Source organism: Zosterops lateralis (assembly GCF_965231275.1).
Source record: "Zosterops lateralis genome assembly, chromosome: 10".
Lineage (NCBI taxonomy): Eukaryota > Metazoa > Chordata > Aves > Passeriformes > Zosteropidae > Zosterops > Zosterops lateralis.
The window spans coordinates 15,184,916-15,329,094 of record NC_139770.1 but is presented as its reverse complement, the minus strand read 5'-3'; the positions used below and the strand labels follow the sequence as shown (position 1 = coordinate 15,329,094).

At 38.8% G+C, this 144,179-nt stretch overlaps 4 protein-coding genes across 9 annotated transcripts; all 4 read left to right on the top strand.

Moving 5' to 3' along the window:
• The first annotated feature begins 29,802 nt into the window (after positions 1 to 29,802).
• ZBTB38 (zinc finger and BTB domain containing 38) lies at positions 29,803 to 51,645 on the top strand. 5 transcript variants are annotated; one of them, XM_083868665.1, is made up of 4 exons: positions 29,803 to 29,862; positions 30,605 to 30,766; positions 34,861 to 34,970; positions 47,920 to 51,645. In XM_083868665.1, exon 4 carries the CDS (start codon positions 47,920 to 47,922, stop codon positions 51,496 to 51,498), a length of 3,579 nt encoding a protein of 1,192 aa, XP_083724791.1. In that variant the 5' UTR covers positions 29,803 to 29,862; positions 30,605 to 30,766; positions 34,861 to 34,970; the 3' UTR covers positions 51,499 to 51,645. The 5 variants fall into 5 exon arrangements, with proteins under 5 accessions (XP_083724791.1, XP_083724793.1, XP_083724789.1 ...); XM_083868666.1 differs by lacking the exons at positions 29,803 to 29,862; positions 30,605 to 30,766; positions 34,861 to 34,970 and adding exons at positions 42,259 to 42,274; positions 43,012 to 43,315; XM_083868667.1 differs by lacking the exons at positions 29,803 to 29,862; positions 30,605 to 30,766; positions 34,861 to 34,970 and adding an exon at positions 41,534 to 41,568.
• Positions 51,646 to 56,918: 5,273 nt separating this feature from the next.
• On the top strand, positions 56,919 to 103,074 carry RASA2 (RAS p21 protein activator 2). The gene is made up of 24 exons (XM_083868934.1): positions 56,919 to 57,008; positions 63,138 to 63,243; positions 68,495 to 68,598; positions 69,614 to 69,708; positions 74,274 to 74,350; positions 80,977 to 81,060; positions 82,852 to 82,924; positions 84,172 to 84,248; positions 85,600 to 85,698; positions 87,785 to 87,941; positions 89,132 to 89,280; positions 90,559 to 90,673; positions 91,123 to 91,197; positions 91,869 to 91,992; positions 93,373 to 93,479; positions 94,676 to 94,762; positions 94,856 to 94,933; positions 95,392 to 95,465; positions 96,658 to 96,764; positions 97,047 to 97,129; positions 98,009 to 98,217; positions 98,961 to 99,064; positions 99,631 to 99,820; positions 100,658 to 103,074. The coding sequence occupies exons 1-24, from the start codon at positions 56,948 to 56,950 to the stop codon at positions 100,686 to 100,688; spliced, it is 2,466 nt and encodes an 821-aa protein (XP_083725060.1). The 5' UTR covers positions 56,919 to 56,947; the 3' UTR covers positions 100,689 to 103,074.
• Positions 103,075 to 109,121: 6,047 nt separating this feature from the next.
• Positions 109,122 to 116,194, top strand: RNF7 (ring finger protein 7). Of its 2 annotated transcripts, none has more exons than XM_083868510.1 (3): positions 109,122 to 109,307; positions 112,417 to 112,464; positions 113,911 to 116,194. In XM_083868510.1, the coding sequence occupies exons 1-3, from the start codon at positions 109,137 to 109,139 to the stop codon at positions 113,965 to 113,967; spliced, it is 276 nt and encodes a 91-aa protein (XP_083724636.1). In that variant the 5' UTR covers positions 109,122 to 109,136; the 3' UTR covers positions 113,968 to 116,194. The 2 variants fall into 2 exon arrangements, with proteins under 2 accessions (XP_083724636.1, XP_083724635.1); XM_083868509.1 differs by having other exon boundaries at positions 109,122 to 109,314.
• Positions 116,195 to 116,303: 109 nt separating this feature from the next.
• GRK7 (G protein-coupled receptor kinase 7) lies at positions 116,304 to 139,787 on the top strand. The gene is made up of 4 exons (XM_083868508.1): positions 116,304 to 119,066; positions 119,822 to 120,259; positions 133,933 to 134,204; positions 138,194 to 139,787. The coding sequence occupies exons 1-4, from the start codon at positions 118,464 to 118,466 to the stop codon at positions 138,534 to 138,536; spliced, it is 1,656 nt and encodes a 551-aa protein (XP_083724634.1). The 5' UTR covers positions 116,304 to 118,463; the 3' UTR covers positions 138,537 to 139,787.
• The last annotated feature ends 4,392 nt before the right edge of the window (positions 139,788 to 144,179 follow it).

Sequence of the window (144,179 nt, the reverse complement as noted above, 5' to 3'; positions counted from 1 at the left end):
TATTATCATTTGGTATAGAGAATGCACAGTAGTACAGCTTTCTTATGACACCCTAAAAGCTTGTGCCCTCTCTTCATTTTGGTAACTCCAGATTGCCAAAAATAAATAATGCATATTTTCTTCTTCACCCACTGCCAGTCTGTAGAGAATCCTTGGTATCTTTGGTGGATTCACCACAAAACAGCATTATCAAACAATACTTTGAGCAAGTAGGAACATTTTCAGCAATTCCTCCGCCTACTCCCATGAAAGCAGCAGAGTCTTACTCAAATGGGAAAGAATGAACTAATTTGCTATCTTCAAGTTCACCCAATACTGAGGATAGGCCACGGGAATGGAATTCAAAAGTAGAGAAAAAAGCAACATTTTTATCATTGCTGGCATGGAGATTTCCATTTGGAGAATAACTACTTGTCTTTTCTGTCTTCTCTTTTCTCTCTCCAAGAGCTGATGCATTACAGCAGCTACAGATATGGGAGGTCCTGTCCAGTTTCCTTAGATACTTTAGGAGAACAGTGCAGAATCATAGAACCATTTGTGTTGGAAGGGACCTTAGAGACCATGTAGTTTCAAACCCCCTCCTGTGCTTAGGAACACTGTCCACTAGACCAAGTTGCTCAAAGCCCCATCCAGCATTTCTATAGACTTGAGCATTTCTAGGGATGGTGCAACCACAGCCTCTCTGGGCAACCTCTGCCAGTGCTTCACCACCCTCACAAGGAAGAATTTCTTCATAGTATTTAATCTAAGGCAACCCTCTTTCAATTAAATTGTGTAAAAAACCCTCTGTGTATCCTGTGAGAAATGTGAAAGTTTCCTGGACTGTATTAAAAGAACCAAAGGATGTTTCTCAACAGCTGGGGATGCTGCAGATGTTAACAGCCCTGCCTCAGAGTGGAGAGGCTATTTAATCAGTGACTTGTCAAGATTCATACTAGAAGTTGCCTCAGCAAAACTGAGTATTGCCTCAAATGAGAGGTTGGAGCCAGATTCATCCTGCCACAAGAAGTGCAGCAAGAATGAAGAGAGAAAGTGAGCAGGAACAGGATACTGAGTTGAAAAAGGAACCTAAAGAGCTGGCAGGGTACATTGGATGAGTAGGAGTATGTATGGTGGCCGCTGCTTCTGAACTGAACTGCTGCCACCCACACACTTTTAAGTTCTCCAGTGGCAGCAGCAACAGCAAACCCCATGTTGTAGATAAAGACGTCCACAGGAAAATGTGTGTTCTGGAACTCATTATAGTTATTTCCCTGATTCGGAAAGTCACAGCACAGAAGAAATGACACAAAACAAAAGAAGGTGATAAAACTCCCTTTTTGCAGTGTTATTTAAGCTCAGCTTTCTACGTTAGCAATCAAAGTTGTATATTGAGAAGGTAAAATAAATCATCTTATCAAGAAAAGTCGTATTAGTCCTAAGTGCAATTGTAACACTAACATGGTTTGCACATGATGAAATCTTGCTTTTCTGGTTTAAAACGTGAGCATAAGGGCGTGGTTGCAGTTGGCTGAACATCTGAAGTACCATGTGAGGAGAGAGAACTTGAGGCCTCTGACCTGACTCACACTGGCACTGCAATCACTTCCTTGGGTCAGACTTGGGCATGAAAGAGATCTCAGAGCATTCAGTGCATGACTTGGTTGCGGGTTGCACCTGTTGCAAATACACCAAATTAGCTGCAAGTTCCAGCAAGGTCAAATTAGCACTGAACTAGTTAACATAAATTCAAGAATTTATTTCAGTGGTACAAAGGCTATGTCTGATTTTCTGGCACTCAATTCACAGTATTAATCTATGTGCAGTATCTTTCTAAATTTTTGCTCTTGAAATGTTTTACTCCAGTGGGTATGAAGTAGATGTTTTGCATGTGTCTTTTGCAAACCCAAATAAACTTGGGTTTGCTCCAGATTACACATGAAGTTTAAGATGTATACTTAGCTTTGTTCTGTAGTTTTCTTCATGCTTACCTTGACACACATATCGGTCAAAAGAATCTTCCAGTCTGGAAACATTTTGAAAACATAATATAAAACAGCATTTGTGCTCTTAAACATTGAGTTTTTCTGAGATTGATTTGAACTGTGTGATTTCCCTTTCTGTTTCCCTTTTTATTTGCTGTAGCACCACTGCCAAAGTATTATTTCTTTATAAACAGTTGAAATATCATATATATATATATATATATATTATAAACTGTGAAATATCAAAGCTTTCATGAAATCCTAACACAACATTTTAATATCTTGATTTGGGTAAAATCCCAAAGCAATATATTTTCAGAAAACATATTTTTTTAAACACCAGAACAGCAATGCTGTTACAATTCATGAGAACAGAGCAGGTAAACGATGATTAGAGACAGAAGGAGATACATACACTGTCCTCCACTGAATTGAGGGCTGTAAATATTTCAGCCAAGTTACAGCAGGTGACTTTCTCAGCTCACAACTAAACTGCAGTGTGCCACTAGTGGCTCATATCTCATAAAGTCATCTGCAGCAGTACCTGAACCAGGGATTTTCATGTTGCATGCTCAGTGTTCTGCTGCTGTCGTGCTCTCCACAGCTGCATGGGCTGTTTTGGAGCACTGGAGTGTGACTGATCTCCAATAGGCCAAAAAACCCCAGAGATTCTGCAACAGAGATCCCTGTGACAGCTCAGCCAGAAATATTTATACAAAAGCTGCCATTATATGTTTAAGATAGAGCCATTCCTTCCTTCTCAGTAACTCTTCCAATATCATGTGCTTGTTTCGTTTGGTTTTTTTCAATCTCTGTCTGCATAGCACTCATACTGTCAATAACTAGTTTTCCCTAAACAGAGACAGAGAAAAGGAATGTATTATTAAACTGCCTCCAGTTCCTTAGAAAACTTAAATAAGTATAAACAGGACTGCAGAATAGAAGTATATTTACTGGGATTTTTTATTTGTGAGCATTTTATAAACTTCAGAATTAAATTTGAACACTGTATTAAGGCCTGGTTTGTGTTTCCTTGTTAAGTTTTTGTTCTTGAACCATAAACAGAGGGCTTCCTTTGAAATCTATACAAGCACAAACTGAACAGTTGTTGCCTTGTGCTTAGGTTATCCATGTCACAGTATATACAGAAATATTTACAACTTTTCAAGGTCACTTAAACTTCCAGTGCTAGACTATTGCTTTGACAATTGATATATTAACCCCTCCCAGCCTTTCTGCAGTGAGTTTTAAATGAAAGTAACATTTCAGGTTTCGATTATGTGCCATCCATGGCTGTCCTTCAGGTACTGGGCATCCTGTGCCCACTTTCCAAATGACATTGCAAATACATCAGAAGTTTGGTCCTGCCCAGTACTCTGAGCCAGACCAAGTGTCTCATGTTTCTGTGGGCTGGGGCAATTCCCACAGAGTCTGTGGGCACACAGACACCAGCACTTGTTTTCTTGCCCTACCATAAACTGCAAACCAGCAGGACTATCAGTCCAGAAGACTGAAAGTGACAGGTACTTGTGTGGATATCATAGACAGGATCATCAGAGTATTTAGGTGAAATGGAAACTTCAACATTCTGAACAGTTACTGTCAAGTTCTCTTTGGGAAGGTGAGACTTCTTTGAGCTTCTGAGATAGATAGTGGCCTGTTGGGTGGAAGAAATCATGCTCTGATTTCTAAGGAAGCAGTGAAAATGATGCAGTACCTGTAGGAATGTTACACATCCAATACAGAATGGAAAGTACAATATAGGTAATTTTGGTTTGTTATCAGATTAGTAACTTTTTCAATATCGCAATTTCTGTTACTTTTGCTATTTATTTCAGATATTTTAATAAATATGTTAACATCCATGTCTAAAGAAAACAACATGGTGTAGTATTGATTCCAGAAAATAACCTAGCAGCACTGAAATTTTAGATTTCAGGCCTTTAACATTTTAGGAGTTACTTTGTATTTGATATTATAATGACTAAATGCTCGGGGTTCCTCCCCACCCCTCCCCAAACTTGACATCATTGCTTTCAATGGTGCAGAATGAAACTGTTTGCAGAATCTGCCCAGCAACAAGAGTTGCTCTCTCTCCCTCTAGTGGAGGATAATAAAATTGTTTTCTTTCCGTTTTTCCATATGTAAATCGTCAAATAATGCTGTCAGAGCTTGAAAGCTTTTCTGAACAAGAATATATAACGATTTGTATTTAATGTATAACATAAATATTATATGAATATCATTGCAATAGTATATATTTTCATATTAATATTTTTCTGCAAGTGCACTGTTTTTAAAGTGATTCTATGGATTGTAAAATACTTACGTGTGTAAATATTTACGTATATCCAGACCCTTTTTAAAACAACAATAAATCAGTAAAAATTAAAAATAACTCTTAATCTCCGAAGTAAAATACAGCATGCTTATGTTGAACATAAGGAGCAGCTTGCTTGTTGTTATTTGCCAGATTAATCCTCAGTTTAAAAAACATGTACTCAAATTATAAACCTTTTGGTTTAATTCAAAGGTTTTCAGCATTTGTGGTGTTCACCTTAAAAGAAGGAGAGTGCCACAATACTTGGATGCACTGTGTATTGACTTTTTCATAATTAGATGCTACAATCTACTGCTTTGTTTCAGTCTCAAATAGATTTTTAAAGAACAGCATAAACATCTTCCAAGCATTTAGTATTCATTGCAAGTACAAACTTCTTATGCAAGTAAATATTTACAGGACTAAATCCATAACTAGGATGCTAGAAAATATTTCTTATGTATTGCTGGTTAAGTAAGATGTGCCTCTAATTATTCCACCTCTGGTTTCCAAAATATACCAAGACCATTGTTTCTTGACTACATTCCTGTTGCTGTTTTCAGGGGAAAGTTTGATTTATAACTCTGCTGCTGAGCTTCTTTTTTAGTATATTTTTTCTATTTTGTGTTTTTATTATCTCACTTTCTCTATTAATGCTTTTCTCTCCCTTTATTGTTGCCCTATAAAATTTCACACAGGTAGGTGGGGAAGCTGTCAGCTCAAGGCAATCTGAAAGATGATGCACATGTAGGTAACTTCAGAGTCTTCATCTTTCAGGAAGAGGTGCTTTCCCACCTGGAAGTCACTGCCTTGCGCTGTGTGTCTCTGGGAGCATTCTGGTTCCATTTCATTTGAGTTTGTGTATTTGTTGTTCCTACCAATCCACTAAGGGATAAAAAGCTACTTGAGAAGAAGTGTTGGATGACAGTTCTGCCTGTGTTGCCACCATCTCACTCAAATACCAGCAGAAAGTGGATCTCATGGAAAAGAGGGAGAGCTTTTATTTTCTTGTTCGAGGGAGTGACTCCAAGACTTGTGGTGTAATGAGTCACTCCAGTTGTAATTGCTTTGAGTAACACAGAAACTTAGAGAGGGGGGAGGAACAGTGTGCTGAGAGCTGACACGGGAGAGAGGGGAGAAATGTCGTATGGACTCCTCTCCGTAGCCGTAATTCTCCTCCAGCATGAGAGGAGCCAGAGGGCTCTTGGGTTTTTGTGGCTGCTGCAGCAGCTCTGCACTTCCATCCAGACAGAGACAGGCTGGCAAAAATGCATCCCAGACTCTGGAATCTGACAAACTTTTAACGGCTCGGTTAGTTTGTGTTGTTTTAGGGAGGGCGACAGAGAACAAAAAGCAGAGGAGCAAAGTGTGAAAGGAACATTTGCCCAGTCACTGTTTTTATTATCAAATGGGGAGAGAGAAGTAGGAGATTGGACAGGATAACATCGTAACATCCTCCCACACACCAGCCTATGGATGTTGTTTCCCCAAATGCTTATTGCTTTCATTTCAGTGTAGTAAGAATGCAATAAACATTGTTATTTGAGGGAGAGTGAGGGTGTGGGCTGCCAGGCGTTCATTCGAGCCAGCTGTTCACTTCGCCCTGGTTTCAAAATGGACTCGGGCTCCGCTGGCTGGCGCTGCCCAGGCAGATTTTGGAGGCCCTGGTCCGGCTGTTATGGAAAAAGCAAACTAGTAAATGTTCTCTAATCTAAATCAGTTGGTCATCTGTGGAGTTGCTTTAGCAAGGAATACAAATATTATTTTAATGCAACTTCATTATATGTTAAGGAAGGAAATGATTGTTAACCTCTACAAACATTGTTTTAGAAGCACTTTTTGTTCATTTGCTCTGAAATGTTAACGTACTCCTGACACTGGGGTGATGATGACGATTTCTGCCTACAAAGTGCACTATCTTTCAGGTTAAATATTGCAGACCCTCTTCTCAAGGTTTTATTCAAAAGGGAAGGTTTATTCAGCTTAAATAATTAGCGGCCTGACATTTCTGCCACTTTGTATCTTTTAATGTATTTCTTAACAGATATGTAATGCAGCCGTAATGAGTAGTTATATTTAGTTTTAATGAGGCTTCCTGCAAGGAGCAGCCGCCACAACGTTTTACTATCCCTAAAAATAATAATGTTCCAGCGCCTCCGGCAGCCCCTTCCCCCGACATCCCGCTGTGGGGCCGCTGTGGGGCCGGTGCTCCCCGCCATGCCGCTGTGGGGCCGCTGTGGGGCCGGTGCTCCCCGCCATCCCGCCCAGGGCCCGGCGCTCCCTCAGGGCGCGGGGCCAGCGGGGCCGCCATGGCGGAGCCGGCCCGCCAGGGGGCGCCGTGGCGCACGGCCGGGCCGCCTCAGGCGGGGCTCCCGCTCCGGAGGCGCCGCGTCCCGGCCGCGCCCGGGCCGTGAGGGAACCGGGCCGTGCGGGAACGGGGCCGGGGAGAGCCGGGCCGGGGGGAAGCCGGGCTGTGCGGGAATCGGGCCGGGGAGAGCCGGGGAGAGCCTCGGCCGCCGTTCGTGCCCGCCAGGAGCAGCAGCTCTGCGGGGTACCCTCTGCTGGGGCTGTGTGACCTGGCACACCGGGCTCTGCGAGGCGGGAGTGACGCCGGTGACAGCGGCGCAGTGGCAGCGGGTCACGCTGGGGTCACACACCTTACGGGTTCTGAAAGTTTAATTATTTGGCAAGGATACATTGGGGGTTTATTAATATTTATTTTAGGTACTTTAACTAAGATCCATCTGAAAGTATTGCTACTTCATATGTAGCAAATTAGATTTAATTTTTTTTTAAATCCTGTATTAATTTCCCTCATGCTATTGCCAATTTATTGAAGTCTTTACTGGCTATTTAAGTAAGGCCCACTGTAATGGGGGCTTATTGTTCAGCACATAATTAGTCTATATCCTTGAAATTCTATAAAACTTTGCTGCACCAAATAGCAGCTGTTAATTCTTGCCGAGTATCTTCAATATGCACAATTCATAGTACTTTGCAAATCATTAAAACATGACATTGTTTCACAAACAATGCCATGTTCGTCACAGAGGAGCCAAGAAACACACTGGGAGCAGACTGCCGGGAAGACAGGAAATAATGAGCTCGTCCTCTGACCCCATTTTGATGCCTCTTTGACCCAAAAAGCGAGTAGTGCTTGATAGGCAGGCAAGGCTGATAATCGGGGCCTCTAAGGAGGCTACAAATTGCCTGCAGGAAACCTTAGAATCTCTGGTTTTCACATCAGGCTCAGAAAGCTATCCATGGTTTTGATACTTACTGAAATACACCTGACATCTGTTAGAAAGGAGGGATCCTAGCTGTCAGCTGCACTATTCTGAGACTAGAGAATACTGTACAGCAAGTACATACAAGGTCTGACCTCTGTGTCAAATTACCCTGCTCTCTCCTCCTGCAGTTCTGGAGGTGGGGAGGAAGTTTCTGGGTCTCAACACTGACCTTATCCTCACCTTTGGAGAAAAAAGTCTGGTGGACTAACTAGGAACACTACTGAATGACGAGGTCTTCATTTTCTGGAGTTACAACAGCCTCACAGAACCAAATGTAATCTTACTCTGCCAATAGCCAATTGCAAACCCTCATTACCTTTTGCAGGGTTAGCATCAAGGCCCTTGGGCTGATTCTGCCAGAGCTGCAGGCAGTTTTAGATAACTGCTCTCACAATATCATTTGTCAGACCAAGGTTTTGGCTTACACAGGATCAGAAGGAAAACCAGTTATCAAATGCATTGCCAAGTCATGGTTCCAGTGGGAGAACACAGGGAAATAAATCTGTTATTAAATCTTTCAAGTGTTACATTATTTTAAGTCATTTCACCCTCAGTATTCTTCACAAATTACTAAAGTTAGGGGGCAAAGTCCTACCCATTACTAAAAAATTGTTTTTGAAATACTTTAATTATAGTAATTAATTAAATAAATTGGAAAGAAGCCTGTATTCTGTAAATGTGTACACTGGCCATGAAAAGTGCCAGTATGTATATATAGAGTCTGAAGAAAGACAGAGGTTTCAGTATTGCCCCTTGCCCAGGACCAAGGTCATACCAAGTTAACACACACTACTGATCCTGCAGTGTTGGGTGAGTTTGTGCTGAGGCAGTGAGCAGGACTTTTCACAGCATGGTGCATTTGGGACATGCTGTAACTGGGGCCAAAACCATACAGGGCATTTTTCTAGGGCTTTTTTTCATAGGTTTAGAGAGACAGATTTGCATTTGTTTTTTGGTTTTTAATAAGCTAGAAGTCTTATATTCATCTGCTTTGTTCTTTCTGAACTTCTGGCCTCTTTCAGATGTTTCCAATTTGACACCTAAGGATTGAGATGCTAATGACTTCTGATGCACTGTGTTGTCTCTTGATTTGTGTGTTTCTTAGTGCACTTAATAATTCTGCTTACAGGTAGCTGGAGTGGCCTGCAGCTGCTCCCCTGAAATCTGTGGGAGTCTTTCAGCTTTGACGCCAGTGTGAGCTGGCTCTAACCTAGAGGCCGTGCAGCTGGCTTTTACCATACTTAGCTGGGTATGAAATCATTGTATTAGTCAGAACAATGAGGAGGCAGCAGCAAAGCCGAAATTGAAGCTGCAAGGATCTGACTCATTCCATTTCTGGCACAAGGAGGTGCAAATTGCACTTCCTGAATTTGCCGCACACCTTTCAAACCCCAATTACAGCGCACCCCAATGCACCGTGCTGTGAAAAGCCCTGCTCACTGCCTCAGCACACAGCCATCAACTAATTTGCTGTTGGCAGCTGCTGTTTGTAGGATGTTAGCTGAAAGTGTGTTGCTGCAACTGTCCTTACCAGTTCTGCAGTCTTAGCTCACTGTCACCCAGAGAGCCTGGCTTGTAATGGTAACCTGAGAATCTTCAGTTGGACAACGACATGACAGAGCAGGGCCCCCATCCTCTCTGCTGGTCATAGGCAGCATATTGTCTACTTGTTTTTTTCCCACAGAAATAGCAATAATACAGCTTCTCAGATGTGTTCTATCTGTTTCATCCACTAGAATAATTTTATTACCCCAATTTCATAAAGTTACACCCCCCCAAAAAAAGCCCAAAGCCAGCAAGCCACTGTGGTCTTGCTGAAAGCATGGTGCAGCCCCTTTTAAGTCACAAGCTCTGTCTGAGAAGTACCAACAAAATGCAGTGGGTTGTAGCACTGTCAGTCTGATTCAGCAGGTACTTGTGCATGGAGACAGCCACAAGGTACACTCAGCGTGAGGAACCAGCCAAGGGAAATTCTGCTTGCTGATCTCTGGTGGTTGGAGCAAAGGAGGAGCTTTTGAGGACAAGTCAGAGAAGATGGGAGACACGTTTTTCCCAGTGCCTGTGTCCCTACACAAAATGTAGTGGTGCAGATACCCCTGGTTGCTGCTGTTCTCTACCCAGGATACCAGCTTGCAGTTACCTCTTTAGGACTGTTATTGACAGCTAGTTTGGGGAAAAGGCTGTTGCCATTCTAAGCCCTGGAACCAACATTTGTATGAAAAATACAGAGTTTTTTTGGTTGTTTCACCCACGTTTCTCCAGGCCACTTTATGTTTTGTTTCCACAGTTAGAATTCACTATATAAGTATTAATATACATTAGAGATTCTCAAAAGTGATGAAGAGAGTCGCAGGAATGATTTTTCATTAAAGGTGAGTTAGTTTTTCAGTTACATAGTTATTTATATATATTTATTTCTACTGCACATAGAAGATGCTTTCTTGACCCTCCCTGGCCTGGAAGACCACAGAACTCCATAAAACAGCAGCGATTCAATCTCAGATGCAGAATTGAGTAATAAGCAGTGAGAATGGGTAGTGCTGATGTAGAAGGAGGGATGTTCTCTCAATCACACCCTTCATCTTGCTTGTACTTACTGAGTATTGACCTTGTAAGAATCCATCTATTTCCCATGGGCTATTATATTCCTTATTTCTCATACTGCTTCTAATATTCCATTATTAAAGCATTTTAGAATATTTTATTTCTGAAATACTTTTAGTAATTTCATAAAAATTTTTGAGATAGCTTTGAAGTCTTGCCTTTGAACTGTTTAAGTTGGCTGAAGGGACAGCTGAAGTTACCTACATGCAATTAAATAGTTCATTTAGTTCATGCTATAAGACAAATCTTAAAAGACTTTATTTTTTTTTTTCCTGTTCTACCTGGATGGAAGAAGGATTTTTGTAATGCTTTCAGAGAGGAATGCAAGAAAGCGTGTTGAGAACCCAAAGAATATTGTCAGTGATAAAATATCATTCCCAATAACAACAACAACAACAAAAACACAATGACTCTATATGTTCCCTTTTCTGTGAATCAGAGCAGCTAAATTATGCACAATATGTCTTAGGATATTAACAGGCATTCTCTTTACAACTAATTAATTAGGAGAATTACATTTTAAGTAAGGGGAGCTGAGATTTGATACTTTTTCTGTTTCTGTAAAATTTTAGGCCACAGTAAATCTATGATAGCTGTGAGATTATTGTTTTTATTACAATATTTGTATCTCTTGCTATTACTTTTTGAGTCTGAAGGTATAAAGAACTGTAAATGCCTCTAGAAGGACTCATATTCTAAATATGTAATGACATTCTAGAGATTTTGGTTTCCAAGTAACTTCTCTATTTTTGCTTCTCCTTATTTCTCTTGCTTCTTCTTTTACAATGAGCAATATTTTAGCTACTCAGAGAAGGAAACATGCAAAAAGTACTCTAATTTGAACAGAGACAAAATACAAGGTAAGTTAACTTTCTTTGAATATACAGTCAAGTTACATCATATTCCTTTAATTATCAGGGTTTGATAGGCATGAGTGTACTGCTGAAATTGATGTTTTATCTAGTTTTAAAATTTCTCTTTTCCAAAGAAAAGTCTGGGTATTCCCTACATAGAACTCTTCTCAGTAAAGGGGTGAATTTAAGACTACAGTTTGTGTTAAAGAATAAAACTAGACCCAGTAACTAAACATCAAAAGACTGAGGATACACCTGATTATTCTTCTCAGTAGTAATAAAAACTGTTTATGGAAAATATACTTTTGTATTTAAACTCTGCAAGATATATTTGAAAATTATTCTTGATATTCTTCAGTGAGTCTGCACCCTAAGATTTGAGTCATACATGTCTTTAAATACTGCCTCAGTAGGTTCAAACTTATAAATTTTTCCTACTTCGGAGTTATTTTTAATTATTTAAGTTTACCATATTCCTATACTCGTTTTGTATTGTGAAACTTCTCCAAATTATATTTCTTAAATTTGAGAATAGATTATTGGTACAAAAGCAATATACTTTTGAATATGTCCCATCCTCTTAACATTTTACTTATAGCTAACAACATTCTTTCTCATGAGTCTGAATAAAACTGCAACAGACTAGAAAGTATTCAGCATCAATTCCCACACTTCCATCTTAAACTACTCCTGTCCAATTGAAACCAGCAGTACCCTTTGGCTTCAGCAGAAGAGAGTCCATTATTTTAGCTAGAATTACACATAATTTTCTGTCATCATGTGTATAGTTTTTTCAGAATAGGTTCAGTCAGCTTTGTGGTATTACAGACAGTTTAGAAATACCTTATCTGACCATCAATATGGCCTGTTAGCAAGTGATGCCTTCTTAGCATCTCACATTGTAATCCACATTTTTCCTTGTATGAAGTCTCTCTCATTTCAGGACTATGGTTAGAAGAAGGCCAGAATCAGAGCAGCAGGCTGCTCATGCAGTGTTATTTGGGATGAAATTCAGTTTCCTAAATGGAGGCTTCCAGTGCCTTTTAAAATGCCCTGAATTACCTATGGCATCCATATGGGGCTGTCGGAACAAGGAGACCCTCATTCTTGTGGAGCACAAAGGGGATGAAGCGTGTGACACCTTAGAGCTGCCAGGTTTTGGGCACTGTCAGCACACAGTGTGGAGTCAGCACTGTCACAGCCACCCCCACTGCTGAAAGGGCAGCTCCTTCTCCTGTCACACAGCAGCCCTGGCTGCAGGAAGGGCCACCCAAGCTCCTGAGACAGGGACACTTGAGGACACAGCCTCAGTGGCTGGTGCACATGAAGTCCTGGATGTCAGGTCGGACTGCCCCTCTTGAGTGGGGAGAGTTTGCTTCTGCTGGGTTTATAATCTTTTTGATTGGATTACCAGACCATTTCAGCCACTAAATATTTAGGTATTAAAAATCCTTTTTGTTTCCACTAAATATTGCTTTCAGATTATTAAATATTTCCAAATATATTTAGTCAAAATTAGTCTGGAGTTTTGAAAGTCAATGAATTGATAGAAGATAGTATAAGACACATTAGAGTGGTAATCTGATTTTGATTTCCTTTAAACCTTTCCTAATTTGTTTATCAATACATTATTGTTTTCATGGACATTGCCCAGTGTCCACGGGCAGCACCTGAAATAATACACCTAATATATAGTGAGTTTATTATTTTGTGTAAATGCTAAAATGAAAGAACTTTACTTCTATGTAGTCTAATTAAAAACTCCAAATTATGTCTGTGATGCTTTTAAAATTGAATTTTAGCTCCTTGTAGAAACATTGCTGATGTACAAACAGGCTTCACTTCCTATCAAACTCAGTGTTAGCATTCTTTAAGCTTTTATAATGTTGCAAAATCTGCAAGATTAAGATTTCCATGTGTTGTGGGTAAAGACTTGCATGAACAGGCCCCGTGACTGTTACAAGAAGTGTAAAAATTCATAAATAGAAGTTTTACCAGATGCCTTGCAGACTGATCTAAATCAGCACACAGATCTAAACTGCAGAGAAGACCCTTTAACCACTGTTTGCTTTTGCCCGTACATAGGAAACAACCAACTGATAGATGAATGACTAAGCAAAGCTTACCTTATTTATGCACATATAAAATTGACTTTCTAGGGCCCCTAAGAACCACAGGACTCAGTGGTTTAATTCTACAATGTCTATTCTGAGAGTTCTAACAAAAACAATAGCAGTTTTCTGCTTATTTAATGCATCCTTTCAATGAGTTCATCATTCTGCACAATAAATGGAAGACTGAATGCCTGCCATGCATATATATATATATATATATATATATATATATATGGCTGAAGTAGCTAAATGTGCCATTTGCTAAACAGATTATAGCAGGAGACCAGAAGGCTGATTCATGACAATGCAGTGCACTTTAAAAATAGCTCCAGACACCAGTATTGACACTGCTGAACTGCAGCTCAGTGACTGCACTGTACAAACAGAAGCTGGCCTGTGTGCAGCAGTTTGAAGCTTTGGAGCTGTAACTCTGAAGTGATGTGTCAGTGCTAACAAGTTGACAGGAAGTGGTGATTCAGGCCCTTGGAGGGAAGCTGCAGTCACTGGCCCCTTTTGCTTGAACAAAAGAAAAATACTAATATTTCTCTTTTTATGTAAAGCTTGTACACATACAATGTCTGTTCCTGACACTTTCATCAAAATAAACTTCATATACTCTGCATTTTTCCACATAATTTTTGCAGGCCATGTGATCATTTTAAATGTTTATCTCTTCTCCATGTGCCCATATCTATGGAGACTCTATGTCACCTTCCTGAACCATGAAGAGTCAGTAAGGGGTGCTGAGTCTCCCCCATCCATATGCTGCTTGTATTCAGAAGTATTTTGGAAGAAGATAACTGTAGGTGAACTATGGAAAACTTACTCTAGGGTTTTGTTAAGACAGAAACTCTATGTAGTACCTGTGTTATGGCTTGCTGTTACCCAACAGCCAAGGACAGGCTGCTCTTCGTTGTAATAAAACTGAGCTCACTGAGATCTCCAAAGCAGCCTGGAAGCTTTGTGAGGAGGAAGCCTATGGCTGACAGCTGAGGGACAGCTGGCCATGAACAAAGTAAAAGCTTCCACCAAGGCTGTTACATGACTTTTGAAAAAAGGACTTATGCTCTGAAATTACCCAACCGCTTTGGAAGTGCTTAAACTGTAGTATTTGTGTACAGAAGTACATTCTTAATTGATGGCCACACAGACAAACCTGAGACTGTAGATCATTTACAGCACCCTCCTTGCCTCTGAAATATCTGCTTTGCTTTGGGGGGATTTTTTTGGGTTCTTGTCTCTCTTCTCAAGTATTAAATTCAGTCTTCTGAGTAATGTGTACTTTAGTTAAATGCATGGAGCATCTAAAGATGTCTGAAAATCACATTAAAATGAACTGAGGGAAAATACTCAGTATCAGTGCAGGTAGAAAATGTACTAAAAAACATTCCTTTAAACAGATGATTACATTGTTATTATTTCACTTAGGTTGCTAATACCAGAGATAGTTTGAGAATGCTTTCAAATGAAGAAGTGCAGTTATCTTCTCCTGTGCCATCGCCTGCTCTGTTCTCTCCTCTGTGGCCTTGGTGCAATCTGTTAAATGGTACAAGTGCTTAATGTGAGAACTCCACAACTTGTATTATGGACAATGTTTGGAGTACAAGGAGCAAGTGGCAGAAGACCTGTTACTCTGATGGCACTTCACCAGTATCTTGCTGCATATGCTGATCACTGCAGTATTTACCACCAGTGCACTCAGTGAAACACCAAGTCATCATTTGTGCTTGGATTATAACAAAGCTTAAAGCTATTTGCCTATTACTTACAGAAGCCAAAAAACAAACACCTCAAGATATACTCAAAACAAAACCTTGTGGCCAACTCTGACTGGAGCTACTTCTGTAAGAGCAGCTGGAATTGTTTTAATTGTAGTTCATATAATCAACATTATATGAACTACTACGCCTCTTCTGCAAGAAGAAAAACATGATGGCCATTCAAATATCTACAATAAAAAGCCCAGAAAAACTATCATTATTCATGGACTGCAACTGAGTTTGCACCTTCTGCCACTTCTGATTACAGCTGTTGGAAGACACCATGAAAACACTATTTTACAGCCCTTCTTACTTTGTTATTTGCACTGTGTTTTAACTCTGTGGTTTATGGTCAGTGAAACAAAGAGCTGCAAACCAAGCCATTCAAGAGGCAAAGATTTGGTGCAATTACTCACCACATGGCAAACATTAACGACACAGCAGCTATTTAGCTGGCTGAGTTAGGTGAATGATCTTACATACAAAATTCTACCTTTGCACCTTCTAAGAAATTATGATCATCAGCACTGTAAAATAAAGAAGAGAGTGTTGAACACTCCTTCACAAAGTGTTTTTATGACACTGACTGGAACTTAAGGGAAGTTGAACTGCTTTACTCCTTTAACAATTTTCATATCTTGTTATTATGACCCTACTACTGTGAAGCTGGCTATGAAACAAGACAAGCACAAGACAGAGTATGACTTGGCATGTGAGAATGCTGCAGGTTTGCCAAATGAAATAAAACAGGATTTATTGTAAAAGAAACGAAAACCTACTTTCACCAGCAGTAAAAATTATGATTATAAAGAATACGATGGAATCTATCTGAAGGTAACTATTGTTGGATAGGGAAGTAACAGCAGTAAAGTAAGTTCCACTTAAAAGTCTTTCCAAATGTAAAATCAGCTTGCAGAATCAAGTTTCAGAATAGTTTTTAATATCTGAAAAGATATACCTTTTTTTTTTACTCATTGCATTTAGAACAATGAAGTTTCATTAAGATTTTAGTGAACTACTTTTTTTGGTGAATATCCCTTTTACTGTTGAATTCTGAAATACATCAAAAAATAGGAAGACAAATGCTTTTTCTTTATGTATTTAAGGCAATGAGTTCTTGATCTAACAATGCTGATATGTTGTTTTGTAGGACCACTAAAATTGCTGTACTCGAGGAAGGGACATGCATATTTTTTCACTTCTTGCTTTTCACTGTATGCTCTGGAAAGTCTAGAGGTTGCCTCTTGAAGTAAGGTAAAGCTAATTGAATCCTTGGGGATTTATTTTGAGAGAGGCTACCTAGATGTAGAAATCTGAAAAACTAGAATAATTTTTGATTGGAAATTTTTCCAGCAGTCAGCTCCAGTATGTACATTCATAAGTACATACACCAGAAAATGAATTGTCAGCTTTTAAATGATTATAAAACTAAAGGAAAGCAAATCTGGTGTTCACTTGCCTTTTAATGTTTAACTTTACAGGGTATGTTTGCTTTTAGCTTTGATATAGATCTCTGAAGCTAAAAATGATTTTAAAATAAATGCTAATCGCTTTCTACTAATAGGATCCCCAAATCCTATCCCATAATGCTGTAATGAGGAAAACTTTACATTGTGTTTCAGGGTAACATTTCAGTAATTGCTGCATTACTGTACCATTCACTACATATTGACGTGTGCAACTTGTGACATTTAAGTTTGAAAGCAGTGGCCTTTTGTACGTGGCCTTACTTCTTTTGCATATCTGACAAGCAGATGAAAAAGGAGTAAAAAACTGCTTATTTAGCAGCGAGTTTAGATGAGCCAATGAGAGCCCTCCTTGTGACCTGAAGTTAAAAAAAAAAAAAAAAAAAAAAAAAAAAAAAAAAAAAGGAGGGGGAAATATGAGCCCAACCACTTGCCAATTACTTCTGTGGTCAGGCAGCAGATAAGTTGTTTTCAGCTTGGCCTTTATTGTAGCTTATTACCGTTGTCATAAGTGCAGCACAGTTTGCACAGAGACTGAAAACTAAAGCCAGCTGATAATAAGTTCCACTTTGTAATGAGCCCTGCGTTTTAGATATGACGGGGGGGGAAAGTTTCCTGCTTTGCAGTCTAGCAGAGAGAATGGTCTGCAGGTAATGGCTTTGGAATCAGCCCGGCCGAGGCGGTGAGTGAGCCGAGCCCGCCCGGAGCCGCCCTGTGCAGCCCCCGCGGGGCCGGGGCCGGGGCCGGGATGCTCGGCCGGGCCTTTCCGCCCGCCCCGGGGCCGCCTCGCTCCAGCGCTGCTTTAAACCCAGAGCTCACTGAACGAAACGTCACAGGATGTCAAAAATAACACAGGATGTCTAAGCTGTACGTTCACGACTCCTGAACAGGTCTTCCAGAAATACACACGTTTCAACATCACTGAATTGCTGTGTAAAAATATGAAAACAAGTTTTGTAATAGCATAGCTCCATATTAACAATGGAATCTGAGAATTTTTCCAGCCAATTCTGGAAAATAAAACAACTTTTAATTATTAATATTTTTTTCACCATAAATAATTTGGAATCTTGCTGCTTTTCTTATTTTACCCTGTTATTCCCGGTGTGGAATCAGAGCAGGAGAGACTAGAAAAGTCCTGCTACAGGGAGGTGGGGGAAGTCTAAGCTAACAGGTGGAAAAAAGTGCTGTCTGTGTGAAGGCTGGAGTAACGTGGCGTGTTCTGAGTATCATTTAACTGCATTGCAAATACGGGACCAGATTTAGAATAACCGCAAACTGAAACCTGAATAGTGGTGGAAACAGTCGTCTCTGCAGAACTTTGGTAACAAGTTGAGTGATCGATGGGGTCTCTCTTCTGAGTGTCTTGTTCACAAGCACTTGTCCTGGCAAAAAGCCCTAGGTCCTGGATATCAGGAAGCAGTTTGCAGATTTTCCTTTCTATGGCTTCTTTGGGGTTACAGCCCCAGGAGCAGACGGTCTTAAGTTCAGTCACTAATGCAGATTTATGGTGGCTGTGATAACAATAGTAATTTTGGTATCTTTTAAAGGCAGAGTTTGCAGTTAAATCCCAGTCAATAAACCTTTAGATCATACTGGATTTTATGCAGTTTAATCATAGTAAGATGATTGTAGACCACAAGCTAAGGTAACCACAGAACTTCTCAAACAAATTGCTCAGCATGTTATATTTAACAAGACAATAAACATTCCAGAATCATCAAATCCTTTTCTCCAATAGAGCTCGTCCTTATAAAAGTAAGAGGTAATGCCAGTAGAATACAGTAGAATAGAATATTTTGTCAAGTAGGCAAAAGCTAGTGAGGGATGTAGCTAATTTCTGGCTTTCTCCTTATCCCTTATGAGAGCTCTAAAAAGCTCTCGTAAGTTACTTCTGCTTTGTTGTGTTTTTATGTTTTAAATGCATAATGCAAAATACACTATTTTGTCCCTGCTCTTCCTCTGCATTTGTAAATTGGACATGGGTCCATTTTATAGTGGCAGAGGACCTCAAAGAGCAGCAGCAGCCGACCTGCTCACCCACAGTGAGTAACCACAGGCTAAAAACAGCTGAGAACTATTTTATGTAGAAACCAACTCTCCTTGTGGTGGTCCTTCTCTCTTCAGTGGATTATCATCGGTAGTGCTCGTTGATTTGTATATTCTCTACTGTTAATGGAGAAGGTATCTTCTGATGATTTATATATTGGATTTCAGAGTGCTGACAGCTGCTGGTGGTGATCATTTCAGAGAATGTAGACGCCTTGGAGTGTGTCTTCAAGGTTGCCTTCTGTGGTGGTGCATCCTCCCCCACTCCTTGGGCTGCAGTATCATCTCAGGAACACCCGTCAAGCCTCGTCCTTGATGAACAGCACCTAGACAAAGCTCCTCTTGAGCTTATCAGAAATTCTCTCAGCTCCCGTTTTTCAAAGAATAGCCTTGCAAAATTACTTTTTGGGCTTGAATAACAACTTGAGTGGAACAACATTTTTATTATCAAACTTTCAAAGAAAGTCACTGACCCTAATTGTGGCCAGGATGGAAAATTACTATGACTAAAGCCAACTCCTGCAACCCTATAAACAGTGGTCCTAAGTGAGACCCTTTGAGCTGTCCTGGACCACAGCAGGCCGTGCCCAGCCCCTCTCCTGGAGTGGGACGCATTTGGGGCAGGTGAACTCTCAAGTTTGCCATACTTGGAGAACCTCTGCCAAGCACTGCCAAGGTACCAATGGACTACTCATTTGTGACACCTTCATGACAGATGTTCTACAGTCCTGCAAAGCTTTTCAACACTTTCCAGGAAGGTCTAGCAGACAATGTGGTTCTGCCCACAAGATAGGTTGGGATATTTTACACATGTGGGTTGAAAACAGTGATTGGGCCTAAATAGAGATTACACAGCAGTTTAATAGGGCAGCAGATAAATTCTTTTCCACAGGAGCTGACATCTGCCAGCAGTAACTGCAATCATGTGATTAGATTTCCGAATTTTAGATTTTTTCAGGAGAAAGCATGCTTTTACATGTATTTTTACCTTTTAGTGTTCCTACTCAGAAGTAAAGCTGGCATGAAGTACCATGAATGTTCTCTCAGTGTCTTCAACTCAAAAGGTGATAGGTTTAGGTGATACATCCTGTTTTCTGTACTTGCAAGCACAGTGAAGCACTGAAACAAAAATCCTGGAAATTGAGTTATGCCCTTGCTTTTATCTGCTCAGTCTGGCTGCCTAGACCTAGAGCCCAGGACCATACTGACTTCATGGAATTTGCAGTGATGTAACAGTTTAAAATTCAGCTTGAGAAAAAAATGAAACACATTCTCCACGGAATAAAGAGAAGTTGGACTTATATTATTACTTTCCAAAACAAATTCCCTCACAGTTAGATGTTTCCAACAAAACTGGTTTGCACATTGCTGGAAAAAGGATTTTTTGATCATGTTTTTTTTTGTATTGTTCTGTTTTGTCAGTGTGGTTCACAACACAAAGGCTATTGTTTAAAAAACCATGAATGTTAATTTGCATTCCATTGCTGGGTTATTACACAGAGTGTGGAAAGAAAAAAACAAGCTCTGATTTAAAAAAAAAAAAAAGGACATTGTTTCCTTTTCCCTTTCTTCTTTCTTCTGACTGGTTCTCCTTTATTTTAATGTTCCTAGCCTGGACTATGCTCTTAGACACAGTGGCTGTCTTCTAGTACTTGGAGGCAAATATATCCACAGCTATAGGATAGAATATTTCAGCTGGGAAGGACCCACAACAATCATCTAGTCCAGCTGCATATAGATCACCTAGTAGAGCTATATAATTTTTAAAAATAATTCTAATGATATTTGTGAGCAGTGACACTTGCAAAGCACTTGCTCTTATATTAGGAGGTAATTGCAAAATGGAATTTCCTATCTGTACTATTCCAGAAGACTCTGAGTCGTTTCACAAGTGGCAGAGACCCCACTTAGCCCACACTGCCACATGTACCACCATCTATTGATTCTCAGCCCTGAGCCACGTGTTCAGCCACCTCCACAGCAGCAGTTCTGGTATTCACACAGCACTGTGGGGTTCCTCCTGAGCTGGTCTGACTCCACATGCAGCTTCACAAGCACAAAGCTAGAATGAGGAGGGTGGGAGGAACAGGACACAAGGAAGAGGAATGAGTAGAACTGTTGGGACTCTGATGACACTAATAAGCTTTTATTGGCCTCCTCCACAGCCCTACCCATGGGCCCAGAGACTCTGTTTACATTCAATACCGATTTCTATCACAGCTATATATTTCTGCCTGTGCCTGTATATGTAGGTCCTGTTGATCTGGGCATGTTCTGGCCTCAGACCTGTGGCCTTCCCAGGCTGACCTTGGACCTGCCTCATTGTCATGAATTTGCTTGATGACCTGGTTTGACCCTGGCTACCACCCTAGCCTGCCCTGCTCCCTTACTTCAGGACAGGAGGAGGGTGTCTGGTGAGCCACCTGCTGTGCTTGCTGCCATCTACCTCCCTGTCCCGAGGGAGCAGCCAGCCTTGACAAGGAGCAGGCACTGGGAGCAGTGTGGTCTCTGCCCAGCCCTACCAGTTTAAATGAATTCCAAGGCTGTGTTAAGAGGTGGCAGGCACAATGAAGGTGGTGTCAGTTCTTCCAGGAGCTGCTTCCCAAAAGAGGCAGTCACGCCACTTCCCCAGGCACAGGTATTTGTTTCCACCCCTTTTTCCTGTGCACAAGCACAGGTGTTTCCAGTACAAGTGTTTGCACAGCAAGGCAGTGAACCAGGACAAACAAAAGTGATGCCAAAACAGTTGGTTCTGGAAAGAATGGATTTAACCCTTCACTTGAATCAAGAACAAACATCTCATCTTGAGAAGAGTGGCTGACACAGCTTCAGCCTCAAGCGTCTGACACAGCTTCAGCCTCAAGTGTCTATGGAAACCTGGAAGACCACCAAGATTAGGGATTCCACCAGGTCTGGGATCCCAGGAATTTGTATGATTGGCCTAGGCTGAAGTGAGCAACTGTGTATCTTCCTTTCTGTCACTACCCAAACTAGCTCAGGTATTAAGGTGCTGCTGCAATTACATCCTGCAACTGGAAATGTAGATGGAGCTCTGGTTGTTTAGACCTTTCTTATATAAGTAAATAAAGCAACAAAAATATTCATCTAGACCCAAAGGTCCTGGGCTCAGGGTTTACTTTCAGTTCATATTGAACAAGGAGAGGGTCAAAACAGAAGTGTTCTGTGCCTGACTCTGCCTCTTTAATTGCATGAGGTCGAGCCCTTTTAGTCCTGATTGGCTGTTTTGGGCTCTTCTACCACTTGGCATTTTGATTTTTCTTTCCAAATATCACCTTTTGTCAGAATCAGCATGGAAGTAATGTCATGACTGGTATATCTGAACCAGCAATGTTCAAAAGATGTTAATTTATGGAATCCTCAAGGCACTAAGTGAAATTTCCAGGATAAAGCTCCCACCATTGACCATACTGCTGGCAGGGAAGATTGTGGTTAGCTGGAAATGGAGACTAAGCTTCTGCTGCAGTTGATTTGCTTATGTCTGTAGTGTTCAGCTCCTATGTTACACTAATTTAATTTTTATGAAATGAGGAAGAAGAGAAAGTTTTTGTATGAACTAATAGAGCCAGAACTGCCCAGCAAATAAAATGCATATTCAGCATAAGCAGGTAAGAAACCTTTAAGAAGATTAATGAAAAGAGAAAATGGTAATCGCCAAAAATTTCTTCAGAATGTTGTAGAGGAAAATACCTTTCATTAATTACTAGTTACTCCCTGTTGGATATTCATAAGAGACTATTTGCTTTCTTTCTGCATTGCTATTAACAATGACAAGTCTGTTAAGGACTTAATTAAAATAATTTTTTGGGGACTAACAAGACACATTTGCATAAAGATTGTGATATCTAGAAACTGATAATGTTTCAAAATGTATCAAATATAATGGACATTAGGAATCTTTGAGAAGGCAGTCTAAAGAGTAGTAAACCAAGCAGACACATGAAACAAACTATCAGTGTTAAGTAGCAAATGATTAATGGTACAAAGGGCGGAAGAAAGGCTAAGGATTATTTTTGTCTGGAATAGAGTTCTGGATGCTTGGTAAAGATGTGACTCCATTGTACCTCTTCTTGTGAGCTACATTAAATCAGACTACGATTAATGAGTGCCAGATTAAGTGTTTTCCAGGACATTCAATAAGAAAAGGAAGCAAAAACAGTTTTTAAATGTCTGGTTTTTGTTGGTTTTTCCCAACAGCTGAAAATATTGAAGGAAACTGGAATGGTACTTGCAGAGACATTTTATTATTTTAACCGTTTTGTCTCCCTTTCTATATCCAGCATGATGTTTTAAAGGAAGTGGATACAGTCATGCTGTCCTCTTCTTTGAAGTCTTAATTGATGTGAATAACACAGATTACTGCTTCAGGCCTCATGGCCATTATTTAAAATATTCTCCTACTTTTAGATATGTACCTGTGTAAACCAACATAACCAGTAAGAAATTCTTGGTGCTTATGAATCATCTTGCAAAGGTCCAGTGAGAGTTTCAAAGTAACAAATAATTACCTGCTGCACATTCACAGCAACACTGCTTCCTTGCTGGTGAGCACTTCCTCAGAGCAATTACATCATGGTTTTGGGAGTGTTTTATAATATTTGTATCTGACATCCCATTTGGATTAATCTGTCAACAATTGTTGGTTGGGATAACCCCCTTGTGCACGTGGTGCTGGGTTCTATTCCTGAGTGAATCACTTAACCTCTCTGTCTTTTTCTCTTTCCGTCCATAAAATTAGCATAATAATGCTAATTCATCATAGGCTATAGTTAGGCTCAATTAATGTTTGTAATGATCTCTGAGATTGTTGGATAAAACATGCTGTAAAAGTGTATTATTATTGTTAATAGAGCCTTTTGTACTTCGGCACTCTAACAAAGCCCTACCATTGCTCACCAGCTCCTAAAATTTCATTGAATCTCCTAAGGACTTAATGGGATACAGCTTTCTGTTAGTGTGTCCATTTATCTTCCCGAGTCATTCAAACCGTCAGAACAGTTTCAGTTCTGGAAATGGAAGAGCTGTGGAGTTTGTGCAGAGAGAAATTATGTAATTTTGTAAGTGATCTGGGACTGAAAGCTTTTTAAACAGGCCCTCATTTACACTGACCTCAGTTCTGGCTGAACTAGTTCAGACTGCAGAGCTGTGATTGTAGAACAACTTATTTTTAAACGAGGTACCTGTCTGGTCAGAACAATAAATAATCATAGCTGTGGAAATGATGGCAGTGGAAGAGAGTGGGAGTAGACAAATCTCACTCTGTACTCCGTTGGAGGAAATGATCTGGGGTTCTTGGTTACATATACCAGGTTAACAGCTGGAAGACAAAGGCTTAGAACTCTCATTTGTGAGGAGCAGAGGAAAAAATGAAGTAAGAAGCTTCACAACTGAACTAATTGTGAGCAGTGGTTTGAGATTCTACTGGCCTCAAAGAGCAGCCCACATTTAACAGCTTATTGGACAGCTAAGATTGACCATGTGAGCCTGAAATGGATTTATTGGTTGCATTGGTTCTACATTGTAAGATTATCTGGAGCTATGAGGCAGTCATCTCTACACATGGGTTTTAAGCAGTGAGATTACTCTGTCCTGTTATGTGACATTTTATTTTAGCAAATTCTAAACAGCTTTTGTGGGACTTCAAGTGTTTTCTCTTCTGCTGACATATGTTAGCTTCGTACCCCTGCTTGTTCCAGTACTTGCATTATTCACAAGTGATTTATTACTATTTTTAATAATGAGAAATGTCTGTTATTCTCATTAAGATTGTTCTTCAAAATAGCTGGACAGTCCCTACTAAAGGTTTATGGAAAAAAACAAACCAAAAACCCAAGCAATAATTGAGATAATTTTCACAGACTGTTTTTTGTAAAAGTCTTATGTTCCAGAAGTATCTTTAATCGTGTGTTTTTAAAAGAATTTTTTTTGATTATTTGAAAATGTAAAATGGCTGAATAGATTTTATGTTGACTACTTTGAGAAACTTCCTTTTTTTCCAACCTATTTCTTTCCAACCTAATTTTTATTGCCCTTCTTGTCTACTGTCTAGAATTACCAAGGATGATTCAGAAAAAATGACTGTAATCTCTCTGCAGGTTTTTATGTGACTCAGAGAAGCCTCTTTCCATATCAAATCTTTGAGGCTGTTACTCTTTAAAAGTTTGCCCGTGAAACTGGAAGAAACAGGTGATGTGAACATGGATGAGCTGATCAACACAAGCAAGTTGTGGTGTTTTGTACAGAGCAAAATAAAATTGGTAAGGACATAGTAAATTTGATAAAAATACAATACCTACATACCTACACTACTCATGTGAATTAGCCAGGAGTGATAAGAGACAGAAATTTGAAACCTTTGTCATAGTGTCTGGCGGCAGTTTAGAAAGCAAAGTAGGGCCTTAGAAGGTAGAATTAGATGGAAGGACCATGCTCATCAGTAATTAAAGCACTATACAGAGAAAAACCAAGACAAAGCCACTTGTTATTGGTAATTACTGTGAGTGCCATGTAATACAGAAATACAGCCTGTAAAGGTGAGTGCAAATATCTATAAAGGTATCATTTTCTTGAGATTCCATGGATAGTTCTACAGTTTTTTAGGACATTCTTTTTGCCATTTGTTTACAGTGAATCTCAGGTGTTCTATCCTAAAAGATTTTATAGTTTATAGAGTACTAGAATATAAGTGGCTGCTAGAAGCATTTCACAAAAAAAAAAAAAAAAAAAAAAAAAACAAAACAACCAAAAAACACACCCAAGCACCTCAGTGTATACATGACTTGTCTGTGATCCTTCAGTGTAGGAAACCCTATACTTTTTCCTAATGCATATTCCTAACACATTGATGCAATGGATTATCTGGATGCATTTCATAATATTCAGATACTTGCTATTTTTCTAAATTCTCAGTACTTGCCTTTTATAAAAGGAGTCAACCTTTAATTCAGCTGGAAAAATCCCCATCTAACAGGAAAGGCAGGAGTCTAAACTTGCATCTTAGATCACTTAGGTATTATTTTTGATGGCCTGTTTATATGAGTGTGACATTTAAAAATGAAGGTGTGTAAATCATTCATAGGAATAACAAAGAACAATTGTGTTCTGACCCAGCAAATAATGGAAGACCTTGTAGCCATACAGAGACACAGAAGGAGTTGTGGGAAAGTCTGGGAAAACTGTCAGCACTCAACTGAGTTAGTCTGGATCCTTGGGGCAGTTTAAGCTAGATGTGAACACAGAAGGAAGTCCAGGGCACGTTGGCTGGATCAGGCATAAATGTGCTTTACTTTAGCTCTGGCAAGGCAAACTCTGGAGGTTCTACCATCAGTCCTTTTTTTCCCTCCCCCTGCCTTGTTTTCTACATCCCAACAACATCTAGTGGGGGTTTCAGCACTGAAGAAGGCAGCTTCTGCATGTAGGATGTAGCTGTGGGAGTTTGGATGGAAGGCATTTGAGAGCAGGTTAATTACTCGGCCAGTGTCTGGGAATATGGATGCTTTCCTGAGTGTGTTAGGTCAGAGAATTTTAGTTCATGATAAAAGGTGTGGGGTTTTTGTTTTCCAAAATAACTCTTCATTTCAAACTGAGTGCTCATCAGTAATGTGTTTTATGCAATGGCACTAATGGAATGAAGAGACAAATGTAATTAATGCAGCTAAATTCAGAGGCTGAAGGAGTCGTTCAAGAGCAGGTTTGCTGAAAGGCTGTAACCAGTTCTGGAATGCCCTTTTAGAAACACCCACCCTGGATTCCCAGCTGTGCTTCATGTCCCCTTGTCATTGCTTTGCAGTGATGGTATCACCAAACAGTTGACTGCAGTTTCTTTAGGGTTGGAGCTGATTCTGTCCCTTTGAGACAAAAATCAGTACAGTTTTAGGGGCTTCAAGTGAGTCTTTCCACACTCTACCTCCTTTTGCCAAATGATCGATGTGGAGGATTAGGACATTTCCTCTAAAAAACCACGAGGTATACCACGAGGAGGATGCTCAATATAAAGTGATGTTGGAACTCTTCATTCCCCACCAGTTTTGATAAGCTATACTGTGTGAGGAGAGATAAGATGTTGTTGCACTCAAGTGGTGATAAATAAAGGAAGAGGAAACATGTTTACAAGTAGGATGCTTGAAAGTGGGAAAGGCTGCAGCATAAATAGTCTGTGAGATCCAGTGTGGATACTTGAAATAGACTCACTTTAAGCTGATTGAATACAGAACAAACACAAGCTTATAGCATGGATAGAGAGAGTCCTGACCCAGCAGAGGCAGGGAATTTTGAAGTAAGGAATCAAGTGAGACAGTGCCTTGGGACTGTAACAGTTTTGGCACAAATCACGTTAGACTTAAATCCAAGTTGCTGACTGAGAAGTAACATACTGTATTAATATATGTCAACCTTGAAAATTTTGACTTACTTTGTGCAACATCCAAGTGCAATTTTTAAAATTTATTTATTTAGTATGGCATGTATTGTGCAACTGTAGAATGACTTAGAAACTGATTTCTGAGCTGAAATGAGGTTGAGTCTGAAGCAAAATCATTGTAAATCTAAGCCTGCAAAACTATTACTAAGCACTGAAAATGGCCCATTAAAGCAAGAGGTATGCATAAAGATTTGGACAAGCTCACTTCCCTGTTTACTGTGAGATGTTTATTCCTCTGCTGTGTTCACTTCCAGCAGGTTTTTAATGCTTCCTAAATCACACAACCCAAATCACCTTGTTGTGTCTGTCCCAGAGCACTACTTCTGTGGGTGAATGAGAATGCCATCTTCAAGAATGCAGGAACAGATATATTCATTGTAAGACTCCACTGAAAATGGGGTTTTGCTGGAAATCATTGTCTTTAAAGAAAATTACCACTTGCTTCTGAAATAATAATATCATACTTCAACAAACTGCTCCATATGGCCCAAATCTTCAGTTCTTGGAATCTATAGGAACTTTGCCATGATTTCAAATTAACATGATAATATACATCGACTTAGAGATCAACATTAAAAAATCTCAAAATAAATACATATTTAAAATTCTTAAATTTGATATATAGTGGCATCTATATAATCAGACAGCTCATACTTTAAAAAGCTCAAAACAAACAAAAAATCTAAATAAAGGCTTGCTAAAATCCAAACTTATTTCGTAATCATGTATTGGAATAGCAGTTGTTTTTGCTGGTCTGATCTGCCTTTCTGTTGGCTGGATTCCCTTTCTGTGACAGATGTGCTATTTATGGAAGGGGATTCTGAATATTTTAAAGCACTGACTGCTAGGAACATCTCATTCCCAGCCTTTAAAATGAAAGAGAACAAAATGCCGAATAACTTCCCAAAGAAAAACCTCCAAATTAAACAGATACCTATTTAATCATTAAAAAAGAAAGAAGAAGGGGGGGAAAAGCAAAATCAGATTGTCTATTTTTTGAAAAGAAGTGAATACATACGTAGAGCAGCTTAGATTTTGGTGTACAACATTTTTTTATTTAATACAATACTTGGTATTAGTCTTCACTTTTAAAAAACAGTGTTCCTTTGGAGAAAAAAAATTATCAGGTACACAGTTTCCTAGGGAAAGAATATGTGTTTGAAAATTTGGCTGCTTTCTTCCTCAGCCATATTGGCAGGTCAAATGAAAGCTAGCGGACAAATCTGGACAAATCTGGCCTCACAAGGAGCTGTTTATTTCTGCAGTTGGTCAGAAACCATCTAGATTTACTTATATGTATGGTAAAGAATGGTTACTTAAATCTTTCAGTGGAATATTTTTAAAATTAACACGTTAATCTTCACATTTCTGCTCTTGTGCTGGGTATCATCTTGCGGTATATGCAGGTAGAGAGATACAGTGCTGAGAGAAGTCACCAACATAGTGGGGGGAGATTTTGCTCTCTAAAAAGGTAGATCTTATGGTTTGCTTTACCTCACCAGTGGTTTAGCCTTCTGGGAAGGTAACTCAGGTTACAGTAAACTGCAGCATGGTTCTCTCATTCTTCCTTTGGAGACAGGAGACAATGAAAATAGCACCAGTTTTGCTTATCAGGCATTTAAAAAAAAATACAGATTGGCAGTTTTTGATGATTTTCTCTTTGCATATTTTTCATTATACATGCAAACTATTTTATTGTATTTTTAAGTTTTCCAGATGATAAACCTTTTTTGACATTTACAAAAATATTATTCCCACAATTACTCTTGCAGGCTTTGCAGAGGGTGATACCAATTTAACGTATGCGACTGAACAACGTGCATGCTATTAATCTCAGAGAGTAATAGAAAGACATTAAGTAGGTGATGTGAAATTTTTAATTATCATTATTATATTATTATTATTATTATTATTGCAGCTATGGTTTTATATTTCAATTTTTTTCTTCCTTAAAGACGACAGCACTTTAGTATCTGCATTGACCTCCATGATGTCAGAATGTCATTGTGCAACCGTAGCTAAGAAAAGCCGCCGAGGAAAAAAAAAAAACAAAGGAGCTTTGCGTCTTCCAATAACATGAGATGTGCATATACAGTACGTAGCATTTTGGAATTTATACTGTGGTAGTGAGTTGTTGCTTTCAGTTTGATTAGACAATCATTGTTTCGTTTTCCTTGCTTTGACAGTGAGTATGCTTGCACGCTGCTTAAGTCTTCTTAGTGTTATCTAGGTCAGTGTACTTAGGATAGCTTTTATATTCTGTAAGTCTGACAGATACCATGCTTGACAGAGATCTGCAGCAAATTTTGTTTTGTTTGTTATATCTGAGGATAGAAAAATATCTTAAAACTAATCAGAATTGTATACCACATAGCACCTACTGTTTCTGCATTGCAGATATATTTAGCTCTAACACTGCTTGTGGTTAACAGGGTGTAGCGTAGACACAGACAGCTGATCATGCAGTCAGACCCGGTGCTCGTGTGGTTTGTCAATACTGCTCAGGATTTTGATGGACTGTAAAAGAGAGAAAACAGAAAGGAGAGAAAAAGAAATGTTTTATTTCTGATGTCTGAACATTAGACCTTTAGCTATATTATTTTTGCTATCATTGGCTTTTAATTTTATTTTTTAATACTGAAACTTAAAAATTAAGAAAGCACAGCAAATGCATCCAGGATTTAATATGTGCGACGTGAAATCTTTCTGCATCGAGAGGATGTTGCTGTAGTGGATGCAGCGTTTCTCCAATAAGCAAGAAGACTGTTTTGTTTTCCTCGGCAGGCGACTCAGCCATTGCAAAAGGAGATTTTGATAAGAGTTTGAAATGCCTACTACTGTATCGTTGTAGAATTTGGAGTTTGCTAACAGTGTTAGTGACTGGAGCTCATCTTGCATCACCAGTTGATGACAATTTTCTTTGTTCCCTCCCACCCAGTTGAACCAAGACTCTGTAGCTGATACGCAATGTCACTTACAACATTAATCAGATACTGCATTTAAGGTGAGCTGTCCCCTGCCTCCTCCCTTACCAGAGCTGTGCTGCAGTATGTATCTTACTCCTGCAAGCCTAAAATGGCAGGCAGGATTAACGTTGCTTGTGCTGTGTGCATGCTGTGTATTGAATTCATTATACTGTGCCTAGTATCTCAAATGTGAGTATGTAAATGGTCTGTGTGCCATGTCAAGCAGTAGTGAAAACTGGTTTGTGCTTCATTACAGGCTTAGATATTTGAGCATCACCTTAAAAATTCTTTTTTCATTTGCAATGTGGTGAGCTGTTAGCTTGTCATCACATTCAAACTACATTATTAGCCCTCGGAAAGGAGAAAAAAAAAGCAAACTGTGCTTCCAGATGGTGTCACCCTTTTTCTTCTTGCATTTACTGTAGTTTAAATAATGTATATTGTATTGTTAATTAATGTGAATATCGAATTAAAGCACTTGAAACTTACATATTTATTATGCAGGTAGGAGGCATGTCGAATCTATTTTTAACTCTTACGCAGTCCATGTTGTGCAATGGGCTTTGGTTGTCGAGTTTATATTTTCAGCTGTGATATCAATAGGTTGATTTTCAGTAAATGTGACAAGTGGCCTTTGCAGTGGTCAGCTTCAAGCTTTGAAGCCTCTAAGGAGGAGAAAAAAAAAAAAAAAAAAAGCCAACCTTGTTTTGCAGTTTCGGTAAACCTTGGATGAGGACTTTTTTTTTTTCCCACTCCTGCTTTCCCTGTTGATAAACTCAGTTCTCCTGCTCACGGTCTATTCAAGCTGCTTCCCATCTGAATTTTGACAACTGCTTCTAAAAAATTATCAAGAAGACCAAGAACAGAACTCATCTCCATCGCTTTACATAAAAATGGCTGGGTGCATTGCCATGTTAACACTGCTCTAAGTGGTACATGCAGGTAGGTTGAGATTTGCATGTTTTACTGTTTCCTTGGTCAGTGTTGCAAGAACATGAAATGTGCTTTGGGATCTAGCTTTCAGTTTTAAAATGTACTAAACTGTTAATGAAAACAACTTATATTAAATTGTTGGCTTCACATACTGGCATGATAATTATTCTTACCTGTTTTTTTTAATCTATTGTGAAAGTGGAGCAGTCATGTCTGTTAAAATAATCATATGTACTAAGGGCGTGGCAACGCTTATGCAACAAAAGAATTTTTGAAAACCCTATTGATTCCATTACATTTTAAAGCTGACTTTAAGCATTACTAAACTTGCAGCTAAAAGGCAGAAATAAAAATTGAGGGAGATTAGAAAAAAGAAAAATATTTAAATTTTGTCGTAAGCGGTTTTGTGTTTTGTGCGAAATATTAAATAAAGAATAATATGCTTTAATGCTTATATATTCAGTATCAGCTACAAACATAAAATTGCAGTATTTCTTGTTATTTAAAGGTAGGAGAACTTTAAAGAGAGAGATTGATATAAATGGCCCTATCAGCTTAAACTGAGTATCAGTTCACTGAAATGTGTTTTACTTCACACAAAAAAAACTTAACAAAACTTGAATTTAAGCATAAAGAATAACAATAATTATGAGTACTGTATTAGTTACAGCAACTTTTATAATATATTTCTTTCAGATTAATACTGGGCCAGAACCAGTTTCCTTGGCAACCAAATCCTTTAAAAAGGTTCAATGGTAGAGATGTAGAAAGATGTTATTCTCTTTAATAGCAATATCACAATGCAAATGGAAATGTCGCAGTAGTTTCCTCTTAGTTCAAACTGAAAATGTGATCTCACTTTGTGTTTCCATGTGGCTATCAGTTCTTAAACGATGCCATGTTTATAAAGCTGTACACACAAAAACCTGTTTTATTTCCAGTTTGCATTGGTTGTTCCCAGAAACGTACCCTGTTTCCTTTTTTATTTAGTCAAGTCTTGCATGTAGGTCAAGGTTTGTACTGTGTGTAATAGTTTTATTATCATCACAAGTATAAAAATATCACTGAAACATTTAGCAGCTGACAAATGTAGAGAATCAGAAGGTTTAAATCTTTGTTAAACTTTGCTGAATTCAGCCACAGTAATGCTAATAAACATTTCTCTAAATAGTGGATCCATTCTGAAATTCAGGTAAAAAACTGTGTTTAAGCACAAGGTGCAAAAGAGCTCCTTTCAGACCTTAAACAAGCCTTCAGAGAATAAGCTCACTTGTGGTCTGCAGTAATTTTCAGACCTTATAGATTCTGCAAAATTTAAGTATTATTATTCTTTATTTCTATTTTTAGCTAATATGCTTTACAGTGCCAGTAAACTTAGATATTATGTATACCACAGGTAACTGCCTATGCAGATCAGATGTTACTGAATGTTTCCACTGAGCTTGTAACGTAGTGTATCTCCTGTCCATGCCCTTTGTACGTGACTTGAGAAATTCTCACTACTGCAATGAGACTTGCAGTAGGGAAGCCATTTTCCTTTCATGTCCTTGACTTTAAAATGACTGAGTATATTTTGTGTGGAAAAAGACTCAGCACTGAAAGTGAATGCAGAGGAGGTATTTAGGAGCACAGCCAATCATCAATAATAACCTTGACAGTATGAGTAATATTAAACTAATTCTCATTTACTTCTAAATATACCAATTCAGTGCATTCCAAATGAGCAGAGTATAACTGTTCAAGAATATGACTTGTCATATGTCATAATAGGCAAATCTTTAATGATGACAATAAAAACATTTGATTCATAATTATAAGAAAAATTTAATGCACTCCAGTATTCCTCTGTTTCACCTAAAGAAGCAGAACTGAAAATGTAACAGCGTATCTCAAGTGACGTATTAAAGCCTGCATTTTTTGTAATTTGATTTCTCTCCAGTAGCTTGCTTATGCTGATTATTTTCCTGTCTAAAATGTTAATATGGAGGGCACCATTAAATGTAGTAAGAAAGTACATTTCTTTGTTTATTTCTTGTGTGGTTATTTTTAAAGGAAATGCCGAGCAAATGCTATGTCGAATCTATTTATTGCCTCTGATACTTATCTTTAGAAAAGATGGGGCACTTAGCAATAAACTGGTTTTGTTATATCTTTGTGTTTAAACATGCCCACTCAAGGCATTTTTAAAAAGTGGCTCCATTACTCGAGCACATTTCCCTATGGTTGTTTTAATCCATTTGCAGATTTGCTCTTTGTTAAGGGGTGCAAGTCCTCTTGTAATGAATATGACTGAACTCAAGTGCTTTCATGAGTCTGGAAAAACTCATTGGCAGCCTGCGAATGGTAATTTCTTCTAGCAAAAGAAACTGATTTCTTTATTTAGAAGGAGTCCAGTAATTAGCAAGCTGTTTCCAGTTTGACTGTTACACGTGGGTTGCTGTATGTATTTCAGTGGCACTTACATCCAGCTAATGCAGTGTCAGAATGTTGTAGCCAAAGGTGCCATAAAAAAATCTGTAAACTTCATCCCTTTTATTCTTTGGCTGAGGGGGCTAACCAGGGCATGGAGGAACAGGTGCAGTTTTTCCCACCTCCAGCACAGCCTGCAAATGTCAGGGGGCCTGTTAGGGTTTTTGGGTTTATTTTGTTGTGGGTTGGGATGAGGGGCTCAGTTTTATCATAGAAGTCTAACTGTTGATACCCTTTTTATAATTGGAATTTGTTCTTTTATCCATGCAATTTTCATTTCTGCTTAACAGAGAATCTAAACAAAGCATGAGTAAAAATGAAATCAAACCAAAAAATTATTAACTTGGACACTGTCCTACTTGTTTTTCAATGGTCTTTCTAATTAAGGCTACTTCTGCCTCTAAACTTCATTTTGATTTGAAACTGCAGGTCTCTCAGTGGGAAACTAGCTGTGTTCAGATAATATTTGTCAGACTATTAAACAGATTCTAGTAGTAATGAATAGGTATCAATTAACCCTTTTGAGGCATCTAGTGTCTGTTTTGCTTTATCGCATAAATCGCTTTACTAAGTATAAAAAGGCTTTATTATGGATAATAGTGTATTTGAATTCCAGTATTACCAAATTTGGTAAATCTTTAGCTTTGGTAAGATCTTTTACTGTTGGAATCCTCCAAACATGATGTTTAAGCTTCCCATTTATCATATTTTGGTCATTTATGAATATGCTATTATTGGAATTTGAGGTAATAATGATGACTTATTGCAATTTTCTTTCATTTTGGCCTTTGTTAAGAGCAGATATGAGCTACAGATTTCTTATTCAAATTAACATGTACTAAAAATGTACAAGGCTAAACCAACAACAACAAAAAAAATTAGCTCACCTTCTTACCTTTTCAAGCCAAATGGATCTTGTATTTCCTGTGCAATGTTATTGCTAAAAGCATATGGTGTATTTGCAAATGGAGGATGGAGCTATGTATTCTTAATTGCTGCTCCATACTTGCTGCTGTATGAATGCCTATTAGCTGAGTCATAAGGCCTTATCTGCATGATTTTGCAATTTCTCTGTGGAACAATTTCATTTTTTTCAGTATCTTCGAAACAAAACCTGGTTCTGCATCATTTTTATACTGTTACAGGAAAACCTTTTTAGGATGTTTGATACATAATAATAAAATTAGGATGTTTGACAGTGATGAATAATCATTTAAGCAAAGAAATACAGGATGCGTATTCCAGAGAACAAGAGCTGACTAGAAATGTCATTATCACAGATACTGTGGTGATATCTGTGACAAGAGAGATCAAAAGAAAAGTGGTGGAAGAGAAAGAGGAGAAAGAAAATGTCTTTCAAAATAATTACTTTAAACTTGAAAACATCCTTACATTTCTGTCTAGAACATATCATTATGTCCAGTCTGCACTACACAGGTTAAACCATAATAAAATAATGCAGCAGAAGTTTGGTTAATGCTACTGGTTTATTGCTGGTGTGTTCTAAAATTCCCCGACGTAGATTTGGAGCCCTACAGCACTCCAGGGAAAATTTTGATGAATTACACAGTGTATGTGGAAATTAGTACTCAGCTAATAATTCAGTCATTAAATTTGGATTTTTCCCTTTGCAGGCTGATACACTGTAGCCACACAGTTCACAAAATTACTGAGATGGTTTTGCTGAAAATACCTGTCTATACCACTTTTAAAAGACTGTAACAGAAGAACAACCTGATTTTAGGTGGGTAAGTTTATGGGGTAATCTCACATAGAAATAGAGCTAAATTATTTAACACCATTACCACTGCATCACCTGGGTATATTTTCTGTAATTTCTGATTTATTACAATAATTTAAGATTTGTTCTCATTATGGTACCACATTGCTCTATTCTCATGTTGATATTACTGGAATTTTCCAGTTCCTACCGGATTTCTAATGCCATAGAGGTTGGACAAACAAAATCAGACAGAATAGTTTTTGAAATAGGTTGTTACAGCCTCCAGTGATCTGTACAAACCAAACATATTGGTAGGCACACAAACCTCCTGAGCATGCCAGAGTGTTAGCTCTGGATCCCAGTCACGAGCGTTCATTACAAACCTGTGCCACACAGAAAAGGCAGAGGAACTCTCAGTGCCAGTGCCTGTTTCTGACACTGTTGTGTTGGTTAAGCTGGGTATAATTCATAGAATCTCTACCTTTATACATTACTTTAATCAGGAACAGTTAAAAGCCTCTTGATCAATGAGCTGGAAAGAGCAGTTTGTAGATTCAGGTATAGTATTGTGATAAATAATCACAAAGGATATTTCAGAATAACAGTTCACACTTTGCACAGCTTTTTCAAATATTAGTAGTTTCCTTTTTTCTTATTATGAATGTCCAATAATAATCTTGGTTAGTATAGGTATGTCTGGTATCTGTGCTTTAGATTTAAGATATACTTGTATTGAATGAAAGGATCAGTGAAATTCTGATTAATTCATTAATTTGTAATGTGGTCCTTGGTCCCAAAGAGTATAAGAAAGGGAGAAATCCCACTGATTTCAGTGGCACCATTTGCACAAATTTTGGTAGGAAATGCTTTGTTGCATCAGAGTCATTCTCAATGTGGTATCTCTAAATTGAAATAAGTAATTCAGGCAGAATGCACAGTAAGGAATGAAATTTTTAAAAATGCCAAAAAACCACAACCCTACAAGCCAAAAATCCCTCTTCAATTCCTAGAATATCTCAAAATGTTTTCTGTAATTAAATTTACTTTTAATATGCAATGTTGTGTGACATAGAAAATGTAATGGATTTTCAGAGACAATAAAATGGCATTGGTGGTTTAAACTAATCAGTGAAACACTGCAATTAGATAAATTCAGGTTACCTGCATTTACAGAAGCAATGAGCTACGAAACCTAAGTTGTCCCTATTTTAAGTAAATTATCATAGAACACTTGCTCAGTACATTTTAGACAGAATACTGGGCCATAACCTGTTTCCTTGACAACCACATAGGAATAAAAGGTACATTAGCAAAGCTGCAGATGTGTGTCAGTGAATGCTTATTAAGCAGCCCAATGCATTTACATACCATGTGCTCACAATAATGCATGCATCTTGAAAATCACCATATAAAAAGATTTCTGGGCATGTCCTAATGTGGATTCCTAATACTCAAAGATTTTAACCAAAGCCCCTCATGTTTTCAGTGGAAATATCTCTTGTGGCTTTTTATTATTGCACTTTCATTGGGCTTGCAATAGCTGGATAAAATTGGCATGGTAGGCTTGGTCTGCAAATGGAAACCTTCCTCTAGGATTCTGAATACTTACAGCGGTGCTCTAAGTATGGATGGAAATGATAGGTAATGATGTCTTTCAGAAATGTTCAGGCATTCTCAGTTTGAATCTTGCACCAGCATACAGAAGCAAGCATGATCATATTGCTTTACACAGTGACAAAACTAAAGCCACTAAATAAGAATGAAGCTGGTGTTGCTCGTAGCACTCTGGTTCTGTCTAATGTATCCAGGCAAAGAAATATGACCCAAGTGTTGTCTTCTGCCAGATGACAATAGAAGGCAGGGGTTGAGATCAGTTGTGGAATTCAAAATGACAGCTGATCATGGACTTTTGGAATAATATCTGGATGTAGCATTTATGCAGCACTCACATTTCCTGTGCAAGTGTTCAGTCCTGGATTAAAAAGAAGCTTAGACAAATAAGATCAGTTCTGAGAAATGTGTGTACTGATTTCAGCAAGTTTATGTACAGGCTATTTTTTGGCCTTTCTTCCTAAAGTATTAATTTATATATAAAATGAAAAGTGTATCCAACCCTTTGGGTTACCCCCAAATTATATATTTTTAAGAAATATGTTTAAAATCCTATTAATTAAAAAGATGGGGAAAATGGGAATCTGCAGATCTTGGATTTAAAATCAGTGGGTGTAATCTGAGAAGTTGCTTAGGTGACAAGTAGGTTAATTGAACTTGCCTTGAAATCAATGATTCCCATTTACTTCTTTGGAGTGCTCAGTAAGAGAGTAGACTTCATATATAACAATCAGATTTAGGAAATGAAGATTATCCTGATAATGTTCAACATTTCCATAACTCTCAACAGCCAAGTTGCGAATCAATACCAAAATCTAGTATTAATTTCAGATAGTTTAAACACTGCCACATGAATCTTAATGGTCCTGAACCATAAACAATGTGGTTATGTACCATCACATGCTCACATTAAGGCTTTTAAGTGAAAGAGTAGGGGGAATTATTAGGGAGAGGCAAGACAACTGTTGGAGTTTTAGTAGTAGTAATAGTAGTAGTAGTAGTAGTAGTAGTAGTAGTAGTTGTTGTTGTTGTTGTAGTAGTTGTCGTTGTTGTTTTGTCCCCCATTTGAGCTGAGCTCAGATCTGAGCAGTTCACATTGGTGGCAGAGCAAGGAGTACAAACCAGAGCTGGAGCCATCACGGTTTTTTCTTTGTGCTGCCAGCACAAAGCTCTATCTGCTTTTGCTACAGCCCTTCACTGCATGAGCAGAGGCTTTGCTTCAGCCTTTAGTTTGGAAATGTGCAGTATGATGGAAGAGGGGGAGTAGGGCTTGGGCTGCGCCCCTTTGGTCAGCACAAAACAGAGCATAAGAATATACAAGAGCATATGAAGTTCTCGTGTGTCCACTAAGTTGTCATAATATTGGCCACGCTGAAGTGATGACTCAGAGCAATAGCTATCACTTGTATGTTGATTTTGGTTTACCAAAACAACAGCAAAACCAAAAAAATTTTGCAAAATTTTAAGGAATAGTGGAGGACAGTGGTAGCCAATTAACAGCCTGAAGACCAGTTCTGGTTTCCAAAATGGCTGTGTCCAGCCATTCAGCTGGCAGACCAACTGAATGAGGTGTTTGCAGGGGCAGGGATTGAACTCTATTTCCAGTGATCCATCGTGATTCACTACATCGGTTGTAGTAAAGGGCAAGAACAGCTGCATTGGCCTGGCCCCCCACATACCTCACCCAGAAGAACAGCAGCCCCAAGCCTGAATTGAGGATGCTGGCTCCCATATTCAAATGATGCTTCCTCTGAAAATTGGAAAATGGAGGCTGAACTCAACTACTGTTATTTTACCTTTCTGATAACAGAACAGGCAACAGAATACCACATAGTAATTGTTCCAAATGAACGAAACCTAAATGTTTAATTTGCTTCTTTTGTTTAAAGCTATTCAAATATATTAATCACTACATTTGACAACAGTCATCAACAGAAGAATGTCTGTTGTTGTCACTCTGTCTGTAAACATAGCTTCATGTTTGCAACTGATCTCTGTTAGCTAAGGACTGATATGTCCTACAAGTGTAGGCAGCTAGAAAATGGCTTGTCAGCAGCACATTAAAAAAGAGACACTTAAATGGAAAATAATACTAAGATTGTTCAGAGATAGCAAGATGTAAAGTCAGCTGATTCTTAGCAGCATTACAACATAAGCTTTTGTATTTTGTGCAAAAGAAGATTTTGGATTTATGTTATTGTTGTTGCTTCATTCTTTTTAGACTGGTGAAAGAGAAAAAGATGTAGTTACATCTTTAAAAATTGCTTGTATGTGTCCTGTTTGGTGTTAATGGGACTCCGAGTAGGCCGTGCCTAAATTTTAAGGTGGCAGCATTTCTTGGAGAAGGACTTGGTTCGGTGCACGTGCACAGCTCACAGAGTTTGAGAGCCCAGTGAGTTGTCCCGGGCTTCTCTCCTCCCCACCAGTCTCAGAAGAGCTGCTGCAAGTGCTCAAACCGGGCTCCTTCTCCCTCCACTTGATGCTGAGTAAGAGGAAAAGGGTTGCACATGGAACTCTTTCCCTTGCTCATGGACCACAAAGGGGAGCTGAGGTTACTCTGGGCCGCTGGGTCTTTGCTGTGCCCCACTCCTGAGTGAAGGGCTGGCCTAACTGAGTGTACAGCAGAGCTGTGTTTCTTTCTCAGCAGCATCCCTGGCTGCTCGCACCTCAGCAGGGAGAGCAATGAAGATGACAGGCTGGTCTAGGCACTGAGACAGAAATCAGTCAAATCCTGGCCAAACTCCTGTTGCTCATGAGGGATTTGCAAGACTGAGTAATGCTCTATATGTTGTTTTCTGCTGTTGCTTAAGAACTGAAACTGCTTGACTAGAGGAGGAATATTGGCACATTTTTTCATGAAATATTCTTAAAGAAAGAATATCATATGGCATGAGTTGCAGAAGTGAGATTATCAGACTTTAGCAAAGCATCCCAACACCACCATTTCAGTAACCTTGGAACAGTTTTATATGTTTTAAAGAGATCTGCTGAAATTTTTCTCTAGATCTTGCAGTTTCACCATGAGAAATAATCCACTGCTAAACTATGTGGACTTCCTTCTAAAAGGAACACAGTATTTGTGTGCTGTGCAATCATTTATATGTTTAATAGGAATTGGTACATATACTCTAGCAAGATCACTATTCTAAAGTACATTGTTAGAGTTGGGGCTTACACCCTGGAATGAGGGCTGCAGAGCAAATGGATCTTGTCTGACTTCTCCCAGATATCGCTGTAGTGCATTCCCAGGTCCGACTGCAGCACCAGTGCCTCCATTTTCTCAAGGAGCTGATGGGACTATGAATTCCCAATAGCTCAAATTATATATATGTACATATGTGGAAATTAGTACCTTCATTTTACTCTAGTAGTCACAGAAAAGGTGATTCTTTTTTTAGTGGATGAGCTAAAGCTGTCTTAAGAAAACACTCTGTTAAAAAAAAGAGAAAACGTGATTTTTTTTTCATTCTCCGTATCTGTTATATTGTCTATAGCTATTAAGACTGCCAAAGACTCCAGTGTTTAAGTACAAATAATTTATTGTCTCTAAATTGGGAGTATCAGCTATACAAATGATGGTTATGGATCTGATTTTCAAAACAATTTAAAATAATCAATTTTAATTAAGATTTAGGGGGAATTAATAACCTAATCTTCCTTAAATTTGTTTCAAGATGCTTGTTCAGTAAGGCATTTATTTCCTTTAAGGGATTACAACAGGTTTAATTTAATCCATTTTATTGCATTGTTACTGAAAATACATTTGTCACAAATACTTTTTATGGCACTTGTGTCAAAAATCTTCATTAATACATATGATTATGTAGATACATATCTAAAACAGTAATAAAGGAAAAACAATAATAAGCATTAGGCAAAGTCCAAGATTAAAAGTAACCTGCATGTGAATATGAAACTTTGCTTATCCATTATGTGGGTTGGAATAAAAAAGAATGTTGGGAAAACATTGGGACACACTCTGCCTTAGCAATCAAAACGACTATGTTCTTTAATTATTTGTTCCCCTTCCCACAGCTGTTGGTGAACAGCTACTGGTCATTTCATGACTCAATTTGCCATGAGAGTAAAGAAATAGTTTTTTGGCAGCAGAGAGCTCAAAGCTAAAAACATATTCATTGCTTCAGTAGGTGAACTTATAGGTAAGAATTCCAGTGATCCAGAATTACAAAAGGAATTAAACTCTGCACAGAAATGTTCTTTATTTCTAAGATGAACTTTTAATGTGGACTGTATAAATTACTGAAAGATGTGTATATAGATAAGTCACCAAAATTGTTACAATTTCCTGACAGAAAGAAAAAAAATCTCTTTCTATAGCTTTTAACCAACTGGGAAAGCACTGATAGTTCCGAGACAGTATGCTGGGGGAAAAAAAAACCCTCCCCTCTTTAGAATAGATTTTGTACATTATATTGATATTAAGTAGTTTCCTGTGATGATAAGCAGCATTTATCATGAAGAGGCTCTATCAAAATTCTAACTTCCAGGCCCATCAAGTGTGACAATGATGAAATAGTTCATGCTTCTGGATTTTTTTTTTTTTTCTAAAATGAATCAGTTACTATTATTCAGTGCTTTTAATGTGTAGGTTTAATATTTGAAAATAAAATATTTCTGCCCCATTAAGCACAACACCTTGTAAAAATAAACACAGATTAGCCTTGGGCAAAAGGAAGCTTTAAGATAAAAACCAAACTGTTAATTTATCTAACAATATTTTTCACTTGTCTTAAAGCCCAGTTTTTCCTCTAAGCTTCATCATTCCGAGCTCTGAGAAAACAGACTTTGCTGACTATTTGCAGTGAGAGGCTGAGAGAGACAATATCTGGGAGGGCTGTACCAAATGTGTTGGAGCATCTGGACAGATGAAATCAAGTTCTGCCCTTCGTTATCTCAGGGAGTGTTTGTTATTGCTTATGAAGCACTAAGGCTGCTGCTGAGCTTGTTTCCTCAGGCAATGAAAAATATCAAGACACCTAAATTATGAGTAAGAATACTGCTTAAAACAAATTTCCTCACATTATTTAAGTTTCTATATGTGCTTTTAAAAAGATAATATAACCAGATAAGGAAAAGGGTAAATGTTACTATAATTCAGTAATTAAATGTAGTTTGTTTCAGCGGGGTTTTTTTCAAGGTTATGTTTTATCTCTGCTTTCTGGAGGGAAGTGGCAGAAGGTAGCCCAGAGCTATCTATGCTCAGGATCACCTTCTCTTTGCTGGTGGCAGAAAGGCCTGGGAGGACAGGCAGGCACTGCAGTCCTGTGTTGGTCCAAGAGGGATTCTCAGGGCCGCGCACAGCACTGCGCTGATGGCCGTGGAGCGGGCTCCGGCTGCCGGGAGCTCCGCGTTTCCTCATCGGTCTGCATTTACAGAGTTACCCGCGGACAGCCCGCCCGGCGGAGGGGCGCGGGCCCCCGCTGGCCGAGCCCGGGGCGCTGGCAGCCGCGGGAGGACGGGGAGCGGGCGCGGCGGAGGGCGCGGGCCCGGCCCTGCCCGGCAGACCTCGGGCAATCCCATTGCCGGGATCGGCACACCAAAATGGCGCCCGCGCCGTCCGCCCGCCGCCGCGCCGGGATCGCGGCCCCGGCCGCAGCCGCCGCCCGCCTGCCGCCCGCGGAGAGCCCGCGGGGCCGCTGTTAATGCCGCGGGGACGGGCCGAGGCTGCGCCGGTGGGGACGGAGCGGCGGCAGGTCAGTCGGTGGCGGCTCCCGCGGGAGGGGCACCGCGGCACCGCCATGAGCGCGCTCGGTGCGGGGCCCGGCGGGGGGGGCCGCTCGCAGAGGCGCAAACAGCGCCAGGCCGCCGCGCCGCACCGGGGCCCGCGGGCGCGCAGCCGGCACGGCACCGCACGGCACGGCACGGGACAGGGAGGTGACGGCGGCCGCCGCCCGCGGGCCCCGCGTTCCCGAGGCTGCGCAGGCTATCCCCGCGCCGCGCTGCGCGGGACCGGACGGGACGGGGCCGGCAGTGCGCGGGGCCAGCGCCCCCCCGCGGGCGGCGGCGGCCGGGCCGGGCCGGGCCGGGGGCGGAGGGGAAGGCCCGGGGCCGGCGGAGCCCACCCGCGGCGGGAGGGAAGGGCCGTGCCGGGGGAGCGGGGCGGCCGCGGGGCGCCGGGCACGGGCTCCTCCGACGTGTCCAGCCAGGCGCTGCCGAGGCCGCACGGGCTGGGCGGGCGCGGGGAGAGGTCGTGGGAAGCGAAAAGCGGGGATGAGAGAATAGAGGTCGGGATGCCAGTAGTGGAAAAGGGTCCCAGCTCTGAGAGAAGGGCTCGTCGCGGGGCGTGAGAGGTCTGTTAGCACTGACATGCTCTTAGGCTAAATTCCGTCACCCCACCCCAGCCCCCCCAGCTGTCTGAATTAAAAAAGAAAAGCGCGAGGCTGAAAAAAAAAAACAACAAAACAACATTTTAAGTAATGCTCTTCTAAAGCAACAGGGAAGGAAGGATGTGAGTAGCGAGAGTCCAAAGGGAGAGTCTCTCAATGCAGTTGAAGAGGTAACGCGTGGCTCTGCAGAGTGAGCCCTGAGCTACACGCTCCTGCGAGCTATTGAAAGTCATTAGACATCATTAACATCATTAGACACCGCCAACACGGCCCTGCATGCCCGAGGTTGCAGGGAGGCTGCAGCGCCCTGATCCAGGCAGCCCTGCTGCCGGCATGGAACTGCTGAAATGAGTCCATAAAAAACGGGGCAGTCACCGTAGCAGTGATGGTTGGACAGTAGGTGTGCAGGTAAGCAAGGATCAGAGCTCGGGGAATGTGTGTGCATGTAGGGGGGTTGTTTGGGGGGGTTGTTTGTTGGTGATCCTGACTCCGTTTCTGCTCTAGAACAAAACCAGTGTCTTACAGGAGACTTAGATACAGGTGGATGTTCCTCCTCAGCTGGGGAGGCCGTCTGGAAACAACAGAGACTATAGAGTACCTTTACAGAGTGGGGTGAAACTGAACATAAGGAAGATACGGAATGAACATATTTCTGTAGTGTCCTGTTGGTTAGTACCAGAATATATTAGCATTTTAAAATCCCACTAGAAATCTATGGAGTAAGAAAAAGGAGAATTCTTACTACAGTTCATCATTTATTCTTGCTAGTTTTGATTTTGCCTGGGTACTAGCAACTGCCCCTAATGCTTTGGAGATTTTTTTGTTACGCCACTAGCTTGTCTTTCAAATTTAGCTGACTCAAGTGGAATAGAATAATCTCATATGTAATGGGGTGCACTTGTCTGGCAGTGGATTTCAAAAGATTAGCAGAAGTTAAATGAATATTCCTAGATTGTAATAGTTTTCTTTGGTAGTAAAAAAAAATTTGTATTTCATATTCCTAGGTCAATAAAACTTCTTGTGAACTCTTTGTTGAATTCAGAGTAATGTTAATATAAAAATTAACAGTAGCTTCTACTCTCAGCTGTGTCTGCATAAGAGCTCTCTTCTCTATTTATAATTAGCAGTGAGGCACAAGTAGTCAAATTTGTGTTTGGATGCATCATTCTCTGATCTTGACATTAACTTTTAATATTACTTATTTTCATTTGTGACTGTTGTCCTGGAGTGGTCTTCTGTTGATGTCAGAAAAGGTACTGTTATAATTTAATAAACCTACTGACCGTTATACTTGAATGAATATTTAAATCTTATTTTTCCAAGCGATTCAACAACTTTGAAAGACAGGTTGAGTCTGTTACTGTTTTTGCAGAAAATCTGCAAATAGTACTGTAACTCCTAATAAAAAATTTTGCTGTTCTGGGCCTGAAGTTATTCATAGGCATACCAAAGACCATTAAGTACAAAGGTACTGTTCAAATTCCTAAGAAATTATTTATGTCTGGATTGAGAATAAAAAGTATGAAATTAACAGACAGATTTGTGTAAAAAAAAAGAGGGATTATTTGGCTGAGGGTTTTTGTTGCCCTTTAACAGGTCAGTCAAATGGTATTTATATATGTTTTGGCAACATTTTACAAATAAAACTGAAATTTCTCCCATAACTCTATAATAAAAACCATACAGAAGAATAGTTACATTCTGAATGGACTTTCAAGTGTTTTAATGAAAAATGTTTAATGCTAACACATCTGAAAAGTTAGATCTCTATGTATCTTGGTTCTTGTATCTAGTATCTTGGTTCTTGTATCTTGTATCTAGTGCTCTCTTGAAAAGTGAAGAGCAGGTTTTCATTTTACAGTATGAACTGCAAATGGAATGTAAAATATTCCTAAAATACTCCATTTATATGTGTGAGCTAGGAAGGGCATTTTGATTTTATAGCATTTCAGATATGTTTTTACAAATGCAAGTACTAAGACAGGTGAAATAGAAGGCAGTAGAGAATAATTACAGACATGAATAAATGGACTATTTGAGGTATGTGTAGGTTGATATGAAAAAGAAAAAAGTGTTGGCTCTGGCAAATTATTTGCTCTGGAATTTTTCTGTATAACTTTACAATGAGATATCTAGCTTACAGTTTAGCACACAGAAAAAAAATTAAATTATCAAATAGCAAATGATCATTTCTAGAATGTTGACACAAGGAATCTAGTTTAGTATTTTACTGAGCATACCAAATTATCCAGGACTGCAAAAGCTGGCAGTCTATCTACATGGCAAGTAGAAATTTAAGATACTCATTTCTGTCCTTAGGAAGATAAATTTTGAAATAATTAGTTGAATAAAAAGACTTGCATTAAGCCCACTTGGGTTTGTATGCCTCTCAGCATGGCAGTAGCAGTCTGATACACTTAGCAAACCGTCTGTCAGATGATGTGTCTTTAAACTAAAAACAGCTGTCTCCAATAAAGAAACAGAAAAAACACAGGCTAGTTCCTGTAGGGCAGTTCACTGGGAGGTAGAGTTGACATAATTTATTTCCTATACTCAGGAAATAACCCTATCAATAGCTCCTGTTGTGAAATGTTTTTGATGTCTGACAGTTGGTTTCTAATACCACATCACATGAGCAAGTCAGATGTAATCTCAGACATTGTCAATGAGGAAAAGGAATCAATTATGGAATAGTGGCTGCTTGCTGGAAGAAAAGAATTGTCAGTATGCTTTCTGTAGACTTGATATGCCAGAAACTATCTACAGTTACATCTGGATTTTCAGATACCCAGCCAAAGCAGATAACTGTACCTAACCACTGTGAATTTCAGGTTGCCATTCCAAATTAGTAAATACCCCTTATTTTAAGCCAAATTAGTGTCATAAACAAGCCCACCATAAATTATGATTTTAAGATTTCAAGGCACAAAGAATTGCATCTGGATTTACAGCTGCTGAGAGTGATCAAATAATCAAAATATTAATGTATATTTCTATCACCATTATACTGATGAATTAATTTCTTGACACCCATGGCATATCATGGCAAGCAGCAGAGGTATTTTTTGTGAATCACAGTTTTGTTCTGCGTTCTGTGCATTGAAAATTCTCAGCCATCAGAGTTGATGAGAAATTTTGACTGTTTGCATGACAACACCTTTCCTGATAGAAACAGTGGCCAGGCTGCAAGGTAAAAATTTTACTTCCAAGCTTCATCTGTAACGTACCAAATTACAGTCTTGGTCATAGTGTGTTTTGTCTTCACAGTAAGGTTGTTGCTGCTTTTTGTGTAATTTGATTTGCAGGGAAGTATTTTGTGGATTTTTGATAAAAGTGCCCTAAGTGTAATTAGATGAGCTAGAGCAGGGGTGTATGATTGCATTACTTAACTTTGTGATAAAGACCCTATTTTCCAGAGTGGATTACTTCCCAATATTTTGGGTGAATGAGCCAATATGTTCTAAATGGCCATTGCTGTCTGCCTAGTGAATATGGGTCAAAACTTTACTTTGCCATTTGAATCAAACACGTCTTATATATTGACATTCCTAACATAAAATATTTGAGGGTAAAGGTCATCATAAAATTTTTAAAGTTGAAAATTAGAATTTGGAGCAGCAGATGGAGTGTTAAGAAGGTAAATCCTAACTTAGAGTTTTGTAATATTTTAGCATGTCTTACAAAATTTTTGTCAGTCATTCTTTAAGATGCATTTTGCTTCCACAAGTTTAAAGAAAAGGATCCTTAAGAAGTGTGATTTTTTTAGTGTAGTGATTGGTATGTGCCACTAGCACAACTATTTCTTCATGACTTGAAGTCAGAAACAGACAGTAGTAGTTCAAAACACTTCTCCAGACGTGAGGAAAAAAAGAAACAAACCTCATTATGTGTTACAGATGAGAATTTTAGAAAAACCATCTGGTGAAGACAGAGATTTTCACCAGATACAAAATTCAGTTGGCAAAAATTGTCAAAACTCAAATTCAACTGGCAAATTAATAAATTTTTTCAGAATATTTTTAATTTGTATTTTGCATATTTTTCCTCAATGAAATTAACCAGTATATTCATATAGTAACATCCTGGCTAATCAAAATAGTTTTTGTCAGCACTACACCTCATTTTTATATATTAGCAGTTACTTAATGGTACTTATTACTGCAATTAAACCTTATTATTTGAAAGAATTTAAGAACACACTATCTAATTATAAAGTTTGAACACTAAATCTAAACTATAACTGAAAAAAAAACCTCTCAGATTTTCTACTTGTTATTCCATTATTTTTACTTGTTTTACTCAGAACTTTTCAGTAATTTTAAAGTGCTGTAAATTATTGAGTGAATTTAATCACTAATAAAAAAAAAAATCTGTTCACATAAACAGTGTTATAGGTACTTCACTGTTGTCTACCAAATGGTGTTCCTTGTGCATTCATTTGCTTATAAAGCCTTATCCTGAAACTGAGACTCTTGCTGTGATTTCAATATGAGCTTAGTAAGGGGGTCAGGTGCAGCTGTGTTGTGAAGTCGGTGTCTGGCAAACAACCCAGAAAGCAAAGTCCTCACTCTGCACAGAACTTCAGCAACCCAGCCTTCCCCTCCAAGTGTGCCAGCTCCCTCCGTGGAGTGCTGGGGAATTCCATCCAGGCTTCAGGGAGTCCTTTGGGGTGACCCTGAGCAGCTGCACCCGCTGCCAGAGCAAAAACCATAGGCTGCATTCCCAGGGAAAGGCACAGGATGGACAGCAGGTTCAAGCTGCGAGGGAGTGGGAGGGATCCTCTGGTACTCCTACCTCCTTGATCTGGACAGACATATCCTGCAGTACTGTTAGCACCAGAGAATATGATATTACTTAAACCTGAAATATCATGACAAAATTTTTACTCATTCTTAAACTTCAAAAGTTAATAAACTAAATTATATATATATAAAATAATATAGAACTATAAACTTGGTCTATAACTGAAATGGATGAAAAATGCCTTCTAATTTACATTTTTTCTCTTGTAGATGACAGTCATGTCCCATTCAAAGGATTTCAAGGACGACTTCCACAGTGACACTGTACTTTCCATTTTAAATGAACAGCGCATTCGGGGTATTTTATGTGATGTCACCATAATTGTGGAAGACACCAAATTTAAAGCCCATAGTAATGTGCTGGCAGCTTCAAGCCTTTACTTTAAAAACATTTTTTGGAGTCGTACTATCTGTATTTCAGGTCATGTACTGGAGTTAGATGATCTCAAAGCTGAAGTGTTTACAGAGATACTGAATTACATCTACAGTTCCACCGTAGTTGTTAAGAGGCAGGAAACTGTAACGGACCTTGCAGCTGCAGGGAAAAAACTGGGAATATCATTTCTAGAAGATCTTACAGATGTAAATTTTTCAAGCTCCCCCTGTCCCTATTCATACTGTGTCAATGAAAAAGGGACTGTCAAAGAGGAAAAACACGAAAAGCGACATGAAGATTCTGCTATAACAAATGGCCCGCGAATTACAAATGCATTCTCAATTTTTGAAACAGAAAACAATTTGTTTTCTCCCCTTGATTTGAGGGCCAGCTTTAAAAAGGTATCTGAGACAATACAAGCTCCCAACATCAGCCTCGACAGAAGCGATGTGTGCAAAGATGCTGAGCCAGCCAGTACCTTGGCTGAACACTCCTATGCAGTTTCCTCTGGGGGAGATACTTCACAAGGAGCACCTTTTGTTGACCAGGACAGCAGTCCTTCATACCAGGTGGGTGAGGACCGCTGTGAAAATCACCAAGCCACCCCAGTCATTCGGCAGGGAAAACAAGCTGGTAGTACTCCTAAGTCAGCCTTCAAGCCCCAGGGTACTGGTTCGGCTGTAGCGAAAGTACCAGCCTCTACCGTAACCACTGCAGAAGCCCAGCATGAAAAAGTTACTGATCAGGCAATTACTTCCTTTCCAAAATCTCAAAATAAAGCAGGAGATTTGCATGTATCCAGAGAAGAGGAAAACACTTCTGCTAATGTCTCTGCATCTGGGGCAACTGCCACTCCACCTGTTTACAGTTGTAACTGCTGTGCAAAATCATTCAATGACCGGGTGTTACTCACAGCTCACCTTCAGCTCCATTCAGAGCATCAGGAAACTTTCATATGCAAATACTGCAGCAAACAATTTGCAAATCGAAATATACTGGAAAGTCATGAACAAGTCTGCATGAGATCAAGTAACTTATCAGCTCACAATGGAAATGAACAAAATTTTGCTGAAAACCGTACTGCTACAGAGGGACAGAATGGAAGTTCCTATGCGAACACAGAGCCTCTGTTGTCTGAAAACAGCATCACTGATGGTTCCAATGCAAACCGCACTTTACCAGAAACGGATCACTTGGTTAAAGTTGTCGATGGGCAGATATTGTACACTTGTGTTGTTTGCAAGCGTAGTTATGTCACATTGTCCAGCCTTCGAAGACACGCGAACGTGCATTCCTGGAGAAGAACATACCCTTGTCACTACTGCAATAAAGTCTTTGCGTTGGCCGAGTACCGCACCAGACATGAGATCTGGCACACTGGAGAGAGGCGCTACCAGTGCATTTTCTGTCTGGAGACCTTCATGACTTACTATATACTGAAAAATCACCAGAAGTCTTTCCATGCAATTGACCATCGCCTGTCAGTAAATAAAAAGACGGCCAACGGTGGTTTAAAACCAAATATGTACCCATACAAACTGTATCGACTCTTACCTATGAAATGCAGGCGACTGCCTTATAAATCCTACCGAAATTCTTCCTATGAAAATGTTCCAACAAGTACCCAGGCTAATGAAAATGCTTCTACTAACTGTTTCATTCCGAGTTCTCTTAGCTCTGAGCTACCACCACTGAATTTTCAGCATAGTATAATGTCAAACAACAGAACCCTGTCCTTGGATAAATCTTCACGTAATGATACAGCATCTTCCACAAATACTCAGAATTCTTCCTCTTGGGGAGTAGGTATCTTAAATTCTGACCTGCGGAGGGACTTTTTCCCAGCTGAAAAAAGAGTTTCCACTGCTGCAAATGACTCAGGTTCGCAGGAGTGTGATTCTTCAGTTGTGTCTTTAGCTAACGTGAATGAAAATTCAACCTCCGTCATCAGTTACAGCAGTTCTGCACCCTCTGTTATAATGCACAGTAGCAGAGTTTCATCAGTAATAATGCACAGTAAAACAGTCACTTCCATGGAAAACAGTAAGACAGAATCTTCAAATAACTTACCCAGTCAGTCAGTAAGTGGTGACTGTAAGTATGGGTCCGATAATTACGGGAAGTGTATTACAAAATCAAAAACTGTTAAGGAGAAAAAGAAAACACTGCTGTACAACAGAGCAGAAGCAACTGAGGATACGCAGCATGTGACAGGATCTGGAAGTTCATGTGGCAAAACTACAAATACTGTCCAAGAGTCCAGTAAAACTGAAACATACATTGCAAAGCCTGCCTTACCTGGAACATCTGCTGACAGCAATGTCGCACCTCTTTGTCAGATAACAGTAAAAATCGGTAATGAAGCCATTGTAAAAAGACATATATTAGGATCTAAGCTGTTTTGTAAAAGGGGCCGAAAATCTAAACATGAGTCTAAACAGGACAATCTCATTGAAGAACCAGAAATGGAGGTAAAAGAAAAAAGTCCTTCTAGACTGTACAGCTCAGAATGCCTGGAGATGACAGAAATGTGTGATGATGTTAGTGACCAGGACTCCAGTGATAAACCCTGGAGACCTTATTATAATTACAAACCAAAAAAGAAATCCAAACAGCTAAGAAAAATTAAAAAGACCAAGTGGAGGAAAAAGCACGGAAGCAAGAACACCGTTATGGAAAGCCACAACACATGCAGTCGAGAGTATGAGCTCAGGAATGCTCCCGAGGAAAAGGTGGTCAGCCAGGAGGACAACACAGAAATGCCTAATCTTCCTTGTGAGCTCTGTGAAAGAGACCAGTCTTCCACAGGAGAAGCTCGAGAACACGTACATTTGCACGTAGCTGCTTCAAAGCCTTACATTTGTGAGTTATGCCAAAAACAATTTCAAAGTCCATCCACTTTAAAAATGCATATGAGGTGTCACACTGGGGAAAAGCCCTACACTTGCAAAACCTGCGGTAAATGTTTCTCAGTTCCTGGAAATCTACAGAAACACGAACGTATTCACCTGGGTGTCAAAGATTTTGTCTGCCAATACTGTAATAAGGCCTTCACTTTAAATGAAACACTCAAAATACATGAAAGAATTCATACTGGAGAAAAACGCTACCACTGTCAGTTCTGCTTTCAGAGCTTCTTGTATCTTTCCACCAAAAGGAACCACGAGCAAAGGCATGTACGTGAACATAATGGGAAAGGATATGCCTGCTTTCAGTGCCCCAAAATTTGCAAGACTGCAGCTGCTCTGGGAATGCACCAGAAGAAACATCTATTCAAAAGTCCAGGCACACAAGATAGAAAAGAACAGTTTTGCAATGAAAGCACTAAACTTTTGGAAAAGCCACATTTCCTTGGCTCAGAACGAAGCGAAGTGAAAAAAACGCAAAATGTAACTCCAGAAGTTATACTCTGAGTGACAGTTGTGCAAAAGAAAAAAAATCCAAAACTATATATTGGAGAAGACAAAGATGTATTGAATGTGGAAACGTATCAGTAAGGTCAAATTTCCTCATCTATATGTGTGTCAATATATGCAAAAGAAAAAAATAACACAGAAAAAGTAGTATTTGCAATAATACAAATTTAATTTGGAGCACCCAAAATACTTTTGCCACAACAGACTCTAACATAGAGAGAAAGAAAAATGACCAACCCAAACCCTTCTACATAGCATTACAAGAAACTAGTCACTGAACTATTTTGCAGTTCTGGTTTTGAGTCAGAATCGTTCAAAGCAAAAGAAATAAGTAGGTTCATGGTGTATTCTGTAGAAGGAATTTTTGCTGCAGAAACCATATATTGCATTTTTTTAAACAAAAATAATGTGTTCATAAAGGAAATAATTGTAATCTTGTGTATTCTAAAGTGAAGGTGGGAAGTGTTTCATAGGCTTGGGTGTGCCGAAGTACATTTGAGTTCTGCCATGCTTTTCTGTAACTCAGCCTTTACAAAACATATTCAGGAGTTTAAACTACTCTTTTCCTTTCCATATTCAGTTTTGTAGTTACCATAATAACTGTTAAGTCTGAGTGCTGGTGTGAGAAGTATTCCAGATTTATATATCTCTGAGACATTTAATAAAAGTTCAGTGGAACTTGCTATAGCTAGTCTTCCAAACTGCATAAATCATCCCCATGACAGTGGCCTGGTGAGCTCTTCAGGTGCATTGGTCTAAAGAAAATCGTTCTCATGAAACAGAAATCCTGTATAGAAATGCCCACCATCTGGTGGGTCTGCAACTCTTGTCTGTTAGAAATATATATATTTCTCTCTATATATGTAGTTCTTCTCAACAGAAGGACACGTAGACAGAGTTTTCCTCCTCATCCTGGAAGAATGCTTGGACACAAACAATAGAGCAACTCCCCGTAAATACTTTGGCTCTGAGAGGAGTAGGTAAATAAGACTCCTGCTTCCATATATATCCCTGATGCTATCCCTGTGCATAAACAGGTGTAGGGCCAGTTCCCTGTCATCTCCATGCCTTAAATGCAACATTTAACCTTCAGATGTCCCTTCTCAGTGATCTCACAACCATTCCAGCAGTGTCCCGTGGCTGCAGCAGAGAGGGGCCAGGAGCAGCCTGCTGGAGGAAGGAGTGTTGGCTTTCCTGCCTCCCTCATCCTGCCTCAGCAAAGGATTATGGTGAGCCTTGCAGCTGCACAGTTCACCAAGAACTGGGAGAACAGGATTCTGAAAGACAGAACCAAAATATTCCAGTTAATACCATTCTGTAGAAGTGTGATTCATTTTAACTGAGATGCTTAAAAAAGTCCAAGCGGGTGTATGTCTGCAAGTTGCATTTTATATGATAGGGCTCTGTTGTACCGTATATGCATTTCCAATAGTCATGTATGTTCATCCCTGTGAAGTGTTAAAAAATTAAGTCACAACAAGGGTTAGTGGTTCTCGACTTCATTCTCCGTGATGGTTCACAATTTGTTACTTAACTTCGTCTTCTTGGATATTTTAAAAGAAACTATAGCTTGGGTACAATAAAACTACAATTGAAATGATAATACAGTATTGATGGAAGTAATAATGCAGTCCACTTACTTATTCTATCACTGGTGAATGCTATGAACCCTTTGAGAAATTCTGGTTTCATGGCAGCTTTGGTTCCATTTTAAAAAAGGATAATAGAATAATGAACACAGGAAAGTTTTGAAGAAAGTACAAAAAGATATCTTCTAAGTGGACTTGTATGGTGATAAATATAGACCAAAGCAAATAAGGTAGAATATTTATAAATACAAATATAATTTTACAAATATTTTATATAACTGTATAGTTCATAAGAAGAATATTGTTAGCTTGTGTTAGGTTTGGGGGGGGTTTGTATATTTTGATAAAAACACAATGACTTTGTAACTCTGTATATTCTCTACAGTTTATAGCAAAGCAGTTTTAAGATGACAATGTCATGTTTATAGTTCAATTGTGGCACTTTTACTACAAGTAACATGTTGCAGTAATGAATCAAGTATTAATGACCAAATTAGAATTAAAGTAAGTGTAAGAGAAGGTAAATACTATACGTTGTCAAAGACTGTAATTTGCTACATAATTGCATCTGTATTTTTGTTTAGAAGAAATATTAAATGCAGATGTTAAGGATTGATAAAGAGTCTAATTTTATTTTTAGAAAGAGTGATTATAACTCTGTTTTTGCTTAATTAAAATAACATATTCCTATTTTTCTGTAAGTCTCTCCATTTTTTAAATTATTTTAATATTTATATAATCTATATGATCCACAGATACATACCTTCTAATAGTTATTTCAGTGGAAGATTAAGCAACACAGCTACCAAGCAGTCCCTTCATTAAGGTCAGAACAGTGAAATGAAAACATGCCAGAGCTCAAGGGAAGTGATGGTATCTCCTGGCATCATTCAGGGTGAATGCAATACAGAACAGAATCTGCCTGCTCAGTGTTTCAGAGGGCTGGAAACACAGGTGAACTGTGTTTAATACTTTGCAACATCTTAAACGTGTTCATGAGGACGTAAAACTTGAAAAATTCTTTTCAATTCTGCTAGTAATCTTGTATAATTTGTGTATTTTACAAACTCTTCTTTTTGGGGCTTCTGTCAAGAAATATATTCAAAATGCAAATATCTAATTGCATATGAAAATATGAAGATACATACAAAATAGAAGACCATGCATATTCAAAGTACTTCCCCCTTCAGCTAGGTGTCACTCGTCTGTAACCTGCATTTAAAAGCAAACTTAAGCTAAATTATGCAGGTCATTTTGAGATGATTGTCAGGAGAGATATATAAATTTTAAAAAGTTAGAAGTTTGCTAATTGTAATAAATACTTTTTTTCCTCTCTATTTGAAATGCTAATTAAAAAGACAAGTGGATCATAATGAAGTTTGTGCATCTAAACAAAATATTAGTCCTCATTTATCATACACCCAAAGTTAGAATAAATGTAATAAATGATACTGCTCTCTTCTGTGGAATGAGATTTCATGACAGCTACATGACAGGCAGAAGCATTTGAAATAAGCCACTATGCTTTATCATTACTATTATTTGTTCTAAACTTCCTTAATACTGCAGCTATCACTGACAGTTCAGCACCCTGGCTGTGAGGTTCTCTCACAAGAAGCAAAGATCCCCCACGGTACATACCAATTGTTAAAACAATCTTTCTTGTAAGTTTGCAACTTAGCACACCAGTATTTGTTTTAACCATGTCCTTAGTTGCACAGACCTACCTGTGATACAGATACTCCTAAAATGTAACTTCAAAAGAGGCCAAAAATTAATGTTATGCAATTGAAACAGTATTCTGAATATCGTATGTTAGACTACAGCAAAACTTCTTTTAAAATAAAATTGTGTCAGGAATCCGACAGTGGCAAAACTTGAATTGATAATGCAGGTCAGTGCTTTAAGGACAGCTGTTGCTAAGTTAAAACAGTAAGCCCCAACTGTAGTCATAACTTTTGAGAGAATATGGAGGCAGTAGTCACTCTACCCCTTCCAAAGTGTGGCAATGCACAGTTAAAGCACTTCTGCCTTCTCAGGGTGCTGCCCTGCTGCTTTCACAGATCAAAGCTCCGACTCTGCCCAGGTGAGCCTCAGTTCACCAGCCACCAGCCAGACAGGGCAGCCAGCCTAGACAGCCAACTGTAGATAATCAAATCCTCAATTTGTACTGTAGAGGAACCCCTCGTTTCCAACAGGTTAAAATTCAGCTTATGCAAACTCATGTCTTTGTCAGGTTTAGGTTTTGCATTCACACAAGTCCACCTGTTACTGGTGTGATGTGGAAGTTTATTCACTACCAGTGCCCTGCTTGCCTTGGAACACACAACTGCCCTTCCCCAGCCACAGTGTGCAGTGTGGGGATGAGGAAGGAATGTCACCACTGCTGAAGAAGCAGTGGGGGAGAAGTTGAGTGCAGGAAAAACCATCAAGAAATGATGACAGATTATGTGGCTCCATACCATATCATAGTGATAATGGCAAGGTTTGTGCAGGAGAAATAAAAATGGCCAGAGCACCACAGCAGGGGACTTCAGTCAGAGACAGTGGCAGATGCCGGCCTGAACTTTCCAAACTTCCCTTTAACAGCAGGACAGACTGAAGAGGCTCTTTACATGTAGAGTGAAGAACCCTAGTCCTGCACTGCTTCCTGAAACAGCTTTAGCAAGCTGAACTAAAGGCTCTCACTCGACTCTGCCTGTAAGGTCTGGGAACAGACGTGCCCTCAGTTTGACCTGGAGGGGCACCGAAGTGGAGGTGTCACCCTGCAGCGTGGACTGTGCAGGCCCAAGACCCACCACCAGTGCAGGACCCTAGTGAAGTCTGGGTGTAAGCCAGATCCCAGAGTGTCACATTAGGATCGGTGTCTTCAAGAATCCGTGGTAGAAAATGCAATGCAAAGGCCCTCCAGCTCCTGGCGAAGGCGAGCCGCGGCAGCCTGCCCTGCAAACCCCTCTGGGTGTGTGACCCCTGAGGGAACCATGGCCTGAGGCACTCCGGGCAGTGTGACACGGGCTCTGGGGCAGCCGAGCCCTTTCCTACTTGTTTCATGGCATTTCTCACACGGCTGAACAGCTGAACGAGTGACAGCAGAGGAGATCCAGTGCAGCCCGTGCTCTGCACAGCGACAGGAGCTTGGCACACACAGACCACCTCAGCCTGCCACTCATCCCACTGAATGGGACCGCCTGCCATTTAATGTGACCCATCTCAGCTTAGAGAACACAGGGCCGGGCTGCCGAGCCCTCTGCCCGGCGGGAGACACAGAACCACAGAACCCATTAGGCTGGAAAAGACCTCTGGGATCATCGAGTCCGACCTATGACCCAACATCGCCTTGTCAGGCAGCCCCTGGCCCTGAGCGCCACGTCCAGTCCTTCTTTAAACACCTCCAGGGACGGTGACTCCACCACCTCCCTGGGCAGCCCATTCCACTGTCTAACCACCCTCTTTCTGTGAAGAATTACACCCTAACGCCTAACCTAAACCTCCCCTGGTGCAGCTTCAGGCTTTGTCCTGTCTTCCTGACTATAGGGCAGGGGAAGGGGCGGTCAGGGCAAGCTCTGGAACCGGCCGGGCCCGCAGCGGCGCCCAGTGCAGGGCACCAGGCCGGGGGAGCGAGGGTGCGGGCCCCGGGCGGAGCCGCCGGCAGCGCAGGGGGAGAAGAAGCCGCGCCGGGAGAAGCCGCCCTCAGAGAAGCCGCCCCGGCGCAGGCGCCGCGCCCCCCGCCCGTCCCGGCTGGTGGTGCCCGCGGGGGCGGGGCGGGGCCGCTCCTTCCCTCCCTCCCTCTCTCCCTCCCTCCCTCTCTCCCTGCCCCCGCGGCGCTGAACTGCGCAGGCGGCGGCGGCGCTGGCGCGATGGCGGCGGGAGACGGCGGCGACGAGGTGCGGGTGCTGCAGAACCTGCGGGGAAAGATCTGTAAGTGCGGCGCCGCGCTGGGGCCGAGCGCCCGTGGCCGCCGCGCTCAGGTGTCGCCCCGGCCCCGTCCCCGGCCCGGCCCCGCGGCCGCCGCTCCCTCCCCGCGGCCAGACGGGCGGGCGCTGGCGCGGCGGCCCTGGGGGCGGCGGGGCGGGGGCGGAGGGGAGGCGCGGAGGGGCCGGGCGGGGGTCGGGCCCCGCTGCGCTCTGGCGGCCCCGCGGAGCGGCTTTGTGGCGGCCCCGACACGTGCGGGGCCGGGCCGGGGTCTGCGGGCCCGGGGCGGGGTGGCGGGGGAGCGGATGAATGGACGGGTGGATACATGGATACACGGACGCGGCGGGGCCGCGGGAGGCCCGCAGTGCCGGGGAAGCATCCCTGGCTCCGAGGGATCCCCGGAGTCAGCGGGCCAACAGAAATGCCCCCTCCCTCCCGCCCGGACCTCGGGCATCAGAGTCTGTTTGTCAGGCTGAAATTGCGAAATTAGCGATGTGCAGGAAGTTGGTGGCGAAGGGCTGTTCTGGAAGCGGTCAGCAGCGCTCCCGTGCCTCCGTGCAGCGTGTGTGCGAGCGGGAGGAGGCGGGGAGAGGGGCCGCCGGCCTTGTTTTGGTGTCTGGGAAGCGCTGAGTGCAGTAGCGGCAGGCCGGTGCCGCGGGGAGCCGGCGGGGGAGGGCCCGGGGAGTGCGGGGCGGCCGGGGAGCGCTTCAAAGGCAGCGAAGGGAGAAACAGGATGTGCCGCGGCTTCCTGAGGGGATCGCGGTGCGCTCACAGCGCCCGGCGCGGCCCGCTGGTTTCCTTTCTCACGCAGCCCATCGGCTTTTTTGAGAATGAAGCGAAACGAGTTGAATCGGGCACGGCGCTGGGGTTGAGAACCGGTTGTGAAAACGTGTTGAAGGATTAGGTTTGGTGGAGGAGTGGAGTGGTGTTTACTTAAATACCGTCACGCAGCCTAGATGTATTTACTGTGTCTTCAGTAAATAGAGGACTGGGTCATGAAAACAGGGGATGGCCTGGAGTGGAGCTGGAGGTGTACACTCCTGTTGTGAGCAGTAGGACGGGGTTGGGGAGGCAGGGCTGAACACACTGGGATCTGCTGCTGTTAGCAATTAGCACAGAAATAATAATACAGCCCAGCTAGCCTTTAGAAAAGCATGCCGTTAGTTTTGGGGTTAAAGCATGCATTCATAGGAGCCTAGGGCTATGAAACGGTTCGGTTTAGAAAGGGCCTTACATATCACCTCGTTCCAATGCTGCTGCCATGGGCAGGGACACCTTCTGCTGGACCATCCCAGCTCCATCCAGCCTGGCCTTCAGCACTTCCAGGATGAGGCATCCTTAGCTTGTCTGGCAACCTATGCCAGCATCTCACCACCCTCCAAGTAATGAATTTCTTTCATATATTGAGCCTAAATTTCCACTTTATATCAGTTTGTTCCCATTACTCCTCATCCTGTCACTGCAGTTCCTGATGAAGAGCCCCTCTCCAGCTTTCCCCTGAGATATTGGAAGGTTGCTGTGAGATCTTCACGCAACCTTCTCCAGGCCGAGTAGCCTCACCTTTCTTAATCTGTTTTCAGTAATCTCTAGCAACCAATGTTTCGTGTATTCCCTAGGAAGCAGGTCATAGTGCTCCCTAGGAAGAAGGACTATGACCTGCTTCCTAGGAATACATAAGAAGTTGGTTGGTAAAGATTATTGAAGCTGGCTTATTTTTTGATACTATTCTGCTTCCTTTCTTTTATCATAAGGCTTTGCAACACTGGGCTACACAACATTCAGTGAGTTTTACATTTTGGGATACTTGAACTTGATGAGTTTTCCACTAAGCATTAAAAAACAAAGCAAAATGTCTTGAGACTTATGTTGAAACCAGTTTTATTGTCCCATTTATGTGTTATGGAGTAAGCCTGCGGTTGTATCATAACTTTAAATGTTCAGTTACCTGACAAAAGTGTTAGTAAACAGAGGATTCTGACCTTCTTCCTGGGGAATATATGAAAAGTTCATTGCTAAAGATGGACCTATAAGAACCCATTTGAAAAATGAGTGGAAGTAACAGCTGCAATAAAAGACATGTCTTGAAACAGTGTGAAAATCATTTAAGTAGTTGTAAACCTACTTATTTCTTCTAAGAAAACAAACACTGTTTAAAAACTCAATGAGTTAAAGATGCTGTGGAAGCTTAGGAACCTCTGATGCCTACATGCTCTTTTGGCTTCTTTGCACAACAAATACTGTGTTATGTTCCCTTCTTGCTAATAGTATTTTAATACTGTGTTTTATGGGGGAAAACCCTCTGAATGAACAGCAATAAGTAAATGTAATAATGCAACCCTCCTTGATCTGGAGGGATTAGCAATAGCAGACCTCACTTTGGAAAGCTGATGTTCATAGTCTGAAGGAATTCCTTATAGCATGTTTCTTACGAGGAGGATACATTTTGGTGCCCAAGCTTTGCTGGCAATTAAAACTTGGCACTGACTCATTTTATGTGTGTTGCATGAGAGAGCATGGTAGCTTTAATGAGGTAATGTCAGTTCTGTGTAATTCTGCATGTATAGAAAACACCATCTGCAGAAAGTTGTTATTTATACTGTGTTTTGCAATGCACAAATTGGTGGCAAAATCTAAATTTAGTGATGTTATACAAATCATTACACCAGATTTAGAATTGAGATGTTCTTAAAGGTGGCTTAAGCAGCCATTGCATACCTAGCAGTGAGGAACCTGGGTAAGGACACGTTTATAGTCCCTGGTACTCTGTTTTTGTCGGCTGTCAGTGCTTGCAACCAGTGTTCTGCCTCCAGTTTTCAAGTGAGGTGAGATGAACTGGTCTCGCCTATTAAAGATCCTGAAATATTTTTGGAAAGTGTAGTACTACTCGTGAGTAGGTTTTCACCAAAGACCCATAAAATACTGTCTTTTCTTTTTGACAACACTTTTGTGTTGCTGGCTCTATTTCATGTGGCATAGTAATGACAAAAATGCTTTACAAAGGTCTGTGGTGTCAGGTAGCTTTAGGCATATCTTGTAGTGTAGTGTTTCAGGCTGTGGCTTCTGTTTTCACTTTATGCCATACAGAAGTACAGGAAGTGATTTTAGTTGCCTTGATTTTTTGGAGGGTTTACAGAAACCTGCATTAGTGAAGTACTTGGAAAAATGTCCCCATTGTCTCCTAGAGCTCATTTGACAAAATTCAGGATGTATTCTTTTTCAAACTTGCCCTGTGTTTTTAACAGTGCGTGGTTGTCTTGGATTATGCTGCACTCCTGGAGTGGAATTTATTGTTGTTATATAATATGTTTAGTACTGTGAAGCAAATACTTCAGTTTGTGTGCATAAATGTCTTCTGGCAGGGACCCAGAACAAAGAAACGTAGAGGATGGACACTAATGGCACATTTATACTCAACAGAGGAAATTACATATATGTACTGAAAGTGTAAACATTCAAGCAGATATCTGATGTTGTTAAACTTGATTTTTATGCAACCATTATAGCCTTTGGTTTCTCAGAAAAGGGAAGATGCAGTGTAATCGAAGACTTGATCCTTTTAAAAAAAAAAAAAAAAAGGAAATAGCTTCTTGGAAGAGGTGGATCACTATATGGGTGAAAAGTCTCCCACAGTTACAGATACTAGGAGATGTTGGAAAAGATGTGAAATCTCATGCTCTGTATTTCACCCGACAAGTGCTCTGAGGTTATTCGTAACTCAGGATTGAGGATTCTCTTCCTACCAAAAGTTTGTCTGTGCTTTAAAGCCAGGGCTACTTGGGCTACAAAATAAAGGTTTTTAACTCATTAGAAAATCAGTTAGAAATCATGGAATATTCTGAGTTGAAAGGTACCCACAAGGATCATCAATTTCAGCTCTTAAGTGAATGGCTCATATGGGGATTGAACCCACAGCCTTGGTGTTTCTAGCACCACGCTCCAACCAGCTGAAATCAAAATTTCTATTTTGTGTATTCCTCTGGCTGGAAAGTTTATTTTAAAACTGAAAAACTGCAATATAGTATACATACAAATAATGAATTATTCAGAAATATTTATTTTTTACTCCTTTTAAGAAAATAAGAAACCATAGTAACTGTAATTTCCTTTCAAAGTCCACTGTACTATGCCTTTACAATGATGATTAAATAATGTTACTTTAAATATTTTATGGGAAAATAAGACTGTGCCAAGTATTAACTGAAAAATAAAGATTCTTCTCAGAAACAGCTGACACATCAGTTCATGCTTAGTAATTACAAACTTTCAGTGTCAGGAGCTCTCTGGGGATTACATCCAGATTGATGGATTGCTTTTTATATGTCATATGTTTTATTAAATTAGCTCTTCCTTAAAAAGAATTAAGGCAGTGGTAATCTGATGCTTTTCTTGGTTCCCCTGCAATATCTCACTTAAGGGTAACTTGGAGTTTAGTCCCTTTTTGGAGTCTAAAGCCATTGAAAGCAGGTTCTGTTCACGTCTCTCAATCTGTCAACATGAAGTGTGGTGTTTAAAAATAATGTGTATACTTCCTCCTCTCCCACACTGAAATTGATGAAAAGCTTGTTGATGCTTCTGAGAGCACAAGTTTTAACTGTGGAAGTTCCTTAAGTGTCTGTTCATGCTTTCCATCAGTGTACACATCCCTGACCTGGAAAATGTCATGATTGAAGTTCAGTCTGTGTTCCTGTTAAACTGTCACGTTCTCTGCTCAGAGACAGTCGGGGCAGCCTTTCCAGGGCTGGGCATTACTTACTTAACTTCTAACACTGTAACAGGTTAACTTAAATTAACTGTCTAACACAAAAAGAGTGTGGAGGAGAGAGAAAACAGAACTTTGATTTTACATTTTGCCAGCATAGAGAATAAAGCTTGCTCACTGTGCTTCAGATCTGCATTTTTAAAAAATAAACATGTATGACATTTCAAATCTAGTTTCAAACTCTGCTTTTTGAAAGGTCTCATGCTAGTCAAACATAAAAGTAATTAAAACTCAATACTTCGGTGTACTTTCATCCTATTTTTAATATCTTATATAAATATCAATAAAGCTGATTCCACATGCCATCAGGAGAGGTATTTCCGGCAGCAGACAAGGATGGACACTACTGTGATAGGTCCTGGCTAAGACCCAGTGCAATTCTGGTTGCCCGTGGTTTGGACAACCAAGTGGGACAGGCACAGATCACCTGCTCTGTTTAGGAGCCTCTCATGGGGGAGAGTACCAGAAAAGCTTGTAATTTCTTTTAGCAAAATAAAAGGTGGAAAGGGTCTGTTTGCTCTCTTCAGACCTTTAAAGCAGAAAATCATTGTTCAATTAGACAACAGTGTTGCTGTAAGTTAATGTAGATGTCTATGGCATTTGGATTTTGGAAGAGCTTTCCAACTTCAACTGTTTTTAGCTGTGATTGCTTAGAGGGAACCATTTCCTACCATTTCCTAAGAGATCTGCTTTATGTCCAGCACGTAATTGCAGTGGCCTAGATTCAACACCCAGCAAATCTTTGTATTCTTGTGCTGCCAATCTTTATTTTTTAATATAAACTTCCTTTTCTTCTTTTCCATGTTGCATTGAATTAGGTGATTATTTCCCCCTCCTACTAGATAGGAAAAAATGAACAATACTCATGAGGGATATATTTTCAAAGGCTCAGCCAACTCAAAATCTGCTGTTCGTTGTGGAAAATGAAATAAAAATTTGATGGGCAAGTTCTTATTAATCAGCTTCCTTTAGCCCAAGTATTTGTGGAGAACATACCAAGTGAACAATAGCTCAGGCAGATCATGTCTTGGTGTTATGACCTAATGCCGTATGACCTCAGGCTGTGAGTGTCTCGGATTTAGCAAGTTGTGCAGGGTCAAGCCAGAGATGAGACCTTTCAAGGGAAAGTGCAGGTGCTGCAGGAAGTGGTGCTCATGAGTCAGTGTGTGTCTCTTCCTGTCGACTCTCATTCCACGTGAAGCTGGATGTAGCAACTTCTCTGCCCTCTTGAAGTCTACAAATTGAGGATTAATATCAAAATGCATGCTGAATGGAAAAGTAAATTTTTTGAAGACACTAAAACTGAAACATTCTTGTACCCGACATTTTGTTTTTCCCCTGCAATATTTACAGTATTTTTTAAAATTTATTTACAGATGACGCCAAACACTTAGTGCCGAACAAAATGAGAGACTTTTTCTGTACCATAAACTTGGACCAAGAAGAAGTTTTTCGTACACAGGTAGTTGAAAAATCTTTAAGGTAAGCTCAGTTTTTAAATGAATATGATAAGCAAGGCTGCCTAATATCAGTGTGTATGACTTTTGCTTGTACTACTTTAAAATGAGAGCTGACTTGTGGCAGCTGCTCAGAGATGTTACAGGAATGTGTAAATCATGACACTATTGCAGGAAGTCAAAAGTGAGTCTTGTGAACTTTTAACTGAAGTATACTAGAATATATTTCATATATTTCATTATTACTCTATTCTGTTCCGGGCAGTGTAACATTCTTCTTCTTGCTAAGGTGAGAAATCTACTTGATACTTGCTCCCCATGTCATTTCCTACTTCTGGCAAGCAGTTGAACTGTATTGGTGGAATTCTGCTCTTACTGTGTATCTGGTAAAACCTGTTTCTAGAATGAAGGAACCGGAACTTTGCCATGTGTGAGAGTTTTCTGTGTTGTGGGGTGTCCCCTGAACAGGCCTTGTTCTCTCCTGTAATTCTGGTTCTGGGAACTGTAACAGGACCCACACAGAATGCCTTGCTTTGCTTCCCTGGGCACTGTTTGCTGTAGATTCTGCTGCTGTCTTGGAGCCTTAAAAGGATCAAACAAAAAGTCAGGATGACACAGCTGCAGTAGTGTAGGTGCTTTCATGTCTCAAAACTCTGAAGTTCAGAGCACCCAAAAAAGCATCACTGCAGCTTCATTGTTCAGAATATCTGAGTGACAGTTTCAGTTATGTGAAGGTGACATTAAACCTTCCTTTTAAAACCCACACAGTCTGTTCAAACTCTTGAAAGTTTCCTTAATTCCTTTTTCCAGTGGCTTTGTTGTTAGTGTTTGTTCTTTGAGCTCTCTCTCCAGATGTTTACAGGTGAGGAACAGCTCAAATGGCAGACTTAAATAGGGAATTTAATTTTTTCAAAACATCATTTTAGAGCCTCCTTATGTTTCTGCATGAAAAGTAAATGCCACATATGTACAATCAGGAGCAAATATTTTGCTTATATTCCTAATCTGTAACTGCTGTAGTCAGATCCATAAAATTTTCAGAATTTAACAGGCTGCAATTGAGATTGATTGATTACTAAAACAAAATTGAGTAATCCTTCAGAGAAAAATGTTAAAGAGCTGTATTGATAAAGCAGAAACTTAACATTTCCCCTTCAAATAGACGGTAGTTTGATGAGCAAAAGACCCCAACCCAGCATATCTCTGAAAGACTTTGGAAATCTCAGATTTTGATGTTAATAATGGAAACTCTAAAAGTTATTACTATGCTTAGAAACAAGACTTGTTACATATGATGTATACACAGACATTTTTATTATATTCTATTTTAAAATTATTAAATTCATGTGCTTTCATCACTTGATAAAAGCATTAGTTGCATAATAAAATACTTGATAAAGTAAAACACTTTAGAGCCATCAAAAACATTTTAATAGTATTGAAGTTTCAACTGAAATTTAATTGCAATGTCGTTAATGCTTTACAGAGGAAATGAAGTAAAAAAATCTATAACAAAACAGTTGGGGAGAGAGAAGTCTCAACATGCCTCAAATAGAGAACTTCTCAGGTGATACGAAATTAATATTTGTAAGATGACAACATTGTAGAAGAAATTTGAACCTGGTGTTTAGAATTGCTCTTTACTTTTTTGTTTCCACTGACTTCATATGTGACTCCTTCATCCTCTGAATTAGGGGAGGATTCCATACAAACCAGTCAAATGTAATAAAGTAACTCATCCTCTGTTAGCAGCTACCAGAGTTGGGTGCTTACACTTGATTACTACTGTGTATGCAGTTATGAGGGTTGACTCTCATTCCAGAAACTTTAATTTCATCATCTTGTTTCTTATTGCTGTGTTAAACTAGAAACTGTACAAACCTCAAGGTATTGGGACAGGAGATGAGAGCTCTGATCTCTTAATAACCTGAAAACTTCATGAATTGCTTTTCAGTAAGGTGTAGTAAAGTATAATTTTAGTCACAGATGCAACTTTAAATTTCATTGTTTTGTTTCATATAATATTGCGTGCTTTTTCTTGCACACAGTTCACAGTCTGTTTTTGTGGCTGTTATTATGGGTTGCAAATTTATACAAGTTGTAATCTAAATTTTAGTCTTGTGAATATCAACTAATTAAGTGTCTGTGGAAGTAATTATCACGAGAATTAAAATTAGTTTTGACTACAGTGATTGAAAACCATTAAGAACTGTATTTATTAAATGTGCAAATAGGTTTGGCCTTCCACCAGCACTGGAAGAGTTGTTGGAGTGCAGATGTAAAACAAATGACTTTCCAGAGTTAAAAAAACATGAATTAATACTGAAGTGAAAGAGGAATATTTTGGCTGATGATTCAAGAAATATTTCCTGACATGGTGTGGGATTTCTGTGGGTTCTGAAGAAAGAATTTTTTTTTCCCCTTGGAAAGTTGAAAGAATATCTGTGAACCTCCTCAGATGTCTGTGGTCAGATATGAGGAATGGGCAGGGGGGTGGAAGAAGGATTGTGGTATGTGTGTCTCCTCTTTTTTTTTTTTTTTTTTTTTTTTTTTTTTTTTTTTTTTAACTAAATTCACTTTTTTTTCCCAAGTAATTCCCTTGTTGATGTAACCATTGCTTTTATTAACTGACAGACTGGAGCATTGGTCAGTGTCCTGGCAGAACTGCCAGGTTACTGTACCAAGGAAGGGAAGAGCAGAGGAGTGTGTTACACAGTGAAATTTAATCTTCTCTACTGCTGTAATCCAGTTCTTCCTGTATGGCAGTCTGGTTGTTCTTTGAATTAGTGCTATCTTCTAATTTTGTATCCGTCACAGTCTTTAAAGTTCTTGCATCAAAGTCACAAATGAAAGTACTGAACTAACTGAATCCCTGAGGAACAGGATGAGTCAGTTCCCCACTTTAATTATTCCTCGTTGGTATAAACTGCTGTACCCTGTCAGCCTATTCTGTATGTACCTAAGAATTTCTTTACTAATCCATTTTATTCTTTACCTTAAATTTTCTCTCTCTGCCTCACACTTTGCTTATGAATCAACAACTGATAACCACTGTTAATTCAGGTAAAGAAAAGTGTATCAACATGAGTAAAACAATGTATTACCTTCTATTTGTGCTCCTATTTCTGACTTGTTCTTTCTTGTGGAATCTGAGACTTAATGTAGTGTTGAAGTCAAAATAATAATAATGAATGTTAATGGCTGTTCATCCTTTGGGGGCTGGGGAATATGTGTAGCTGTGAAGTTTGCTCTCTTAGGTGAAGGATAAAGGTGCTAAATAGATTTTTCGGAAGTCTCTGCTTATAGTCTCCATCCCAGCCTAGTTATAATTGGATGCCTAGAGTCCCATAGGTCCATGCAGAACAGGGACTTAAACCTTGGCACTTGTTGGTGTGCACTGCAGTCTGCTGTTCCTCAGGGTGTCTGTCTGAAGCTGAACTAGAGCAGACTTTCCCCTGACACCGGTACCAGCTCATTCTCCCATTGTTCACTCTTTCTGCTCTAGTATCTCTTTGTTTGTACTGCTGCAGCTTTATTTGTATAGCTGTGAGGGGAAGCGGATCATGGACTTGACCAAAGTTTAAAATAAGCCTTTGTTTCATCCTCGGCGTTGGTCTGAGTTACTGTGTCTATATAATTAAAATTAGCAGTGGTGGCAATAAGGAAGTTGAGGCTCTTTAGGGCTGCTAAAGGTAATGCTCATGAGTTTATACCTTCAGTCATGGTGCTGACAAGAAGGACTCAGCCCTTGTAATCAAAGCAGAAGTTGTTGGCTTTGAAATTACAAAAAAAAGAGGGGAGCTGAAAAACCACGGTGGAATTTTTCAACTGAGAATCCTTAAACTATTTCTCCACATAGTGCAGAGTCTAATAGTAATTTGTCTGCTTTGAAGCCTGTGGTAAAAGGTCTGTGTTTTAACAGCAAGGACATTTTCACTTGTGGAATTCCTTATAATGAATTCCTGCCCTGAAAGTTCTTGTTTCTAGAAATCTTTTCTAGGCATTTGAAATAGTAGATTTTTCAGCTGTGTTCTTTCCCACTTTTCAAGTTAGTTATCAGCTCTTCTTTTTAATTTATTTAATGAGCTGTTGTCCTTAAGCATTGGGTGGTGTTTTCTTTTTCTGTGATTATTTTGGAGGGAAGAGAGTAGGGGTGGTGATCTGTTTTTCCTTCAGGTAGGTAATAACATAAACTACTTGTTCCACATGTAAGTGTATTTGTCATATTTGTATTAGTTTAAGAAAGTATTGTAGCAATAGTGTCAGAATGATCCTTTGCTGGGAAGCAAAAAAATCCCGATGTTTGTTTCAGGTTTGGTGTAATTTACCACAGTACTTTCCTGCATAAAAGTAGTTACATGAACATTTTTCTCCTGTGATATTAATACATTGTAACTGAAACTAAAACTTTTTTAAGAACCCAGTTGTTCTAAAATAGCAGGGGATTTCTGTGGATCTGCTTGACTTCCAGAATTCATCACTTGCAGTAGCACAAACAACAGTGTGGTGTTGTTCAGTCTTGAAATATAATTTTCTGACTGCTGGCTCTGATTACATCAATAAGTACTCCTTAAGTTTAATGAGAGTATCAATTCTGGGAGTGAAGATACCAACACATTGTAGGAAATATGTGTAACATAAAGGAGCCCAGAGTCCTTTTCTGTAGAGAGCTGTGCAAATGGCAGTTAAATAGGGTGAACTTGTAAACATGATATTGGACTTCTTTAGATGGAGAAATGGGGTGACCGTTTAGGCATGAGGGAGACTGTGTGTATTTGAGATTAACATTTCTATTTTCACTGTTCTCTCTTACGGTTTCTAGTGATAATGGCTTCTTACAGGTCTGAATCTTAGAGCAGCATTTTTGACATGGAAGTTAGAGCTAAACAAATGCCAGTTAAGTAATCAATAAGTCATGTTTAAATGTAGTTTAATCATGTACTGAATAAGAAAATTAAACAAAACTTGTGCATGTCTCAGGAAGTCTACAGAACCAGCTAGAATAATTTCAAGACAAAAAAATGGAATTGAAATTGCAGAGGAGACACCACTCTCTGTGTGCTCTGATTCTTGCCTTTGATTAAACTAACAGAAGGCATTGCCATGTTACTGTGTGTTCTTGTATTGAAATGGTTTTGGGCACCTTTGGTGACAGCTCAGTGTAGTGCTAAGGGCCATGGGCTGGGGCAGCAGTAAAATGCAGCTGTTTAATATTTATTCTCTATATAAGTTGCATAATATGTTTCTCTATTTTAACTTCAGATCTTTTTTTTCAGTCCTTATTTTGGAGAGGAGTTTTACTTTGAGATTCCAAGAACATTCCAGTCGTTGTCTTTCTACATTTACGATAAAAGTGTTTTACAAAAGGACCTGCGTATAGGTGAGTGTCTATCAGGTGCTGTCTGCGTCTTCCAGAGCACTTGGTTGTTTCCAATAGCATTATCTGTAGGATTAGGGGTACAATTATTGGTGAAGCATCTTTCAAAACTGTGTATAGTGCATTTAAATGCTCCTTTAAAGTTTGAAAAGAAAGATTTTATTTCCTTGCTTCATTTTATTATCCTAGAACATTTTTGCTTTTTAAGCTCGTAGGACATTTTATAGTCGTATTATAGTCTGAATACATTTTAAAAAATTCTCTTTGTTTCTCCTCTGCTTTTGCTTCATTGTAATATTTGAATAATTGTCACTACTTATAGATCTTTAAAGAATGAATTGTGGAATAATTCCACAATACTTACAATTGTGGAATTATTCTTAAAACCATTTATAGATAATTTTTCCCTGTCAGTGCAACCTGTGACTTAGTGACTTCCAAAGCATTTGGCAGCAACTTGTGTAGCTTAAATGAAAAGTCATGGGAGGTGGATTTATTTTTCTCCCTCCACTGCATAATGACTTTATTGCAGCTGCTTTTTAGATACAAGTTCTAATAGTCTGCTGTGGAAGAAGCCTTTGCTTTACTTGAATTGAGGAAGGAAATAATTTGCACCAGGATGTCAGATAATTTGATGTAATAACAGCTTTCCAAATAGCAATCAGAAGAGTAAAAGGCATCTACTTCAGTTTCCTGTTTAAACATTCTTGAACACCGTTTTTGTTCTCCAAATCTATGATGTTATTTCCAGCCTCAAGTGTGTTCTTTATTTTACCTTCATATTGGTGATATCCAGGATAACAAGTAATAATTAATGCCATCAGACTTTATATAACTATTTTCTGCTTTATTTACCCATAACATTCCTTGTTTTATGTTTTTCATATAGCATCATAAACTTAAAGAAAAACTTACGAGAGAGTTTAGAAAAAATCAAGTTTCAAACATAATTAAATATTTTTTTTTCTATTCAGAAAGGTAATATTTATGCTTCTCTCCCCTTGCAACCCTCCCTCAGGAAAGGTGTCAATCAAAAAAGAAGATTTATGCAACTACACAGGAAAAGAGAACTGGTTTATGCTTCAACCCGTTGATTCTAATTCAGAGGTTCAGGTAACTATTAAATTGTACTTTTACTTTTGAAAGTTAAGTACAGATGAGAACATGTGATGGTAGAAGATTACATTGAGCTGTAGGAGATAGGGCTTAGCATCTGTATTTCTTGTGAGGCAGTTGTGTCTTCAGTTTGGTTAGAGAATAATGTACTCTACACCTGAGCTGGTGTTATTCCTCATGTACTTAAAACTGGCAGAAGACATGAAGCAACTGTTTGGGAAATGTCTTGGTAGTGTTTTGATGTCTGAAAGGCTTGTAAGAGGAGTCATGTACTTGAGGCACATGAATGGATCCTAAAACTCTTGAATAATTTTTTTTTTAGTAATTTTTGGTGTTAACTGGAATAATGGCTGATTCTGTGACATTGAAATGGTTAGTCTCCAAAATTTGGAGGTACTTGTGCTGTGTTCATGTATCTTATCATGAATCACTTTCTGCATTCAGTATCAAACAACCTGCACTTCATAGTTTTATGTGAGCTTGTGGTTCCAGTTCTTCAAACAGGATTGTTCTAGGAATAGGTAAAAATGAGATTGCTTTAGAAGTTGTAGAAATTCTCTTTTTGGTTTTAAGAACAGAACAGAATTCTTGAGAATGTCTTAACCTTCTTACTGTGATAAACTATTAGATTTTTTTTTTACTAGGATTTTTTCCAGATTAGCTGAGGGCAAAAGTCTTAAACTTGACAGTGTTTGTATTTTTTTTAGTAACCTAAAAGTCCCTTTGGGTAGGGAGAATCCTGGCTACATTTACAGGATCTGGATGTGCACAGAGTTCTCATATTATTTCCACAGATGATTCATTTATGAGCCATAAGTTCAGCCTGCAGCTCTTGGGCATAGGAGAGCATGTGGTTGCTTTACATGAAGACAGATTTTCAAAACATCTGAACACCACTTCCTCTTCTCTGTTGAAAATCAGTCCTCTTTCAGTTATGATAGAATAGAATAGAATGGTTCATTTGGAAGGGAACCAGAGATCTAGTCCAGCTACGTATTGTCTTCTTTAAATTCTTTAATGTCATCACTCTGAAAATTCTAGAAAGCACTTTCCAGATATAAACTGAAAGGCAGTTTCCACTTTAATGTAAACATTGTCATGCTTGCTATGTTTGTTCTGTCAAAAAATGTATTGAGAAAGGTATTACTTCTTGTCATAATACTACATGAGTATGTGAAAATTCAACTAGGATATTCCATTAATAGAATTTAGTGATTTCTTACATATTGGAAATAAAAAGGTTATAGTTTTCCATGGCTTTGGGGCTCACAGCAGAATGTAAGCTCTTACTTTTCTGTGACTGTGCTGTGCAAAGCACTATCCTGCATGACACTTCCATTAAGAGATGATTTTTTCTGCTCTGGTGTATGCTCTTCATATTTATCTTTTCTTGAGTCAGGGCATTTGGGCAGGTTTTTCCTGAACTGCTTTGTTTTTCTATAAAAGTTTTCAGAGCATTGCTGAGACCAGTTCCCGTCTGCTACATTTGGCTGTAAATTTCTTGGTTTGCATGTGCTATACAGCACTGAAATATATTCTGAGATGGCCAAGATTGTTGGCTAGACATGGCTGAAAGTAGCAGACTTTTATATTGTACATGTGCAGAAAAAGTGCATGAAATATTTATAGAGCTAAATCAGTTCGGAGTAAAAAAAAGTGGTTTTCTTTTCCTCATGGCACCGTACATATAGTTGATTTTTTTGTTCCTCTGGTTCCCTCCATTTGAAAATGAGTATACATGAGTATTTTCCAGAATTTATGATGTGTGCAAGGCAATAGGATAGCAGAGAAGTATTTTGTGTTACATGAATATACTCAGGACACTTTGCAGTTGCTTGGTTGGGATTATTTTGAGGGTTTTCCATAAATCTGCATTTATTTCAAGAAAAGTGTACTTTTTATGTACCAGTCATCTATTCTTTACAGGTTAACTTTGGTTTAATTAGCAGCCTGTATACCAGGAATGTTAGTGGTGGAGATTTTTAGAAAGCAGCTGCTCTGTGTTTTGATATTAGCTGGTTTTTGTTTTGCTGCTGTTCACACTATTATGAGTTCATATTAATCTTGTCTTCTTGAAACTTTTTCCTTTCTCCACTAGTTTTTGACAAATAAATACAAATGTGGGAATATTAAGTAAATAAACTGGAATTTGAGAAGTTGAGTGTAACAAGCAACATTTCACTGCAGCTGGCACAAACTTGTTTACATGCATTAGTTCTAAAAAAAATTTTGTTTTCTAAAATGCAGATAGTGTCAGCATGCTAGTAAAATTGTGAGGATTGCTTGACCCCTTTTTATTTATAAAATCTTCATTAATCTGTTTTGAAATTGGCTCATTAAACATGCCTTGGATCTATATTATTTATAGCAAGAAACTTCTATAGAGATTTTTATATATATATATATATATATAGCTTTATACCTGTATTTATACATGGTAGAGTTTTTAGGGATCTGTACTTGAAAAACACATTGGTAAGATCTAAATCTTTCACACACTGTTAAGGATTTTGGACATTCACTGGTTTTTTTCTTAAAATTGATAGGATCTATATCAATAAAACTCCCATCTTCCTATAGTAAGTACCTGAAAATTGATTGTTAATCCATTTGTAAAGTTAAAATAGTACCTACCTGCCTTTGAACAGCCCTGAGATCTACAGATGCCAAGTGCATTCACACATAATCACTGTTTATTATTTATTGTATAAGAATGGTTGATTTTTATATTTTGAAGTAAAAGCCTTCTGTACAGCCACATTTAAAGCCCAGTTGCATAATATGTCAGAAGTTCTGATAAAGATCTGCAGATCAGCAACTTTAGGAAACCATCACACTGCTCTCGACAAACTAAATAACAAAAATGTTCTAAAACTCTCCGTGCATGTTGGGGAAATATTTACTTGGAGCCACGTTACTCTAGTCATCATGGTACATGCACAGGTAGTTCCCAGGAGCAGCAATGTGCTGTTTTACTCCTGCTGTTTGTGTAAAACACAATTTGTGGGGTTTGGTTTTAAAAGCAAAAGGAAGATGTTTAGGCCATTCACAGTATCTGTTTTCTAAAACAAGTGAAGTCACCTATTTTAATAAATACTAATGGTGTTTGTCTTTTCATTTGTCATTCAAAAACTTTGCCTTGTAAGGCTGTTGGCATGCTTCTCAGTATCCTGTTTTTATCCTGTAAATCTGTTTTTGTAATGGAGTTTCTCTGCTTGACAAATACTTTCTTAATGTACCTGTGTTCCTGTCCCTGTAGTAACAGTTTGCAAAACACTTGGCAGGCATCCCAAAGCAGTTACGTTTGGAACTGCCTTGTAAAAGAAGCTTCATTTCTCCTCCCATGTGACGAGCAGGGAGGGAAGCAGCCTTTGCCCCAGGGGATTTACAATAAAAACTTTCCAGTTTTATGGCAAAACATAACTGCTCTAGAAATGTGTGCAAGGTCAGCTAAGGGTTTTACTTCCATTTTATCAGAAAGGCAAAGCTGTAGTTCAGACTATGACTTGCTTCCTTTGCCACTCTTACAGATCACCTTCCAGAACCCTTCCCTGAGAATTCTGGTTGTGAACAGACCAGTATCATCTGATGTTCCATTTAGCAAATAGGCCAAGTCTGAGAATACCAAGAAGAACATTGTTGGAGGAAAGACTCTGTCAGTGTGTGCTTATCTTAGCTATAAAAGCCAGCACAAACAGTCAGGCACTGAGAGCAGTAGCAGGTATTGTTCAGGAGGTAGCTGTTTGGAGCAAAATTCAAGTACTAAATTTTGATCATCCCAAGAAAGTTGCATATCAGGGTTTAAAGTTATGGCGCTTTTTATTGAGACGGTCCAGTAGGTTGGCCCTTGCTGATTTCTGAAGTTAATCTATGCTGTACCATAATTTATGGATTCTTTTGCTTAAATACATCCTGCCATATCAGAAAAAGAAAAGGAGGAAGCTGGGTTTAGCAATTATTGCCACCTTTTCTTCTCCTTTGTGTTTACTGTTCCTTGAGTACATATTTGAGTATTGAGTACACCCTGGGATGCACAGTACATTTCTAAATTATCTTCAGTCTGGTGTGATGGACAGGATTTCACAGTGGACATTAAATGCTTCTGGTTATGGCTATTGCATGCTATTCTACTTTTCTAGGTATGCCTACCTGCCTTCAGAGTCCAAGGTAATTTTAGAAGTTTTTCCTGAAGTGTTCAGAAATTCATGTCTGTGCAAGGGTTCATCCCATGCTTGGGACAAAGAAGCTGCAACTCTTGCTCTTGGGAATTGCTCATTGCTGGAAGAAATACTTGTGTGTGTTAAATCTGTAGAGGCTTGACTGATTCTTGTGCTGTCTGCAAATGAGATAGTGCTTCTCTATAGCATTGTCTCAAAGTTCAAGTGCGTCCATCATACTCTACTTGCAGGATATGTGCTTTAGATAAGATATTTTCTTCAAGTAGTTATATTGGAATTACCTTAAGTAACTTCTAACTGTAAACCATATTATTGCTCGAATTCCTACTTATAAAAGAAATGCCTTTAAAATTATTTGTGTTTCTCTCCTGGTTTTTTTTTCAGGGAAAAGTTCACCTTGAATTAAAACTGAACGAACTGATAACAGATAATGGATCTGTGTGCCAGCAGCTAGTAGTACAGTAAGGAAATACATTAATCCTTTAATATTTGGTTGTTTGTTAGAACATTATGGGATTTGTCTTTCCTGATACTGGATGTCTGCACGTCTTGGTACCAATAGCATTTTTCTTTTTATGTGACTTTCCTTGGAATTTGCCTTATGGGAGATGAGTATATGTCTAGGGAACTCCAGCAGAAATTTTTCACAGCTGCTCATCTCTGCTGCCAAAGCCCTCACTTTTATTGGGACTACTAGGATTAGTGTCTTATAATTCCAGTTGAATTTGGTCTGGTGAGAAAGCCAGGAATGTGCAGTGCAGCTGACAGCCAGAACTTGCAGTGCTGCTGTTACTGACCGAATTACTGCTGCTGATGGTGTTTTTTGGGGGTTGGTATGGTAAAATTCATTGATAGTTTTGCTTCAGAATTATTTTCTTCTGGTTAGCCATGATAAAAAATTCTTACAGAAGAACGAAGTACAGGAGTTGTGGTTCTGGAGCAGTATGTTTGCCGCATTTCAATAAAACTTCTTAGCAACTTGAGGAGCTTTAACTACCAAACTTAATTTTGGCTCTGATGTGTAAAAATGTTACAGCGTGTCAAATAGCAGCATAGAAACAGTAACTTTTCGGTATATTTGCTGATGTAATTTTCATTATTAAGTTAAAATGACGTTCTTGTCCGAGTCAACTCTCTAAACCCAGATGAGTAGTTGAGTTGGAGGCAGACCCAGCAAAGTGGTCTGTTTGCTCTTCTCTAACTTGGTATGAAGGGGGAAGCTATTCTGTGATAGAACTAAGCTGGTGGAACTGGTGATGGTTTAACGGCTTAGGCTTGTAATTCAGGTAAGATGGAACTTGCTGGACATCAAGGTATCTTTATTACTTAAAGATAATTTGGAATGTGTCTGCTTTTACAGTGGGGTAGCAGCATGGTTCATTGGCAGTTCTGCGGATTTGTATCTTGCAGCACAAAGCAGAATTAGAACAGGTTTTTCCCTTTGGACTATTCACCACCAAAATCTGGCTGGAGCTTTATGACTTTGTGTTTTATTCCCAACTTCCTTAATTTTCAGAAAAATTTCTATTTTTATATATACATGCACTCCAGATTAGTGTTGTGGGGTTTTTATTTTAAAAACTTGCCCGGATTTTTCGTATGATAAAGAAAAGTTGCATTAGAAAGTTACTGTTGTAAATTGCAGTTCTGAATAGGAAGTGGTTTACTCACTGTGCCCTCTCTTAGGATCTCTCTATGACGGAGATAATTGATCAAAAGGAAGCCAGGCTTCTCTTTTGGTTGCTGCCCTCACCCACTCACTGCCATGTGGCAGAGGGTTGTGCGTTAAACACTGCGCTCTTACATCAGTGCTGGTGGCTGAGGTTGTGAAATGCACCGGAGTTCCTTAAACTAAAAATGTTTAGTACGATTTTACCACGTGTGCTGCTGCCCTTGAAATAATTTACTGCATTAGTAATACTTTGTACATAAATATATTTTGGATGTACGTGTGAGGATATGAGAAACAAGAAATCTCTCATGAGTGTGGTACTATAGAAATGGATGTGAGGGCATTTTTTAAACACATTTGACCTTAAAGCCTGAGGAACTTACAGAAAATACATGTGGGAGTATTAAAGAGAAAATTAAACACTTTTAAACCCTGCTTTTGTAAATTTGTTTTGTAAATTTCCCATGATAATTAGTAAGTGATGCACTTCCTGCTATGTTTCACTAGTCACCAGGGCCTGAGAAGATATTGAATTAGTAACTCCTTTAACAAAACTGAAAGATAGAAAGGAGCAGAACCATAATTGAGTAAAAGAGAGACAAAGAGTGGGCACAAATGTATTTATGTGTCTGTTCCTGACTCTTCTTTATTTGTTCTAAACTGGAAAATAATGGCCAAAGGAAAAACAAAATCAATGAAAAAAATAATTCTTGACATACAGGCTATGACACTGGCCTTTCATGAGCAACATTTTACTTCATGTTCAAATTAATGGTGTCTCAATGCAATGAAAATGAGCTGCTTTTAAACCTTCACCTGTTAATTTTTTTTCTAGGATAGGAGAATTCTAGATACTTGTGCTGGCTTCTGTGCACACTTATGTTGCTAATGGATTTCCACTGTGTATTCCCTGAGAGTCCAAAAATTCTACAAAGATGAAAAATAGTAGCTCCAACTTTCATTACACAAGATTAAACGTGGTGTTAAGTGCACACACAACAGCAAGTAATTCAAAGGCTGTGATTCTGAGTATTACCTGGAGTTCCCTATCACCTTGTGGCTGAACCAAAACAATGACTGGCTAGACAATGGGTTCCTGTTTTGGGTCTGTAAACATGGCTGTACAGGCTTTTTCTGCTGGTCTTCTAGATGAGTTTTATGGTGAGGATTGATTTAAAAATTCAATTCCAGTAGCTTTTTTTTTTTTGGCATAAAGTGTAGTTAATCTTCATTTGGTGAAGGACTGTCTTAGAGCTCAGGTAGAGCAGGCTAAACCCTGATTTTACACATTTTTGTATTAATTGCAAACTTGCTGTTAAGTTTCATGCAGATACATTCACAGACTGTGAATTAAAACTTTGTTTTGTCTCCTATACTAATTGTTTCCTTTTCTAATGTGTGAATGAGGAGGGGAAAAAGCGCAAGAGATTACCTGATGACTCAGTTTGGGTTGTTTTTTTTGAAACCACAATGGTGTGTATAGTAGCACATTTCACAAATACATGCTCGCAGCTCTTGCTGGGAATCCCTAAGAACGAGTTTGCATGGCCATTGTTTGCATATTTGCTGCTGCTGAAATACTTGATACTTGAGCAGTTTCTTGGCAAATTGGCAGCTGGGTGGTGGCACCTGCCTTCTCTGGGGTTAACAGCCCTTCAGCTCTGAAAAGAAGGTTTTGTGTATTTACAGTGTGAATACTTCAAAGCGCAGAAACAGTTTATTACAGCCAGATTCTTACTTCATAGCCCGTATTTTCTAAGTGAATGATATACCATGCCCTCTTAAACTGACCTGTCAGTTTGTTACTGTCCTGTTTATAACTTCATCTGCTCACATGAAGTTGTTCTAGTGAGGACAGCAGTTTTTATGAAGTGTACACAGAGACCTTAATGGCTGCAGCTAGGGAGTGTCTGTCCTTTGAGAACTTCAGTTGATTTGAATGATGGAGGTAGTCAGTCATTGAGGGGGTTTATTGTGAGCTGGGTCTTTTTAAGGACTTGTTTTCATCTTCTAAACTGAATATATGCCAGTTATATCTGAAAGACTCTCATTTCCTGTATGAAACTCCTCTTGCACAACAAACTACTGAGATGAGAGTTAATGTAAACTGAAACATATCTTACACTGTACTGGAACAGGGCTGTAGTTGGAGAAAAGAACCAAAGTTCTGTTACCTGTTGCTTAAACAGTACATAAGGATACAGTAGTCTAAAATATAAAATAAAAGGCTTCTAAGTTCCTGTCTACTTCAAACTCCATGCATTTATGCCTTTTGAATGACAACTGCCTAGCTAGATGAAATGACTTGTCAAAGCTGAAATTTTTTTTTCTGCATGTTAGAAATGTATTTATTATGGTTGTCAGAATAGGAGTGTGTATTTAGTGTTACTTTGCTTTTTGATTGGTCAAAATGTTTGGCATTTTGTTGGTGGTGGTTTTGCTGGGATTTCTTGGTTGTTGTTTTCCTCTTAAAGGAGACTGCAGTTGCAGCACTTTGCCTGATTCTTTGAGGAAAGGCAGTATTCCTGTGAAATTTGCTGACTGGTGAACTGAGAGAGGTTTTTTTTCATTCCATTCATTTCCATTCCAACTTTTCAATTTCTGTTAAGTCTACTCTTGTTTAGCCACTTGAAACATCTTCAGAATTTTTAAACATGCTTACTGAAGGCTGTTTGTTTAGTAGCTTCAGTAATGATTCAGTGCAGTGTGCTCAGTCCCTGGGGAGAAACAATCCAGCTCGGTAGTGCTGAGTTGATTTAATGGCTTTCTATCCCTAATGACTGCTTGCCTTTGGAGCTTGGGAGGGCTCCTGCATGACCAGGGTAATTCAGTTTGCCACACTGACAACTGGTTTGCAACCTAAAAGCTTCCTGTGAGGGTGGTAAGCAGCAGTTCAGGGCCCTTGGCTGTGCTGTCACACGTGTGTAAAGCAAATTCCAGGCAGTACCTGCAGGCTGAAGGGATGTGTCTGACTGGCTGCCTTGGAGTGAGAGATTGAAGGAGAAGAGGTAAGGTGAATTTGGAATACATTTTTGTGCCTGATAGGTGGAAAAGAGAGATTAGGGGATATTAGGAGCTGATGGTCAGGGAAGGTGTTGGATCAGGGCAGGCTGTCTCATAAACTAGGCAGACCATACTTGCTGGCAACAGAACTTGGGCAGGAGGTGAAAAGGGAATATTAGAGCTGCCTCCACAGGGAGACCAGCTGGAGCATGAAATATACTTGAAGTGACAGATCCATATGATGAATCTAGAGATTCTAGTTCTGCTGCAAGGCTGTGAAGTTGTCACTAAAATGTTTTTTGTCTAACAGGAAATCACAAACAAGCCTTTCTTTAGTTTGTGTATGCTGTGGTCAAGAGAACAGAACAAGCTGTTTGTGTAACCAAAAGTCCCAGAGTGTCTGTTAGCTAGAGAAATCCAGGAGCTTGGTCAACGTGTCAAAAAGACTGTAAGAAGGGAAATTGTGGTGCTCTTCTTAAAACAGCTGAATTCTCTTCAGATAAGGTTGATTAATCCATCTGCTGTGAATTTCCTATGAGGTTCAAACTGAGGCTGATTAAAGGTACTCAGCACTGGCACCTGAAACTGCAAAGCCCGAGGAGCTGCAGGGAGTGTTTTATGTTACAGGATGCCCATCAGTCTGAAAGAAGGGTCCTGCCTCAGACCAGATACCCCAAATGACTGAAAAGTCTAGACAGTTTAATTTTGTTGCCACTCTACTGTGCCACTTATGTGTTGGAGGAGGAATCAATTAATGCTTATGAAACAACTGGATGTTTCAAGAAACCATTTAAATGGTGGGTTTGAAATCACTGTAGTGTTCATTGTGATTCAAAAATTATTGAAATGCTGAAGGCCACGTGCTTGATAACTGGAAGAAAAATAACAAATGATTGTGCAGTGGTTCAGCACTAAATGTTCCCTGAACTGGCTAAGACAAAGGGACTTTTGGGGGGAGAAAATACCATCTGGTTTATAATTGTGCATACTCCAAAGAGGGTGGAGTTTTGAGGCAGCACAGGAGTGTTAGTGTCTGTTGTTTCCGTACTTGTGTTTGAATTTACAGCTCCTGTTATTTTTTTAACACCATTTTGCTACAGTACATAAAGCGTTTATTTAAAAATGTGGGCAGCTACATAACTTTAACTTGATCTGCACAACTTATTGTTCCACATTTTGCTATTAGAACATTACTTAGTTCATATGAATCTATTCTATATGAAGTATTTTTTCTCTTTAAGTTGCCTAGGTTTTGGATTTTTATTCAGAATAGCAAATTCTGACAACTGAAACTTTCTTGCATTAATTTAGTTAAATTCCTGCAATACAGCAAAAAAATGCATTTTTTAAAAGAGAACAGGAATACAACATTCAGATCTCATTTGTGTTTTGTTTATGAAATTTTGTAATCTGCTGAGTGTTTCTGGACTTAAACTAGTGTGTATTGTTACATTAGAGCATAATTTTGCTAGAAAGTCTGGTTTCTACTATGAATTTACAAACTCTTCTGCTTTACTTTTGTTGTTCCGGCTGTTTTGAGTTAATGCTTGTATGTGGGCAGCGTCTGAAGGTTAGGCAGCTTGCTGACCCAGCTCTCTGTTGTTGTTATGGTGATTCAAAGATTGCAAGACTTTAGAAAACTAATGCTCTCTATGGGCATTGGTTGCCAACCATCCTGTCCCTTTTGCATCAGGACTGGTGAACAGTGTGCCTGTGTACCTGTTGAACACCAGTTTACCACTTACTGTATGAATTATGGAAGAAAACAGTATTTTTAAAAGAGCCATTTAGGTCCTTTATGGTCATTTAAACCTGAACATAGACAATTGTGAAAAGTTTGAAAATAAACCTTAAGCACTATTTCAAAGGTAGAGGCAGAACTATATACTGTAATAGTTCTGGATGCTTAATTTTAAATACCGTTTCAGGATTTGACTTTGCATTTATTAGTGCAACTCAGAATGTAATTTATTCAAAATTAGATATTTCAATCCATTTCAATACCTTCCAGATACAGTTGCTGCCATTGCTTGAGGCCAGATAGCTTTTTGTGAGCCTTGAGAAACCAAATTTAAGAGTTAATGAAATCTGCAATATCTCTTAACATATAGCAGTTGATTTTACTTAGGATTTTGTCATTCATGTGTGATACTGGAATGTCTTTATCAAAGCAATTCCAAGAGCTTTGTTCTTACAGAGCCCCCCAAGTCTGACCTTATACTTGAGTATTTTGTGTTACCATCTAGAGATATATTTCAGGTACATGCAGTATGTTGGATCAGTGTGTAGCTATATCTGTGTGTAATGCAGCAGGACATAAAAAGTTTTCAAAAAGAAAGTATTGTTTGGGTTTGGGTTTTTTTTAAGCCAAATAATTGCTTCACTGATCTATTGTTTGCCTTTTCCTTGTAGCATAAAGGAGTGCCATGGGTTACCTCTTATAAACGGACAGAACTGTGATCCTTATGCAACAGTCTCTCTTGTGGGGCCTTCCAGGTAACGTTTTAGCATAAAACTAATAAATCTAAAAATGCTATGATGTTGAATTGGAAAAGAAAGTCAGAGGTTTTAAGCAAAATCTTTAAGACACAGAAATATCTTCCAGTGCTCTCATGCATACATCTCATCTCCATGGATACTGTTTTCTCCCTTTCCCTGCCATATGCTCAGGACTGGGATGATGTTTGGTCTGTCTGAATTGTCTGCTCTAGTCAAGAGCCACTTGTGACTCAGCTCTTTCTTACGTTTTGTATTGGACTCTTGATTTCTGCACTTTACTTCCTGTTAATTTATTTGAAATTCCTGTATGTCATGATACAGTCAGTTAGTTGCTCACTCACCTTCCTCTCTCCTCTGTTTTTCTTAATGTGTGAGTTTCTTTGTAGCATATGTGTGGTAATTTGAAGGAGATGAGAGAGGAGAGGTTCTGGAACACCTTCAGGATGCTGCGTTCCAAGTCCCCACAGTTCAAATGTCTCCTTGTTTGGGATCAGTAATCCTCAATAACTGCTGGGTTATTTCATTTAAGAAAAATACCCCATCCCACATTCACTATGTGCAAATCCCTGCCCAATAAGGAGGATAAGTTTCAGTTGCTTTTTTGCACATCAGACCCTTTCCTTTCTCTGGTGGTGAGGAATTGCCATTGTGAGCATAGTGCCAGGATGTACCAGACTTGCTTGGCTTAAACTTGGGAAGGATTGTCCCTGAGTAAGCTCTGCATGGAACATTTCTTTTGTCCTTGGTAATAAATGATCACACTTTTTAGGTTTGGAGTTTTTTTGTTTTGTTTGTTTGGGTTTTTTTCCTAAGAGGACTAGGGAGACTCACCCATTATACTTAGGAATCATAAGGCCAAATGGCAAAGAAGGTAAATTGACATCCCTTTTCTGTTTGAGTCCTGTGATATGGATGGAAGTAGGAGAATGTTGGTCCCACAAAATATTTACCCTGTTAGTATAGGAATACATGTGCAAATTCTTACAGGAATTCCTGGTTAAGATTTTCCAATCTTATGAATGTGTGACTCATGTACCATGACTGGAATATTTTTATATGTCCAATGCCTGAAAATAGGTAGTTGATACTTAAGGCAATTTTTCTTCTCCCTTGTCTGTTTTTCTCAGATATTTTATATTTCTTACTTTTGGAAAGCCATTTTATACTACTACAGGCCTTTGCTAAATAAATAAATAAAACTTTTTTCCTTTATAAAACTTGTAAAATTAAAAAACAAACCAAAACCAACCCACAAGGAAGTGGGGGCAGTTGTTTTGTTTAAACCTGTGCTGCTTCATATCTAACATGAGGAGCAGTTGCTTTCAGAGAAGATCTTCAGTGTCTTGGGTGTAAGCCTCTGTCTGTAAAATGGGTATTTCACCAGCAAAAGAGGGTGGGAAAAACAGAAACTGCAGTTTAACAAGGCAAGGAAAAGTGTGCCCATTACCTTCAGGCAGTGGTAAAGAAATTTAAATTTTAAATGCATTAGAAATTGTTGATGTATTTTAATTAATATGTGTAAGTTTTACCTGTTTGTGAAATTAAACACAACCTTTGAGTTGGTTAGATGCACGGTTAGCTAGATACAATGTTTAAAATTTTAGCTCTTTAAACTGTATTGTGAAGATGAACTAACTTTATTTTAAAATTTTCCTTCTTGATCAAAGTGAATTCTAGAATAACAAAAAATGTTTTATCTTAAATGCATGAGTCCTTCTTGACAATAGAATGTCCTTATAATTGTGTGTTTAAGTTGTCTATGGTAAAAATTTTACCACATTGGAACAGGAATGACCAAAAGAAGACCAAAGTTAAGAAGAAAACAAGCAATCCGCAGTTTAATGAAACATTTTATTTTGAGGTAACTTTTTGTCTGCTATTCTTCCTGTTTATCTGTTTTATGCAACCCTTCAGATATTTTTAAGCAAGCTGTGTAGCAGTACCTAATGCAGAAAGCTCTCTTCAAGCGAATTGAAGAGCTTTAACTGAGCACTCAAATGTGAGTGACATACTTAAATTTCTGTCTGCCAGACAATAGCACTGTCCCTCCAGTTGCTGTGTGAAAAATTACTTTCTCACAAGCACATGTATGAAGGTAATTCCCCATCCTGAATCACTTTATATATCATCTGTTGCCATCCAGCGTTCTGAGATAACTTTAAACCTAACCCATGGACTTCCATTTAAATATTTTCAAGCTTGACCTAAAAAACCCAAACAACTTACTTATTTAATAAAGTAATATTGTGATTATACCCTAAAAAGTATATTTTATTTTAAAGAAGTTAACTTCATTGTTATTTAGGAGTTGGTTTCAATTCAACATGAGTTATCTGACAATAAGCAAGTTATGAGTTTAAATTTTCATCAGATTTATGTCTAATAAAAATCAGATTTGCATTTCAAGCATGCTGTACTGAGAGTTGCAAGGAGCACAACTATTGCATGTGCCTCAAATGTATTATAAGTTACTGTGTTTTTACAAGTCCTGGTCCTGCTGTGGGACTTAAGTGAAAAATGGTTCCATACCTATGCACAGCTTCACTGCATGTGTGTGTCTCAGTTGACCTGCTCAAGAAAAGTGAGTGGAGTTCTTAGGAAGTCAGATACTATGATAAAAATGTGATCCAAACTACTCTGGTAACTTTTTGACTTACAATTTATTGGAGTTAAATTGAGAATGCAGTCAGTCAAGAAATGAGTAAAGTGTAGATGGGAGGTTACAATTGTGTTGTAACTAGAGCAAGAAAAATGGGCTGTTCATTTGTTGTTTCTTTAAACATTTCAGAACTGACTTCAATGCTTGCATGGGACTCATGCAAAAAAAATTAATTTTTTGCCAGTTTCATGTCATACTACTTGTTGTTTTTCTAATAGATCTATACTGTAATTCCTTCATATATCAACTAGCTTTCAGTAGGTTCTACCACATTCTTGACCCATTTTTCTCCTGCTTTCTGGCAAAAGGCAGTTTGTTTGGTCAACTGACCTTTTTCCTTTGTATAAGGAACACTAACTATTTACCTATTCTAGAGTCAGGGAGGGTTTTCTTTGATTTTTGATATCCATAATACAAAAAGTGTGTTAATGGGAGGAATTTGCTTGCAGGTGACCAGGTCCAGCAGTTACACCAAAAAGTCCCAGTTTCAGGTAGAAGAAGAAGATATTGAGAAACTAGAAGTCAGGTAAGTTATGTGGATTAGAAAGTGATTTCATAGAATCACTAACAAATCAAAATATTTTATCATCAAGACAATAAATACCTGTTTTATCTCAGTGTAGCTCCAGAGAATTACTGATCAGACTTGTAGAAAAGATGACAGAGAAAATTTCTCTTTTTTTAACTTGTATTTCTTACTGAAGATGAGGTGGTTTTTTTTTGTTTGTTTTGAAGTAAATAGTGATTGAGTGTATCTAGCAGCCTAAACTTACTTTCCATGCCTGTGAGTTAAAGAAGTATAAGTACCTTCTATCAAATTATATTAATTTGGGCAGAATATTGGCAATAGAACTTGTACTGAAAGATACCTGATCTTAGTCTATAGTTTCAAATAAAGTTGGCTGATTTAATAAAAAAAGAGGGAAAAGCCTCTTTTATGAGATCCTTGCAATTTCATTTTTAGAGGAACATTTGTGTTTCATCTGTTCCTTGCAAATGCAAATACTCAAAGTATGTTCCTTTTCTGCTCCTTTACCCTCAGAGCAGGTCTGTATTTATGCAATGTAGTTAGAACTGCAGAGAGCCCTGTACTCAGTTTCTTTTCTTTATTGTGCACATACATGCACCAAATCTGCTGAATGGCAGAAAGTCTTCAAGGCCAGCATATGTTTCCTAACAGGCATCAGAAGAAAAATTTAGCAGTTAATCCAAATAGCCATTATAGAACTAACTTGGTATGTGCATTTGTAACTATTAGCTTCATTAATTAGAACTGTATATTTCATTGTAGATGCAAATATATTTAGAAAAATAGTCATGCCCCAACAAATCTAGTTGTCTTTTGTTTTTGTTTTTTGTTCTTAACAACTGCTGTCTGTCAGAAATGTCAGAGAGGTAAGAAGTAAGAGAACAAACCCAGGGTGCATGTCTGGAACCTGATTCCGTTTGAGGTTGTACGAGCTGCTGCTTGGAAAAACAAGCGCATGTGTTGGTGTGGCATTGCAGTGTGCCAGATTCTATAGCAGTTAGGCAGATATTTCAATGTATTGGTTTTAAAAAGTTCACTTGAATTACCTGAGAAGAAATGTGCACCGTTTTGGGGGTGGAGACTGCGCAGAACCCATACTTTGTGCCAGTATCACTTTTGTTTACTGATGCAAGGTCTGCAAGTCTTAACTTTCACTGTTTGTTTCTTTATCTGTTCTTTATGGGTTAATATGCCACTTGTTTGAGTCTTCTTGGTTTATTTAGAATGGAGTGAGATTTCTAACATTTGCTGCCTGCATGCATGTGGATTAGTGCTGTAAGGCAGTTATTGTAAACTTGCTTATTTCTCTCTGGGAGAAAAAAAAATTAAGCAATGTTCTTGTTTTCAGGGTTGACCTGTGGAATAATGGGAATCTGGTACAAGACATCTTTCTAGGAGAAATTAAAGTTCCTGTGAAGGTGTTAAGAAATGATTCCTTTCAAGCATGGTGAGAAATGGTGGTTCAGAAGTGAATTTGCTTGTGTCTTGCACGTTTTCCCTTGCAAAGGTTATGTTTTATTCTACCTATTCATTAAATCGTGTCTTCCTGTTCTAATCTAGGTAAAACATGTTTCTAGAGTTTCCCTGCTCAATAAATTAACCTTGTCAGCAGGTACATTTAGCTCTGCTCTTCCCCGTCTGCACACAGTCAGAGAACAGTTGGTGTGTTTGTGGGGGAAGTGTGGAGAGTGAAGATGGACTGTAACTGTATTTTGGTCAGGTTGCTGGATTTCAGTGGTCTTTGTGTGTGCTCTTCAGCCCACCCAGCAAACCTGGAGCTTCTCAGAATTACATCACTTGTAATTAAATTCTTAAGTCAGACTTCCAAAATGAATGATGAAGAGTTTATTTGATCATTAAGTGTGGCTTTTTTTTCCTTCCTTGGGGAGGCTCCGGAAGTATTTTCTAGAGCCAACCCAAACTTCATGTCAGGGGAGCAGGCACAGGAGCTGAAAGGGTGGGGTATGAAGGGACATCAGGGCAGAAACACTTCTGTGTGGGACATCTCAGCATCCTCCCTTGTGATGTTTTTGGGATCAGGAGCCCTTCTCTAGCTCCTTTACTGTTCCAAATGCTTAGCAAGAGGAAGGAATGAGTGCAAGGGATTTGAGTGCCTCCAGGTGTGTAAAATATTCTGCTTTTAGTGAACCTTTCAGTACAGGAAAAAGCAGAGGAAGCACTTTCATATCCACACAGAAAACACATGGGAAGGAAGTGTGTAAACAGGAACTAAATGTAACACAGGTCTTGGCCAGGAGCCATTATGGCTCTGCTCCATGTACCTACCTCAGGCTCCCAGCATCCTGGATTTTGAACTCAGACTCTGGGTGTTTGAATGTGATCCTGTAGGTGTTTGTGTTGGAGTTTCTGGTTTTTGCAGTGTATTGCAGACACGGGGCTTGTTCAACCAGTGTCTGATCAATGGCTGTATGACCATATTAACACAAAAACAGACCTCTGTCAACAACCTGTTAAGAGAAAGATTGTATCAGCATGGGCTCATTGCCAGTGAGCTGTGCTTGTGTAGCTTTTGGGATTGACCTAACTCATGTCTAGTTCTCTTGAGTGTGTCTGCTAATATGCTTTTTAGGCACACATTGCATTGAACATCCTCATATCTGAGTATGATCTGCTTATCCAAAACAGTTCTGTGACTAAAAATAACAAATGGTTTCAAATGCAGTTGAAGTACAGCAGAGAAATTACCTCTACTACTAAATATTTGGAAAATAAGCGTAAGAGTCGTGCTGTTAAGGAGAGATTCTCCTGGTAAATAAGTTTTATTTTATGTTAGCATGCCTTCATGGGCACTGCATCTGATTATGAAAAAAGAAAAGAACTCTGATCTCCTGGTTGTAGAAGTCCAAATATACATGATGGCTAAAGAATATTTGGAGATGAGGTTTCAGTTTGTTGGAGTGAGTGTTGAAACTACTCTGACACCACTTAAAAACTGTTAACATTTTTGTAGGGCTGCACCTCCTATTGGAATGCAGAAAAACTGCAGGGAATTAATTGTTCAACATATTTTTTATTAAGAGTAAAAAAAAATCTGCTTTTTCCCTATATCTTGTTTCTCAAGAGTGGAGCCTGTTAATATTATGTGTTTTTTCTGGTCTCAGACAAGACCATTTAAATTCTTCACAATACCTGTTTCACCTGAGGCATCCAACACCCTAAATATAACCTAGATGTAAAATGAGATGGCCCCATGTGATCTCAAACTATTCCTGCTATTCCCTGTTAACCTACAAAAAGTATATCATATTTTACTGTTTGCAAAGATGTGAGAAAATAAATGTAAATTCCATTATGTGTTAAAGATTAATTAAATGCTGCTGATTTTTTTACTCTTGTGTCTCAAGGGTTTTTTTGTGAATTTTTTTGTGAATTTTTTTGTGAATTTTTTTCTCATTTACAGATATAACTTACATATACTGAAATAGCTACATGTGATACTTAGCTTTATCATGGATTTAGTAAAATGAATGAAATAGGTATCTAATATCTTATAATTGTATTGTTACTTGTAGGTACTTACTTCAGCCAAGAGAAAATGGAAACAAGTCTTCTAAAACTGATGATTTGGGATCACTTAGATTAAATATCTGTTACACTGAAGACTGTGTACTTCCATCTGAGTACTACACTCCTCTAAGGAACTTGCTGCTAAAATCTTCAGATGTTCAGGTACTTTGGTTGAAAATTTCATCAAAGTGAAAACTAAAAATGGATTACACACTTGTGAGACAATATGAATTACTCACATCTAGATAATTGATTTTGTTTCTCTGTGGTCATTACTTCTGTCATACCCAGATGAACAGCTTCTAGAGCTTTTACTTCTGCTCCAAAGTACCATGATTTTCTTATTTTAGAAGAACCAGTGGAGACAGGAAATAACCTGTGTTATGTGCCTGGAGGATATAAAATACTTTCTTCTCATTGGTTGTTCTTTTCAACATTGTATTTTTCCACTGGCCTCTGTTGGCTACTTGGATTTAGAGGTTTTCCAGGGACACTGATTCATTATTGGCACTGAAGGGCAGATAATTAACAAAAAGGATCTACTGCAGAATTGATTCCAAATTTTATTTCTGAATTGCTTCTGCCTTCCCCAGGATGTTAATCAGCATGACTGGATTTCTCATGAGGACATGGTCACAAAGAGGGAAGTGTGGTAGAGGGTTTGCATAACATTGGGATGGGAATCAAATTGTAGTAACCAGACTTTATATTCTTAGGTCTTTTACAGCTTTTCATCAATTCAGTGTTAGTGAAGTACTGACAGAGGAGAAGAAAGGTAGAGGAAGCAGATGTGATTGAAGATTTTGCTGGCCCATGTTCAAATACTGCTTTGCTGGAATTCAGGAATAGCTGAGTATATAGGTAGCAGCAGACAGCAGCTGTCTTTTCTACTGAAATTATTTAGTTTTTGTTTTTGTATTGAAATTCCCAACTGTACAGTGGCAACAAACACTTTAGAAGGGTAAGAACTTCATTTTAATGTCCCCTGATTATAGTTTTAAAAGTCCTATAAAGATAGATGACATTCTAGTAAAACAGTTGCTTTCTGCCTCTAACTTGGGTTTGTGATAAAGCCATAGTGTAACCCTTTAGGGAGAATGAGTAGGATGAGTAGTTACTGAATTCTGTTCTTGAATGTATTTATAGAGTAGATAATATTAATTTTCAATTAGGTATCTGTGCAATGGAAGCTTTTAATTGCCATGTTACACAGCAAATACTGAAATTTTCTGTTAACAAACAATGTCTGTAGTCTCATTAGATGTTATCTGTACTTTTTCAAATACACAGAGAACATTAACTACTTAGAATTTAACTACTTTAGTCAGATTTTGTATTCTGCTTTCTCACAGCCTATTTCTGCCTCTGCTGCCTACATTCTGAGTGAAGTGTGTCGAGACAAGTACGATGCTGTGCTGCCTCTGGTTCGGCTGCTGCTGCACCACCATAAGCTGGTTCCCTTTGTTGCAGCAGTGGCAGAACTCGATCTGAAGGACACCCAGTACGTATTTCATGTCTATTGATGTCATGCTTTCTAAAACTAATTTTAGAGTTTCACAGGGCTTCATGATACAACACTGATAAGTAAGCCCTTTGGTTTCTTTCTCTCATTTAATATTCATCTTTTAATGCCAGCTTTTAAAAACATTCACTAAAATCACTTCAAAACTGTGATTCAGAGTTAAGGGTGCTGGGCAATTTGGTAAAACTTAGGCTTAGAGTACATAGTTTTTATTTTAAATGTCTTTATTTGGCCACTCTTCAAATTTTACTGCGCATTGGATCAGAACTTAAAAACCCAGATGGAACTTAACAGATGGAGCATCTTTAAATTGCTGAAAATCTTACCCTGTTTCCTTTAACACGTGGCTTACATGAGGGCTACTCTTTTTCTGCAAAGATGCCATGTAATTAAGAATGTGGCCTGCATGCCTTGCAAGTAGGAAGCAACGGGAGTTTTTCCAAGCAGCAGCATATGGTCTGTGAATTTGCAGCTCTGTGGTTAGGAGAGAGATAAAGCAGATGTGAGTAGCAACCACTGCAGTGCTGGGTCACATCCAGTGGAGCTGTGGGAGGGATTTTGTCACCACAGGACAGTTCATTTCAAAGCACTTAGTCTTGATTTAAATAATGCGAGACAGCTTAACTGTGTAGAAAGAGGTGACTCATAGAAAATAATTCTCTAAACTGCATTTTAGTACACACATTCCATTGTAATTGAACTGTAACAAAGGGAGCTTAAACTAAATCTCTCAGATTAGAAAGATATACTTTGCACAGCTGGCGGTCAGTTTTCTTCAACAGTTATAGTGAATAAAAATGTGACCTTGGATTAAATATGTTTTGGTTTAAGTGTCTGGGTTTATTGGTGTAGTGTAGCAGTGTGCTGTAGCTCCAGAATTTTTTTCCACCATGACTACTTGAGGAGGAATTGTATATTGCTGAGGTACAATTTTCATTTTTTTGGAATTTTCCCCAGTTGTTCTTTCTCATGTTCTATACTGCACTATAACTTTAATTGTATAAAATTTCTTAGACTTTTTCTTATGGTTTTATTTATGTTCCTGGGTTTGGTAATTGCTGTAATAACATTCATGCTCTTTGATACTGAGTGCTGTTGCAAGCTTGGTGTATGTGTTCTGGAATTCCTGATTGAAGTATATGATGAATTTATTTTTTTTAATAATTCTTTAATAGCAAGATAGAGTATAAATTGAATTTTGTAACTGAACTTGTTGTTTTTACCCCCATTCAAATAAAATAATTTCTTTTCTTATAGAGAAGCAAACACAATCTTCAGAGGCAACTCATTAGCAACTCGGTGTGTAGATGAAATGATGAAAATAGTGGGGAAGCACTACCTGAAGGTTACTTTGAAACCTGTTATTGATGAGGTAGGTTATCCCACTGAAACTTCTTTGGGGTCACTCAGCCCCCAGTGATATCCTTGTCTGTTGGATAGGCATTCTTGTTTCAGCTCTGTGGTAGAAATCATTCAGGTAGGGGAATCCTAGAGGAAAAATTTATTGAGCAATAATTGGTTAAGTTTAGTGGGAGGAGCTGTGTTTTGCTATTTACGTTCCAGATGCTTCAAAATAAACAGTCAATGCAAGTTGTTCCAGCCTCCAGCACAGTGCAGAATTTGCCCATGTGATGCTTTATGTAATCAATCCATTTGAAAAGGCACAAACAAAAGTGAGGATTATCATTGCATGTTGTTATGGATGGTTAGGACCTATTTAGAATTTTATTCCTAAATCTAAGAATCTGGTTTTAAATGGTTGCATTTCCATACTTTCTGTCTGAAAAATTGAACTCCTGTAGTTCTGTTTGTTTGTTTCAGATATGTGAGTCTCCTAAACCCTGTGAAATAGATCCCATCAAATTAAAAGAAGGGGATAACGTGGAAATTAATATGGTGAGTTCCCCAGCTCAAAAGCTGAAAGAAAAGCAGTTTTAGTAGCAGTTCTTTGTAATGGAAAATGAGTAACTCGTAGCAATATGTCTCTGTTTTCCAAGTAAACAAAGAAAAAAGCTGTATTTTCTTACCCTTCTTTGTGAACACAGCAATGGAAGAGTCCAGTGGAAAATGGGACAGAGAGGAGAAGCTAAAGATGACAGTCATTCTTAACAGTTTTTTGGGTGTTTTGATTCCTGGTGTCCTGTACTCAGCATCTAGATTACTATGTACCTAATTAGAATTGCTCTAGCATTTTTCATTGGAGTTTTGCTGGCTGCTTCCCTTTTACCAGAGTGTGCTGACGTTTAAGGCAATAGTTGCTGAAATAAAGTTAACATTCACTTCATATACATGGGAAATGCTCCTTCCTTGTTGTCAAATTACAAAAGCAGGTACTGACAGGTAGTTTATATTCCTAGACAGTGCTTATATACATTAATGTAAAGATGATTAAAATACCTTTTAACAGTAGTAATGCCATATAAGCATTGAGGCTTTTGAAATATGCACTGTACTAAAATTCAGTATTGAATAGTCAGACAGTGTTATTTATGTTTGTGCTGAGAGGAAAAAAAGGGAGAAATGAGCATGTTCATGGTCTGAAAAAATACCTTTTTTCACAATTGCAGGAAAATCTCCGCTATTACGTGGACAAAGTGTTCCGTGAAATAGTGCGGTCCAGTATAAGTTGTCCTACCCTAATGTGTGATGTTTTTTATTCTTTGAGGCATCTGGCTGCCAAAAGATTTCCAAGTAAGTGTTCTCTAAAACTTCTGAAAGTGGAGTTCAGGCTGAAAACTTCGGCAGTTACCTTATGGGGATTGTTAAAATCTTGTCTTGTCCAAAGCTGTGCCCTGAACTTTGACAGTCAGGATTTGTTTTTCTGTCAGGCTGTAAGTTATAGCAAAACTCTGTGGTGTCAACCAAGAGGCATTATTTGTTTTCTGATACAAAAATACAGCAAGTTAGAAACTGCAAGACAACAGCAAATGAGAAGTCATCAAAAATGTACAAGATAGTAGAAAAGCACAAGTAATACAGGAAGTGATTTATTTAAAAGATACTTGAAATATGTAAGAGCTATTCTGTTCATTGCTTCTAACGAAGCAAGATGTGAACTCGAAAACCAATTTGGCATTTGCATCTTTACTTCAACTGTCACTCTGTTAAGGATGAGCAGCACATTCAGTGAACTTAGCTTTAGTACTACTATAGCTAAACTAGTTATGGGTAGTTTTGAGGAGGGTGGATAATAGAAATTATTTAATGGGTTTGTAAATATGACCAGTATTAAAACAGCTTTATTCTTTCAGAATGGTTTTAATATAGGAGTAATGTAGTGGGTCTGAAATACTCATACTTCAGTCAATTAAAATCTGAAATGAAGCTACAGGTGAAGAATATGCTCCTCCTAATGTGGAACATCTCTCTGATTCATGTTTATCACTGAAACTGAGCCATAAATTGCTCTAGTTTAGACAGTCCTTTCAAAAAAGCTGATTTACCAGATCAGATTGAAGTGGTCATTAGCATAAGAATGTGATTTTACTGTATTTCCCAGTATAAAAGTAAATATACCCAAAATATTTAATGAGAAAATTCTCATTTACATCATCAAAATTATATAACAGCGTGGGTTTATGGTGCAACTCAGAATTGCAATTATACTTGTTCCTATGTGTTGACTGTATTTATCATGCAGCATTAATATTTGAGTTATTAGCATTAGTATTTGAGTTATCAGTGAGTAGCTTTCCAGGTGAACAAATCAATAGTCCCAGAGTTTAGAGGCAGCTGCTGCAGTGTTTTCTCTCTGGGTGCAGCATCCAGCCAGACCTAATCAACTGTGTATGTAAATGCTTACAGTCATCTCATGGTTCCTCCCAGGGGAGCTGATCAGCCAGTTGTATGGGAACAGAACTTCCTTTCAGATAAATAAACACTCCACTATAAGGAGAACATTTCTTACCATGACCACCTTTCTCATTTCATGCACTTCATTGATTTTTCTATTCTATTTTAAAATATAAATGTCTCCTCTGATGTTATGTTCTTAAAGATTTTTATGTTAACTGTCTTCATGATTTCCTGTTAAGTTCAGTGCATGTTACATTTCATGGTTTTTCTCTGCAGATGACCCTCATGTACAGTATTCTGCAGTGAGCAGCTTTGTGTTTCTTCGTTTCTTTGCTGTAGCCGTAGTCTCACCTCATACTTTTCATTTACGACCTCACCATCCAGTAAGTCTTGTGAAGCTTTGTTCTGTTTTATTCATACCGTCAGATCTGTTGGTGTGGGAAGGCATAAGTTACTGTCAGTAACTGGGAAATAAGATGACTAAATGTCTCTAGGTTCAGTTTCCAGAGGAAGCAAGATATTTGCAATTCTTTAAGCATCAGATACTTCAGTCTTTATGGGGTTCTCAAATGATGTGGAAGAGCTTTCAATATTAAAGATGCTGTGCTTTGTTTGGAAATGTGCTTCTTGGGCAAAATAGCATCATGACTGAGAGTCCTTTAAGGTATAGGCCTAAAATGCCTCTTTCCACCCAGGAAGTTAAACATCCAGACATTTATTGCTATTTGGGTATTAAGCAGACGCTGTAGCATTATCCAATAATTGGTTGATATATTTATCCTGTACACTACTAGTAGCAATGGGTTGACAAATTTTCCATTTTCATTTGTCAAGTAGATACACATTACAAAATAACTTCAAATACAGGAATATCAAGATTAAAAAAAACTGTATTATTTTTCACATTAAATACAGAAAATCTATTAAATGTGCATCTCCAGAGGTTGTCATTATTACCTTATTTTATCTACTTAGGTGTGTTGTGCCTTCAAAAGAAAAATATACACATAATCAAATTAATTTCTTTGATGTTATCCAGTTTTTTGAGTAAAAATTACAGGATTTTAACACTTGAGGGTTAAGCATCTAAAAGGGAACAGTGAGGCCGCTTTTGGAGGCTGTGTTTATAATCCTGTATTAAAATGCAATCAGTGAGGTAGCAAACAAATCAAGTAAAAGCATTAAAGACAAAGTTTTAAATTTCACTTTTTCTTATGAAAACTCGTACCATTTGTCCGGCAGTAGTTCATTATGTTTATTGTTCAGAAGTTTGTTAGATGTGTAGTAATTACAGAATTCAAGGGTTTCAGATCTTTTATAGGTAAAAATATTTCCCCAGTACTAATACTAAATTCTAGTAGTAGTAGTGACTAAAATACTAAACACTATACAGTAGCTAATAAACTATATCATATTTCATATGCTTGTTTTTTTGGGGGGGCAAAGAAAAGGAATGAAGATGTACCAGATTTAGTACATTGTGTAAATATAGTAACTTTTTTGACATTTTAATTTTTTAATCAGTTATACCTGGAACTGTGCAAAAATATGACTTGTGAATTTTGTTTCATTGTTTTAGGATGCACAAACTTCTAGAACATTAACTCTTATATCAAAAGCCATCCAGACTTTGGGGAGCTGGGGAAGTTTGTCCAAAAGCAAACTTGTAAGACTATTAAAATTCTTTCTCATTTCAAACGTTCTGTTTATTGAAAGTTCATATGAAAGTTTATTTATGTCAGTATGCTTTTCCTTTCAGTCAAGTTTCAAGGAGACATTCATGTGTGAGTTTTTCAAAACATTTCAAGAAGAAAAATTTACTGAATCTGTTAAAAAGGTACCTTTCAAGTCTATTTTTTTTTTAATTGTTGGTTTATCTGATCAATCTTCATTATTAAAAGGTTGTGTTAGTGTTCAGTTTTCTACTAGAGAAAAAAAGAAAAGTTGAGGTCTTTTTTAGACATTAAAAAAAAAAAATAGCAAAACCAATGCGGTCAAATACAAAAGAGTTACACATATGAACTAAGCTGATTTAGTTTAAAAGTAAAGTGTACATTTTTTGAAAGAGGTTTTGTTGGCTCTGCTGTTTAGGAACTCATTAAAGAAAGCTTGTGTGACTTCTAGGCATCCCTTGGTACATTGTTCCAAGGCCCTGCCATATGTTTTCATCTATTGCATAAAATAACTGTTCTATTCAAGGAGAAACTGTAGATTTATATTTTCAAAATAGCTTTGAGGGTTTTTGTGTTTCTGAATATTGTATATTTATATTCCCTTTGGTTTTTTTCCCTTAAGTTCCTGGATGATGTTTCCTCTACTGAGAGTAAAGAGCCCAGTGGTGTGAGCGAGCCAGTACATCTAAAAGAAGGGTAAATACATCTTGAATTTATATTGTCCATAACAGAATTGACTTCAGTCTTTTTTCATTAATGCCAGATTCAGATTAATGCTTATTAAAATGTCTGATATACTGTAGAAATAACTATATTTTTAATTTCCACAATTCTTAGTGGTAAATTTAGTTTAAAAGAACAGCTGCAAACTTTCATAACTCATCTTTTGAATACTTTAAAAAATAATTAAAAGCAGCTGGAAACCTATTGAAGAATGCATTACTGTCACAGCGCTCTGTGATGTTTTTTGAGGTCTGTGAAAGTGTATTTTTAAGGAACATTATTAACTTAAAATTATTCTACCTCTTGTATAAGCCTGGCAGCTTAATGTTCTACCTTTAAAGTTAGATAGAAAATTATCCTGTAATTGAAATATTTAACATTTAGTGATAGAATGCTGTTATATAGATTGAAGTGAAAGTCACTCTTCCTAAGAAAAGAACTGTCTTTTGCTTGATGTTGATCGAGAATAGGTGATAATTTGAACAATATTCTTGAGGGGGGAAAAAAATCAATTTATTTGAGAAGCGGGTTTGTAAGAAGAAAGGATTTTTCTGTGAAACAGGCATCCAAATTTCAAACAGGGAAGAAACATCTCTCTGACTAAGATACTGAATAGAAATCAAGGAGGAAATTGTAGTGGATCAACACTTGGTTATAGTAATGAACTGATGGCTGTTTTTCAAAACAGAAGAGTTAGCTGTGAATACACTTGAAGTGTACTAAATGCACTTTGTCTGCCCTTGCTATTGAGGCATTTCCAGTGTCATTTCATCGATACTCAGTTTCTGATCCAGATAAGGCCAAGTACAATCACATGGAGAAAGTGGCAGGAAAGAGAGAATCTTGTAGTTAGATACACCTTACTCCCTTCTGTGAAAATTTGGAATTCTTCATCAGATTAAGTTATGTATCCCCTCCAAGTTAACTGTCACAAGCACTGGTCTGGACTGTGTGGTTTTCAAACCCCTTTCCTGTTTATGGAACCCTGTACACAATCACCATATAGGGAGTTAAGCTTGAGGATCTGTTGTGAACAAGTAGTAGGGTCTTTTTCATGTACAATGAAGTAGATTTTTACATGGCTGCATGATGAACAGTAATGTCTTATCTCAATAAACGGTTTTGAAGACTAGTGGTTGCATTTAATTTAATTTTATCTTTACAGAGAAATGTACAAAAGAGCTCAGGGAAGGACTCGGATTGGTAAAAAGAATTTCAAGAAGCGATGGTTCTGTCTAACAAGTAGAGAATTCACATACCACAAACAGCAAGGTAAACAATGGTTTTGTACAATTGTTTTTATTTTTCAGTATTGTCAAAGTGTTTGTAGCTTTTTTGTGCTTTTAAAAGTGTGTAATTTTTTTCTTTTCCTAAAACATCTATGATGTATTTTAGTTACTTTTGCCTTGATTAATAGAGGCTTATCTGATTCATGCCTATTTTTTCAGTAATAAAAATGCATATGTTTAGAGCATGAACTGCAATATCAGTGCCCTGAGATTATAAATCAGTTCTTAAAGATTGCTTCACTCCTCTGTTTACAATTTTTTACAGATAAAGAACCAATTTTCACTATTCCAATCAAAAACATCCTTGCAGTGGAGAAACTTGATGAGAGCTCCTTCAACAAGAAAAATGTGGGTCAAAAGATAGTTTATATGTAATTTTTGATACGTTCTTTAAATAAAAGATTGTAATTAGCTTACAGAGTTAATGAAACCCTATTACTAAACACTTGAGCAAAAAGTCTTTTATGGCTCAGGATAGCAAGCCATATGCAGTATCTCCAAATATTCGAACATGGAAATGAACCTGGAAATATGGCTATCTGCACCAAGTTTTCTGACAGATTTTGACTTTCCCCCCTGCCTCCCCTGCCAGATTTCTGTAATGAAGATTAAAACTACATGAACTTATTACAAAGAACTTGCAATTATACCATGTACTACTAGAAATGTAATACTACCAAACTTGCATTTATTTCTTTTCGTGAGAACTTCCTACAATCCCTTCATCAGCTGAGTGAGTTGCCTGTGCTCATGGCCTCGTTCTGGCCCTGGAACACATTGGTTTTTTCTGTTCTTACGTCAATCCAGACATCTGAGGCAGTGATAAAAGAACAGCTGTCACTAAGGCCAGTGATGGCTAAAGGAGAGACTTCTGGCAATCTTCTGTTGCTGTCAGGATATGAAGCATGAAGGTCATGCTTCATGAAATCCGGGGTCACGCTTAAAGATATGTGGATGAAGAGGAGAGAAGATGCATCCTGTTCTAATTCATAAGGGTTCTTTCTTAGATGAGGAAGTGGTGTAGACAGAACACAGGGAGCTGTTCTCGTGGGGCTTTTCTCCTCTCTGTACTTGAAAGAGCTGAAAAGTCTGCTGTTCCCCCTTGTCTCACTTTCTGTCTTAATTTGAGTTTGTGGAATTGCCTGAGCACTGAAATCTATTTCATATTTGAAGTTACTCAGTAACTTGTTTTTTTTTACTGAGCAGAATAATGTGTTTCTTCTACAGATGTTTCAAGTCCTTCACGGAGAAAAGCCTCTCTATATCCAAGCAAATAACTGTGTAGAAGCCAGCGAGTGGATAGAGGCTCTTTGCCGGGTGACGAGGTGCAACCAGAAGAGGCTGAGCTTTTACCACCCCTCAGCTTTCCTGAACGGGAGCTGGCTGTGCTGCAAGGCCACGGCAGAGAGCACCGAGGGCTGCGCGCGCTGCACCGCGTGAGTGCCGCCCTGCTGGGCTCCGGGGAGTGTGGGAGTCACTCTGCACCTTCAGAGCAGGGACACAAGGCTTTCCCTGTCTAATTCAGCGAGTGATGCCACAAAAAACGTGCCAGTGATAAGGCACTAAGTACTGGAGTTCTCTGTTACTTTGTGTGCCACCCTGTGGAGGTAACCAGCTCGGCATGGAAGTCACAAATATCCAGTGGCTGAGATCTTTTCATGTAGAATAATTTAGATTTAATTCAGATGCCAGGTTGAATGCAGAAATATGACACACCTAGATCATTTGTATGAAATAATTAAAATACTTGCTGCAGAAGCTTCAGCCTGGAAGTCTTTGCTCCTTGATGACTTAGTCTTGTTTTATACAACGGTTTTTTTATTTGAACTTCACATATTTCAAAGGAGTGCCCTAAAAAAGTCAGCTAAATAATCTTGGATGAAGATTCTGACAAATCATCTGCATTTTGTAGGGATGTCAGAAAAAATTAATAACATTTTAAAATGCTTTAATGCCTTTTTAGAAGCTTCTGATTTCTAAAAAGAAACAAATGCTGTGATTTCTTTTAAAAATAAATTCATCCTTAACTGGGTAGGTTATATAAACTACATACTAAGTTTTGTGAAGCTGTCTATGAGTGGTAAGCATATTAAAAGGCTATGTATATTGAAAAGAATGAGTTTAACTTGCTTTCAGGAATTACTGATATTGATTACCTGTCTCTTTGCTCGCCTTTTAGAGATGTTCCTGCTGATACTCAAATTGAGATTGATGGAGACAGAGAGACAGAAAGAATTTACTCACTTTTCACTATCAACAGGTCTAAACTACAGAAGTTGGAAGGTACTCAAATGATAATTAAGAAGAATTACACTGATATTCAGTTCTAATTCTCTAGGCCAAGAACATAATTTTGAACAATTAGCTGAATTTAATGATTAACTTGTAAATAACAAAGTAGAGAAAGAGGTTGAATTTTTATCTTCTCAGTGCCCTGGTGTCTGATGTTCTTTGGGCATTGTTTTAATTGAATTTCCATATATATAATATTTTTGAATAGTTTAAACAGAGTGCAACTGTGGGTGATTGCTTCTCTGCCTTTGCTGTCCCTTTCCTGACTATGTGATGAATTCTGTTAAACATGGTTTTGCTGCAAGAAAGCACTGAACTTCTCTTAATGTGAAGAAAGAGCTGGATGCTCAAGATGCTGAACACAGCTAGCAGAGAATAAGCTGTAGAATTGTAAATATATTTAGTTGATACTGTCTCCTGCTTTTACCTTAATCCATTTCATGTTTAAGCCAGAGTAACTTTACATTTCAGAATTTTGGAGTTACCATTTGCATAGGAGTTAGATTTGGTTTTTAATTGTTGAAATTCTAAATGGGATGATGTGGTTGTTTTTGTAGAGGCTTGTGGAAGTATAGCAGTCTACCAAGGTCCTCGGAAAGAACCAGATGATTATTCTAACTTCACCATTGAAGATTCTGTAGCCACTTTTCATACACTTCAGCAGATAATAGATATACTAGAAAAGTTGAGTGAATCACATGAAAAATACCAGAAGAAGAGATCATCTAGTGCCAAATATGGCAGTGAGTAAGTATCTTACATAACTTTGACATTGATAAATCTGTATTTTGAAGAAAATAAATCACAGGACTAGGCCAGACTAGAGAGGGGTAGAGATAATGAAGGTAAAGGTAGAATTAGACAACACAGACATGGAGAGAATCATTTGTAGTAGTGCAGCTTTTTACCAGTTGTTGAGGATCCAAGTTCTTCCGGTGCGGATTCATTTATTCCTGTTGAGAGTCCTGTACGTGGGTGCAGTGACTCTATTGTTCCCTTGCAACTTAACATTTGAAGTGCACACAAAATTTGTCCATAACACTATGCCTACCTCCTATTATTTTTTTTTCAAAATTTTAATTAAGTAATTGAATCATCAGGTTACATGAAACTGTCAGAATTTTCCTGTAGAAATGTATTTTTCAGGCAGTGTATTTACTGTTTGTATTTCACTTGCCATACTCGATGATAAATACTATTTCTTGTGAAGGTAAAAAAACTGTTCTTTGGAGCACATTCTTTAATTCTCTGCGGTCCTGGCTTATGCCTCTGGAACACCACTAGCAAGTTTTTAGATTTCTTCTTTGCATCAATAGGGATTGATTCACCAGGAAAAAAGAGAAAAGCTCAAATGCTGATTTGGTTTGCCTAGGTTAGTGTTTGACCCAAGTTGTTAAGAAAAATTTGCTGCAATTTAGAAGTTCCATGTGAAAGTAAATGAGGTTTTTGCAAATCATTAAATTTCACAGTTAGTGGTAGAAATAGGGGTTTTTTTTGCTTGATAAACTAAAATTGCATGATGAGAACTAGGAAGCAAATGTTAATCTTAAAAGTATTGATGTATAATATTTTGGTTTTTTGCAGAGAAAATCCAATTGTTGGAAAAGTTTCCTAACCAAAACAAACTGGCCCACTTGGATGAAAAAAGAAACTGGAAATGTTCTAGAGTGTTTTGGTTTTTTGGATTTTTTTCCTTTTTTAATTCATTATATGCATTTTTGCAAAGTATTTAAGAATGAACATAAATGCTAGCTGTGTTGACAATCTATTTAATATTTAACAGAAAAATACCTTCTTGGAAATCTGGTCTTTAAGGTTTATTCTCATTTTGCTGAAGAACTTGAAGTTCCAGGTTCTCTAAGTAACAGATGTGAATAAATCTAAATGTTGTTTTGCCATTGTTGTCTTATTGGAAAGAACTTTCTAAACAAATAAGCTTTTTCATGGAAGAAAATCCAGACTGCATTTGTTGGTTGGATTACATCTCAGTACATACACTGCAAACTTGCATGAGTTTACCATGAGTGCCTGCCCTGCTGATACGGATCTCGAAATAAAAATCCCAAGATCTTATGATGTGGAAAAGATCTGAAGCTTCACTCTCAATACATTTGACTTTTTTTTCCTTGTATTAGGTGTTGTCAGGACTTGATTTATCTACAGTTGAAGTTCTATAGAAACATGCAGTGTGCTGCAAATAATCTGGACAGCAGATACCAGTGTTAGTTGTGTTATTAAGTACTAAAGAAGAAATCAGGGAATTTACGTTGTACCTCTTGTTTACATTTGGAGTGAATAATATATGGAGTGACATTAGACCACTATCTATTTTCTTTAGCATTTTTTAAGGTACATATTTTTTCTTAATCTAAAAAGAAATGCAGGGTAGTAACATTCTTGATAAGTAGGTTTGCCTACAGATAGAAAAATTTAAGTGTGAACCGATTGTGGTTAAGTACTGATCAATTAACATCATCCCATGTATGATTTAATTTCTTGTTTTTATAAAAAGTAATAACTACGTCCAGCTCAACTTTTGACTACAAATCTAATAAATAATCTCTATTATAATCACTCAAAGCACTTTAGATATCTGGACTATCCCAGATTATTTTTAGATACTTTGTAGTATCTGCTTGTTATGATCAGTTGAATGATCAACATTGTTTTGTCTTTAAGCAATGCTTCAGTGAATATTTTTGTATCTTTAGTTATGTGGATTCGTATTTGCCACTTAACACAATTTTAAGCTGGCATTCCTGACTTCGGTAAGATTAATTTTTGCTCACTTTGTCTGAGAAGTTAGTTTTCTGCTGAGATAAAGGATATGTATATAACCAGGAAGAAGCAAAGGTATTACTGTGGCAACTTTGCTTCATCAGTATTAAATACAATGGTACTTGTTGGAATATTATTTTTAATAAAAGTTGTATGTGGTACTTTTATTTTTAAAGCATTTTCTGTGGGGTCTTTTGTTGTATCATTGGGTGTTTTTTTAGTTTTGGTTTTGCTTTATTTTTCCAATCACAATTTGGCCAAATTAATTAGGAATGTAACTTAAGAATAGAAATCCACAATGCTTGAAACAGTAAGATGTTAAAATTACCACACATTTATTATACTGTTGTAAGAAGGCTTTCTATAATGGAAGCAAGGTGGCAAGACAGGATCGAAATTTCTCTGGAATGAATGTAACTTGTTAAAATGACTTTGGTTTAATACCAAGGTATTTTAGAATATCTGAGATTCAGTACTAGGATCTGCAACATCACAATCATTTAATCACCTCAGCTGGTTTTGCCTTTTCCTTTTTTACACATTTGATGTGTTCAACAGGACTTTTATTTGCCAACAGTTATAACTGAGGGAGAATATAGCAATGCCAATAAATGTGTTTTGCCAAGGTAAAGGTAAAGATTAATCGCCATTAATCAAAAGCTGCCATTAAACAAAGTTGAATGTGGTTGAGTGCCAGGATTAGGTTTTGTTGTATATGAATTAACTCTGTGGCAAACCTTCTTCCTTGGAGCCATTTTCTGTTGTTTGCAAAGTCAAATTTATGAAAAAATGAATAGTATACTCTTGCAATGTTGGGGTTTTATAATATGCACTTTTTTTGGTTTGCTTTGGTACTGGAATATTGAGGAAAAAAAAAAAAACAAACCCAGAAGGCCATTGAATATTTGTGACCATTAAGATTTGATTTCTCATTTTATAATGTTTTAAAGTGCAGTAGATGTTCTAGAATTTAATTAGGTACAAGTAGGATGATTAATAATAAAAGTTGCCTTCATTTTGATTAGTCTAGAAAAATGTTATTCAGTAATTAGTTCTGTTAGGATTGTAAAAGTTTTAATGTTATTATGATGATGTATTGTTGAATGTATTTTTATTTAAATTTTATTTTCTTATCAAGACATTAAAATGTTTTGTAACATTGCTTGAGAATAACTCAGAAATAAATTACAACAAAGCTGAGATAAGCTGTGTGTTTACTGGGAGGGCCTGGCTGTTTAAAATGTTACCATTTACCTGAATGAATGGGGGTTACCTACAGGACTTCGGTGTAGAGAAACCTGATTGATGGCAGGGGTAGAACCCACCAGAATTAACGTGGGAGATGTGGCACCTGCAGCATTGTTGCATTCTAAGTTGGTGGCTGGGGAGAGAAGTGCTGGTTCATCATTTAGTGTAAGAGCATGCAGAGAAGCCTTGGGAATTTGAGAGCGTTTAAAAAGTTTGTCATGATCAGTCTGAGTTGAAAGATAGCTGGTACTGTGTTGTTAGGTGACTCATTTTTTTCTTGTTACTGATTTGTGTTCCTTGCTGAAATGCTTTTAAAATATTCTTTATGTTACAAAGTGTTTATGGGAAATAACAAAATTCATCCATCGTGCTTAATACAATTTTCCATAGAAAATCTTGTATGATCAAGATTTTTTAAGTGTTTGAGTCCATCATTATTTTAGCATAATTACTGTTGCAAATGCCATGGCAGTTCTATGAAGTCTAGTTAACAATTTCACCAAAAAGAGGATGTAAATCATTACAGTGATTTTAGAAACTTTATGGAGCCAAACTATTTAGTATTGCTTTAAGGGGTTGTGATTTTGTTCCCCACTTTCATCTTTTATTTTTGGTTATTCCTCGTGCACAGGGAGAAAAAGCTGAGAGAATCATAGAACAGCCAAAGTAAACCTACTGTGTGACTTGAATTCAAGACTTACCGGTAAAATCCTCTTGCCTGGTCCCTCTGATTTCTCAAAAGAGCCAAGATGTCCCTTGCTTTACAGCAGCCAGCTCCAGTGTGTCCAGCAGCAGGGAGAGAGGCCGATGTGTGTGCTGTGAACAGCGGAAGGCTCCAAGGGCAGGCAGCCCCGGTTCCAGCAGCTCTTCCCTTGGAGCAGCCGCAGGCAGAGCTCCCGAGGGTCACTGCAGCAGCTGCCTGAGAGCTCAGCTGGAGCTCCCGGGTCAGCTCAGCCTCGCTGGGACACTGCTGCTGCAGGGTACAGATACAAGCCTGGGAAAAGCAGGGAACACAGACAAAATTAGTAAGAAGGAAACTCCACTTTAAGAATAAAGAGAACTGCAGTAATGCTCAGACCTGACAATTAGCTGCATCTTTCATCCACAGACCTTTAAAGTACTTAATGAAAGAAAGGGAGGTATCTACAATTCGGTCTCTTCTTTCCATACTGGGTAACTGTGTTTTGTACAGCAATGCAAATTTGGAGGGTCTAAGAGGAGAGAGTTACAACTTTTTGAAACAAACAATGATTTCTGTGACAACCAAAGCAATTCATCTAGCTTCCTCCTGAGTAGTTCACTTGTATTCCAGTTGAGTTCTTCCATTCCGTCATGGTGTGACATTTATGTGGGTTTGTTATTTTATTATTTATATATATACTTGAATTTTAAATACATTTTTTTGGCACTACCTTGGTCAAAATCTAAAAATAGAAAAGTAGGTCAGGGTAAAAAAAAAACGTGGTGTGAAATGGTGCACAGGATGTAACATCTGCAAGTGTGAATAATGAGAAGATAAAGTTGGCCTGTGCAACACCTTCCAATAATATGTGAGTAAAGGGAGCTTCTGTAGGCAAGTTATGTGGCTTCTCTTTCTGGTGTTTTTATTTTTTGTTTGGGGTTTTAGGGATTTTTTTGAGGAGGGGAGGTCTGGTGTGGATTGGAGGGCTAGATTTACTAAGAGTGGCTTTTGGGGTCTATCCTGGTACTAGGCAGGATCCAAATATCAGAGAAATGTTAAAAATAATAAGACAGACTGTGTTACCTCACAAATTTTATAGGAAGTGTCTGTATTTCAAAATGGGTGAGGCCTGTGCTCCCATACAACAACAGAACAACATAATTTGGTTTCTAGTTTTCAATTCAGAATGCAGTTCCAGTTTCAAACAGTTAACTACAGTTGAAATAGACAAAATTTTATTTTCACAGGTTTTTTAAATTAAAGAATGGATATGAGATAGACTTCTAACCTGAAAATCAGCACTGATAAGATGTAGTAGTAATAACTGGGTTTTACTCCAGAGTAAAACAATTAGGAAACAAAAACACAGTATAGAATTTCATAAAGTCAGGGGTCTTTGGCTTTTAATCTCTGCTGCAGAAGGAGAGATGGATAAGCCAGGGTGTTGTGTGAAGAATGGAGAAGTTCCAAGGGTTTAGACTTGATTAAAGCAGCTCAGCAAAGTCAGGATCTCTTTAGTCTCTTGTGACACAGGGTTTTCCATTAAAGCAGAGAGGTTCCTGTGCAGAAGTCATTAAGGGTTTTTTTTAGATAACTTCTGTAAGGATTTCCCTTCTGTGTATTACATGTTGTGAATGTTCATTTATTTCACTTCAAGAGTAAAGCACAATGCATTTAAGAATTGGAATTCTGCTACTTGAGATTGGAGCTGCTACTTCTCTGTCTTTGAGCTCATTCCTGCACTGTGATGAAGTTCATGCCCAATCACATGCATTTATAGGAATATCAGGATCCCTTTGTTATTCTGTGCAGCAATATATTGGTGTGATTTCTTCTCATCCAGCAAGATCTTCCCAGTGTAAAAGCATGCATAGTCCACAAATACATTTTTCCCCCTATTCCTGTTGTGATTTCCTTTATATTTCTGCATGCCTGCTACATGCTTCTGTTTCACAGAAACTGTGCCCATCAGCACTGGAGTGTGTTTTCCATTTTGGCAATTGCATCTGGCAGCTTCAGTAAACCCTTAGGAGCTGCTACAGGTGGGTTTGTCACAGGTGGTGGTGTGCCCATACAGTGCTGTTCCCTGTGCTGTCTTCCTCTTGCAGCCCCACTGTAGCCAAGTCTCAGTTGACCATTGATAGATCCATGTAGCATATTCCCATTGGGAAAGAGGCACAGAATTACACAGATAACCAGAGTGTAAGGGGAATAGTTTTGGCAGAGAAGTGTGCTTAAATTATTTTCTTTGGCAGATAAATTGACACGGTCCTCAAGTGTTTTGATATATGTTAATCTATTGACAGAACAAACAGTAAGTGGGATAATACAGTCCAGTGCATGCATCAGCTGGCCAAGATAAACAGGTACTTACATAACTGTTCTTTGCATTATCATAAAATTGACATTTTTGTAAAAGCTTTGTTTTTAATAAAAATAATTTTCACAGAATCACAGAATCACTGGGTTGGAAGAGACCTCCACGATCATCAAGTCCAACCCAGCCTCAACACCTCAACTAGACCATGGCACTGAGTGCCATGTGCAGTCTTTCTTTAAACATATCCAGGGATGGTGACTCCATCACCTGCCTGGGCACACCATTCCAGTACTTTATCAATCTTCCACTAAAAAACTTTCCAGATATCCAACCTGTATTTCCCTTGGTGCAGCTTGAGACTGTGTCCTCTTGTTCTGTCACTTGTTGCCTGGAGAAAGAGACCAACCTCCACCCAACCACAGCCACCTTTCAGGGAGTTGTAGAGAGTGAAAAGGTCACCTCTGAGTCTCCTTTTCTCCAGGATAAACAGCCCCAGCTCCCTCAGTCGTTCCTCACAGGGTTTGTGTTCCCAGCCCCTCACCAGCCTCGGTGCCTCCTCTGGACGTGCTCAAACGTCTCAAGGTCCTTCCTAAACTGAGGGGCCAGAACTGGACACAGCACTCAAGGTGTGGCCTCACCAGTGCCCAGTCCAGGGGCAGAATGAGCTCCCTGCTCCTGCTGGCCACACCATTCCTGATCCAGGCCAGGTGTCCTTGGCCTTCTTGGCCTCCAGGGCACACTGCTGGCTCATGTTCAGCTGCTGTCACCATTGTCCCCAGGTCCCTTTCTGCCTGGGCACTGTCCAGCCACGCCGTCCCCAGCCTAGAGCACTGCAGGGGGTTATTGTGGCCAAAATGCAGGACTCGACACTTGGACTCATTAAACATCATCTTATTGGACTCCACCCATCCATCCAACTGTTCCGGGTCTCTCTGCAGAGCCCTTTTCCCTTCCAAACAGTCAACACATGCTCCCAGCTTAGTGTCATCTGGAAATTTACTAATGAAAGACTCAATGCCCTCATCATGTCCTCAACAAAAATATTTTCAATTCTATGTTTTGGAGTAAACAAACTGGAAAAAGAAACAACAAAAATGTCATGAAGTTGTAAGAGGAAAGAAGAAAGGAAAAAAAAAAAGGAACAAAATAAGGTTATTTCCAGACCTCTCTACTCTTAAAGGATTTGTGAAAATTTGTGCAAGGCATTGTATATCCTTTTAAACCACTGTCTGTGCAATATTCAGAATTTAGTAAGATGTATAGAAAATGTTCTTACAATGCAAAGATGCATCTGTATATTCATTTGAAATGGGAGTAAGAATATGAACAGAACTCTTAGGGCTGTTGTGTAAATTGGGTGTCAAACACTTGGAGTTTTGAATGAGTGTTTTTTACATGGAGGCAATCAGAATTGATGAATTATGCTGCATAATTACTTTGAAATTATGTCAAATTTAATTGATTATAAATTGTGTAATAAAAGAAATATTTCAAAGTTGGATACTTAGTATTACAAACATTGCATTCTCAGCTGACAAGTTCTTTTCCCATTTTGTAGCACACAATTGGCTTTAATTCTAGCTGAACAATCACTTGATGGGCTGGAAGGAACCTGGTTTGAGTTCTCATTTTTAGATACTCAATTTGGAATGTTTTCAGTGAATGAGATGAGCAAATGCCCAGTCTGAAACAATGTGGGGTTTATTTACAATTAAAAAATGTACATAGGGAAAACCCTCTGAAAGAGCCGTGATGGTTTGTGCCACTCTCCCTTGTGTGACCTCCTTAATGTCACATGTGGCTGCAGGGGACAGATGAATTACAGACTGCTAGAAATACTTCTCAAAAATAGCTTGAAATTTTTCTTACACAGCTCTTTAGGTGATAAAACAGCAAGAAAATAATTTTTAAGTGAGAAGCTATCACTTTATTTCTCTAAGGCAGTATGGACAGAGTCAAAGGTGCCTGTGTCATATTTGCTGTACTTTCACTGCTGATGTAAGTGGGGTTTATATTTGACTTTGCATCATGTACAGCAGATGTGATGGTTTGACAGCACTCAAATACAATTATAATCTCTGTCATACTTTGCTCTTTAGAATTGAAGAATTTCATCAGTTAGGGATACAAGGCAAATCGTATATATTTAAAACCCCCAAAGAACTCCAACAGGACTTGTTGGGTTTATATTTTTTTTTTAATATCTATTTCAAGGTAGTTGACATTTTATGTAGCTGAAATTAAATATACTTAAATCTCAGATTTTTATTTTTTTTTACTTTAGGAACAGATACATTCAAGTTTTAAAAATCTATACAAAGGGCATAGAAATGCAATATATTATCAAAGGAAAAGTATGCAAACATTTTCTTTTCGAGCTTTTACAAAAAGCAATTTCATATTTAAAACTTTCTGGGTTACATCTACTCCCAGTAATTCAAATTCAGAAGTGCCATGATGGTTTTATGAATGGACAGAAAAGAATGATGAGTTAAAACAGTGGAACAGGCAAAGAGAATTGAACAGTGGGGACTGAGAAAAATGTGAATCAGCCAAGCTAAAAGACCTTATTCCCGTTGTTTAATAGTGTTCAAGTGTTCAATCGTTTAGTACCGTACAAACATAAAATCTTTAGTGTCGTTTTTTTTTTTTACTTTATTCCCAAGGTGGCCAAGGTGCAGGCCGCTGCTGAAGTGTTTCACTTACTCTGTCAGCAGTGCTGGGGAACGCGTTCAGAGCTGAAGGCTGGGCTGTCTCCCCGTGCTCAGGCACCCGGACCGTTGGCAGATTGTCACTGATTCACCTGGACCCTGCCTATGAGGAGAACACTCTTTATGAACAAAGCCCATCGGCAGCTGCTGGGAGCCCTGCCGAAGCACAGGAGGTGTTTTACAGCGCTGTGACCGCCCTGGGAGCCGCGGAAAGGCCTGCGGGGGCCTGGCCCGTCCCGCTCCCCCCGGGCGGGGCCGACCCGCCGCCGCCGCCGGAAGGTGGCGCTGCCGCCCGCGCGGCCGCCGCGTCCCCGCCCCTCCGCCATGGCCGATGTGGAGGACGGGGACGAGCCCGGCGCCCCCCACTCGCTGCCGGGCTCCGCGGGCTCCAAGGCGGGCGCCCCCGACAAGATGTTCTCGCTGAAGAAGTGGAACGCGGTGGCCATGTGGAGCTGGGACGTGGAGTGCGACACGTGCGCCATTTGCCGGGTGCAGGTCATGGGTAAGCGGCGGGCGGGCCGCCATGGCCGCGGGCGGGGGGCCTGGGCCGGGCCGGGGCCGGGCCGCTCTGGGCACGGCGGGCGCGGGGCAGGGACGCGGTTTCCGGCAGAGCGGGGGCTGATCCCGCCCGCCCCCGCTTCCTCCTTCGCGCCTTCCCGGAGGAGGAGGAGGAGGAGGAGAAGGAGGAGGGCCCCGCGGGGGCCGGGCCGCCCCGCTCCGGGGCCCACAGGCGGCTCCGCCGGGCGGCGAGTCCCCCCCCTGCCCGGCCGGGCCGCTCCCCGCCCGCCCGCGCCGCACGCCGGGCCCGGGCCCCGCCGAGTGCCCGCGAACCGGCCCGGCCCGAGCGGTGCCGCCCCCGCCCCGAGCGCTGGGGCTCGGCCCGGGCACATCCCTCAGGGACTGGCGGACAGCCCCCCGGACCCAGTGCTGCGGGCCTGGGGCTGCTCTCTGTGGGGTGGGTTTTGCTAAGGGTTGTTTGTTCGGGTTTTTTTTACGGAGCGGTTAGAGATGTACATATACATTTATTTTTCAAATCTCTTAAATCAGGGTGTCTGACACTGCATCACAAGCGCTATTACTGGTACATTTTAACACATAAATGTACTGAAATCTATTGAGTAAGGGGTTAATTTACTTGGGTTTGAGATCCGCAGACCGTTTGAAAGCACCTTCATTATTGACACCCATTACTGTTTTCTGACATCTTTGTCAAATGTGATATTTATCTTGGTTCTTTGAAGACGATTTAAATTCTTCTTTACTGTGTGTGCATATCCAATTTTTACAATCGGGCTGAGTCATCCCAGATAGAACTGTCCTCTCAGTTGGGTGGGCAACACTTTGGCAGGACAAATGACCCAAGATTCCCTCCAGAGCACCTTGCTTTTGTAGGGCCAGGAATCGCGATCCTGAAAATGAACTCAGGATTTGGTTTCATAGAAATCAGACAAAATATGCAATTCTGTCATTTCTCACAAATGTTTTTGCTGGGAACGTTCTGTGGAACAGGGTAGGCACAAGGGTATACTAGAGGAAAAAAGATGCAGCTCAGATTGAAGTGGTGGGAGATTATCTTTTACATAAGCATGTTTTGAAGATTATTTGCTTTTTCATGGTAAACAGAGACCACTCTGGAAATATGAAATTGGCTTCATTTTCTGTGTAAACCATAATTTAAAAAATGCATTTATCCCTGTTGTAGCTAGCCTGTTACAGGACATTATTTAAAAAAAAAAAAAAAAAAAAAAAAAAAAAGTCTTAACAAAATCTTTCCCAGAGCTATTATAAAAGTTAAAAAAAAAAAAAATCGTATTTTTTTTCATAGCTAGACCAAGGGCATACTTTTAATCTGAAACTAGAAAAAAAATCTGGTAACCGTTTTTTGGGAACAAACCACATTGTTAGAATGTGAAACTTGATCATTTCTGACTTCAGTTTAGCAATTTTGCCTTGACCCTGCCAGAGCGGGTCTGGCTCCTGTAGAGCCACTGCGTCTGCAGTAACCTTAGGTGGGAGGCACTGCCAGGCTGAGACTGGCACTTGCTGAAAGTTTGTTTGACTTTTGCAGGGGAGGTGTGAGCTGGCCCCATTTTCTACTGGTTTAACTCCTTGAACCGATGTGGTCTTGGATGCACAAGGGAAAGAGGCAGAAATGCAGGTTTTAGCTGGGGAGTGCAGAATTGTGGCTGGACTGGCTTTGCTGTCCTGAGCTTTTCAGACTGACCCCCCTGGGGTTATGGTGTAGGAATGGGAACAGATGACTTTGGTGTGGTGGCAGTGATTTCTGTCCTTGGCTCTCTGTGTCTGAAACTGCAGCCCTAGGGCTCGATGGGACAGCTGCTTTATTGTGACTTTGTGCTGTGACCCCAGAAGCCTGGGCTCCCACACACCATGGTACAAGCTGAAGCATTTCAGCTGAATCTTCCCAGCACCTTGGCCCTTAACTGCTGTTGAAATGTAAATTATAGGAACAGACAACAGGAAAGTTTTGCTTTTGTCTCAGTGGGGAAGGGGCAGCTGTTTTAGAGTTCTCTCCTCTTCTTTAGAGGAGAACGTTAGAGTTCTCTATTACCTGAGAAAAGGAGGAATGTCTGGGCAGGTCTAAAATAGAAGTACTGGCCCTATCTGGCAGAGGCAGTAAAAATACTCAAATCTAAATTCCTGTAGCACATTATGGTTTTGTGTTCTGTGAGAAATGGTCCAACTAGTGGCATGTAAGCCAGATCCAACCTGCAGGACACTTGTTTAAACTAGTCCCTTTTCTTTGGAGGAGCTGAAGATGTGTTTGCTCACATGAGGGTTGAACACTTTCTGTAGTGCATGATTCATGCACATGTGTCTCTGGCAGCCCATGCTGGGGCAAAGGAGAAGCAAAGGTGTTTTTCCACTGTATTGTGTGGCACAGTGGGAAGCCTGGAAGTTGTCACTCTTGTATCTTAAGTCCTGGACCTGCCATCCAGTCCTAAAGCCACAGACTGGTGTGCATAAAGATGAGAAATACCTTTAATTAGATATTGTTATGTATTTATTAGCATATATTATCAAATATACCACTATATTTGTATGTGTTGACTCCTGTGAAAATTAGATGCAGGTACTTGTTAAGGGAAGCTACTATAAAAAGTAAGAGATGGTGGGAGTTGTGGTGAGAGATGCTCAGCCTAAAAATCAAAATTGTGAATGACTTCCTTAAAAGGAAATGCTGACATCTGAAAAACAAAGTCCTGTAATTAGGGTTTGGCTTTGTGCTTGCTCTGGTCTTAATATGCCTGAGTGCCTTGGCACAAATCTGTGGGCTTTTATATCTACAAAATGGAGAAGGCTTTTTTTCAGCAAAAGTTATGAAAATACCAAAGCAATGGAAAATAAACAAAACATGCTGGAGAGTTCAGAGTCCTTCTGATCTCTTTCAGATATATATTTCATTGTCATTTGCATAGTTTTAGAATTTAAGGAGGGTATTTAATGTTAAAGGGCTGAACTAGACATCAAAACTTGGGATTTTTCTGTAAATTCGTATTAGAGTTTATCTTTTCCTCTGACAAACCTATTCTTAAGATGGAATCCTGAGAATCAAATTGAGTTTGTTCTTGTTTACTTTTAGATGCCTGTCTTAGATGTCAAGCTGAAAACAAACAAGAAGATTGTGTTGGTATGTAGTGACTTCATTCGCTTGTTTTTCAATTGAAGCTTCTCTCAGTATGGTGCATTTTAAAGTTTGAAGGGAATACTGATTTTATTAATGCTCAAAAGTAAACTGGTGTTTTGTTCTACACTGTATCATCTTTTTACATTAGTAATACTTTATGCTTTATTTTTGAGCACTAAAAAAACCCCAGTTTTCATGTCAGTTGTGCGGTAAAACAAAACAGTTTCCAATTTCCTGTCAACACATACATAACTAAGAGGTTTAGGTTTCTTTCACTGTGAGCATATTTGAGATCATGATGTACATTTTTGAAGTGGATAGGAAAAAGCTACTTTTTTCTTCAGAGGTGCATGCCAGAAAACACAATGGTAATGCAAATAAAAATCCTCTGTTCTGAAATAAATGGGTGTATGAGTTAGAAAGTGGTATTTTTCCCATTTGTAATTCAGAGGTAATGGAGGCAATGGCCAGGTTGTTCACTTTTTATTTTCAAAAGTGGAATCACTTCAGTTTAAACATAATCATACTTTCAGTGCCAGTGTATGCAAAAGACAGTCTTAATTCTGACTGTTTAAATTGAAAATAGTGAAAACTATCTCAAAGAATTTGCTTTAAACCTTTATGATAACTTTTAAACCAGTGGTAAACCTTTCCATGATGTTGAGCTTTGTGTCTCAAAAGAAACCCACTGCGGATTTTTGATGATTGTTTCAATGGGAATGGAGTTTTTCCTGTTCTAGATATCTTAACTGGCTTGCTAAGTATCCCATTTAAAATAGACAGGAAAAAGTATAATTTACACCACTCCTTTGATTGGTACCCTTGTGCTCCTGCGAAGAAAATGTGAGCTAATAAGGAAAAAAAGCAAAGTAACTACATTTTAAAATATTGTTCAGGAGTAAATAGATATCAGATAACAATTTTTGTAGTGCTGGAACAACTGTAGCCTGTGAATAACTCCTGTTGTAAAGTCCCATTTTAAGTCTATATACTATGTCACGTGCCTCCTTGCTATCATAAATTTCAGTTCAAACAGTGCATTTCATGTGAGAATTTGGTGGTAGGCTGTGGTGTGATAGTGAGTCAGTAGTGCATTGGCTTATTTTTGGTACTGGGGAAGATAAAGACTTTAATAGTTGCACTTATTTCCTGGACAGAACTGCTAAATGTGTTCATACAGTCACAAAACCCTGTCACTTTATACAAAAAGGTGGGAATGTTATGCATTTCTTTTTTAAATATTTGGAAATAAGTAAAAGGCTTGGTGATGGAACTGGCCAGCATCAGGATGATCATCATAATCAATCTCATGGATAAATCAGTGATGACCTGTTTTGTCTCTAAAGTTTGCAGTGGTTATAAATATTTGAGAGTGATAGTTTGAACATTGCTGTAGGTGTTGATTGAACAGCTGAGTGTGACTGGAACATGTTCTTTCTTCTCTTTCAGTGGTTTGGGGAGAATGCAATCATTCCTTCCACAATTGCTGCATGTCCTTGTGGGTGAAACAGAATAATCGCTGTCCCCTCTGCCAGCAGGACTGGGTAGTCCAGAGAATAGGCAAATAAAAACTGGAGGGGTTTCTTTGTGCTGCACTTGTTGGAATGGTGTGTGTGTTATGCCCTTTGCTCCTGCAGAATGGATTGTGTCCCTCAGGACGTGGCTCACCTGGTTTACCTGCTCCAAGGCCAGGGTGGGTTTGGTGCAGGCCTCTGGCTGCACAAGGCACAGTCCATGGCCAGGCTCACTGCAGAGCTTCCACAACATCAACAACTCTATCTGCTATGATTAAAGTCTTGTCTAGATCAGAGCACAGAAACCTAGTGGTGCAGGTTGTACCCTAAACACTAAATGAATTAAATTGAAAGGATCACCTTCCCTGGTCTGATACACTGCATAGTTTACTGTCAGGATAAAGAAAACGTTGCCTAAGTACTAGTGTATGCAAAAACACAGTCAGTGTGTTATAAAAGAAACTATTCTGGGTTTTAATCTAAAATGAACAGTGTGTAAAACATTTGCTGTGTGTTTTTTTTATCACAGTGTATTAAACAGCTCTAATTTAGGTTTTCTTTATGACTTTTGTTTTGTTGTAGCTCCAAGTCTGTTGCTCTGTTATATTCTATACATGATTTCTACAACCATAACATGAAAATTTAACCAAATTAATAATTTTTTAAATTTACATTTCTGTTAGCAATCATGGAGACATGTCTTTTTAATCCAAAGATTTTTGGTACAAAGACATGTATTTGATATCAGTTAACTAGAGGTGTAGACAATCTTGCTGGTTAGCTGATTTATATAGGAAGCAAACAAAAGTGATAATTTAAATAACCCAAGTAAAGGAGGCACTAATAAAATCTAGGGGAAAATGGTAAATTGTGGTTTCATGAAAATTCAGTTAATAGAAATTTCTTTATTATCTTTTTATTGGTCATGGTGTTTTGGAAGCAGTTTTTTCATTTTTGTGGAAATCCTGAATATATCATCTTCTTTGAATTTTTTTCTTACAACTGTTTAAGTGCTTGCCTCTAACTTTGTGTTTTCCCTTAAATATCCAAATTATTATGAATCTGAACATATGCTGTGGGATTTTAAAAATATATGTAACAGAGAGGTCGAATTATTGCTTTAAGTCTGTAACAAATTCAGGCTTAATAAAATGGTTAATCAACATAGGTGAAATTGAAACAATATCATATGCATTGTTTACTTCAAAATGATCATCTTTAATGTTTAATGTGTTTCTCAGTAGATGTATTTCTATCTAATTCTAAGTACATTTAAAGAGGTTTATCTTCACTGTATAAAGTAGTTCCAATCTTTGTGTCATCTAACATATTGCAGAGTTTACTGTGGTTTTGTTTAATATTGTAATCTTGTTTTGAAGATGTTTTGATTTTTAAAATGTAGCTTTTGTTTAATTACACACTGAGATAAAAAATCCTGAGTCACTGTTACACTGTATCACATCAGTTGTTACTATGCCAGACGATGTCTGTCTTAAAACTGAAAACAAATGTAGAATATCTTAACAGTAGTAATGAAGTGCCTATAGCATTTACATTGTTGTGGAGTATTTCTGTTTGTGTAAAAGTATTCCCAAAATTTTTGCAAAAAAAGAAATCTGAGTGGATGTGAAAATAAAATTGGGCTGTCACAATCAAACTGTATCTTACCTACCACCTGTTTCCTCTGTCCACATTTGGTCCCAGGCTCCCTCCTGTGACCTCTGGTAATGCCATCTAGTCCCATCAGAGGACTTTATAATTTTTCTTTGCTTTTTAGGTGAATATGGAAAGTACCAAACCCTGCTTTTAGCCCATGCTACACGTGCATGGCAAGAGTAGCTGAGAATTACAGTCGAGGAAGAGTTTTTCCAAAGGGTCAGCTCAGAGGAGTGTTGACACAAATGAGGTATTAGGAAAGTTAATGTTGAAATCAAAGCAGCTGATATTTTTGTGTATCTGTTTGCATATTATAAGTATCTTGTTGACCAGTAATTGAGGTTCATTTGGAACATAAGGTAATGAGGTTTAAGTCCTGCATATTTTCTCTGTGATTTAGAGATTAGCCTAATTCCTATTTTTTTCTATGAGCTTTACACCAGAGAAGTTCTCCAAATCATACCCTGATATACCTGATTATCATGGTTGTTAGTACATCCCTGTGTTCAGTTCTGTAATTGTTCACCTCTTGTACATGCAAAATAAATCATTTTTGCTTCTCACCCAAACGTACTGTTTTATGAGCAGGTAACACTACCTTAAACAACCATTATCAACTAAAAGATTAATGCTGATCTACTTTTCTCCAGTGTTTAATAAATGCTGAGCAGATTTGGATAAGTCAGCAAGCAAATCTCAAAAGTGACTGGAGTAATGAGTATATGTTGAATGATCATATTGTTTGATTTTGCTTTTCATGAAGTTATGTTATTTTAGAGAAAATTTATGTTCCATAGAAGCTGGGAAAGATTCTAATTAATTGAACAGAATGGTCTTTGGAGCTGTAAACATGTCTATCTTATGCAGGTGCCATAAATATTAGGTATTTTCCTGATTTACTTAGGCATGAATGTACCAATAGCTGGTGTAAGTTTGAGTTCAGCCTTAGGGCCCCAGCTACCAGCCATTTGTCTTGCTGCTCTTTGAGCCATAGTGGTTATTCTGGCCAAACTTAAAAAAGATCCTACTGAATTTTAAGAAATTAAAAGCTTTATTTTTAAAAAACAAACTGGAAATTAAAGCTTTATTACCTCCTGTGATGCCTTTCTCTACCCAGGCTATTTTAGGAATGTGTTGCTGTAGGTCCCATTTTGTGGACAGCCACCAGCAGAATTCCCCACTGCTCCCGTTGGCTCTTTGCAGTGTTGCCCACACTGTTGGCTGCTCTGTTGAGCCCTTTATGTAACCTTCTCCTGCCCTGTGCTTGCTCTCACCTGGCAGAACTGGCCAGGCTTTCAAGTCTCTGCCTTACATTTCCCCTGTTCTCGTGCACACACAGCAGTTTGCAATGGATGGCCCTCTCCATACTCCTAGAAAAACACACCTCCAAGGGAGTTTTGTAGAGTACAAGCATGAATTTTATGTCAAATGGATTCAGTGCGGACAGGATTAAGTGTGTAAAAACAAAACACTGCATGGTTGTAGAGTGGCAAAAAACAGCCAAGAAGAGCTTAACACTTACTATAGGGAGTCTGAAAGGTGCCTGTTATTACTCTTGATGTTTAGTTCTTGTGATTCAGCTCTTCAGCTGGCTCTAAGATGGTAAAAAAAAGAAAAAAGAAACTTGACCTTGACCTCAAGAGTACCATTTGACCCCAGTGTTACTTCTTTTCTTGTTCTCATAATACTTCCTTATATTTAAGGAAAGTTTTAACAGCCAAATCACCTGACCCCACAGCAGAAGGGGGCTTAGCCTAGTGAGTGCCACACACAATTTTTATTCTTTTGAAGGGAAAAAATGCCTCTTGGTAGGCAGCCAGCAAGTGAAGTCAGGTGGAATTTGCCTTCACTTGATTGTAATCAGCTTTGTCCCTTTGTTGATGTCACCTCAGCTATATGCTGTTGCCACCTTCTCATCCAACCACTTTCTGTTATAAAGCTCAGCAGGGAAGATAAACTGGGGCCAAAACAACATATGGAAGTGTCTTGGCAAGATTTGGCTGTTCACTTGAAGTATCTCTTTTTCCTGTGGGTAGGAGAAGTCAGAACGGTGTTGTTTGGTATACATAAGGATCATTATTTTTAGACCAGCGGCAGTTCTTAGCCTCTGCGTGTAATCTGCTCAGACAGAGCCATGCGAGGCAGCAGGGTTTGCGTGAACTGTCTATGGGGCTCAGTCACTGATGTTGAGTGTAACGAGTTTTGGAGGTGTGAATGTTCAAAGCACTGAATAGTGTGGTAGTTTAAAGCTCAACATCTCATGTTCATCTCTGTCAAGGTCTTTTAGGCATAGATTTGTGATAAAAGCTTTTCACAAAACCAGTTGTTAGTCTGCTGGTGTTCGGTGTTGACTGAGGGAGATCCAGGCCTGTTCCTGCTGACTGTGGCCAAAGAGAGTGAATGTATTGCAGCCAGGAATCTCTGCATGTTCCCAGAAGCCTGGCACAGTACATATAGAGGGAATCTTGGTACATTTAAAGGTTATCAGGGCCCATTCTGAAAAACACCAGCTGAACCACGTGCATTTGGTACTGCCAGTGGGAAGGTTTGCCATCCCTAGGATGTCATCCCTCAGCTATACATAGCAAACTCAAAGCTTCTTACAGAGAAACCTCTTACCAGTCACTTTCCACAAATGGTGCCTATACCTAAAGGTACTTAGTGAAAATCCTTGAGAGGTATTTAATGCAAAAGCAGTTAGTCTCTGTGGTGTTTTTCAGAAGCCCTCACACACCACTAGCAGGGAGAAGTGCAGTGCAGCTACAGCTCAGCTCCTGAGCTAGTTACTCATTTTGTCTGAACCAGGCTCTGCCACCCCAAGGGCTTGCCAAGATGTGTGACATGGGGGGGCTCGACAACCTGATTGCCAACACTGCCTACCTCCAGGCAAGGAAGAGTGGAGAAGGAGACACCAAGGAAATGCAAAAGAGGCGTAAGAGCCTCGCACTGCCCAAGATAGAGGACTGCAAAGAGCATAGAGAGTCCATTGCTGGTGATTTTGACAGCATCTGTGAACAGCAGCCCATTGGCAAGAAATTCTTCAGAGACTTCTTAGAGACAGTGCCAGAATATTTGGTAGTTAGGGACTTCCTGGATGAGGTGTCAAACTGGGAGCTGGCAGAGGACAATGTCAAGAACAGTACCTTGGAGAATATTGTCACCAATTTTCTTAAGGAAGGCGCCAAAAGCTATCTGTCTTTCATGAGCTCTGACTTGGTCAGCAAATGCAAAGCAGCTGCTGCAAAAGACTATGAGAACATCATGCAGCTGGCCAAGGAGGAAACCAAAGTATTTGTTAAAGACAAGCCCTTCCAGGACTTCCAGAACAGCCCATTCTATGACAAATTCATCCAATGGAAAGTGTTTGAGAAGCAACCAGTAACCGATAAATACTTCTCTGAGTTCCGAGTGCTGGGTAAAGGTGGCTTTGGAGAGGTAAGAGCTTGTACTTTTAAGGATGTGAGTCATCTCTCCCCTTTCAAGACTAGCAGGTGGGTTTGCAAAGAGCAGTGGATTAAGCCATTGTATGAAGATATGTAAAATGTGCCCCTTCAGATTGCCCATTTTCCAGAAATCAGGCTGGGTTATTTGTACTGTGATAGAGGCTCTTGTTAGTAAAAAGCTACTTTAATGCTTTTATATTCTGTATCTATGCTAGTAAAAAAAGCAGGCTTTTTTACAAATGATAATGTAATAATGTTGCATAATGTTCATGTAGTTAACTATTGGTCTGCTCCTGACATCTTAGCCTCTGCTATCTCACACACTCCCAACTAATTCCTAGCTGCAGTTGAGGGAAAAGCACACACTGGGATCTGTTCCCAAACTACAGTATGGAGGTTTTTTGAGAGTCAACAGTTTAACTGTACAGATGCAATCTTTATATGCTACTTATTCTCATGATTACAAATTTTTTTGTCCTTGTTCCTTTTTATTTGCTAATACATGTCTACTAGTGGCATCCTCAAGAGCCTTTGCATCAGAGCCACAAGCTACTGCTGGTCCAGAACAGAACTGATTGCACACTTGCTTTTCCCTTGTTTTCTGTGGTAGTATACTCTTCACAGAAGTTAGCATCAGCAGCTACTAATAGGCATCAGTGATTCCCCACTTCCTGCCTGTTACTACCCTTGATATTCCAGTCTCTGTGTAAAACTCCTTAGTTACCTTTCCATGTGCATCTTCTCTAGGTTTGTGCCATCCAGGTCAAAAATACTGGCAAGATGTATGCCTGCAAGAAACTGGATAAGAAAAGGTTGAAAAAGAAAAGTGGAGAGAAGATGGCACTGCTGGAGAAAGAGATCCTGGAGCAGGTCAACAGCCCTTTCATAGTCACACTAGCTTACGCCTATGAGACCAAAACCCATCTGTGTCTTGTTATGAGCCTCATGAATGGAGGAGATCTGAAATACCACATCTACAATGTGGGAGAAAGGGGTTTGGAAATGAAAAGGATCATCTTTTACTCAGCTCAGATCACCTGTGGGATTCTGCATCTCCATTCCATCAAAATTTTGTACCGGGATATGAAACCAGAGAATGTCCTCCTGGATGATAATGGGAATTGCAGACTGTCTGATCTTGGATTGGCAGTGCGAGTCAAAGAGGGAAAAAGCATCACTCAGAGGGTGAGTACAAATTCTTTGAACATAGGCAGTGGGAAGTGAAGCTATTTTATTTCTAATGCCTTATGAGTCCAAGACTTAATTCCCCGGAATTGATTCTTTGCTTAAGACCTAATGTAGTTATTTCATTCTGAGAGACAGGTCGTAAGAAGATTTGGTTTATTAACTCTTTAGCTGCTGCATGTGGTAAAAGAACTTCTTTTGCACAGAAACAGTAGAATCTACTTGACCTTTTAAGATAAGCTCTTGAACCAAAGAATTTGGAGAGCTCTGTGCCTTATGGAATATTGCACAGTCAGGGATGTAACAAATTGTTTAATGAACAGCAGTCAAAGATATGACTCCTCTGTATTCCACTTTTGCTCCTAGGAGAATACAATTTCTTACACATTACTCTTAAGTGATGCTACTGATGGTATTGCAAGTGTGCATAATAATAAATGCTGCATAATAAATGACTTCCAACCTTCCTTCCCCTCACAAATTAATTCCTGAAGAAGTTAGCAGACTTGACAGTTTGTAAATGTCCCTGCCTGTCTACATGTGTAGGAAGAAAAAGATGGATGACCAACTGGATTTTGTGTGAATTAGATTGTGCAGCACTTCAGCTATGCCTCTGGTCATCGCAAACTAACCTGGATTTGTAATAAAGTCAGGAGATTTCCACAAGAAATGTGTATTCTTAATACATATTAAGCTTAACTGGTAGCTTAAGTGAAAAAGACATATTTCTCTCAAGGTATCTGGAGCTTAAAGATGTGTATAATGAGAGAATGTGTCTGAAATACACTAAGAATATGAAGAAATGGAAGCAACATTGCAAATGGGTCTATGTTAAAGTCCCCAAGTTTAACATAGAAATTCAGTAGAATTAGAAATTCAGTAGAAGAGAGGACCCACTAAAGGCCTTTTACATCATGTTTGAGTGCACCTCTTTTGATGTTGTTAAATTCAGTAATTTTGAAAGATCTTTTCTTTTCCTGGCAATTGAAGAAGTTTGTACTATGAGTGGTTTTAGTTCTCACTGAAAGAGAATGTGGAAATTGCTGTATCTATAGATAGTAAATAATTAAAAAATTAAACTGCATGGTGTTTTGGATACAAAAATACAGCTTCTGTGGAAGCTAAGGCAAGTTTTTCAGTAGAGCTTATGTGAAATGAGAATGTTGTTTTGTTTGAAAAATGTCATTTTCATCAGTGAACCCAAAGGTATAAACCTTACTGTGCTTTGCAAGTTAGAGAAGATTGCAGTTACTATGATCAGAACAAATAGTTTTGTCAAAGGGCAGTTTTTCTTACTTGTAAATACGTGATGTTTGGCAGAAGGAAAATACCCTCAGAATTAAAGAGTGTCTGTAGCAATACATAACCACTTCTGTTGGTATTAGGGTAGAATCTCAGAGCAATATTAGACAGGGTGGTTGTTCCTCCTCACCTTCTATGACGGCCATCAAATTGCTAATGCCTTTTCTTTTAGGGTTTTTTTTGAAGCTCTACTCACCATTATATGGGTGCTTTTATTAGAGCAAAAACTGCCATGAAGACTGTGCTACGTGATTGTAATGTATTGTAAGGAATTTCAGTTAAAGGCAGTTTTATTCATACATTATGTTGAAATAGGAGATGGAAGAAAAATACTTTTTTTCTGTGTGCATATCATAACTATAAATTAGTAAAATTAATAAGTCCTGTAAATTTTTTGCATGTCTGTAAAATAGTCATATTTGAAAGCTTCTAAAAAATGATATTATCAATATTCAAGTCGTACACAGGAAGACCAAAAAACACGTTTCCAAAACTTAAAATAAGCTTCACCATGTACTCTTGTAATAAAAGAAAAACGGTGCTGTTAAATTAATTTTTGTCTACTAATCATAGTTACATTCTGACTTAAAATTATTTACATTATAGCATGCTTTTTGAGTATGACTGCCAAATTGTTATCACTTAACCAAACCTATACATATCACTTTTTTCACCCAAAGGAATGTATAGCTCCAAGACAGGTTTATCAAATGAAATTTAATCAATTGCACCATTTTGTGGATACGGTTTTATAAGGGCATTTTTATAAGCCAAAGCAGAATATATATTCCTTCCAGGCCAAATCTGTATCGTACTGATATCTTAATGCCTAATATCATAAACCTGTTTCTAGATTTTGGATGGTGAGTTGAACTGGCAATGTAAGGCCTACAATTTTCAGTCACTAATTTGAGATATTACTACTGATCTATAGTATATAACATATGGATTTATCTGTGTATTAATTTCATTAAAGATTGCAAAAAATACACTATTTTAATGAATTCTGAACATTTTGTGCCCTCTCATAGCTGTATAAGCCATTAAAAATTAAACTTGTTCTTTTTTCAAAGCAGAAAAAAATTCCTGTCCTCTCATGTATGAATAAATGCACATCACCCATACGTCAGCTGGAGGATCCATTAATCCCTTTTGTAAATCTCATTAGGTGATTAGGTTATCACATGACACAAGTAATAAGCTTGTTAATGAGTTCCCGTTTTAGACATTTTCCAAGTTTTCATTGAGGGTTTCTGCAAAATTATAATGCTTATGTACTGTTCATCAAAGAAATGTTCTTTGTGGGTAGAAAGGTTCCTTGAACTTTAGATGGATGACTTCAACCTGGTCTTAATAAAAAGTAAAGTGTGTTTATGCTTTAGAAAAAGCATTGTGCAACTGATAATTCAATACTTATGTAATTGAAGAGGTAGCCTTGGTATCCTTTAAGTACTGCCATTACATACACTCCTTTTGAAAGCACTTGTGTGCTCTGTACCAATTGCTCATAACTATTACAGATAAAAGTACCTTGCTTTCAGAAACAGTGCTCCTTACAAAGATCTCGAAAGAGCTGGATACCCAGCCTTCGTTTTCTCCCCCTCTTTTCAATTGCTAAAGCAGCAAGGAGGAACATCCAGCTTTCTGTGTGAATGTACTTTGAACTTAATACTGCAGTTGTCAGTAATCAATACAATAATAATCACAGAATTTAGAAAACTTTAATTTCACTAAGTGTGCTGATTTGCCTTTGTGAAGTGCCAACTGGCCCTAGAATGGAGAAATCACAAAAAAATTAAAATACACAAGTTTGAGTAATAACAGTCTTGAAAATAAAAGTAGAAAACAGTTGAAAGCTACTTACAATGTAATTTTCCTCCATTAAACATACATGGATTATATGGGATCTTCTCATGATAGCTACATGCACCTGTGCAATCTACCAAGAACTATGTCTGTGCACATTTACTCAGGCAGAGCTCGTACTGACATCGCTGGAAACAGAAACAAACTCTTACCCAGTGGTAATAAAACTATTCAGGACTTTAAATGTCATTATGAGTTCCTGTAAATGTGTCTGTTGCATCTGATCTGATGTGTTGATCAGACCCTGCAGGAACTAGTTTGTATCTTAAAATGATGACTTTTTAAATGTTGTTATTTTCTCTGTCTTACGTAATTAGAAGAAATAGACAATAAGGAGAAACTGAGAGCCTGCAAAGATGGCTTTTACACAGGCAAAGTGTACACACTAGATGGATTCTAGCCCTAGGGGGTTTTTGCATGTGACAAAAATGAGGAGCTTCTATCCCAAGTTAATTCCATTTTTCCAGAAGTTAGTGTGTATTTGCTGTTTATTTAGGGAAGAATTTTCTCCCCTTACTGGCTATGGCTTTTGTGAAAAGCAGTTGTGGCATGTAAATTGTGAAGAAGTTTTGTGCAGATGCATGTGAGCCAGAGAGCTTAAATATTGACATAATAACTGTGAAAAATAACATAAACATATTTTTGTAGTATTTATAAAAGTGCATTCATATCTTCAGAGGTTTCAGCCTTCTTCATAGTTTTCCTGTGCTATGTTTTATATATTTGAAGGACATCATAATATTTTTATAGGAAAAACATGTTGTGGTTAAAATCTTACTCAAAATGTCCTTTTGCCCTCCTGTATGTTTGTTTATTATAAGATTCTATTTCTTAGGAAAACACAAGGAAATCTATTTAGATGTTCCTGAAACTTGCAGTTTAATTTCAAGGCAGCTGAAAAGCAAGAGGAGGGTTTAGACTTGTGAAATAAAAAATAACTCAGCAAGCTATTCTACAGTTGACCTTTGTTCATTATCACATGGCATTCTTATTGGATAAGATTCTGTAAAAATTTCTTCTTCCTTTGCACTTTGAAAAATGACAATTCTTCATTTGCTCTGGATTAGAGGAACTTGCTGCTGTTTTGCTTACACATTTTGAAGTATGACATGCAAAATTGACCATGTTTTTACTAGCAGAACATTGTTCTTTAAAATTTGGATAATCGCAGTTGTTATGAAGTGTGTCATCATGCCAGGTGTTTCAGATTCTTTTAATCTCTGATGGGTACTTTACACGATGCAGCCTTACCCACAAAACTCCGTGGGGCCAGTTGGGATCCATGCAGTGGTACTGAGGGAGGAGGCAGAAGTGCTTGCCAAGGCACTTCCCATCATGGCTTTCCCAGCAGTCCCAGAAAACCAAGGAGGTCCCAGCTGGCTGGACATTAGCAAATGTGATGCCCATCCTCAGGAAGGGCTGGAAGGAGGATCCAGGAAACTACCAGCCTGTCAGCCGACCTTGGTGCCACAGAATGTCATAGAGTAGATCGTACTGAATGTGGTCATGCAGCACATACAGGACAACCAGAGGATCAGGCCCAGCCAGTGTGGGTTTAGGAAAGGCAGGTCCTCCCTGACCAGCCTCATCTCCTTCCATGGCAGGATGACCTGCTCTGTGGATGAGGAGGTGGCTGTTGATGTGTCTGTCTTGTCTGTAGTAAAGCCCATGTCACTGTTTCCCACAGCATCTCCTGGAGAACCTGGCTGCTCATGGCTTGCACAGGAGCTCTTTGCTGGGTAAAAATGGGCTGGATGGCCGAGCCCAGGGAGTGCTGGGGGATGGAATTACATCAGCTGGCACCTGGTCCCTGGTGGGGCTCCCCAGAGCTCAGTGCTGGGGCCAGCCCTGTTTTGTGTCCTCATTGATGATCTGGGCAAGGGGATCAAGTGCACTCTCAGCGAGTTCCCAGACAGCACCAAGTTGGGTGGGAATGTGGATGTGCTGGAGGGCAGGAAGGCTCTGCAGGGGCCTCTGGACAGGCTGGATTGATGGGCTGATAGCAGTTCTACAAAGTTCAGTAAGGCAAAGTAGCAGGTCCTGCACCTGGGTCACAACAACCCCCTGCAGACTACAGGCTTGGGGAAGAGTGACTGGAAAGCTGCTCAGTGGGAAAAGGGGGTTGTTGGTCAACAGCTGGATGGAAATGAGCCAGTGTGTGCCTGGGTGGGCAAGAAGGCCAGTGGCATCCTGGCTTATGGCCAGCAGAACCAGGGCAGTTCCCGTGTGCTCCTCATTGGTGAGGCTGCACCTTGAATCCTGAATTCACTTTTGGGCTTCTTACTACCAGAAAGACATTGAGGTGCTGGAGTGTGTCCAGAGAAGGGCAGTGGAGCTGGGAAGGGTCTGGAGCACAAGTCTGGTGAGGAGCAGCTGAGGGAACTAGGGAAAGGAGGCTCAGGGGGACCTCACCATTTTCTACAACTCCCTGACAAGAGGTTGTAGCAAAGTGGGAGTTGGACTCTCCTCCCAGTTAACTAGTGATAGGACAAGAGGAAATGGCCTCAGGTTGTGCTAGGGGATGTTTAGATTGGATATTAGGGAAAGTTTCTTCCTCAGAAGGGTTGTCAAGCACTGGAACAGGCTGCCCAGGGAAGTGGAGTCACCATCCCTGGAGGTGATCCTGAAAAACTGTGTAGATGTGGGGCTTAAGGACACGGTTTAGTGGTGGACTTGGCAGTGTTGGATTAACATTTGGGCTCAATGATCTTAGAATCTTTTCCAAGCTAATTATATGAATGCATGATCATGAGAGGGAAGGAACAAAAATGATTTTGTGGGACCATTCTGAATCCTGCAGTTTTGGATATGGCAGAAAGGATACTGTAGTCATCTCAAATTAAGAGAATGCAATATGTCCCATGAAATACTTTTCCTACCCACAGTGTGCCATCCATTTTTTCTGTCAGGGAATGACATTGGAGCCCTTTCTGATGTAGCACAAGGTCTCAGCATGACTTTTACCATTGTTCCTCATTCAGCTTAATCTGACAGTTAATAAATGCTATAGCATTTTCTATAAAAAGTGTACCTGCTGGAATGATCCCTTGGGTAAAGCATCTAATGGACCACACATTGTCTCATTGTAGTCAAAGATGTTTTTATTTCATTTGATAAGAAATGCAGCATTTGGCTGACACTGTAATTCTTTGAACTTTTGATTTGACAGCTTTGACCAGAAGCGGTATTGCAGAAACATTAAGCTGTGAGATGGTGAGGAATGCAGTACTTCTGTTCTTGCTGGACCACATGTGACATTCCACTTGCTGTCATGAGTAGTTTCAGTTAACAGACATGCAGTTAGTTTTTTTAGGAGACAAAGTAAAATCCTGGAATTGCAGACACATGCAGGTGAAAACTGAGGGCTTGGTTTTGCCCATTGTTCAAGTCTAAAATCTACAAGTGAAAGGTAGCAGGTGGGTAGTTCTTAAAGCAGATATTAAACTGGAGTGTTGTTAAGCTGCAGGACACTCTTGCGAAAAGTCTTGTAGGCTCTACAAATTTATCTAGGTTCAAGGGGAGAGTGGACAATTGATGGAAAAACGTTTCTTTGAGAGAAACCATTTCTGTCTCTGGAAGCCCTTGAACTGCAAATAGTTGGAGTCTAGGAAAGTATAGAGAAGTCTCAACGTACTCCCCGGGCTCTAAAAGACTTCCCTGTATATTCATCTGTTTGAATGTAATTCACAGACAGTGAATTTGCCGTGTGGGCCATTGCTCTGATGCAGCCAGTACCCATCTCCTTGGATTTACATTTTAAAGAATGGTACCTCCAACATCAGTCATAATCCTGAAAGATAAAGTGGATTAAATCCCGTGGATTTCAGTGATCAGCAGTAACTCTCCAGGCCTCATTGACATTTGCACTGCCTAAACTACAGTGGTTGTGCCTACACTGGAGGGCCTCTGCCCTTCCCAGGGCAGCCTGTGGTCCTGTCCCCTCAGTCACAATTGTCACAAAACACAGATTTCTCTTTGATGTCCCTTTTTCTGAGGAAGCAGTCTATGCATGGTGCCATGAGACAGTATTTGCATTCATTATGAGGAGCTTCATAAAATACAGACAGAGCTAAGTAGATGGAGAATTTTCTCCCTTATTAACACTGTTTATGGAATATTCTGTGGTTAATAAATAATGAAACCACAAATATCTCAGAAGTATTATTATTTCTGCATTATAGATGGGAAACAATCAGGAGAAATTTAAAAGGAAATTAAAGGGAAAATCACATTAGGAAGACTAGAGAACCCTTGTAATTCTTGAATTCTAATTATGTGCTTATGACTCTACCAAGTGTTCTGTTTGTCTTAAATGCTCCAGCCTATAATTTCTGATTGCTTCTCTGTCTGCCTTCTGATGTCTTCTGATGACACTTCAGTGAGGTGGGAGTGTTAACAGGTTCTCTCTTCAGTCGGGATCTGAGGCAAAGGTTTACATGTGATCATGCAGGAAGAAAGCGGGGAGCTGCTCTAGAATCCAAAGTTAAAACTGGTGCCCAGTTAATGGATTGTCCTTTCTCAAGCCCTTTATCCCTTTGACTTCCATACAGCATGAATCTAAGCTGAAACCATGTTTTATCTGTGTCTATTTCTCTTCCCAAGGAGGCACACACGCGCATCTCAACTGCACAGACTGGCTTTCTCTTTTGTTGTGCAAATTCCTTCATTTCAGTGATTACTGATAGCCAAGCTTAAAAGATTAAAAACCAATGCTGGATTTTTTTCACTATTCCAGTTGGTGACTTTGAACCCAGCACCATATTTTCTCCTTTTTCTAATATAGCAAAAATCTGTTTTGTCCCTTTTGTGCTTTTGCCTGTGTGGGCTTTTTTTAAAGCACACAGCTTTCCCTATGAAAATTATTTTCTTATGTGAAAATCAAAAAAAGTTTAGTCTTGAATTTTGGGTAAGCATGTAGGATTAAGCTAAGCTAAGGATTCAACTAAGCTCCAATATTGTCTTTCTCATTATCTTCTCCTGCTACTCTGAAGAGTCCTCCTTGTGTTCTTCTGAATCCCAACAATTCATGATGGGCCATCCCATTGGAAGGTCCCTCCCTCTGCTAAGCATTAACAATATGCCAGAATCTTTATTCTGTGTGACTTTCTGGGGTGCCTTTTGCCCTATTTAATTTTATTTTCTTAAAAAAAAAAGAAAAGTTGCCTATTAACTGGGTCAGCTGGTTTCTTGTTACTGTATGAACAAGAAACCACGTATGTGGGGAGAAACTGTGGAGAAACTGCAATTCTGTGTAACTCATTTAAATTACACTCTGTTCCTCCTCACAGCGACTCTTGAGAGAAGAATTAAGATGGTGAAGTGAGTGACAGAGGCAGATCAGTGTTGTTCTCCACATCTAGGGCCTGTCAGCTTGTGTGCAGGGAAGAGATTTCTGTGGTCTGTTCCTGCATTCCTGCAGGGTCTATTAAGGCCATTGCTGAAGGAGCGGAGGAACAGCTGGACAAGAGAACAAAGCAGGCAGTGGCACCCCTTGGAGGAAGGAAGGACCGAGCCCCAGGAAACAGCTGATGGAGCTAAACTCAGCTTGTTTTTTTTCCTCTGTTCAACAGTTCTTGTGCCATGGCAAACAAAAGATAGACATTCTGATTTGCTTTACTGTTTGGTTTGTTATATCAATTGAGTTTGTTTTGCAGAGATCTGTGGGAAAAGGTAGCAAGGATCTAAATCCCGTTCCTCCCCATTTGCCTGTTCCTGTGCTGCTGAAAGCTCCAGAGAGTTCTCTCCCTCTCTTGCCTGCACCTGCTGGAAGCTGGCACAGGGGCAGTGTTGAAGGGGCTGGACGGCAGTCAGAGGGACTGGTTCTGCTCCGAGCTCTGCTGTGCCAAGTGCCCTTTGACTATGCTGGGATCTGAGTGCACTAAGTGCTTCTCAGGATCACATCTTGAATTACTAAAAGATTATAATTATGTGACCTTTGAAAAATTTATGCAGGATCGCATTTCACAAAAGAAACATTTGTATACTTTCAGATGAGTCATTTCTACTATGCACTGTCAAATCACACTCAAAGCAATAATTCCACTCAACAGAACTTCTTTGCTAATGTAGCCAAGGGCAGCATTTGGTCATTACATTTTAGAGGATTACTGAAAAATTGTCTTTTGGGTTGTTCTCAAGATACTGAAATAAAGGGAAAATAGATCTATGAACCCTTTTCAGAAGCGGGTCAATTAAAAGTTAATTGAAATATAATGACTATTTTTATAATTCAATCAGCATTTGCAAGTAAGGCATCCTGCTTATCAGAAAAGACAATATTAGAGGGAGAGCAAGCAAAATGTAGCTAGTGTTGTACTGACTACACTTCAAAAAGTCCCGTGCCTCTACAATGGCAGAAGATTTCTGGCTCTAGTAAAAAGCTGGGATAATATAGCATTCTTTGTCTTCTTTGTGATATTTTTATTTATTGTGTCCCTTTATTGTTTCCAGGTCGGTGAAGGTGTAATATTATGTGTTCTTGTCTCTGTAAGATCACTTGATTAGTTAACACATATGTTCAAATGGTTCCTTGTGTTACCAGGAATTATACAGGAAAGAAGAGAATAAAGCGCTTGGTCTCAGTCAAAACCTCTAGTAGTGTAGAGTTGACAACAAAGGAATTAACTTTGAGTATGAGGTTTTTATTTTCTCTTTCCATTAAAAGAGTGAAATTTATCCATGTAAAGTAAGATCTAGTAAGAAAAAGTGGATTTCAGTTAGTATACAGCTTCTGAATTTACTTATAAACTGTACTGAATGAAAACATCTTCAAAATCATTCAAACCTAGTAATTTTTTGTGTGATAGACATATGAGTATCCCATACTTGGAGATACCTGTTCTGAGGCATGGTCAGATTATTCTAATTGAATTAAATATCCAATACCAGCCCGTGGGAAATAAATGCCTTCAAAAAATAATGCATTTATCTTTTGTGGTAGCTTTTAATTTCTTTGCTTTCTGTCGTTTTGGTTTTTTTTTCATTTTTGCACTAGAATATAGTTTATACTAGAATATAGTTTTGCATCAGAATATAGTTCTGTATACTTATTTACTCCACAGCCTGCCAAGAGTTATTTACTTTCATTCACTTCTGCTTTGAGAATCAGTGGATACATTTTCCACCTAAAACATTATTTTTTTGCTGCTCAAGATTTCACTGCTAGTGAGAGTTGTACAGTTTAAAAACTCCCTTCACAAAAACTTCTGTTTTACCTCCTTAGAGAAACCTCTCCTGAGGTTATTGAGGCTGCTTTTCCTGTTGCCGTAGGATCTCTTTTCCTGGAAAGATGATCTGATTTTTACATCTTGTTCTCCATAATGATTAGGGATGTTAGGTATTACCTTCCCTCTAATGCTGCCTACTCTCCAAAGATAGAATTAAATCTTCATTTGAAGGATCCGTGTTCATCCAGGTGCTCAATAATTCCTTTTTTTTTTGTGTGTGTGTTCTCTAATACAGGCTTTAGCATCTTTCTTCCCAAATGATTTTGCCAAAACTACACATATATAGAAATAGGTGGAAAATACTAAAATTTAAAGCTCTTTTCTTCCTTTCTTCAAATTCCTGTTTTGATAAAAATAGAGATTTATGTATTTCTCCCCCTTATTATTTTTCTTCCCCTTAAAAATCCCTGTTCGCTACTTGAGAAATGTGTTTGCTTCTGCTATATAATTGTTGTATTTTAGTAGGTTTTAACTCTTGAATCTTGTGAGATTAGGTTTAGATTCCTGCTTCTTAGCCTATTCCTTCATTGTGAATAGAAGGAAAGCTTCAGGGTTGGGAGAGATTTGTTTTTAGATTCAAGTTTGGATGAAATTCTATGAGAAAACCAGCTCTCATGAAATTCTGAATTGAAATGGTTTGGCATATGAGAGGAATGATACTTTTCTAAGACTTCCTCAGATGGAGTTGGATTAACTCAGTAACAGCTCAAGATTTCAGTGCCACTAATTTAGAATGTTGAAGTTTAGTTCTTGTTTACATTTAAGCTCATCCACAGCCTGTCACTTTAGTCTGAAGGGAGGCTGTTGTTGCTCCATTCCATTTTCTGTTAAGCTGTGGTTGTGCTGTCTTCTTGGTTTGTGGTGATGGCCTTGCTTTCTCTGTTCTTGAGAAACACCAGCACCATATCAAAGCATGGTGTTCTTCCAGATGGTGTGTCCTGCTGGAGGGTATGTTGAAAATGCCTATGGAAGAGACTGAAGTTACTTGGCAACTACTTCTTTAAAAAAACCACTGCAAGAGAAAACACAAGTGGAAGGAAAGAGGCGGTCTGAAAGGAGCTGCCTTGAGACACATCTGTGACAGTAGATTTCTGACTTTTCATGTCAGATGTATCCAGGTTCTCTATGATGATGCTAAGTTGCAGCAAAGTAATCTCTTATCAGAAAGACCATATTGTGCTGTCAGGGCATATTTTGATGATAATGTGACTCAATAGTTCTTCAAGGCATTAGTGCCCCAGCTTCATCTCAGTAAAAAGAAGAATGTTTATTGCTTCCCAGAAGGAGAAAAAAAAAAGAAAAGAAAGAAAATTCCAGAAACCTATTTAGAACTGTGTTTACTAATCCACAGTGAGCTCTGTGTGCAAGCTTTTGTATAAAAATTTTTCTGCTACTTTCAACCTCTCCTCTCCTTCCAGGTTTTTCTGAAGCCAGATGGATCTGGGGTCTGTGGTCCATGTTTTGAGTATTTGTCCCCTTCCCTGAACAGAACAGTAATCATAACTAAAAATGTAATACTGTCAGGGTATCTATCTCTCAATATTTTTAGTTAGAAAAACCCAGTGCAATCAGTACAAATTGCCTGTGGGATGATGTCAGTGCCCTTGCTGCTCCTCTGTACTTCTGTGGCTTTAGCGAGGGAGGCAACTGTTCACTTTTTTTAACCTTTCCTTTTGCTTTCAACCTGACTGATATTTTTGTTCTTCTCATCTCATTTCTGTTTTTCAACCATATGGAAGATTTTGCTCTATATCCTTAATAGTAAAAAAAAAAAAAAAAAAAAAAAAAAAAATTACAAAGAGAGAAAATAAAGTGGATTTAATTTTCTGTCTGTTAGGTTTATGTTTTAATTGATGCTAAAATGTTCCCTCTTGCACACATTGTTTACAGTAGAGACATTATATGTCATAATGTGTAGTGACACAAGCTGAAGTTCGTGGGGAGACCTGATTTGGAAGCACGGTGCCTAAATTTGTAAAAATCTAACCCCATAAAATAAAATTCATCTGTTGAGCTGTGCTTTTTATAAATACAATTTGTCCAAATGAACCTGTTTCTGACTGTTTTGCTTTGGAGTGAATCTCTGTCACTGATGTATTCTGATAGCAGTAATAATGACCATCTTGAGTAAGCTTTAGTGGGCTTTTGCACAGACACGGGGTTTTTTTATTTTAAATTGTTATACTGGTAATACATCAGTCCCAGTATGTAAAAAAGATGTGAGAGGTTCAAGCAACTTTTGACATGGTTATCACTGTTAGCTGCTTCTGGTAAATACATATAATTAAAGCATGAGACACAGTAGTAAATGTGAGTTCAGCTGAGAAAATGCTGTTGCAATTGAAATCCCACGTCCTCAGTCATGTAACAGTGCAGCAGAGAGAGCTGATCCCTTCACTTCCCTCCCAGGTGAGTCAGCTCCCTGGGGACAGAGGCAGCAGGAGCTATTTCAGACATTGCAGCCTGTCCCCCAGGGGGAAAGTGGCAGGCCTGGGTTGGGAAGAAAGCAGGCAGATGCCCCTCTCAAAGAGTGGCCATTTCTTCTCTCAGAGAAGGGGCCATTAGTTCTGTAAATAGTCTTTATTCAGGCATCTTTTTTTAGTTGAGAAGTATGAATTTGTTCCTTCGCCCAAATGTGTGTAATTTATGAATTATAATTTTTATAGGTTTACTTTCCTACAGTGGTTTTTAAGAGTTTTTCTTGGCCCTTGGTGGTAGAACATTTATCCAGAAACCAAGAGGGAGGTGGCTGAGAACTTCCTCATTGCAACTTAGCTACTGGCTTGAAAATTTTCTCACTGGCAGCAGAGCCCTGTGTTGGACCATTTATAGCCATTGCACAGTGATTGTTTTGCCTGATTTTTGTATTTTTAAAAATCTTTTCAAACTGATTGCTATTTGTGTTTACACAACAAAACTAAGAATATCTTCAACAAAAAAAGAATAAAATGGAGGAAGAAAGCAAGCTAGCCACGAATTTAAAAATAAACCACTTCCAAGTAGAAATTGCACTGACATTTCACCTTTGAAAAGCATATTTAAGACAGTTTTCCTATGTGCCAAGATGTTTAAAAAGAGATATGGTCCATGTGCTAAAAAAGTTATACCTCACAGTTTCTAGATCAAAAAAAAAGGTCAGAGTTTCTAGATACAAAATATATCAGTAGAATTACTAATATTTTGGAAGAATTGTAGACTAGTCTGTTTGTTTGTATGCATTTCACTACTGACATTGTAAATGTAAATTGTATAGTAAATCTGTCTGTGTGTTTGCAATAGGCTGGTACAAATGGTTACATGGCTCCAGAAATCCTGAAGGAAGAGGACTACAGCTATCCCGTGGACTGGTTTGCTATGGGGTGCACTATTTATGAGATGGTTGCTGGGCGAACACCATTCAAGGATTACAAAGAAAAGGTCAATAAGGATGAGGTTAGAAGAAGAACTCTGGAAGATGAGGTGAAATTTGAACATGCCGGCTTCACAGAGGAAGCAAAAGATATTTGCAAGCTGTTTTTGGCCAAGAAAAAAGAGGACCGTTTAGGAAGCAGGTATGCCTTCTCCATCTCAGTACAACAGAGATTAAAGCTGCAAACAATATAGTTATTTTACTTATTGCACAAAATGGGTTAGATCTTCACTTTCTGCAGAGTAATGAATTTTCCCTTTCACTTCTAGGAAGAAAGAGGTGGAAAGTTTTGAAGTTAATATGGATGTAAGGAATGTTGTTGCAATAGTGTGATCATCTGTCCTCACTCTATATGACTCATAGGAGTTGCCTTCTTGTTACTTTCTGTGTTAGACTCTATATAGTTGTGGGAGGAAGGGTCAAAAGGGGGTTTTCTTATGCATTCTTTGCTAAAGATAAAGGATATTCCAGTGGATACCTGCATCCCTGCTAGTGCAGACTGAGTGCAGAACATTAGGCTGTATTGCTTACTGGAATGATGTGGGCAGAAATCCAAATCTGCAATGTGGATGGATTCTTTTCCCTGCAGATATCTAATTTGCAAAGCTGCGTCATTGGCTTCTTACTGAAGAGATCTTAACCCCTCTGCTCTGCTCAAGTGCTTTAAAAAAAATGCTTTAGAAGTTCTGGTCATCCTGACTCATCCCAGGGAGAAGAAGAATATTTGGCACAAATTCCTGTAAAGCAAAACATTTATGGGCCCTTCAGAGGTGGCTTTGGGTTGATGAAGAATGGTAGATATGTCTGTGACTTAGCAGTTTCAAGGAACTGTTCAATAAGAAGAGAATTGCAAAGCTAAACCTTGTAATGTTTAACTTGTAATAGCTCTGATATGTGTGTTTGTGTGTATAAATAATAGAGTGCATTTCTAATTAGACAGATGGCAGATCTACATTTGCAATAGAGACAAATTAAAGAAATATAATAAAAATGTAAAAAATTAATAGGAAACCAGTAATACCTATCTTTAGAATGGACCATGATTTGAATCATCTGTGAATACAATTGTACGTATCAGGTGCTTTTCAGGTCTAAAGGTGGAATAGACAAAGGATCTCACTGAATCAATGCGTAGATAGTCTTCTAAATTTATATTTCATAACAGTGTGGAACAGTTTTTCAAAATGTTAGGCAAACATTTGCCTGAAAGAATTAACTCTTAATGAAAGATAATAGATTATAAATACACATATTCTTAATATTCTATTGCTGAATGAAGACAGCTATGCTTGTGCCTGATTAATTTTCCCAGCAACTGTGCCAGGCAGCAGAAAAAAGTTATTTTCAGCAGCACATGGGAGTATGTGCAATACAAAATCTATATTATTTTACTATGTTTTAAAAGCTTACTTTAAAAGTAAATTTAACACAAAAACATTCAGAGCACTCTAACTTAAAGTCAGCATACTTTGCAGACATGTGGACTCACAGCACTTTGTGAAGTAAATAAATTTCAAAGTAGGGGAAAATGAAATTTAGAAATTGTCAGTGACTTGGTTAAGTTTGTTCATCAAGTCTGAAACACAACCAGCAGCAGACAATTCACTTACTGTAACCATATCACCTTTTCCAGATGTTCCATAACTTCTCTGCAAAATGAGAAATGTATACAGAAAGGTTACAACCCATAGTATTTTTAATTTTCTGCTGTTTAAGATACCTTTCCTCTGATGTGCCATAGTTAGAGAAGCCAAACAATAGGATGTATACCCTGAGCATGATATAGAATAAAAGCCTGCACGTACCTCTTAAACGGGGTGATACTATTCAGGACAGCTGTGTGTTATGTAAAGATTAGTACTGTAATTCTCCTAAGGACAACAAGAGCTTGGGTTATCCACAGCAGTGCCTGTTGCATAAGTTAAAGCTGCTCAAAGACAGCTTTATTTTGTACACCTGACCTTTTAAAACACTCCACTCTTCTATTGAAGGTGTGATTTCACTTGCTAACTCTGGAAAGATGTAACCCCTTCTCTCCACTCATGCTTTTTGAGATTGATATCTCAAATCTCAAACCTGTAAAGTGATTTTTTTTTAATGGAAGAATACAAAATTGACCAACTTCATGTGAGTTCATTTGCTCTTCCTATTTAAGTTACATAAAAATGCAGTTCACAGAGGATGGGCTCAAGTTCATCTCCAGCTAGTTGGAAGATGTCTCAGTTCCAGTAGATGGCATTCATGTAGCTTTACATTTTTTAACTTTTTATGGTTTCAGGAGGAAGAGCACTGCAGTAATCCATTTTGAAGCCTCCACCAGCTTCTAGTGCTTTTTGGTTTGTGTTACAGAAAGGAAAAGCAAAGTAAAGGGAGATTTTTGCAAGTGCATCTGCCCAGTCAGCACTACTGGCTCACCAGTGTCCCAGGACACCAGTTAATTTGAACAGCAGCTGAAATGCATTTCAGGCTAACAGCGAATGTGAATAAATCATGTCAGGTTGCTCGAGTACTTGGTTATCACTGTCTAGGTAAGATAGGAGATGATTTTGCAAGCCTATGGATATGCAGAAGTCAAGATCCTTAATCTGTACATTCATAATCTGTTGAGGTTGAAAACAATATTTTTCATTGCCCAGCATGCCTGGATGGCAGCATCCATCATTCTTCAGGCTATGGCATCCTGGTCATTCATGGTGGTGTAGAGTGGATAGTGGCTGGTGGTGGCTTGCTCAGAGGAGCTGGGCAGCAGAGGTGCAAAGTGACAATTTTCTGTCAAGGGGCTGAAAAGAGCAGCTGGTGGTTTCATCTCTGCTGTGCCCAGGGAGCACCAAGGCAGGCCAGAAGCACAGCAGGGCAGCATGAGGAACAGGCAGTAGTGCCAAGCTGGATGAGCTGTTCTCCATGCATGGAAATTAAGATGTAAAAAAATAAAGATTTTTCCATAATCACACAAATCTGCTTCTATATGGTGTTTCTGTACATTTCCAAAGATAAAAAGACTTGCCAAAGGTTTGCCTTACATTTTATTCATAGAACATTGTCTAGAAATACATGAGGGCTTACACTTTACTAAGTTTGATTTTGTAAGGAGGTTGGAAAAGAAAAAAACAATGTCTTGGGAACAACCATTTTCTGAGGCCAAAACGCAGACAAATTTGGTTTTCCTATGTTACTGTTTTCAAGAGCAGTGTACCCATGAATACATTAAACAAAGAATGCATAGGTGTGCAAAAAACAGTGCTTCTCTCTGTTCCTCCTTTCTCCATAATTCTAAATTCAGACTTTGCATGCCTTGGCACTACAGGCACAGTTCAAAAGCTGTGGTCTTTGGTCATGCTTCAACAAGCACACATTTGAAGCTTGGATGATTTTTATCACCAGAAAATATCCCACAAGTCTCTCTCTAGGTCTACAATTCACTAGTTCTTTTACAGCTGAAGCTCTCCCTGAAGTCTGCAGTTGTTTTTTGTAAGATTTATTTAACTTAAGCATTTACAATTATTTAGTCCTTTCTGGTTTTTATTATTGGATTTTAACTATATTAATAAAGGATTTTGTTTGTGACAGTGGCACACATTTGTCACCAGCTTCCTATTCAGACTATTGCTGCTCAGAATCAGTCTTTAGATGTATTAACCCAATATATCCCATTCTAGAGTTTAATACGTATTCTTACCCTATAGTACAGATACTTTATCCTATAAATAGAGAGCCAGTCACTGAACTTCCCTTGTGGGACAGTAAATCCTATACTGCCCCTCCCCACCCTGCTGTAAGTTCAGTTCTGGTGGAAGTGTAGCTTTGGATGGGGTATCCGAGATGCAGCACTCTGCAGCTCCTGCCTGGCACCTTGCCTGGGCTGATTCACCCTGAAAGGTGCAGGAAGGAGTAATGGGATCAGAATGTGTTCAGCTTCTCGGCTTACGATGTGCAATGCAGTGTTCCTTGGTTAGGAAAATAGGAATTGTGTTGCATGGTATCTATATACCTAGGTATAGATATAGATAAATAGGGGTGTATGTATATATATATATATATATATATAAAGTACTGTTGTGTACAAAACACAGACACCCCTGTTTCGCTTTGAGAGCAAAACACACTGATGGACAAGCTTTTGCTTTATTGCAGGAATGAAGATGATGACCCAAGAAAACACAACTTCTTCAAAACGATAAATTTCCACCGGTTAGAGGCAAACCTTATTGACCCTCCATTTGTGCCAGATCCATCAGTTGTCTATGCCAAAGATGTTGCAGACATTGCTGACTTCTCTGAAATACGAGGAATTGAGTTTGATGACAAAGACAAGAAGTTCTTCAAAAAGTTTGCGACAGGTGCTGTCCCTATACCCTGGCAGGAAGAAATCATTGAAACAGGACTCTTTGACGAACTGAACGATCCCAACAGAGTAGTTTCTGGAAGTTATGCAAACGGAGGGGAAGCTAAGTCAGGAGTTTGTTTGTTGTTGTAATTATATCATTACCAAAAAGAGTAGAAACCACCTCAGAACTTTCCATATTCTGACTCTGTTTCAGAAATTCGGTACATCTGTTTGAGAAGAGCCAGCCACTGTAATGTGACATTGACAGGCTATGTAGGACCACCAGCTGAATAGACTGTATTATTTTCCTTTCCTCTAAGAAAGGAGATATTTTTGTGTTACTGGAGATGTATCAAATGAAGAACCATATTTCTCCAAGAAGCTTAGAATAGAAATTCTGAAATACAAAAAGCAGTGATAGAGTGAAGAGGCAACAGCTTCTGAAAATGACTGATTACTGTTTTGAATACAATGATTTGTTGGTTTTCTTTTTTTTTTTCTTGTTATTTCTACTAACATTTCCTCTTTGTTCTACAGTTTTCAGGAAGGATTTTTTAATTTTCAAGTAATCTTGGACAGTGGAGCTCATATACCCTGTCAAACTTGGAATCTTACTGGTTAGCCAGTCTGTCTGTTAAATTCTGTTAGGTTTTGGGTGGTTTATTGTAATATGTTCAAATTGTCCTAAGATATAAAGAAAGCTCTAAGTATCACTTGGAAATAAAAAAAAACAGGATCAAACTCTTTGCAAAAGTGACTTCAATGAAGTGAAGATAAGATTTCATCAAATTAATGGAATAAAGCATTAATTTATTATCATTAAGTGTAATCTTACAAGTGATAATACTATATACAAAGAAAATGAATTTATAAGTAAGTACACATTCTTTCTGACAATTTTAAACTTATGTCAGATTTCTTGATGATTTTTCTGTATTTTGGTGATAAATTAAGCTACAGATAGACCGAAGCAATTTGTAATTGACTTTTTACAAGACATTTATTTCAGTGTAATATAGATTTTAATTCAAGTTGCAAAATGCATTATACTATTAAGTGATGTAATGGTGAAAAGGTTATGTATGCAAGTTCAAATGTTTATTGATTCTCATGCAAATTTTGAAGTGTTTTTATTTTTCAATTCTACGGCAACCTAAATTGAACTACTTGGGAATATTGCTATGAATACTTGCTACTGGTGAAGTGTATTACTCGTGAGATGCCTCCTGCTGATTTTCTGTGGTAAGAAAATAGGCAGTTGTTCTTTGCACAACTTCTAAACCTGATCCTGCACATGCTGGTCACTGTCATCTATCCAGCCATAATTTCCATTGACTAAAGTGGAAGTGGAAACTACTTCATTCCTTGGAGTCCTGGAGGCTGCCAATGCCTCATTTTCTGTTTTTCATACAGCAAACCTCCTACTGAACTCAAGGACTTCTTTTAACTAGACACTTAACTCACTGGTCTGTTTTAGAGGAGGAAAACCTGTAGATCCAATGTCTTCTGTACTCAGGTCTGTCATGTGCAGCACAGGGCATTGGTATTTATTTATAACCTAATAGCACATTCCAAACTCTTAAATTTTAAATACTGTAAGTGTTTTAGTCACAGCTGAGTAATACATTGGTAATACTTTGTGTTGTTCTGAGTAGAAAAAGAATTGCTCTTTTTTCCTTTTAAATTTGCTTTTCCGGTGTTTTATATACTTAATATTCAAATGAAAAATCAAGAATAGTGTTACTTAGGATTAGTGGGTAATTCTGTTCATGAATTATGAGCATAAAATTGTCTGCCTTTTGAATGGAGACTTTCTGTCAAATAATTTAAAACAATATAAGCTGAATTCTGACTTGGTCTTTTAATTGAGAAGGATAATCCTGAAAGATGGTGAAAAGCAGAGGAAGTTGAGAGAAGAGTGATGTCCTGGCACAGATTTACAAGACTGCTTCCACTATTGACATCCATTGATTTTATTTCTCATTGCTCCCACCTGCAGAAAGCCCTCACAGTAGTAATAAATACATTAGGCTAGTATATTTAAGAAACCAAGAGCGAAAACTTTATTATTATATACTTTAAAAAAAAAAAAAACACACACAAGTGACACAAAAACCACTTGATTACAGCTTGAAGAGACCTGTTAGTGACAGTGACATAAAACTTCTGTCCTGAATTGGTATACCTCAAGTCCATAGAAATGCTGTTTCAAAAATCCTTCAGAGCCATAAAGCAGCACTCTGAAATGGCTGTAAGTTTTCCAGTGCATAACTGAGTTTTAAGTTGCCATTTAGAAAGAAGTTATGTATAGACAGAACCAGAATTTAATGTTGTGTTAGAATCAGATATTCCCAGTGATATTGGGTGCTGCAAGGCTGCATTTTTCAAGATGTCTTGCAATACTGTGATCTGTGAATTTGGTACACCATGTATGCATATCATTGGATTATTTAGTTTTTAGAAATTTTGTGGTGTCACTAATCCCAACAGGATGTGCATCAGTGAGATCCATAATGTTAAGTGTTTCATGAATCATTCAGAGTAATCATTCAGAAGTCTCATAATGCACAGTTTGGCACTGTGTATGACAGAGAAGAATGTGTTGTTTTGAGTATTATTTTTATTTTTCTAAAATTCTCTTTTGACAACATGGGCAACATCTATTTTCACCATGGAGAGGAAGCAGTACAAAGATTATTTCTGTATTCCTGTTAGCACTTTCAGTGAGTCTTTAAAAAATATTTTCCAGTTTTTTTAAGGAATCTGTAAAATACTTGGTTCTTTTCTTCTTCCTGCTACTGTGAAGTTCCTTGTTCAACTTTCAGGAGCAAAGTTATTTTAACAATCTGCTTCACCTTAACAAAAAAAGTCAGCAATCCCAAAAGATTTACATATTCAATGAATTGTCTTACTGCAACCAAAGATGCTACTCATGTGAGTAAACTTAAATGTATATGCAAGTGTTGCAAGAGCAGGGCCCAAGTCAAAAGTATTAATCAGGTTACTGGATGTTTATGATAGAAAATGAGGGATGACTTTGGGGGAGGAAAATTACCATGTGGTTGTGGAATATTTGAGTTGTGGCAAAAGGAAATTATGTAATTTGAAACTGCAATTTTTCTAGCTGTCTCCCTTTATGCTGCTTTGCCAGTGTTGTGGTGTCTCACTTGGCTGCTTCATTTTCCAGCAGATAAGATGCATTTGAGTGCTCATATAATCTTAAAAACTAAATTATGAACTCTATTGAATTAAATGCCATCTGTGACAGCTTACAGGGTGCCCTGTCCACTCTGCAGGCATTGTACTAACAGTGCTGTCTTTCCTGCCCTGTTTTATTCAGTCCGGCTGTTGGAAATGTTTGGCAATTCTAACTGTAGCAGGTTAAAATGTGAGATTCATAGCTTGATGTGTTCTTATACGAACATCATTTAAAGTTCAACAACACTCCTGCTGGCTCTGAGAAGGTATGAGAGAAAGACCTTTCCCTTTTATCTAAAGTCCAGATTTTCTTTGGTACTACCTCTGTTCATCTTACCATACTCCACTCATTCCACTGAGCACAGAGACAAAATGATGTTTGCTATTAGTGTTAACCTAATGAAATCATTGTTCACAGAGATAATTTCTCAGTGGTACCTTCAGTTGTTTCATGGCAAAGGCTTATTTAGTTAATAAATACCTTGTGATGCAGCAAGTAGTTCACTTTTGTATTCCAATATGAAATGGATTTAATAGGAACCTGTGTGCAAATTCCTGGCTATTAGTGGCATCTTTATTAGGGAAAGCAACTTTACATTAAGCTAAGAGCGTCATAACAAATATAATACTTGAGATAGTTATTTCTTCAACCATAAGCAAATGCCAATACAGAAGTAAAATGAGATCTATACTTAGTGCAGATGCCTGAAATTTTACAGTTGTAGTTATAAAGTGGTGCACGGTTTTATATACCTTTTTTTATCAGCACGTTTTAGAAATAAAATGCTTATAGTACTGTATTTAAATATTGTCACTTTTACAGCTTTTAATGATATATATGTAACATTTTTCTGATCTGAATATACACATCTATGATGAGAATAAGTAAGTATGCTCTTGTTACTTACCTTTAAAAGTAGAAATTGCTTATTTGATGTTATGACAATAATTTTTATCTTTTTATCATTAGTTTTTTAATACCAAAACATTTAATCTCTTTATGCTGTAATGAATTGTAAATGAAGTATTTTTATTATATATGGTGTTGTTTCTTCGTAATAGGATTTTAATTAAGATCTTAGCCACTATGGCTCATAGCACCATAGAAGCACTGAAAATCCCAGTTCTGGGACTAAATTCAAAGCATACATTTTTCCTGAGTGATAGACATCCATTTTGAAATCTACAGGTGGAAGAAAGTGCTGGTGCTTTACAGTAGGAGCCCTGACACATGCAATGTTTGGGTAAAGATCCCCTGTGATCAGTGCAGCCCTGGGAGTGCATGTGGAACTTTGTGTCACAACAGCCTCGGGGAGCTGCACAGGCACAGTGACGAGTGCATGGACAGAAACAAACCAGCTCAATGCAGCACATGACATTTTATGATTCAGCGCTGCCTCATTACAGCAAGTAGCAATCTAGTATTTAATTTTTAAAAAATAGATCAAAAGATTAATGTTTCTTAAGAAATCATTGCTTGGTATTTCTCTTGAGTTTCATTCATGTAACTGTCTGAACTTGAGTGTAAAATTCTTACCAGTTAGCATTCTTCTTATGGAGTAGAAATCTTTTTGGCATCTCTTGCCTGGAAAAGCAGAAGAGTAAGAGCACAGAGGGTATCACTTTGTTTCTTGGAATGCAAGTACCTTTATCCATGGGAAAACATGCCTGGTGATGTCTATAGGTAGCACCCTTCTCCTGAGTTCCTTTCCTTTTATATGGCATAGCAAATGGTCCTTATATTTACCTCATTGTGTACCTCTTCTGTCACTTCCAGAAAACTGGCACAATTCTGAATGAAGCCATTTCATTTTTCAGGGAAACTTACTTCTGTATCTTGGACAGGCTAAAGGTGCCATAAACAATAGCTGTCAACACCATTTAGCATTGACCCTAAGTGGTGAAAGGCTTTTGTGGGGAAAAACATGGGAAAAACCCCCTGTGAGTCTGTTTGAAAGGGCTTCTGGATATGTTAAGTCTACTCCTCTCTTTGACAATTTTGGGGCAGCTGCAGTGGTTAATTCCTCCCTTTCCTGTTCACCAAGCTCAAGCACAATCTGGTTTAGTAGCTCTTTTATCCTGTTTATGCTCTTTATCCATGCTTTTCAATGTCCGAGCTTTGTTAGTTGGCCAGTTCTTCCAAGTGTTCTGTTTTCTGGTTAATGTACACCGATATGGTGCTATTACATTGTTTGATAGAATGACTTACAAAGAAAGAAAATTTTCATTTTTCTTCTGTACACATGCATTACTTGAAGTTAAACATAACTAATGAATTCTGACATGTGTTTTATCAGTTGCGCTTTACCAAACTTACATGTTGGCCTGTACAATTCATTGAAGTTGTTCTGACAGTTACATTTTACAGAGTGGAAAGATACAGCCAGGCTGAACGACACACTGTGTACATGTCCTTATGATGGGAGTTCCTCATGATGAATGTTTCCGTGATTCATGTTTTTATAAAGAATGCCAAAGGGATGACTATGGATATATCACTTGTCATAACTTGTAGTTCAGTTAACAATAGTGAAGTAACTGTTTAAAAAAACAGCTATTGTACAGGAATGTTCAGTTATGTTTGCTTTGCAAGAC

Excerpts from the sequence above, each read along its gene's own strand:
- RNF7 (XM_083868509.1), top strand. The coding sequence starts at position 109,137 with ATGGCCGATGTGGAGGACGGGGACGAGCCCGGCGCCCCCCACTCGCTG. Across the intron at positions 109,315-112,416 it reads TTGCCGGGTGCAGGTCATGG|ATGCCTGTCTTAGATGTCAA; the intron begins GTAAGCGGCGGG and ends GTTTACTTTTAG. Across the intron at positions 112,465-113,910 it reads CAAACAAGAAGATTGTGTTG|TGGTTTGGGGAGAATGCAAT; the intron begins GTATGTAGTGAC and ends CTTCTCTTTCAG.
- GRK7 (XM_083868508.1), top strand. The coding sequence starts at position 118,464 with ATGTGTGACATGGGGGGGCTCGACAACCTGATTGCCAACACTGCCTAC. Across the intron at positions 119,067-119,821 it reads GTAAAGGTGGCTTTGGAGAG|GTTTGTGCCATCCAGGTCAA; the intron begins GTAAGAGCTTGT and ends CATCTTCTCTAG. Across the intron at positions 120,260-133,932 it reads GAAAAAGCATCACTCAGAGG|GCTGGTACAAATGGTTACAT; the intron begins GTGAGTACAAAT and ends TGTTTGCAATAG.
- ZBTB38 (XM_083868663.1), top strand. The coding sequence starts at position 42,224 with ATGCCGCGGGGACGGGCCGAGGCTGCGCCGGTGGGGACGGAGCGGCGG. Across the intron at positions 42,275-47,919 it reads TGGGGACGGAGCGGCGGCAG|ATGACAGTCATGTCCCATTC; the intron begins GTCAGTCGGTGG and ends TTTCTCTTGTAG.
- RASA2 (XM_083868934.1), top strand. The coding sequence starts at position 56,948 with ATGGCGGCGGGAGACGGCGGCGACGAGGTGCGGGTGCTGCAGAACCTG. Across the intron at positions 81,061-82,851 it reads TCTCTTGTGGGGCCTTCCAG|GAATGACCAAAAGAAGACCA; the intron begins GTAACGTTTTAG and ends ACATTGGAACAG. Across the intron at positions 91,993-93,372 it reads GGCTGCCAAAAGATTTCCAA|ATGACCCTCATGTACAGTAT; the intron begins GTAAGTGTTCTC and ends TTTTCTCTGCAG.